Source organism: Populus trichocarpa, chromosome 17, assembly GCF_000002775.5.
Source record: "Populus trichocarpa isolate Nisqually-1 chromosome 17, P.trichocarpa_v4.1, whole genome shotgun sequence".
NCBI lineage: Eukaryota > Viridiplantae > Streptophyta > Magnoliopsida > Malpighiales > Salicaceae > Populus > Populus trichocarpa.
In genome coordinates this window covers 1,355,720-1,494,425 of record NC_037301.2, presented here as the reverse complement: position 1 = coordinate 1,494,425, position 138,706 = coordinate 1,355,720, and the positions used below count along the sequence as shown (strand labels likewise).

The window sequence follows — 138,706 nt, the reverse complement described above, 5'->3', positions numbered from 1 at the left end:
TGGTTGGTTTTTTTAAAATTTTAACTGGTTTAATCGGTTTTTTTGTTATTTTTTCCGGTTTTTTCGATTTAATCGGTTTTTCGATTTTTTTGCTCACCCCTAGTCGAGGCACATCAAAATTAAGGTATTTTCAATTAGATTTTATTCAAACAATCTACATTTGTATTAACTCTTCATAAAAGAAAACATTTTTTTTTAAGTTAAACCCAAAATAACTATATAAATAGCAAATATATTCGACAAATTAACTAGTCAGTCAAACTCTCCAAATAATGTTGAAACTTTAGAAGAAACAAAAATCATTTTTTTATGAGTGAAAGGGATCAATAGAGCATATTATTATATTCTTTGAATATTCACCTTTGAAGTTCTAACTAAGAAAACCAAAGAGAAAGAGCATACCTTTGACCATTTCTTTAAATATATGTTAGATAATGTGGCTGAAAGTGGTTTTTTAAAAAAAAAACATTTAAAAAAATTAATTAGATGATTTTCGAGGATTTTAATATAATTATTACAAAACCATTTAAAAATTCTTAAAAAAATCAATTAGTTTTTTTTAATAATATATCATTGTTAAAAAAAACATTTGAGAAGCATTTTAGAAAGTATCTAAACATCAATGCTTAAATTTGCCATAATATTTTTTTGAATTTTGAAATTTAATTTATTATTATTATTATTGCTCCATTAAACTTGTGCATCAATGCTAAATGCTAGGAGGAACTAGGGATTGCTTCAATTTCTACAAAATATTTTTCTCGGTGAATCACATGGGGCATTTACGCGTAGTTTCAAAGACTTTCGGACAGCAAGTCTCCCATGATTTGATCGAGAAAGATTATGTAAGAATTTAATTACCCTTGACCATTTACTTTTTTTTCATCATGTGATTGTATAGAACATCCTGCGTGTTTTCTGTTAGGGCAGTTGTTGAAGTTATGATGTGAAAATATATATTAAAAAAAAATATAAATTATAGTTTTTTATATATATAATTAAGATTTTAAAAGGGTATAGTATTTCAGAATAAAATTACGAAGCTTAATCAAATACTCTCTAAACTATAATTGACGCAAAACATAGTTTTAATCATATGAGTATGTTTGTTTTTGTATTTATAAATGTTTTTAAATTTTTTTTAAAATTATTATTTTTTATAGTATTTTTGGATCATTTTGATATACTAATATTAAAAATAAATTTTTAAAAATATTATTTTAATATATTTTAATATATTTTAAAGTAAAAATATTTTAAAAACTAATCATTAATCACGATAAACTGCATAACATACCCTGGACTTTTCAAGATTTACAGATGGTAAATGCACCATGGATTCCACAGAGATCAGTGGTCCTTTTGCTAGATGCTCACAGAGAAAGTGATGTCTTCTCTACTTGTTTTGGGGAGGCTAGAGGAAGGTCTCGTGCCATTTAAGTGAAGCAAAAGAAGAAAACGTTGAACGACTAGTCTTTCATTCTATGCTGAATTGCCGTCATTAATAGGGAATAAATGACTTGTCTCATGGGGATTTTCTTCTTTCTCTTTTTTTTTTAACTTTTTTTTTTTTTTGGTAGAGTTGTATCTCTTTTAGTCAAACTATCCTCTACTTTCTCACAAATTAGATAGATTTTCATCATAAATTAGACGAATTTCCTCACTTTGCATAGATTTATCTTATTTTATACTTAATTTTTATTAAATAAAAAAAAAAATAATTCGAACTTGTGACTACTTGATTAATAATACTTTAATACCATATCAACAAATCATCTCAATTAGATATCTTAAAATATTAGATTATATCCTAAAATATGATTTATATAATTTTTTAACAATACACACGTGTATATACCAAACATCATAAAAATCCTTTAATTTTTAATTCTTTTATTTTTTTATATATTTTCTTACCTAGTTATGGCTAGCACAATTTTTTTTATACTTTCTTGTTCTTTTAATTTAAATAAAATTTTAAATTGTCTTGTTGTTTTAATTTCTAACTTTAGTAAACTTTGTTAAACATAGCCTATATAAGAATGTTAAGTTGACCTTTGTTAGATTTCAAAATTAATAGCATCCATTAATAAATTTTTTAATGTGAAGTTTTTTAATAAATATAAAAAGGGTGTTAAAATCCAAAATAGCTATTAATATGTAAATAATATTTTAATTTTTTTGTTGGGTTTTAACGCTTCTTTTACTCATTAAAAAATAATAACAAGTAAATAAAATGAATTGTTAAGTAGGGTTTTTTATATCCATAAAAAATTAAAAATTTATAGCCATTACTACCACTTAACGATGACGTTAGCTCCTCATTAACATACATCTAATATTTTAATTGTAACAAATTTTAATGTATATATATATCAAAATTTAAAAAATAAATAAATAAATTTGGATTATAAAAAGTTACAAATTACAAACACTCAAGATCTGACCATGTCTGCCTTCCATTTGAGCAAAGGTGTCGGCTGAAAGCCAAGTAGGCGATAAAGTATTTAGCTTTTGAGAAAATAAAGCTTGATCATGACATGGGCCATTTTACAAAATAGTAAGAACAAGTTGCGTTCAAACCCTAACATAAAGCAGCAACTCCATGGTTATTTTAAGCAGGATCTACGATCCATTTGTTTTTGCGGCTGGTATTGCTTAGACACACTTTTATTATGAATATAATTTCAAAAATTGTTTAGTTATGGAGAATATTCGTGGACTTTCTATCAATTATGATAAAAACTACCATAATATTAAAAAACCAAGTCTTAATGTTATAGGTAATTTAATTGATACATTGAAGATCAAAGTTATTAAACTCAATCTGATCTATGATTCAGTTTAAGATTCATCTAATTTTAATTTTTTTTTTCTAAACAAGGAAAACAATATCATTTTGAGTGGATCAACCAGGTTGTTGTGCGACCAGATCAACTTTTATTCGATCTTTTCTAAACTCATTCTAGGTTAAGTGTTGAGTCATCCGAATCTTGGATCAATCTTGCAAACCGAGTTAGATTAAATAAATGTGAATCTAACCAGATAGTCTGAAACCCAAGTCGGTTGTTAGCCAACAAGTTGCTTCTATAGCTATTTTCGTGTTGAGTGTTTTATGCTTGACCTTCAATTAAGCAGCATCATACAAAACTAAGCTAACTTCAAGTAACTTCAGAGATGTATTGGCTTCTGCAAATTGGTCAAAATATAAGATAGAGATGATGTTTATTTATTCTGTCATGTAGAGAAACGAATATGAGGAGACACTTGCAAATTGGACAGTCACATTGAATTTCAAAGTTCGGGATTTAATGGTGGAACCTTTCTTTTTATTTTTTTTATTGTTGTTTTTTATAGTATTTTTTTTAAATATATTAAAATAATAAAAATATCAATACATCAAAACGATAAAATAATAATAATAATAATAATTTAAAACAAACAAAATTTTATTTTTTTTGGAAAACACGGTCACCTCACATTAACAAATATTCTTTAAATATAAAATTTTAAAAATTAGTGATATAAGCTTAATTCATAAATATTATAATATCTATAAAAAATTATATAAACTAATATCCATAAAAAATATAAACTAATCCATATTTTTAAGTCACCTGGATCTAAAATAATTTGAATAGAATAGATTTATAATTTATAAAATATTAAAAGTTAAATTTGATATAATTATCCTACCTAACTATATTAATTAACAACTCTACTTTTAGAGAAAGTTCATCACATCAAACCACCTTTCACATCAAAACAAGGGTAAAAAAAAAAAACTGAAGTTAACAATACTCGATTTATTCAATAAGAGTAGTTAAATATATTAATTGGTAAGTTGGGTTTTAACGCCTTTTTTATATTTATTAAAATTATAAAAATTAACAAATTAATAAAATGAATTGTTATATTGGGTTTTAACTTATTTTTATATCCATCGAAAAAATTTAATAAGTTTATAAAATAAATTGTTAAGTTCACTTGTTGTATTCATAAAAAAAAAAAAAAGTTAATATGATAAATTGTTATGTTAGGTTTTTTTATATATACATTTATCAAAAATTTATACTCATTACCACCACATCATTAAGTTCTATTTGGTATTGTGGTGTGGTTGTATTTTTAAAAAATATAATTTTTTTTAAAAAAATTTATATATCTTTAAATTATTTTGATATACTGATATAAAAAATAAATTTTAAAAAATAAAAAATATATTTGAATATATTTTTTAAATAAAAAAACTTTAAAAAATAATACTATTTTAGCAGGTCTGTCAACTCTTTATTAACATATATCCAACATTTTATTTAATTGCAATAATCTTTAATGTTTATATATTAAATTTTAAGAAAAAGAAAACCAATACATTTGGATTATAAAAAGTTACAAATTACAAACACATAATATCTTATTATCTTTGTCTTTCATTTGAACAAAGGTGTCGGCTGAAAGCCAAATAGGTGATAAAATATTTACTGTTGAGAAAATAAAGCTTGATCATGACTTCGGCCATATTACACCATAGTTAAAAAGTTGTGGTTAACAGCGTATCTTCTCATATTCGAGCTTTATAATTGTTAATATAATGATTATTAAAAATTTATATAATTATTAACTTCAAGGCTCGTGGAATTAATCGAGGTATGCGTAAGCTAGCCCAGACACCCATATTAATAATAATAAAAAAAAGAATTGCAGTAAAACCCTACTCCAGGAGGTTTTGGAGATTGTAGGCAAAAATATTTTTTAAACTAGTATTTTGTTTGAAAATAAATATTTTTTATATTAGTTACATTAAAATATTAAAAAAATATTAATTTAAAATTTTTTAAAATAAAAAAACAAAATTTATGTCAAATACCTCCAAATAGTTGGCTTTACTCATACATTAAGTTTGCAAATATCCATTGAAACCTAATAAACATAGATTACAAGTTTCAACCTGGCCTCAATGTTATCTTCATACTTTTATAATTTGTTTAGGGTTTTGTTTGCACTGGAATTTTAATAAAATTTGAATTTTTTTATTTAAAATTAATTTTTTTATAATATTTTTGTTTTTGGATTGTTTTGATATGATGATGTCAAAAATAATTTTTTTAAAATAAAAAATATTATTTTAATGCATTTCTAAGTAAAAAACATTTTAAAAAGAAATCATTAACACGCTCTCAAACACTTTTTTAATGGGGTGCCATGTTTTATAGCCTAAGGCAACTTAATTGATGATCTAGCCAAAATAACTAAACTTGACATGGTTCATGACACGACCCAAGTTATTAGCTAGGAAGGTTAACATGTATTTTTAAGATTTTTTTTCTTCTAAAAAGTTAAAATAATATTGTTTAAAAAAAAAATCAAATCAAGTTTTAATTAGATTGCTGGTTGATTTGTTAGGTTAACCAGGTCAACTCTTGTTTAATTTTCTTTTGAAATCCAGCCTAAACTAAAGGCTAGGTTAGCCCGGTCCTAGCTTGACCCCGCGAGCCGACAAGATGCTTTTTTAACTATTTTTGTGTTGAATGTTTTATGCTTGACCTTCAATTAAGCAGCATCATAAAGCCAATTTCAAGTAACTTTAGCTGCTGCAAATTGCCCAAGTTGGTCTAGGCCCCTTGATTCTATTTACAAAATACAAAGAATCAAAGAGATGACGTTTATTTATTCTGTCATGTAGAGAAACAAATATATATATATATATATATATATATATATATATATATATATATATATATATATATATATATATATATATATATGAGGTGACACTTGCAAATTATAATGTCCATTTGAGTTTTAAAGCTGGGAATTCAGTAGTGGAGCCTTCCTTTTCCATATGATCTCAGACTTTCAGTTAGCTTTAAAACTAGTTGTTTGATAACTTGATAATAATTGATTTTTAAAATATTTTTTATTTAAACATATATTAAAATAATTTTTAAAAAATTATTTTTAATATCGAGACATTAAAACAATTTAAAAACACTAAAACAAACTAATCTGAAATAAAAAAATAAGTTTTTTTATAAATATTTTTGAAACAAAGGATAAAAGACAAAGTAAATATCTCCCTGGCTTGGAACTAAAGAACCTCCATCTGTCATTGTCTGTGTATCTTTAAAAAAGCCAAAAGCTATATATATATATATATATATATATAAAAGCAAGAAAATAATAAGAGTAATCTCAATATTTTCTTGTGATCATAGGCAAAATATAGTGTACTGTACATGCTGGCGGCAACAGCTTGGAGAGCGACCCCTCTCTCTCTCATTTTTCAATTGGCCTCGATCGAAGAGCTTTGGTCTCCCGATTAGAGATTAGGAGAGCAGGTTCCCTTTTCACTCGAAAGTGGGAGCTGAGATATGGGATCCAGTGAGAAACAATATCAAAATATGATAATTTTATCTTATTTGCCCTCTTCTTTAAGCTCGGAATAGATCATGATCCTTAGTCTTAGACTGACAATAAACTCAATGCCGGAATGGATCTCGGATTTAGTTCGGAATTGACTCGCAAAAAAAGGATATGAATTATTGGATTATCAAGTTATTTCAAAAGGTTACTAAATATTTTTATTAAAATGATGTTATTTTTTTCTCAAAAAAATTCAGTTTTTTTTTTTTTTACATTTCCTTTTCTATTTTTTTTTCAATTCAACTTTGTTTTTTTATTTTTAGATTTTTTTTAACAATCATCCGGGTTATCTTTAGACTATCCAAGTTATTAAACTATATCTAGACAACTCTAATATGACTTAATTTAAAATTTAGACCAAATAAGAAATTAGATCAAGATGTTTTTTTTTTTCAATTTCATCCTCATAACGTTTTTTACCGGACGGTCAGGTTACCTTTAGACTAGTCAAGCCAATTAGGTCACGTCGAAACAACTCTCACACAGTTTAATTTTAAACCCGAGCTAAGCAAGAAATTAGATCAAAATGTTTTTTTCTTTTAATTTTTTTTCTCAATTTCATCATGAAGACTTTTTTTTACTGGTTGACTGAGTTATTTTTAGACCGATCAAGTCAACTGGGTTATATTTGACTAATTCTCATACGATTTAATTTTAAATTCAAGTTAGACAAGGAGTCAATACAAAAAGTTTTAAGATTGATCCATTAAACCGAGTTTAATAACAATATCAAATAATTTTCTATAACTTTAATATTTTTTTTATTATGTTTAGATTTTTTTTTAATTTAACCCGCAATATACCATAAAATATAAATCAATTAATTCTAGATCGATAATGAATCTATATTCTATAGCCATATTCATGAAATTACTCATGTTTTTTTTTATCACGATACAATTCTGGTTGGGTCTCTACACATACGTGTGTGTTTGTGAGAGAGAAATCACGATCCCCATGTCATTGAAATCATGAGCCCACAACCTACCTACCTCCAGTTTTATAACATAAAAACCTGATTGGTTACATGAATATGGAATCTCCAATAATTAACAGATTCGTTTTGATAACTTTCCGTTAATTACAGACAATGGAGATTCGTGTCCGTACATCTGTTCAGACAACAGATGCCTATTGCCTAGGTCGCGACAAAATCCAACACTTGTAATTACTAACTTCATGTCGGTATGGTCTCCCACACTCCCCCGCATAAATTTTAACGACACTTTGGATATCTAATTAAAATAAATAAATTAAATCAGAGAAACTTGTGACTTGTAGAATTGGAAACCCTAAAGCCAAGGCAGAAATCACACGCAGGCACGTTGCTTACTAATAACGTCTCCTTCATTGCTTAATAGCATTATGGCATGGAGGAATGTTGAACACACACATATTAGGGCATGTGAATAGCCTGATGCACTCAGACCGTGACTTAATTCTTACATCATAGACTAAATCTGTACATCATAATTAATTATGATGGTATAAAGTTTATTTATCAAATTTATCCAACCTGCCATTGTCGACCATGTCGCCAAAGGCAAAAAAAGGTGTTGAAAAGTCTAGTTGCGGTTATTTTTCAAACGCTTTTCACTTGAAAATACATCAAAATAATATTTTTATTTTTTTTAATTTTTTTTTATATTAACACATCAAAACAATCCAAAAAACATAAAAAAAATTAATTTTAAGTAAAAAAAAAATCAAATTTTGCCCAACCCCTTGGAAGGCAAATATCAAACAGGGAATAAATCTTCTTCCATGCTATGCTACATTCCATTACAAGGTAATAAAGCTAACAAGAAATGCAGGAGAGATACGCCGAATTGACGATGCATAAATAATGGCAAAAGTCTATAAAACCTAAGAGCTGTGATATTGACAAAGGTTGATTTGTCATCATAAAAATATTTTCAATTAAATGATATTGTTGTGTCAAGGATTGAGGATACAAATAAGTGCCTGAAAAAAAAAAAAAAATCTTTCCACACATTTAATTACACAACTCCAGCTCAAGTTTAAGAACTCGTCAATTGCATTTAGGCAATTGCAATTGTTGGTCACTTTCAATAATTTTTAGTTTTCATTTTAAACTCCATTTGAAAAAAGAACAAGGAAATCAAAATTGACAACACACAATTTGATCCCTCTCTAACAACTTTTTTTTTTTTTACAATAACATGCTCTCTAAATATATGGTATAATGATCTATGGAAAAGAAGAAAGAAAAAATCCGTTCACCTAACCTGTGAGAAGTATCATAGCAGTTAATAAGAACCTGGATGCACCAAAGTTGATCTTGCTGGCACCTTTTGATAATGAAAGTACAATCAACTGAACAATATCTTTGAATGGCAACAGCACTTTTCTTTAAACAACTCCATCATAAATGATCCAAGTAACAAAATGTTGTTGAGCCATGCTCAAACTCAGCATCCCAGACTACTGCTACCATCTCCAAGTGCCAACATGGTGCTTCTGTCAGTGAAATCTATACTAAAAAAGGCAGTACTATTCACCATTCTGGACTCCATGGGTCTTGCTTTTCATCAGCTGATTCAAACAAGAATTCAGTTTTAAGAAAGGTAGCATGAAAGGAAGATATATCACAGAACTAGACATTAATTTAACAGATGCTATTACAGGAAAAGGAAAAACAGGATCACTGTTTCATTCAGGAGAAATTAATCAATGAGCACCTAACCTTGTAAAAATATTTCTTCCGCAGTTTAATTGCTGCGCTTATGCATCTTTTAACATGTATACTGAGCAGCCTATCATTGAAAATCTGCAATCATTTAAATAAACATGTCAATTAAATGAGTAAAAGAATGAAACCAGACAAAAGAAATTCCTGTCATTAAATAACACAATTTTTTTCAGTGTACATTGATGAGGATCCATTTGACATGGATCTTCAGTTTAATGCATCAGACTCAACTCAATGGTAAAAAATACCCAGCAATTTTACAAGAACCCACAATCAAGTATACCAGACAGTAGTGCTGTTATTCCAAGAGCACAAACAGAACGAAACCACCTCATCTTCAAGTTCACTAACTGTTCCTTTCTTGAGATCTTGAGCAAGAAGAATACCCAAGCATACACTCAGTTAAGCTAGAGATGAGCTGCTCTAACTTGCTCATTTAATCCACGGGTTACTTCAGGAGAGACGAGGAAAGGGAAAAAAATGTTTTATCAATTAACATCGTCCATAGAACTAGACAAGGTAAAGTAGATGGTGCAATAATTGGCAGCATAAAAAAAGAAAGATAATAATTAATTGCCACAAAGCTATCAAAAGAATATTAATTATATGAAGACAGTATAATAGTACTACAATATAATACACCTGCCTTTATCATATCATCAATCGAACGAGTTTCTTTTATTATTTTTTGACGGTTCATGATGAGAATAACCGCAACACAGAAAACAGGTAATTCATCATCCCCATTCTTAGTTGATGAGATCATGTTGGTGTTAATCTGCACGTGGTAATTTCTTGACCAAAAATTCCTTGTGAAACCACAAAAGTGATAAGTTGATGCAGACTTTATTCCAGTGTTGTCAGACGAAGAGTGCTCAACATGTCCATGCTTTGATTGTGAACCATCTCTTGAACTACCATCACTATTTTCAACGCTTTCCTCTCTTATATCTCCTCCAGAATCCCTTGGAAGATTGAGCACCAGTGCCTCCAGACAATTCTCCTCTAAATCACACACGACAGATTCATCAAAATCAGCAGCCCACATCATCTGCATTAAAGATGATTACACAAAAGTCAGATCAATTTCAACTTCCTGAGATAATGCAATAAAGTTATAACCTCCCATTTGAGTTCATGATGCTTCTAAAGACATGATGCTTTAAAGAAACCATGTTCATGCTGATTAAAAAAAAAGAACAAAGAGAAGAAAAGAAACCATGTTCATCAAACTGTACTTGACTAAGGAACATCCCTTGGGCTTATATAAACTCAGACACACTTATCAGTTAAGTGCATTGCCCTCCACCTTTCATAAAATTGATTCATTCTATATTTCTAGCTTCAGCAATGCCTGATACAAACAATAATAGCAATATCAGCTTTGTTCTGATGTTGTCTAGCTCAGTGAACAACCACATTGTTCTGCGGACAGACCTTTTCTTTCCAGTGCTACAAAGCAACACATCGACATCAACAACAATAGCTTGAATTTGCTAAACGAAAACTATGTAGATTTCTATATAAATTCTTCCTTTCAATATTCGCTGCAGCAATGCAATGCAATAAAATGCCACCGGATCTTCCATATTTTAAAAATTGGGTTTCCTCAAGGGAGCAGGTAGAAGGCAACCACTAAGAAAATCAGCCATAAAAGGTAGAGATATCACATTCCCTTAAGAAGGGAACAAACAGATTTCAGGAAATCACCCAACAATCTTGACAGATTACCTAAGGATACACAACCACCTGGGAAGACAAGTAACGGTAGGCCTCCAATTACAAAGTACTCATGTTATACCATAATCAACTGAGCAAACTGTTCAAGCTAGTTGTTTTCATGGTATGAAGACAACATCATATACTTTACAGTTTATTGCATTCGGTGCAGAGCAACTGAACAAACCTCCCACATCCGAAGAGCTTCACTAAAAGATAACTCTCGGCGGAAGAGAACCATCAACATCCGGAATGCAAAATGGAGGCTTTCAGCACCTATACGTGATAGGTGTGCAAACATTTCCTTGTCTGTGAGTTCCAAGATATGCCACAATGCTTGCAACTGCTTCATGACTCCAGTTGGTCCTTCCATCTGAAAATTTTCTCGCTGGATAGTGGGGAAAACACATGTTAGAGAGGAACATCAAATTATCCAGCTACATTTTTTGCCAAAGTTCCTATTACCATTCTCCGTAGAAGCATCTCAAAGCACCAAAATGCATCAGCATTGTCCTCAAAGAGAACAACAAAAGGAGACAGCAGATCGCTCATGCCTAAAACCAGATAACCAAATGAAACATGCAAGCTTCATGCTTAGATTTTCAGATAGAATAGAAATTTAATAAATTTGAACATAACTACGGGTTCACCTACAAAACCAAATTTATAACAGAACAACCTTGACAATAACCAGTAGCTGGATTAACCCATGCATAGACAGCAAGGATATCAGACATCCTAGCTAAATTTCTCTTATCCTCATAGAATTCAAGATGCGTATCTGTTCTTACAACATCAACAACTGAAAAAGAAGAAAAGGTTGTCAGATCAAAGAAATTGCAATAATATTAAAATTCTTGAGATACATTCAGAGCTTCTCTTTCAAAATGAAACTGCAAATTTGTAACTAAGGTACCTATTCGATGCAATGTCCAGAGCCATTCGGACACACTGCCCACACCAGCAGCCCCTCCATTGGATGTTGCATTTAACAATGGTGTGTCAGGAACATCCACTATTCTCAATTTGTTCACTATTCCTTTCTCATAACCCAGATTGTTGGACTGTAATACCGGTACATGGTCCTCTTGGTGAACTAATTCAATTTCAGATTTCTTCTGAGATGAAGTATGGTTAGATGGTTCCCCAAGGGATTCCATAATTAAATCTACATTATTATTAATTTGAAAACTGTGCATCCTGTCATCTTCAAATCTCAATTTTCTTTGTGTAGGTGGTCTGTCATCATGCACACAACTTTCTTTCTTATCTTCTCTCTTGTCAAACAAATCAGTGACAGGTAAAGGAGGAAAATCAAAATAACTCTCTGCTACATACTCTGATCCATAAGCCTCTCCACCTCCTTTTGAGGAACCACTATTGAGCGGGCCTGAAGAAGGTATAAAACAAGAATCACATGCTGCACTATCTGAGCTTCCCCTCACACTGACAAGCCCAGCAGAATCACTAGAACTTTCCCTGGCACATGTGCATGCTGTATCTGTACAGTTATTATTCCAATTACTATAATTCTCTAATATGTTAATAGCATCTACAGAAGTTCGTCTACTTTTGACTGTAGCTTCCCTTGACCCATTATCCTTGGATGATGTCCTCATATCCATAACTTTGGACCCCACAACAAATGCAAGGGCACCGGTTCCTATACTTGAATGCATTGTTTGACATTGTTCAATGAGGTCTTTGTACCGTTCCCTGCATAAAATATTTCATAAAGTTGTTGCTCCTAAGAGGATTTAAAGATACTGAAAAAACTAAAACAGATTCCTTTGCCCAAAATACTTAAATAACTTGCTTAACCCAGATAAATACACATCACGAGAAAAAAACATCGTTGATAAATCAAATTAAAAGCTAACCATTGTGTCATGCAAAGTACGGCAAACTGAAAAAAAGCAATCAATAAGGTATATACACGTCATAGTTTTAGTAAAAAGAAGATGAGAGAAATAAAAGATGAAAGGTATGGAGTTAATGATGCTTTCACTATGCTAATATGCATACATATGTGCATTGTGTTTCATTGTCTGCAAACTCTATAATGATGGTCCGATGCAGCTTGTTAGATCATGTCCAAGCCAGTATTGATGACAGTAAAAGGATCGAAAGAACTCTTTTTAAATGGAAGAACACATGGCAGTATCTATTAAGACTGAAAGGTGAGCATGAAACAACTGCAACTGGGCTCAACAACAATGCTTCCTTCTACCACTTTGAGAGGAAAACACAAGTGCACTATGGTAGAGTAAGATATAGGGGGGAAAATTGACAAAACAGTGTAAAGGGGGAGTCTTTTGAACTCAATCTAATAACTAAGGCTGAATCCTGAAAATAATATTTTGTAGGGAAGTGCATGCCTCTGTAATATCTTATGGACTGGCGAGAAAGAATCTTCTCTCTCTTTTTTAATCCATATATAAAAGCACAAACCAAATGAAAATCTGATGATAAAAAACCATAGACAGGTCCCAGGCATTCATAGTTTGGCATGAAAGCCATAACAAGAAAGAATCAGACAATACTGAAACAATGCCAATAACACAGAAAATCTAACATTAAGACTACCTCCACATTTCAGAAAATAGAAAATCACTAAAAATGACCTTATTCAGTTCATCAGGTAATGTGGTTAAAAAAAGAAAAAAGAAAAAGAAAAACCGTAAATACCTCCTCGCTGTCCTAAGCTGACTCCGGGACTCGGAAGTGGTTCCCAGTGCATAACAGCCAAGTAGAAATTCCCAAACTTCTGGCCTAATAGATGGATCCACACCCTAACACGCAGCAAACGATGTCATATAGCTACACAGAAATTCCAACCTACTTCATAGAGATATGAAACCCAAAATTACAGTCTAGAACCAAATCAGCACCATCTCATTATTCAACAAAGGACTGGAAAATAAATTTAAGGGGGCAAAATATAGCAACAACGAGACAGCATACCCCCAAAACTATCAACTTGAGTGCTTTCCGAAAACCCGAAACCTTTCCATTACTATCAAAAGTCGACTCCCATTTCTCCGGCTTAAGCATTTTGCTTACCTGCAACATTAACAGCACAAAATCCCTATCAAGATAAAAAAAAAAAAAACCTCACCGATAACACGAAATCTTATGAAATAAAACGTTTGAGCAGTAAATCTTACAGTTATAACAACCTTTATAGGTGATTGAGAAAGACAAGGCTCTCTCATATCCTTCACCATTGTTCCTACTCTCTGTAAATTCACCACCGATATCGCTTTTCCACATTTCCATTGCTTCTCCTCTCTCTCTCCACCAGACATCTACACCAAAAAAATCCTCCTTTTCTCTCTCTCTCTAATTATATTTCTTAGTCCTTCCTAAATATCATCGCCGTGTAATTAACTGACAAACTCAACAACTGCAATTGCAAAATCAAAATTAATGAACCCTCATTAACTGAATAATTTGATTAATAATGAAAAAACATCGAATTTAAATAAAAAAATACATGAAATTAATAGATTAACTGAAAATTAGAAACGTCGATCGAAATGGAATAGACATGCAGCAATGATCGGATGATCCGATCAAAATGTATGTACGCATGAAAAAATAAACGTAGAAATATACTCGTATGAGAAAGAAGGTACGTGTACGAATACGTACAAATGTACGGAGAGAGCACCTGGAGAAGAAAAGTGAGATCGCGGAGAATGGTGAAGACGAAGAAGATAGGAGGAAGAGGAGGAGGAGGAGAAGGAGGAGGAGTTTGGTGTCCTCCGTCGCCATTTACGAAGAATTTGTTTTTTTAAAAAAAGAGAGAAGAAAATAAGAAAAGAAAAAAGACCGTTTATTCTTCTCTCTTTCTAGTTTTTTATTCTTATTTTTACCCCTGAATTTTTTTTTCATTAATTTTTTTATTTAGGAATAAAATGTTTTCTTTTTTTCTGAAAGAAGTATAAATTCTAATATGATTACTTTATCCTTTATGTTTTATGTTTAAGGGTGTCGGGTCCTTTAAGATATGCATATACATTCATACATACATGTATGTATGTATGTATATGTTATACATTCATACATACATGCAATTTTGTTCCTCCTCCTTCCACTTCCTCTTCTTCTAGTTTTTTTTTTTTTTTTTGGATGCAGAGGCTCTGTTGTTCCCGAAGCACTAAATTCATGCTTCCTTTGTAATCTATCAGTGGCCTAGTTATAGCGCAACGGTAACAATGAGTCTACTTGTAACTTCCAGTTAGTTTTATTATTCCTAAATATTTGATAATTTAACAAGTCTAAAATGAATCACTCCGTATCACATGTCTAAGAATGATTTATTGGGCCTATGTTGGGCTAATTGAGTCCATAGATAAGGCCCATAAAAGAATATATGATTATTATTTGAACAAGAAAAATTAATCGGACCTTTATTTGAGATGGAGTTTCTCATCAACCGAATGTTGGAGTTTGAGAAAAGTCAACCTCCTTCAAGTCTTTATTCTTTCACCACTCCTCGTCGTTCCACTTTCCAGCCATGGATAAGAAGATCTGAGGAGTGAGAAGACTTGTTGCCAGAAAAACATTGTCGAAATACAAAAGCGTTATCGTTGCTAGAAGATTCTTTAGGAAGTCGTTGTTTTCCCGTCCAGACATTTTTGTTGGGGTATGTAATCATGGATTTCCGGAATGGACTTCAAATATACGTTATTTACAGACCGAATGAATGCTTATACCTATCAGATGCCATCTCTTGTGGAGTAGGGGGTATTATTGCCCTTCCTCAGGTCTTTGAATCTGATCAACCCAAGTATTGCTGTGCTGTGCTGGAGCTTGTGACCATGGAGGAGAAACAGGATTTTGATTTAGAGACGGAAAAAGTTTTCCAGGCTCTCCAGGTTTGTTTTCATTACATATATTTTTTCAATCAGATTTTGGATAACGATGAAAATACTACCCAATTTATTATCAGGATTTAGGAGAATAAGAAAGAGATGAAAGAAAGTAGCTTTCCTTAGCATATCGAGTTTGAAGTCAAAGTTATCGTCTTTTTTACTTTCGAAATCTCATAAAATGTGAATTTTCCCCTTAGCTTCATTTTCTGTGATCTCTATGTTTGCATTTGCTAGTGTTTCTGAGGTGAAACAATCTTTAAGCTTTAAATTAGAGCTCATGAGGCATTCACTATTACAACTGCATTAGCTTGAGTCCAAAATATTTGTGCCATTAAATTATATGCGCAAAGAGACATTGGTCTTGTTTGACGGTGTTATAAACTCTGTATAAGCCCAACTGTTTCAAGGCTGCGGATTTACGGACCAATTTACAACCTCGACTTCGTTCTGATGTATTTATCAGTAGTACCTTACAGTTTTTTCTATGCTAAATTAGGTTGTCTTCTGCTTTGTGTAATAGAATTTTTTTTCCCAGTGTTTTTCAAGGGATCAAAGAGCTGAGTTAACTGAAATCGCTAATGTTACCAGAGCTGTATGCCAAACACACAAAATTGCCACTTGCTCTGACATGGATTCCTTGTGATTATACCTGGGGAACTGTTGATGATATTTCAAAATTGCGTGTCAGATTACGTGATTCAAGGATGATCCGGAAATGTGTGTTTTTCATAGAGCGTACATCTTGTTATGCCGATGAGGAGATGCAAGACTTTGTGCATGCTTGTGAGCAACTATTTATGCACAATTGGCAAGGTGCTGCTGGACGAGCCTTTATAACATATCTTCCTTCCTTTGAGCCTGATGTGAAGGAAAATCATGTAAGCGAGTATCCTCTTGCTCATCACGCACGAAAGTATAATTGGAATGCTGCAGCTGCAATCTGGCTAAGGGGCAGTGATGCTGATTATAACTATATATTAGAGTTCCTTCTCCTTATCCTCATGAAAGAGAGTTCAGAGCAGCAAGACTTGGTTGGGAACCTGAAGCTTACTCTACGGAAAACTTGTAACAGCTTGAGAATGTTTTCAAAAGAAGAAATATTACTCAGGGAACGAGGTTCTAAAGTTAGTAAAAACAATGCTAAAATTGAACCTGCTCCAAATGCTGATGGTAATATGTTCACCGTATGTGCTAATAATAAAGACGAAAGGTATCTGAAGTGTGAAAATGGTTCGATAAGGTTATAGAAGAAAATGGTGTAGGTAAAGGATGCAAAAACAAGTATAAAGGGGATAGCAAGAAGGGAACTTCAAATCTACACAAACACTTAAAAAGTTGTTAAAAAATTAGACGGAGAGATGCAAAAACAAATATGTTTGTTCAATGGCGAAGAGAATGAAGTTATCTAGCATCACCTTCTAAGGACACCAGTTGTCTGACATCACATGATCCAGATTCTGATGATAAGTTCCTGGGATTCCGTGAGTGGCACAAGCAGAAAGACGATGGCGATGTGGTTGATTCACAAAAACTTGATCTTAATCGGTATTTAGGAGAGCCTTTGGAAAACCTGGATAAGGTTTCAGATGTATTAGCTTGGTGGCGAGTCAGTTCTCCGAGATTTCCTACACTTGGTAAAATGGCTCGTGATTTCCTAGCGATTCCAATATCAGCTACTGTATCAAAGTCTTCTTTCAGCGGTGCAGTTGCGTTCAATGGTTTCAGGCTTTAATATGTGGACAGGACTGGTTGGAAAGCCCTGAAAACAATTGAGTTCTTCACTTTCTAGAGACAGGTGATTCCAAAATGATTTTCCCCCTAAATTTCTGAACATTGTTTTCCTGTTTTTTTTTTCCTGCCATTATTTGTTAATGAAATTTGGCTGCAAAGTCACACACTTCCCTTGTAATGATTATTAACAGGGTCATGATGCTGAAACAATAGCAAAAGCTAAATTTGATTTGCATTTCCTGAGCTTGGTGGTGCAACTTTGATCAATTATAGTATCAATTTCTTTAACCGGATTGTTTTTTTAAGGTATTAGCGTATGTCTTACGCGTTGACAACATGTGAACGTGATTGTTTTGTTGTAACTATAGTTTTCGTCACCGGAAATTGAATGGAGGACACTGAACATGAAACCAATTTCGATAAAATGTTGACATTTTATGGGATGCTCATTTTTCTCAATTTGTTCTTGTCATCCATATTTGCAGGAGCAAGGAAGGGATTTCTGCTTCTTCTCTGGTGTCCTTAAATGTGAGATCTGACTCGCTTGTGAAGCAAATGTCTAAATATCTCGCTGGTCCGTTTACAGTGAGCAAACCTACCAGTCCAGAGGATTTGAAGTTAATCCAACACGTCTTCGATTCTTCACTGAATGGGTGGTCAGAATGTTTTCTAAGAGTTCTTATTTGCTTAGCTGAACGATTTTAAGTTCACCTGTTTTATACTTGTTTCTGCTAGTGAGATTGTTGTTCAATGCAATAATTATTATTTAACTCGGCGGGAATTATACCCCGTGAGACCATAGACCTGTCTTGATGATAACGTCCTTTCTGCATTCTTAGCTCATAGATACTACATAAAATGTTTGAATGGCCCATATTATGTTCTATTGATCAGTGGTCATTTGTAACCCCGTGATTACACTGAATTTCAACACCTTCCAACATGCAAATGTAAAGCCTTGCGACGAAGAACAGATACAAACACTGACAGAAAAAATATATGCCATGTAAAAGCTCGTGTCTAGTAGCAGAAATTACAGATTACAATAACAAGCAACGAAATGGCATAGATTATCCAAGCAGCCCACTTGACACCAGGGGGGAATGGGATTGAAATGGTGATGAAAAGCGCGGTGGCTGCCAGGAAAACTGCAACTTTACCCAGCACTTTGGATGTCGTCGGAAACTTGACGGGGTTGATAAAATGTGAAACAAAGAGGCAAGAAAAGATAATTGCAACAAGAATACAGAGTAAATGCAAGGAATCGAGTTTGGAATCAGTAATTTGGTGAAAATGAAGGGCTATTTGAAGTGCTGATGTGAAGCAGGTGTTTATAAGTACCTTTTGCCATTCCTTTTCCTGCTCATCATGGGGATTGCCGACCAGATATTCTCGGAGACGTGTTAGTGCTCTATCCCAGAGTCCGGACACAGATTCTAGAATTAAAAGAATAAAATCCATTAACTCAACAGCTCAGAGAGAATTTGGGTCTATTTTGTTTCACCAAGCTCAAACAAAGGGGTTATTTATAAGAGAGAGAAGAGTAACGGAGACAGCTGGTGACGGAAAAGGAAGGACACATGGAATGGTGAGATTGGAATGGTGAGATTGACGTTTTTCGTCCCATTTCAATCTTAATAGTTATAAACAGCTGCTTCTATTAAGATACTGTGCAATATAAATCTTGGAAAGTTCCTTGGAATACACTTATGAATGTTGTTGACGGACAAAGGATAAAGTTGATATTGGCATTTGTGGTGCCCACAAATGCCCACAAATGTTGATATTGGAACTGGGATATCTCTGTTTTAGCCACGGATAAAGATCTTGGAACTGGGATAGAGCACTTACAATGTCAACAACATTCATAAGTGGGCACCACAAGTTTAAGACTTGAGATAAGATTGATGAGTTCCCATTCATGTTTGAAATTAGGTTCATAGAATCTTCAACGTTTGCATAAGATTAACTTGTGGTGCCCACTTAAAATGGTGCAGTATGGGCCATATGTAAAGGATGCAAAAACAAGTATACAGGGGATAGCAAGAAGGGAACTTCAAATCTACACTAACACTTAAAAAGTTGTTCAAAAAATAGACGGAGAGATGCAAAAACAAATATGTTTGTTCAATGGCGAAGAGAATGAAGTTATCTAGCATCACCTTCTAAGGACACCAGTTGTCTGACATCACATGATCCAGATTCTGATGATAAATTCCGGGGATTCCTTAAGTGGCATAAGCAGAAAGATGATGGCGATGTGGTTGATTCACAAAAACTTGATCTTAATCGGTATTTAGGAGAGCCTTTGGAAAACCTGGATAAGTTTTCAAATGTATTAGCTTGGTGGCGAGTCAGTTCTCCGAGATTTCCTACACCTGGTAAAATGGCTCGTGATTTCCTAGCGATTCCAATATCAGCTACTGTATCAAAGTCTTCTTTCAGCGGTGCAGTTGCATTCAATGGTTTCAGGCTTTAATATGTGGACAGGACTGGTTGGAAAGCCCTGAAAACAATTGAGTTCTTCACTGTCTACAGACAGGTGAATCCAAAATGATTCTCCCCCCTAAATTTCTGAACATCGTTTTTCTGTTTTTTTTTTTTTTTTTTGCCTACCATTATTTTATTTTTAATATCAAAAATTTGAAGTGAGAAAGGGATAGTTGTACTCCAAAAATTTCTGCTTTAATAAAATTTTATTTTAAGTGGAAAGGATTTTCTGATGGGTTTTGTTTGGGTTCAGTTTTTTTTATTTTTTATTTTTAATATAAAAAATAAATTCTTTAAAATATATATTTTAATTTATTTTTAAATAAAAAATACTTTAAAAAATAAATACTATAAGCACTAAAGCTTCAAAGTCTGGTAGAATCGATGAAGTACAACTATCCTATTGTGGAACTAAACTGTTTTTATTGCGTATCACAACACAAATATAGAGAAACAATGGTAAATCCTCTCACTTCTTCTTTTTTAGTTTTCTCACTCACAGAGAGAAACAACTAACTCAAAAGAGACAGATCGAGACAGCCTGACGTTCACCAGAAAAAATGAATGATGGAAAAACTTGGGTTCTAATGTGGCCTCCCAACCATTCATTTCTATCGAGGTCCTTTTAGTATATTTCTAATCTTCCAGTTTTCTTAAATGGCAATTAACGTAATTATTGAGACACACGATGGCAACTATGGAATCGAGGAATTTAGTATTTTCTAAACCCTTTAATGATGGAAGGGATTTAAGGTCAATAACGCTTTTTCCATCTTTTTCCATTTTTAAATGGCCTTCTTCAACTTTCCTTTCCTTCGTTCCTCTCCTTTTCTTTCTCTCTCGCTCTCAAAAAAGGGGAGTCAAATACTTTGATAGATAGCCACCATTACAGCTTTTATCCTTCCGATATTCACACCGTTGTTAAACAAAGCAAATAACACCTCAATCAACACATGAGCACGTATGATTAATACCTTACACCAACAAACTCCACTAAATTTCTGAACATCGTTTTCATGTATATCATGATGTTTAAATTTATTGGAAATATCCTACGTCATGTGTTTATATTCTAGTCGTACTCCATCATCTGTTAGCTCCTGAAATTGTGGTTATAGTTAAAGATAATACCGTATACTGTTACAATTTAAATCCTATATGTAATAGGATAACAATCCGAGAGAGATTGAAACAGAGTCTAGCTCTGTTTCCTATATATATGTATGTAACTTTGCTGGACAATTAATAAGAAACGTGAATCTCTTTCACTCCTAAATTCTTCATGGTATCAGAGCGGTGATCTCTCGCTCCCTGTTCCAATTCTTCTGTGTTTTAATTCCTTCCCCTGTGTTTTGTCATGGCTAACCTTGAAAGTCATGATGCAGCTGGAGGAACAAAGGAGATGGTAGCTTCCTTATCCAACGTTGCTGATAGTGATATCAACACTGCTCATAAATTGAGCTCTGTATTGTTCAATGAATTTAATTACCTTCCTTGGTCTAGAGCAATCACAATTGCTCTTGGTGGAAGATCAAAATTGGGATTTATCAATGGTACGATAAAATCCCCTGAGGTTGGCTCATTAGAATATGAAGCTTGGTTATCAAAAGATCAACTAGTTATGTCTTGGATCCTAAATTCAATGGAGCGCAATCTTGCTGAAATTTTTAGTTACTCTGAGTCCTCTTTGGATCTTTGGAATTCCATTCGTGACATGTATGGAAACCAAAACAACTCTGCCCGGATTTTTCAGATTAATCGAGACATTGCCAATATTAATCAAGATGGAAAATCGTTTGTCAACTTACTGGGAAACTTAAAAAGACTATGGAGTGAGTTGGAGATCTATCGACCTCATACGATAGATGCAACTATCCTGCGAAAAAGAACTGAGGAAGACCGGATCTTCCAGTTGTTGGCTAGCCTTAATCCTGAATTTGAGGATTTAAGAAGTCATATTTTAATGAATACTGAACTCTCATCTTTTCAAAGTGTGTGCGCCACAATCCAACGTGAAGAAAGTCGTCGAAAAGTCATGTCCCGCACTGTTACTCCATGTAATCCCGGTGTCAGTGCTTATCTTGCGCGACCATACCCAGAAGGAAAAGTCTACAAAGGGAAACGACCAGATCTCAAATGTCAACATTGTCACAATATTGGACATACAATTGACCGATGCTGGAGTCTGCACCCAGAGATAAAACCAAAATTTAACAAAGATCAAAAAGGGAAATCTGCTACTCAGCATAAAGCAAATTCAGCTACCAATCACACAGAGTCATTAACTTCCAGCCCCGTTGCCCTGTTGAATGAATTTGCACACTATCTGCAAAACAAACATGGTCAGGAAACAACTCCAAATGGAGGACAGAATCAAACAACAACTATTCTCAGTCAGTTCGCAGGAATTTTGGCTGATGCAAACTCTGAAAATAGTCAAGGTATTCTACTTGCCCTTATGACTGCATTAGAGATTGGTAGTTTTCATGATTTATGGGTTATTGATTCAGGTGCCACTGATCACATGTCTAATAAGTTAACTAATTTCTCTGATGTCACATTCTTTTCTACTCCTGCGTGTGTCTCAGTAGCAAATGGGAAAGGGGCTCCTGTAAAGGGTAAGGGCAAAATGAAACTTGTGTCACACACTATCAACTCTGATGTTCTTTATGTTCCCTCTTTTCCCTTCCAGTTACTTTCCGTTAAAAAACTGACAACCTCACTTAATTGTGAAGTTATATTCTCGCCTTACAAAGTTATCTTTCAGGACCTCATCACCAAGAGGATGATTGGTGAAGGATTCCACCTGCATGGACTCTACTACTTTACTCCTGATTCCCGGATTGCAAAAGGATTTCAAGCTATTTCTGCTCCTAATAATGAACAACTTCTATGGCATCGACGTCTTGCCCATCCTTCAATGTCTGTCCTTAATAAAGCAACTTTAGTTTTGTCTAAAGAAACTCTTAATTGTGAAACTTGTCATTTCTCGAAATCATCCAGGCTTCCTTTTAAATCATCTGTGTCTCACACTACTCAAACATTTGAAATTGTTCACTCAGATGTTTGGGGACCCTTCTCCGCCTCTCTTGATGGTTTTAAATACTTTGTAACATTTATTGATGATTTCTCTAGAGTTACTTGGGTTTATCTGTTAAAATCAAAATGTGAAGTGTTTGAAAATTTCAGAAATTTCCATACATTGGTTACTACCCAATTCTCGGCCAAAATTAAAAATTTTTGTTCTGATAATGGCACCGAATACATGTCCCATATTATGACAAACTACTTAAGCTCTAATGACATATTGCATCAGACTAGTTGTGTTAATACGCCCCAACAGAATGGAATTGCTGAACGCAAAAATCGTGATATGTTAGAGAAAACTCGAGCCATAATGCTTCAAATGAATGTTCCCAAACCTTTTTGGTCTCATGGAGTTCTTACTGCTACTCATCTTATAAATCGTTTGCCCAGCCGCGTGCTGGATTTTAAAAGTCCTCTTAAAGTTTTGCAGGAAAGACAACCAGATCTGACATACCTTAAAGTGTTCGGGTGTACTTGTTACGTACACTTGCCAGCTACTCTGCGTGACAAACTTGACCCCAGAGTTGTTAAATGCATATTCCTGGGTTACTCATAAACTAAGAAAGGATACAAATGTTATGAGCCTAAATCCAAGAAACAATATATCACTAGAGATGTACGGTTTGTTGAAACTAGTCTTTACTTTGAAGGCACTAGTCAAGAAGAGACTCTCTCAGAATTTTTCCCGTTACTCAACATTGATCACTCTGCAAATCCATCACTCCCTGTGACTGATCTTCATCTTGAGCATTCTACAAAACCACTTACTATAACTACGGATCACATTGTAACTCCATCTCTCCCTGTCACTATCTCTGATGATAATTTAGACACTTCTGGTGATGTTCTTCCAGAAGGCATTGATGTCCACATTGAACAACAATCATCCAATGATCAAGACAGGGCAGAACTTCTGAGACGCAATCCTACACGGACCCGTCAACCTCCTGCAAAATTACAAGACTATGTTGCTCATACTGTTAGGTACCCAATTACTCAATTCCGGACTTATCAAAGATTATCACCTTTGCACACAGCTTTTATTACAGCTATCTCCAGTGTTCATGAGCCTAAGAACTTTCATGAAGCTCAATCCCAAGGTGTCTGGCAAAAGGCTATGGCTGAAGAACTGACAGCCCTTGAAGAAAATAAAACCTGGAGTATAGTACATATCCCTCCTGGAAAACATGCAGTTGGTAGTCGTTGGATATTCAAAACAAAATTCAACTCAGATGGCTCCATTAATCGACACAAAGCTCGCCTGGTTGCTCAAGGATTTACTCAGAAGTTTGGAATTGACTACAAAGAGACCTTCGCCCCTGTTGCCAAAATGACCACTGTTAGGGTTCTATTATCTGTTGCTATCAATAATGGGTGGGCTCTGTCGCAAATGGACGTTAAAAATGCATTTCTGCATGGAGATCTCGAAGAAGAAGTTTTTATGAAGCTCCCTCCAGGACATCCTCAAAGCAGGGATTCTAAAATGGTCTGCCAACTACATAAATCTATTTATGGGTTAAAACAGAGTTCCCGTGTCTGGCATGCTAAATTGAGCACTGCCCTTGAAACACTCGGTTTTTCAAAGAGTTCGGCTGATTCTTCACTTTATGTCCAGCTCAGAAAAAATGATAATCTTATGGTGTTGATATACGTGGACGATCTCATCATCACAGGCAACAACAATGAATCTATTACTCAATTGAAAGAGAACCTCCGGCAACAATTTCCTATTAAGGATCTGGGGCAGTTGAAGTACTTCCTTGGAATTGAAATGGCAACTTCCAGCAAAGGGTTGTTTCTAAATCAACGAAAATACATTGAAGATCTGCTTCAAGAATCAGGGTTGTTACACACTAAGCTTGTTGCCACTCCACTAGATAGCAAATTAAAGTTAGATTCAGATGGAAAAGCTATCGATTCTCCTAACAATTATCAGAAACTTGTTGGGAAACTTATTTATCTAACTATCACGAGACCTGATATTGCATTTGTTGTTAGTCTCGTCAGTCAACACATGCATGCTCCAACCACTCAACACGAAGGCATGGTGAAACGCATTCTGCGATATTTGAAAGGCTCTATTGGTCGTGGCATAGTTATGAATAATAACGGGCACACGAACATTATGGGATACTCTGATTCTGATTGGGCAGGTAATGCACTTGATCGTCGATCAACTACAGGTTATTGTATGTTTGTTGGTGGTAACCTTGTTTCATGGAAAAGTAAAAAGCAACGAGTGGTGGCTCGATCTAGCGCAGAGGCTGAATATCGTGCTATGGCCTCAGCTGCATGTGAGCTTGTATGGCTCAATCACCTTCTAACTGATCTAGGTTGTCCAAGTAATCTTCCCATGACTCTTTGCTGTGATAATCAAGCTGCCATGCACATTGCGTCTAATCCTGTTTTTCATGAACGTACGAAGCATATTGAAGTTGATTGCCACTACATTCGTCAACAAGTCCAGTCAAAGCTCATTGCTACACAATATGTGCATACAAATGATCAGTTGGCAGATATGTTCACCAAAGTTCTGCCATCAATTCAATTTCACCTGTTATTGAGCAAGCTTGGATCCATTAACCCTCTGGATCCAGCTTGAAGGGGAGTATTGGAAATATCCTACGTCATGTGTTTATATTCTAGTCGTACTCCATCATCTGTTAGCTCCTGAAATTGTGGTTATAGTTAAAGATAATACCGTATACTGTTACAATTTAAATCCTATATGTAATAGGATAACAATCCGAGAGAGATTGAAATAGAGTCTAGCTTTGTTTCCTATATATATATATGTATGTAACTTTGCTGGACAATTAATAAGAAACGTGAATCTCTTTCACTCCTAAATTCTTCAAAATTGTATATCATGATGTTGGATAAGATCTTATTCAAGTCAAGAGGACCTCGATAGAAGTGCTGGAAGATTAGAAAATACTAAATTCCTCGATTCCATAGTTGCTATCTATCAAAGTATTTGACATCCCCTTTTTTGAGATTGTTAGTAATGAGTATGAAGGGCAAGACAGGGCAGGGGAGGAAGGAGAAATGGGTTGTTCTGTAACAGGGCAGGGAAGGAAGGAGAAATGTGCGCACCACAGAAGCTCTATTCAAGTATTTATAGTGCCAGGGGCGGTCATATTGTTCACATTCCAGTCAAAAGCCCTGCATCAGTATTGCGAATAACTAGTTACATGTAACATAATCAGACATGGAGGTATTGCGAATGGCACAATTATGTTGCATGTAACTAGGTTATGGCCATCTAGAAGCTTGAGATTGCGACCAAATTTACAGGAGGTATATTGTTCATATTCCAGAAGCAATGCTTGCAAGAATCTCAAGCTTCTAGGGGGCCATAACCTAGTTACATGCAACATAACCTAGTTACATGCAACATAATTGTTCATATTACAGAAGCAATGCTTGCTTTTGACTGCGATTGTGACCAAATTTAACTAGGTTATTGAATGATTGATACTATTGTTACTGCTATTGCTAATTTTAATTTATTTTCTTTTTATTTAAGTTTTTTTTTTAGTTTTTATCTATAACATTCTTATTTAGATTATATTTTATCTTTTCATTTGATATTTTTGACATTCATAAGAGTTTTAAAAATTAATTTTTTTTATGTGTTTTGATGCATTGATCTTAAAAAAAAAATTTAAAAAAATAAAAAAACATCATTTTAATATAATTTGATATTATATTAAAATATCATTATAATAAGAGAAAAGCAAATAACAATTATAAAAATAAGTAACAATTAAAAGAATGAGGACCAAATTTGATAGATAAAAAAATTTCAATTAAAAACTAATAAGAGAAAAGCAAATAACAATTATAAAAATATAAATCAAAATTAATATAAAAATCAAATTCTAAGGGATGAAATTGAAAAAAAAATATTCAAAACAAAATATATATATATATATATATATATATATATATATATATATATATGTTATTCATTTATTGGATTAAATCTAGTTTGACTTCATCACCTTCAAAAAAATGGGTATTAATTAATTTGATTGATCTGATTAAATTTTGATTAAAATCTCATTTGACTTTGAAAAAAAAATTACAATGGTTTAGTTTATTTTTATTAAAAAAACTAAAAAATAAATCATTTTTTTTATTAAATTACAATGGATTTAGATGTTATTGTAGAGAAAAGTAGAGTCCTTGAAAGAAAAGAAAGAATAGAAGAATATGGTATTATTTATTTTGTTTATATTTTTTTTTTAATTAATAACTTGGAAATCAGTAGTGGTGTTGGTTAATTATTGCTTAATTTAATTGGATAATGCAATGCATGCGGGCTTTGGAAGAGAATTTAATTATAGTATCTCGCATGTAGGTAGGAGTCGTTGTTTTGAGGTAAGGGTAACCGTTTGCATTATGTGGCGGCTTGAGTGGCTTGAGTTATAATTATTTTTTAAAGTGTTATATATATATATTATTTTAAAGATTATTGTATTAAAATGATACAAAATAAAATTAATTTTTAGCAAAAACAAATTAATTTTTTTGAAAATACGGGTACAACTACATTTTCAAACGCTCACTACATCTGTGTATCCCAAATTTTTGTAGCTTTAGGTCATGTTTGAGATTATAGTCATGGTGATGGTTTAAAATATTTTTTTATTTAAAAATATATTAAAATAATTTTTTTTTTATTTTTTAAAAATTATTTTTGATATCAACACATCAAAACAATTTAAAAATATAAAAAAAATATTTATTTTAAAAACAAAATTAAAATTTTTTAGAATCCAAACACACCCTTAACCACCTACAGTGCAACGCAAAGAAAGGTGTGAGAATGGATTTCAAACTAAAAAAAAAAAAACACTTAAAGCTGCAACAGGAAGACCAAAAACACAGGCAATTTTGTCCCTCCTCCTTCCACTTCCTCTTCTTCTAGTTTTTTTTTTTTTGGATGCAGAGGCTCTGTTGTTCCCAAAGCACTAAATTCATGCTTCCTTTGTAATCTATCTATCAGTGGCCTATTTACTACCGGTAACTTCCACTCCAGTTAGTTTTATTATTCCTAATTATTTGATGATTTAACAAGTCTAAAATGAATCACTCCATATCACATATCTAAGAATGACTTATTGGGCCTATGTTGGGCTAATTGAGTCCATAGACAAGGCCCATAAAAGAATATATGATTATTATTTGGACAAAAAAAATTAATCGGACCTTTATTTGAGATGGAGTTTGTCATCAACCGAATGTTGGAGTTTGAGAAAAGTCAACCTCCTTCAATTCTTTATTCTTTAAGCACTCCTCGTCGTTCCACTTTCCAGCCATGGCAAAAATTTCCTGAAAAATACATTTTTTTATAAAAAGATAAAATGTTTGCCTTTTTTTATTATTATTGTGATTATTATTGTTACTGTTGCTCCTACTATTGTTATTATTATGATTATTTAAGTAAATTTAGATTAAATATGTTTGTCAAATCTATGTAACCGTCGATAAAAATATTATTTATAAATAAAATATAAAAACAATTGTCTGAGCTCATGTCTGGAAATTTAATACGTTGAGCATCCTACGTTGATTAAAAAATGCATGAAGACCTAGCATACTTGAGCTGAGGAAATAAAATACTTTGTCTTCATGTGTCTGGCAAATGTACAACCTCTTTTTTTAATCAAAGGATTAGCATACAAGAGCTAGGTCTTGTATGCTCTTGTATGAAGAAAAAAATACGTTGATTAAAAAAAATATTTTTACATGTAGTCTTGTATGCTCTTTTATTTTTTATAAAAAAACTATTATCAATTATATATAAAAAACTTTTATAAAGGTATCACAAGCATACTAATCCGACAGTTTTTTGTGTTCCGTATAAATTCTTTCCCAGTCTTCTCAAGCTTTATAGCATACAACAACACAGGAAAACCATGGAGAATGGTGCTCGAGTTATCATGGGTTTCATTCTTTCAATTGCAGAATCTGTGTCCCGACTCTGGTATAGAGCACGACAACTAGCAGCTACCACCTCCCACCATGAACCAAGAAGAAGATCCGGTCGACAATTCCCATGATGAGCGGGAAAAGGAATGGCAAAAGGTGCTTATAAGCAACTGCTTCACATCAGCACTTCAAATAGCCCTTCATTTTCACCAAATAACTGATTCCAAATTCGATTCCTTGCATTTAGTCTGTATCCTTGTTGCAATTATCTTTTCTTGCCTCTTTGTTTCACATTTTATCAACCCCGCCAAGTTTCCGAAGACATCCAAAGTGCTGGGTAAAGTGGCAGTTTTCCTGGCAGCCACCGCGCTTTTCATCACCATTTCAATCCCATTCCCCCCTGGTGTCAAGTGGGCTACTTGGATAATCTATTCCATTTCGTTGCTTGTTATTGCAATCTGCAATTTCTGCTACTAGACTACATATGTTCTTCTTCATAAATATAAAAGGAAGATATGCTTTGAATTTTTAGATATAAAATGTTAAATTAAATTTTTGTGATGGGTTGTTGTTTATAAATTATTTATACTTTGTTTATAAATAATTTTTTGATTCACGTTACTTAAATTTGACAAACATGTCTAACCTAAGTTTACTTGAATAATCACAATAATGATAGCAGCAACAATAACAATAATAATAACAATAATAATAATTATATTAATAATAGAAGATAGAATTTCTATTGAATGAATAACAAATTCATAAACATAAAATATGAACTATTGTAATAGGAAGATATGATTTGAATTTTTAGATCTAAAATGGTAAATTATAATTTTGTTATAATTTATTTATAATAATGAAGATATGTTTGTTTGGGTTTGACAACCATGAGTGATGCCAGACCTAGGCCTGGTCTGGCAGACATGCCTGATTCTAGTGCCAGATGTTTGGCAATCATTAGAAAGTACTAGTGTATTGGCCCACGCTCCACAACGGGCAATAATAATAATTTTTTAAATGTAAAAAAAATATTTTTAAAAGAGACTTGGGTATGGTGATAATGTTAATCCCTTCCTTGCTCCTGCAAATATGGACGACAAGAACAAATTGAGAAAAATGATCATCCCATAAAATGTCAACATTTTATCGAAATTGGTTACATGTTCAGTGCCCTCCATTCAATTTCGGGTGACGAAAACTATAGTTACAACAGAACAATCACGTTCACATGTTGTCAACGCGTAAGACATATGCTAATACCTTAAAAAAAACAATCTGGTTAAACAAATTGATACTATAATTTATCAACGTTGCACCATCAAGCTTAGGAAATGCATATCAAATTTAGCTTATGCTATTGTTTTAGCGTCATGACCCTGTTAATAATCATTACAAGGGAAGTGTGTGACTTTGCAGCCAAATTTCATTAACAAATAATGGCAGGGAAAAAAAAAACAGGAAAACAATGTTTAGAAATTTAGGGGGAAGAATCATTTTGGATTCACCTGTCTCTAGAAAGTGAAGAACTCAATTGTTTTCAGGGCTTTCCAACCAGTCCTGTCCACATATTAAAGCCTGAAACCATTGATAGTAGACTTTGATAGAATAGCTGATATTGGAATTGCTAAGAAATCACGAGCCATTTTACCAAGTGCTGGAAATCTTGGAGTATTGACTCGCCACCAAGCTAATACATCTGAAACCTTATCCCGGTTTTCCAAATGCTCTCCTAAATACCGATTAAGATCAAGTTTTTGTGAATCAACCACATCGCCATCATCTTTCTGCTTATGCCACTCACAGAATCCCCGGAACTTATCATCAGAATCTGGATCATGTGATGTCAGACAACTGGTGTCCTTAGAAGGTGATGCTAGATAACTTCATTCTCTTCGCCATTGAACAAGCATATTTGTTTTTGCATCTCTTCGTCCATTTTTTGAATAACTTTTTAAATGTTTGTGTAGATTTGAGGTTCCCTTCTTGCTATCCCCTGTATACTTGTTCTTGCATCCTTTACCTGCAACATTTTCTTCTATAACCTCATCGAACCATTTCCACACTTCAGATACCTTTCGTCTTTATTATTAGCACATACGGTGAACATATTACCATCAGCATTTGGAGCAGGTTCAATTTTAGCATTGTTTTTACTAACTTTAGAACCTCGTTCCCAGAGTAATTCTTCTTTTGAAAACATTCTCAAGCTCTTACAAGTTTTCCGTAGTGTAAGCTTCAGGTTCCTAACCAAGCCTTGCTGCTCTGAACTCTCTTTCATGAGGATAGGGAGAAAGAACTCTAATATATAGTTATAATCAGCATCACTGCCCCTTAGCCAGATTGCAACTGCAGCATTCCAATTATACTTTCGTGCGTGATGAGCAAGAGGATACTCGCTTACATGATTTTCCTTCACATCAGGCTCAAAGGAAGGAAGATATTTTATAAAGGCTCGTCCAGCAGCACCTTGCCAACTGTGCATAAATAGTTGCTCACAAGCATGCACAAAGTCTTGCATCTCCTCATCGGCATAACAAGATGTACGCTCTATGAAAAATACACATTTCCGGATCATCCTTGAATCACGTAATCTGACACGCAATTTTGAAATATCATCAACAGCTCCCCAGGTATAATCAAAAGGAATCCATGTCAGAGCAAGTGGCAATCTGTGTGTTTGGCATACAGCTGTGGTAACATTAGCGATTTCAGTTAACTCAGCTCTTTGATCCCTTGAAAAACACTGGGAAAAAAAATTCTATTAGACAAAGCAGAAGACAACCTAATTTAGCATAGAAAAATCTGTAAGGTACTACTGATAAATACCTCAGGACGAAGTCGAGGTTGTAAATTGATCCGTAAATCCGCAGCCTGCAAACAGTTGGGCTTATACAGAGTTTATAACACCATCAAACAAGACCAATGTCTCTTTGCACATATAATTTAATGGCACAAATATTTTGGACTCAAGCTAATGCGGTTGTAATAAGGAATGCCTCATGAGCTCTAATTTAAAGCTTAAAGATTGTTTCACCTCAGAAACACTAGCAAATGCAAACACAGAGATCACAGAAAATGAAGCTAATGGGGGAAAATTCACATTTTATGAGATTTTGAAAGTAGAAAAAACAATTACTTTGACTTCAAACTCGATATGCTAAGAAAATCTACTTTCTTTCATCTCTTTCTTATTCTCCTAAATCCTGATATGAAAACAAACCTGGAAACCTTTTTCCGTCTCTAAATCAAAATCCCGTTTCTCCTCCATGGTCACAAGCTCTAGCACAGCACGGCAATGCATGGGTTGATCAGAATCAAAGACCGGAAAGGCAATAATACCCTTCAGTTGACGATATTCAAGAAGCGTAGAATTTGGGACGCACAAGTGAGGGTAAGGGAGATTTTGCAGGCCGATTCCTAAAGAATTTTTAAGCAACGATAACGCTTTTTCCATCTTTTCCCATGGACTCGACGTTGCAGGAGGCAAATCATCATCGACGCAAGACAAATGTTCCAAATCCATTTGTATTTCGACTTGAAGGAGGTTGACTTGTTGACTTTTGGCTTTGGGTTTTAAAACTAACTTATTTTCTGCCCCTTTAAATTTACTGATATTTTTCCCTCTATTCTCATAGTTTAATTGTTTTCAATTTCATCCTTGTGCTTTTCTAGACTAAAAAACGCTAACAAGGTTTTCTTAATTGAGTAATGATCCATACGAGACAGAAGTGGCTGAGAATTTCAAGTGCATTTGGATTGTCCTGCCTAAATTTATGAGCTCAATTACCATCTTGTTATGTAATCATTGAAAAGAGGATAAATTTGAGAGAAGTTCAATCTTGACTTGACTTCTAATTTTGATAATAATTAACGAGGAAGCTTCCTCAGGCACACTTTGCTCCATCAGTTACATTTACAGGCTACAATAACAAGAAGTTTCATCAGGGTAAATAAAAAAACATAATATCCTAATTGACAAAAGCCAATTTATTTAAAACTGTTAGTTGCAACAAAAGGGTTTTCTGCAGATCCTTACTATTTCCACAGTTTTTCGCGTTTGTTATAAATTTTCTTTTTCGCGAAAGAAATACACTTAGATGGATCATCTGAATTCTCCTGTACAACACGAGTTTAAGGAAATTCTGTCTTTTCATGTAGTGGACTTGTAAAATTGAACAGAATATGATCTTGGAACCTACCTGGCAGATACCAATTTACAGAATCTTCCATCTTCCTCTTAACTAAAGTCATGGCATCGGATATCGTAAAAAGGACGTTATCATCAAGCCAGGTCTTTAGTCTCAGTGAGTATAGTTCCCTTGTATGGCTGTAAATTCTATAGCTTTGTATGATCTAGAATGGCTCTGGCGTCTATTGCCTTTTTTTTACACGCAAGTGCTCCTACCGGCCGGCACCTGAATTTATAGAGCGGAGCGGAAATAACAGGGGAGAGTGAACGGAAATTCATTTTCTAAATTTTTTTTATGTTTATTTATTATTAAAAAAAATTAATTAATAAAAAATATTTTTTAGTCATAATAAAATTTAACTTGGTTTTCAAAAAAGTATTTCCCTTTTATTTTGGATGGAAAATAATTTTTGAAAGTTGTGAAAAATTTAGAAATGTCATGTTATTTACTTATTATATCAAATTTGATCATCAAACTTTTGATTGCTATATATATTTTGTTTTGAATATTTGTTTTTCAATTTCATCCCTTAAAATTTAATTTTTATATTAATTTTGATCCTTATTTTTATAATTGTTATTTTCTTTTCCCTTATTATTTTTTAATTGAAATTTTTTATCTATCAAATATGGTCCTCATTCTTTTGATTGTTATTTATTTTATTTGAAATAATTTATGAAATGGTAATTATTATTATTTTAATTTCTTCATCTTTAAGTATTTTTATTTGTTAGACTTGATCTCTATTATTTTGATTATTATTTATTTTATTTGAGATAATTTATCAAATTATATTTTTTTTAATTTCATTCTTATTCAACTTTTTAATTTATCAGATTTGTTTCTTATTATTTTAATAAACTTGAAAAAAATAAAATATTAATAAGTTATTTTCCAGCTTATTTTCCATGACATAACCAAACACTGAAAAATATTTTTCAATTTATTTTTTATTATATTACCAAATATCAAAAAATTATTCACTTTTTTAGAATTTATTTTTTTTAAAAAAAATTATTTTCAAACAAATAAACAGAATCCAAGTTTAAGGGAGAAGAATAGTAAGGGGAGGAGTTATTTTATAAAAGCTCACAAGCAAGACGACGACGACGACAGAAAATACTCAGGTGGAGCAGTTATGCTTCAGTGCCACAAATGAGGTGATTGCTCAAGGAGTTTAGAAACACCATTTTCAATATTCTGCTAACTTATGGTATCTTTCAAGCTCGTAAGCATGCCATCAGCTGTATTAAGTATTAGATACTAAATTAGTTACCAATCTATCTCAAGGAGGTGATTGCTCTCAATTTGATCCCTAAACTAAAATGTTTCTCAATTAGGTCCTTACAAAGTTTGGCCATTTCTCAATTGAATCCTTCTATCCATATCTAATGCCATGGGATGAAATCGTAAATCAAGAAATAAACACATGATATACATTTTTAAAGAGAACTTGACACTTTTCATCGGAACAATTGTGATAATTTTAGATGAAAGGACTTGATTAAGAAACATCTGGTTGTTAAAGATGAAATTGTAAATCAAGTAGTATCCAAGAGAGTAATCAATAACATTAGTGGCTTGATTATTAAGGTTTATTGGTCAGCTTTCTACTCTAATATAAAATAGCTAGCTAATCACTTTTATTAGTTTAAAAAAATTACAAGTCCGATTGACTTTTCAGGTCCGAATCCGATTATCAACAAACTCCGTCTCTTTCTTTTCTACTGGTATAAATGAGCTGGCAATATCAAAAAGGTCTCACAAGCATACTATTTCTACAGTTTTTTGTGTTTGAAAATTTTTTATTTTTTTATTTAATTTAAATTAATATGTTTTTAGTGTTTTTGAATCATTTTGATGCACTGATATTAAAAATAATTTTTAAAAAATAAAAAAAATATTAATATATTTCAACGTAAATTTTTTTAAAAAAACAACTGCAATTATATTCTCAAAACAGCATAGCAAAACCATGGAGAATGTTGATTCAGGTGATTCAGTTATCAAGGGTTTTATTCTTTCAATTCTAGAATTTGTATCCCGACTCTGGCACAGCAAAACAATCAATTTTATTTTTTAATATCGAACTGGTTAAAAATTTAGCTTTGTAATTATTTTTTTAAAATACTATACATTGTTACAGTATTTCTCCACTTAGTTTTTTGTCGATTTTAGATTTTGTCGATTTTATTTTTTAAATATTGAGTTGGTTAAAAATTTAGCTTTGTAATTCTTTTTCCTTAAAACACTATACATTGCTACAATATTTTTCCATATAGATTTTTTTATAATATTTTTCAAAATTATTTGTCAATTTTATTTTTTTAATATTCAGCAGGTTGAGAATTACAGTTGTGGCTTTTCTCACAAAACGCTAGGGATTGCTACAGTGTTTTCCACATAGTTTTTTTTTAATTATTTTTTTCAAAATTATATTTGTCTGTGTTATTTTTTTAATATTGAGCTGGTTGAGAATTTAGTTTTGTGATTGTTTTTAAAATATTCTGGATTGCTATAGTGTTTTCCTATATGATTTTTTTTGTGTTTTCTTTTTTGTATGATTTTTTCTAAAATTATCTTTGTTGATTTTATTTTTTAATATCGAGCTAGTTAGAATTTAGCTTTGTAATTTTTTTCTTTAAAACAATGTGGATTGCTATAATGTTTCCTCACATAGTTTTTTTTTTATGATTTTTTCCAAAATTATCTTTGTCAATTTTATTTTTTAATATTGAGTTGGTTAAGAATTACAATTACAATAAAACTAAATCATGTGGAGAAAACACTGCAGCTTTCCTCACAAAACACCATGGATTGCTACAGTGTCTTCCCACATTATTTTTTTTCTCTTATGATTTTTTTAAATTATTTTTATCGATTTTACTTATTTAATATTAATCTAGTTGAGAGTTACAATTACAAGTAAGGCTAAATTATGTGGGGAAGTATTGTAACTTTCCTTACAAAATACTGTGGATTGCTACAATGTTTCCAACATGGTTTTTTTTCTGTTTTTTTGTGTTTTTTTTGTTATGATTTTTTTCAAAATTATCTTTGTTGATTTTTATTTTTTTAATATTGAAATGGTTGAGAATTTAACTTTGTAATTTTTTTCTTTAAAACACAATAGATTGATGCAGTATTTCTCCACTTGGTTTTTTTTGTTTTTTTATTATGATTTTTTCCAAAATTATCTTTGTACAATAAAGCTAAATCATACGGGGAAAACACTATAGCTTTTCTCATAAAACACTATGGATTGCTACAGTGTTTTTCTACATAGTTTTTTTTATTATGATTTTTTTCTAAAATTATCTTTGTCGATTTTACTGGAGAAAACATTATAGCTTTCATCACAAAACACTATAAATTGCTATAGTATTTCCCCTTATGGTTTTTTCTTTCAAAATTGTCTGTCAATTTTTTTTTAATATTAAGCTGATAGAGAATTTAACTTTATAATTTTTTTTTATTAATATAAAAAGCTAAATTATATAATAAAAAACTAAAAGCAGAATATATTTTCTCTGTGAAGTCTACTGCCAAAATTTGGAAAAAAAATGTCTCATCAACAAAAGTGTTCTATATGCTCACTGAAATTATCATATCATTTGGAAAGTACACAACTCTTGATGTTGAGTAGTGAGCCCTTCTGACCGGTTTAGGGTCCATATTGTTGCAGTTGTGTTGTGTAAGCCCATGATTGACCAGCTCATGTCTTGTTGGTATTATGAGTAAACAAAAAAAAATTAAAAAACTGATTAAACTGAAAAAATTAAAAAAAAATTATTGAAAAAATTAAACCGTAAAAAAAACTGATTAAACCGATTAGAATTTTTAAAAAACCGACCTGTTCGATTTTAGTTTTATAAGCTTGAAACCAAAAAAACCGAACCGAATTCAAACCAAGCCAAACATGAAAAACCGAGTCAAACCAAACCAAACCGAAACCAGTCGATTTTAACCTATTTTAGTTTTTTTAATTGATTTGTTTACTCTTTTTTGATAAAAATCAAATTGAACTAAAAATAATTACCTCTAATACTTGACGTCACCGAATTTGGTTTGGTAACTACATCAAAGCTGGCGGTGAAGATTTCATTGGTTCTCTTTGAAGAGACCATGGGATGTTCTCTCCAAAGACAAACCTTATACATTTTACAAAAAGAATAAAATTATTATTAACATATACCAAAATAATTTGGTTTTTGACTGAACTATAAAATATTAAGGTTTTTTTTATGGTTATTAAAAGTTTTGAGGATTTTTTTAGGTTTGTTTTTTAAAAAAATTCAAACTTATTTTTTCCCTTTGTTCTCATCCCCTAATATTGGATTTACTGAATATTATACTTTCTAATTTATTTTGATATTTTGTAACGAAGTTATCTCATTTTTTAGACGGCGCGTGAAATGTTTTTTGGTGGCCAACCTTTAACAAAGGCGTTGGAAGCATTCTTACATCTTTTTTTTGTGGACAGACATGTGTACATGACGGCACAACAGTCAACAGTTGGGCTCTGATAGAATTTTTTTTCTTCTCCTCACCTTAGATTTAACGCATATTCTTTCAAAAATTAAATGTGTCATATCAATTTATATTTATATCAATTTTTATCTTTATTTTTTTATTATATTTTTTAATACTTATTTTATTTAATTAATCAAGTTTATTAAATTTATTCATATCAACAATAGGTTCCAGATTCTTCTTATTCATTTATAAACGCTATCATCGTAAGCATTTTTTTTTCAATACAAGAAAAAAATTGACCTGAGACACCTTTCTAGTTATAACAATAGCTAAAAGGAATCAGTGTTTTACTGTGGACTGCACTGTGCAGTCCACAGTAAAACACTGATTCCTTAGGCGGTTTTTTTTTTTTTTTTTTAAAAAAGTTGTCTAAGTTTTTTTAGCTATTTTTTTAATGATTTTTGGGATTTTTTTTTTTGCTTCTTTCTTTGTTTTTTTTAATTAATTTTTTTTCGTTTAGTATAGTTTGTTAATGTTAAATTTCTTTCTATTTAGTTATTAGACTTTCATGACACATATCCCGAGTTTCACCGGTTAACCTGGTTTCACGGGTGAACCCAGTTAATTCTGGGTTGACCCGTCAATTTTTTATTATTATTATTTTCATAAATATTTTTGTTTAATTTAGTTTGTTAATGTTAATTTTTATTTATTTAGTTATCAGACTTTCATGACACAAATACTGAGTTTAACAGGTTAACATGGTTTGACGAGTTAACCCAGATTTTTTTTCTTTTTAATTAATTTTTTTGTTTAGTTCAGTTTGTTAATGTTCACTTTTTTTTTATTTAGTTACCAGACATTCATGACACGGATCACGGGTTTAATGGGTTAACTTGGTTTGACGAGTTAACCTGAATTTTATTTTTTTTTGCTTTTTTTTTCTTTTTAATTATTTTTTTCGTTTAGTTTAGTTTGTTAATGTTAAATTTCTTTCTATTTAGTTTTTTTTCTTCTTAGAGGTTTTTTTTCTTTTATTTTTTCTTTTTAATTTTATTTATTTAATTAATTTAGTTTATTAATATTAAATTTTTTTCTAAGTAGTTCTCGGCTGACGCCTTTAGTTTTTTTTTATGCCTTTGACTGTGAACTGCACAGTGCAGTCCACAGTGAAAAGGCTGATGCCTTTTTTTTTTAATTAATTTTTTTCGTTTAATTTAAATTGATGTTAAATTTTTTTCTATTTAGTTATCAAACTTTCATTACACGGATTCCGGGTTTGACAGGTTAACTTGGTTTGACGAGTTAGCCCAGTTAATTTTGGGTTAACCCATTAATTTGTTTTTTTCTTTTTAATTATCAAACTTTCACGATGCGAATTCAAGGTATGACGGGTTAACCTGGTTTGAAGGGTTAACCCAATTAATTCATCTTTTTTTTTTCTTTTTTTCATTAGTTTTTTTCTTCCTGTTGGTTTTTTTTCTTTTTAACTAATCTATTTAATTATCACACTTTTATGATACGACCTTGCAGCCAGACTCACGTCCAATGCTATTGGGTCTGATATTGCAGTCCAGACACTTTTATGCTAAAGGTTAACCCAAGTTTAATGTTATTATTAATATTATAAACATTACTCTTGGGTCAGGCGTTGCAACCAAACCTGAGATTCTTGGATATAACTTTGTAAAAAAACCTAACACTTTTAGATCTTGGCTATTTTTAAAATACAAAAAATAATTGACCTGCGGCATCACGCGGGGCATGTAACTAGTTGTATCTAATCTAAAATCCATACAACACAGCGAAGAGCTAAAGACAGAAAGAAGACCTTTCTCTTTCTTTTACTAACAACGGATTTTCTAATTAACGGCGTTAGAATCAAGTCTGAACGGTTTCTCAACCTCAACTCTCTCTCATGATCTCGTGTTTGTAGGAACCTGGTCTAGTATTATCTAAAGTTTTTCATTGGGCTGCAACATCTGGCCCATGTTATCACTCCAACTCCTTAGGCAACAACCGCAACACATGAAACAAATCATTTTGAAAGCAAAATTACTTGTCTCTTGACACTGACGTATAATAAACTAAATAAAAAACTTACTTGTTTTTAGAGTTTTACAACCAGTCCTGTCCACATATAAAGTTTTAATGTTCTCTGATTCTAAACTATTAAATACTGAATTCATTTTTGTAGCTTCACCGCTGATAGTAGACTTTGATAGATTTGTGGCTGTTTATTTATGTGGTTATTATTGCTTTTAAAATAAATTGTAGTTTTATGTTTCTGGATGTGTTTTTATTTATTTCTTTACATTATTATTATTTTTTTTAATTTGAATCACTTAATTTATATAGAACAAAAATTATCAATGTTAATTTTAAATAAAGATGAAGGAGCTCTATACACACAAACACTTTGCTCTTTCATGAAAAAATTACACTTAGATGGATTATGTAAAACACGTGAATGATGAAATTTTATTTTATTTTTATTAATATGAATATCAAGGTTAGCTAACTTTGTGTATATCTTAATTAATTTTATAAATTTTAAAATTAATATTTATATAATATTTTAATAATTTTTTTAAAAATCAAACTTATAATTTTTAAAAAATAAACACGAGAAAATTATATCTTGCATGTAGAATACGATGTTAATTGGATCGAGGCTGCTTTTATATCTTGCAATTTCACCTTATTAATTGCTTCCTGAAACTTATCTCAGTAAATAGGTGTCCCTTTCACTGGATTTAATTACCTTTATCTTTATCTTTCCCTCTTCAAATTAAAGATTAAAAAATAATAAAAATAATTTTTTAAATTAAAAATAAATTAAAAAGATATTTAGGACCAAATAGATATAGTATGTAAATATCAAGGATGAAGAAAATTTTTGATAAGAATTTTCAAACCATCATTTATTTATGACTTATTTTTCACTCAATCCTCGTCTTTCAACTTTATTAACTAAATACCTTGAATTTAGTTTAAAAAGCAATTAAAAAGTTTAAAAATAAAATTAAGAAAAAAGGTCAAATTTTTAACCGTGAATCCAGAGAGTAAACAATGTTCGTCTAAAGTATTTTGGCAACGTTTTCTATAGTAATATAATAATAATTGTTTTGCTTTTTTCAATTTGAATCACTTTGTATACAATTTTTTTTCAAATGTTAATTTTAAATAGAAATTAAATCTTAAGAGTACTTAGGAGTATAATAATAATTATTTTTTCAATTAAAATTATAATTTTTTTAATATATTTAAAAATATAATAATTGTTATTTTTTAAAATATTTTTTTATTTAAAAAAATATATCAAAGCAATAAAAAATATAAGCATTCAAACAATATAAAAATATATAATGTTTTTTTTTTTAAAAAGGTTAGATATTTTATCTGCATTGAAATCTGCCTATTTGGACCACTTCTAAGAAAACCAGAAAAAAAAAAAAACTCAAGCTTTATACACGCGCAAAAAAAGGCAGTCTTTGCTTGTATTTAGCTTTATCTATGTGCTTATATGTATAAAGAAGACAAATTTGGAGGTGGGTTTGGTGTGTTATTGTTGATATTGGAGTGCGGAATTATGTTGTAGTGAATCACGGAGGCTTTGTACATTGTAAATTTTTGAAAGTCATATTACTGGATTGTCCTCGCTACTCATAGAAAGGAGTTGAGTGATGTCCTAATTAGACCATGGATGTTGAGATATTTGTTTATTGGCTGCTGAAAGCTGATATATCTTGACTTCTTGGTGTGTGCAGACAGCTATATGTATTGCAGGATTGTAGAAGGTAAGGTTTTGCTTTCTGGGTTATTTCTGTCGAAACAGGTAAAAGATTAGGTTTTTCAAGTGTAATTATTAAATTGTTTTTAGTTATTAAAAAAAAAGGGCTAAAGAGAGGAAATTGAGCTTTTCTGTTTTGCGGGTAGATAAAAATCCGAGCAGAAAGAGTGAAACTTTGAAAGATTTGAAGTTATGCAAGTGGGGGAAGATATTAGGAAACGAAGAATTGAGTTCTTTGTATGGTATTCTGATTGAAAAGAGGGGAGAGTATTTTGGTTAGTTCTACAAGTAACCAAAATGGAGAACCCCTTCTCGTTGAAAGAAATGTGGATGGGTTATTGGGCTTGGTCAAGAGCTCAAATAGATAGTGTCAGCCCATTCAACTTTCGATGATTCTCTTAGGAATTCATTGTTGGAGGACCCATTCAACTTTTTTTCAGAGCTTAGGAATTTTGATATGTATGCTGGATGGTGCGACAGCCCGTCAGCTATGGATCAAATGCTTGCCTTCGATGGGATGCCATCTTTTCCATCAACATCCTATCCATCCCGTGTGCAGAAAGTTTTGCAGAACAAACTTCTGCTCCCCTTACTGGATAAAATAAACGCTTCTGGGACTTCTTACAATGGTAGAGATAATGGGGTGCTTCAGCAAACGAATTCGTATTGTGGTTATCCCTCAGATTCCATTGATGCTGATGATCTGGGTGCAAAACACAGTAGCGGTGCTGGTCCACAAAACTGTTTCTGAAACACCTCAGATTGTATTAATTCTCCGCCAACTAGGCCATCATCACTTGCTGAGAGGATGCTAAGGGCATTATCCTTGTTCAAGGATACATCTATAGGGGTTATTTAAGTGCAGGTGTGGGTTCCCATAAGGATCGGGGATCAATGCTTGTTGAGCACCTCAAAGCAACTATTCTTGCTTTGACCAAATGCTAGCATGGTTTACCACTAGACCTTCCTGGTCGTGTGTTCATCTCTAAGATTCCAGAATGGAATTCAAGTGTAATTTATTATAGCAAGCCTGAGTACTTACGGGCAAAGCATGCTTCTGATCATGAAGTACGGGGTTCTTTTGCATTGATCTTTGATCCAGATGAGATGTCCTGCTGTGCTGTTCTGCAACTTGTCTCTTTGAAGGAGAAACTAGATTTTAATTCAGAGATGAAAATGTTTAGCTTCACTTTCCTGTATACTATTTTGCAGAAGCTTTTGTTCTCTTGTATCTTTAGATGACTTGACTAGCAGCCTGTTTTCACTTAAAAGCCTAATAAAAGGAAAGAAAGGGCACAAATTGTTTTTCCCGGAGAGAGAACAAAATGTTGTTCATAAATAAGTTTCTCCCTTTAAGATCCTCTTGTTCCCTTTAAGTACTTCCTCTTGGTATGTTGTTGATAAATAAGTTCCTTTCCCTTGCTACTATATTTTAGAACCATAATATGCTGCATTTTGATCAGGAAAATATTAGATTTATCTGCATTTTGGCAATAACTTCGTGGTGTTGTATATTCTGCATCGTTTAAGGATGACAACCAAAATTGTTGCCTATACCAGTCGTCCTCAATGCAATGGATTGACAAGGGTAAGGTCGAGCAACTGATTTGCATTTATATAATATTTACATAGTATATATGAAATGATGAAACAACTCATAGTTTTTAGTTCAGCCAGAAATCTCCACAGGAATGAGCAGGAGGAGCAAGGCAACCAGATGACTGTTTACCATATTTCCATTTTATGCCTATACCAATTATACTATTTTGTTTACAATGATGGCCGTTCACATGTGATTTGATGAGCATTGATTTCCATTCTCATGGAGCCCACATTCTCTGGTAAGCTTTCTTGAAGTTGAATTCCTATATGTTGTCTGAATACTTTCTTTCCTATCGATGATTTATGTCTTTCATATTCTCATTTCTTACCAAACATTCTCAATGATTTCCAAACCTCTGCTCATAATATGCCTCAGCCTTGGAAGCCAAATCATTCCTGCATGAGTTGACATCACTCGCTAGCAATCTTAGTACCACTTCCAACCTCTCGTTATCGCTGTCGAACTGCATGTTGGCTGGATAATAAGAAAGACTGTCATACCTTTATCTTCAGTAAGGGCACATTAATGTTAAAATATTACCACAAAATCAGGACTTGTCACTTCTTCTGATGCTAGCATAAACTTGATAACATATACACCACAATCGTATCTGCACAGAAAGAAATGATGTCAACTGATGTGGCTTACAGTATTTTAAAGGCACTCAACAATATGTAACCTAACTACTCAATATATTGTGGATCATATATATATATATATATATATATATATATATATATGTGTGTGTGTGTGTGTGTGTGTGTGTGTGTGTGTGTGTACCCGTTTGGTTGCTGTGGGACATTCGATGGTCTTTCCACTCTGAAATCTGTGAAGGACCAAACTTTTTGGTAGTTCTAATGTATATCATCTTTGAAAAGGGCGTCCAGGTTAACCAACTGGTTGTGAAAATGTTTTGGAAGGAAAAAGTTCATAAAGCCCATTAGAATAGGTCAACTGGTGAACTTAAATGCATTCAGCTATGCAAACAATATACCATATAAGTTGTTTCATCATTTCATATATACCATATAAATATTATATAAATGCAAACTGCTATGGACCTATTCTATACCTGTTTCTGCTAGTGAGAGTATTGTTCATCGCAAGAGTTATCATTTATCTCGGAGGGAACTATACTCACCAAGACCAAAGACCTGGCTTGATGATAACGTCCTTTACTTTAGTTAAGAGGAAGATGGAAGATTCTGTAAATTGGTATCTGCCAGGTAGGTTCCAAGATCATATCTGTACAGCTGACATCTTATTCTGTTCAATTTTACAAGTCCACTACATGAAAAAACAGAATTTCCTTATACTCGTGTTGTACAGGAGAATTCAGATGATCCATCTAAGTGTATTTCTTTCGCGAAAAAGAAAATTTATAACAAACGCAACAAACTGTGGAAATAGTATGGATCTGCAGAAAACCTTTTGTTGCAATTAACAGTTTTAAATATATTGGCTTTTGTCAATTAGGATATTATATTTTTTATTTACCCTGATGAAACTTCCTGTTCTTGTAGCCTGTAAATGTAACACCCATGTAAAACATGGAGAGATGAAAACTGATGGAGCAAAGTGTGCCTGAGGAAGCTTCCTCGTTAATTATTATCAAAATTAGAAGTCAAGTCAAGATTGAACTTCTCTCAAATTTATCCTCTTTTCAATGATTACATAACAAGATGGTGATTGAGGTTATAAATTTAGGCAGGACAATCCAAATGCACTTGAAATTCTCAGCCACTTCCTTGTTAGCGCTTTTTTTTGTCTAGAAAAGCAAAACAATTAAACTACGAGAATAGAGGGAAAATATCAGTAAATTTAAAGGGGCAGAAAATAAATTAGTTTTAAAACCCAATGCCAAAAGTCAACAAGTCAACCTCCTTCAAGTCTTTAACCACTCCTCATTCGTTCCACTTTCCAGCCATGGATAAGAAGATCTGAGGAGTGAGAAGAATTGTTGCCCAAAAAACATTTGTCTTGCGTCGATGATGATTTGCCACCTGTAATGTTGACTCTATGGGAAAACATTTGAAAGATTGCCTCTTGCAATGTTGAGTCTATGGGAAAAGATGGAAGCAGCGTTATCATTGCTTAAAAAATTTTTAGGAATCGGCCTGCAAAATCTCCCTTACCCTCACTTGTGCGTCCCAAATTCTACGCATCTTGAATATCTTCAACTGGAGGGTCGGAAAAGGGCTTTCATGTCCAGAGCTTTTTGCTCGGGTATGGAATTGTGGATTTCCAGAATGGACTTCAAATGTACGTTATTACAGACCGAGTGAATACTCACACCTATCAGATGCCATCTCTTGTGGAGTAAGGGGTATTATCGCCTTTCCGGTCTTTGATTCTGCTGCACCCATGCATTGCCGTGCTGTGCTGGAGCTTGTGACCATGGAGGAGAAACAGGATTTTGATTTAGAGACGGAAAAAGCTTCCCAGGCTCTCCAGGTTTGTTTTCATTACATATATTTTTTCAATCAGAATTTGGATAACGTTGAAAATACTACCCAATTTATTATCAGGATTTAGGAGAATAAGAAAGAGATGAAAGAAAGTAGATTTCCTTAGCATATCAAGTTTGACGTCAAAGTTATTATTTTTTCTACTTTCGAAATCTCATAAAATGTGAATTTTCCCCCATTAGCTTCATTTTCTGTGATCTCTGTGTTGCATTTGCTAGTGTTTCTGAGGTGAAACAATCTTTAAGCTTTAAATTAGAGCTGATGAGGCATTCCTTATTACAACTGCATTAGCTTGAGTCCAAAATATTTGTGCCATTAAATTATATGTGCAAAGAGACATTGGTCTTGTTTGATGGTGTTATAAACCCTGTATAAGCCCAACTGTTTGCAGGCTGCCGATTTACGGATCAATTTACAACCTCGACTTCATCCTGAGGTATTTATCAGTAGTACCTTACAGTTTTTTCTATGCTAAATTAGGTTGTCTTCTGCTTTGTCTAACAGAATTTTTTTCCTAGTGTTTTTCAAGGGATCAAAGAGCTGAGTTAACAGAAATCGCTAATGTTACCAGAGCTGTATGCCAAACACACAGATTGCCACTTGCTCTGACATGGATTCCTTGTGATTATACCTGGGGAGCTGTTGATGATATTTCAAAATCTCATATCAGATTATGTAATTCAGGTTTTTTGAGGACATGTGAACTTTCAATAGAGCGTACAGCTTGTTATTCAGATGAGGAGATGCAAGGCTTTGTGAATGCTTGTGAGCAACTATTTCTGAACACAGGGCAAGGTGCTGCTGGACAAGCCTGTGAAACATGTCTTCCTTCCTTTGAGCCTGATGTGAAGGAAAAGCATGTAAGCGAGTATCCTCTTGCTCATCACGCACGAAAGTATAATTAGAATGCTGCGGTTGCAATCCTGCTAAGGAGCACTGATGCTGATTATATCAATACATTAGAGTTCTTTCTCCCTATCCTCATGAAAGAGAGTTCAGAGCAGCAAGACTTGGTTAGGAACCTGAAGCTTACTCCACGGAAAACTTGTAAGAGCTTGAGAATGTTTTCAAAAGAAGAATTACTCGGGGAACGAGGTTCTAAAGTTAGTAAAAACAATGATAAAATTGAACCTGCTCCAGATCCTGATGGTAATATGTTCATCATATGTGCTGATAATAAACAGCGAAAGGTATCTGAAGTGTGGAAATGGTTCGATAAGGTTATAGAAGAAATTTGTGCAGTATGGGCCATATGTAAAGGATGCAAAAACAAGTATACAGGGGATAGCAAGAAGGGAACCTCAAATCTACACAAACACTTAAAACGTTATTCAAAAAATAGACGGAGAGATGCAAAAACAAATATGTTTGTCCAATGGCGAAGATATTGAAGTTATCTAGCATCACCTTCTAAGGACACCACTTGTCTGACATCACATGATCCAGATTCTGATGATAAGTTCCGGGGATTCTGTGAGTGGCATAAGCAGAAAGATGATGGCGATGTGGTTGATTCACAAAAACTTGATCTTAATCGGTATTTAGGAGAGCCTTGGAAAACCGGGATAAGGTTTCAGATGTATTAGCTTGGTGGCGAGTCAATACTCCAAGATTTCCAGCACTTGGTAAAATGGCTCGTGAGTTCTTAGCAATTCCAATATCAGCTATTCTATCAAAGTCTACTATCAGCGGTGCAGTTGCATTCAATGGTTTCAGGCCAGAGATCATATAGAGGCTTTAATATGTGGACAGGACTGGTTGGAAGGCCCTGAAAACAATTGAGTTCTTCACTTTCTAGAGACAGGTGAATCCAAAATGATTCTTCCCTCTAAATTTCTGAACATTGTTTTCCTGTTTTTTTTTCCTGCCATTATTTGTTAATGAAATTTGGCTGCAAAGTCACACACTTCCCTTGTAATGATTATTAACAGGGTCATGATGCTAAAACAATAGCAAAAGCTAAATATGATTTGCATATCCTAAGCTTGATGGTGCAACTTTGATCAATTATAGTATCAATTTGTTTAGCCGGATTGTTTTTTTAAGGTATTAGCATATGTCTTCTGCGTTGACAACATGTGAACATGATTGTTCTGTTGTAACTATAGTTTTCGTCACCCGAAATTGAATGGAGGGCACTGAACATGAAACCAATTTTGATAAAATGTTCACATTTTTATGGGACGATCATTTTTCTCAATTTGTTCTTGTCATCCATATTTGCAGGAGCAAGGAAGGGATTTCTGGTTCTTCTCTGGTCTCCTTAAATGTGAGATCTGACTCACTTGTGAAGCAAATGTTTAAATATCTGGTAAGTCCGTTCACAGTGAGCGAACCTACCAGTCCAGAGGATTTGAAGTTAATCCAATACGTCTTCGATTCTTCACTGAATGGGAGGTCAGAATTTTTTGTAAGAGTTCTTGTTTGCTTAGCTGAACGATTTTAAGTTCACTTGTTCTATACTTGTTTCTGCTAGTGAGATTGTTGTTCAATGCAATAATTATTATTTAACTCGGCGGGAATTATGCCCCATGAGACCATCGACCTGTCTTGATGATAACGTCCTTTCTACATTCTTAGCTCATAGATACTACATAAAAAGTTTGAATGGCACATATTATGTTGTATTGATCAATGGTTATATATAACACCGTGATTTCACTGAATTTCAACACCTTCCAACATGCAAATGTAAGCCTTGTGACGAAGAACAAATAGAAACACTGACAGAAAAAAAATATATGCCATGTAAAGCTCGTGTCTAGTAGCAGAGATTGCAGAAAGCAATAACAAGCAACGAAATGGCATAGATTATCCAAGTAGCCCACTTGACACCAGGGGGGAATGGGATTGAAATGGTGATGAAAAACACGGTGGCTGCCAGGAAAACTGCAACTTTACCCAACACTTTGGATGTCATCGGAAACTTGGCGGGGTTGATAAAATGTGAAACAAAGAGGCAAGAAAAGATAATTGCAACAAGGATACAGACTAAATGCAAGGAATCGAGTTTGGAATCAGTAATTTGGTGAAAATGAAGGGCTATTTCAAGTCCTGATGTGAAGCAGATGCTTACAAATGTCTTTTGCCATTCCATTTCCTGCTGAGCAAGGAGCATGTTGGCCAGCTCTTCTTCTTGGTTCATGGTGGGAGGTGGTAGCTGCTGTGATGCTAGTTGTCCAGCTCTATGCCAGAGTCGGGACACAGATTGTGGAATTGAAAGAATAAAACCCTTGATTACTCGAGCACCATTCTCCATGGTTTTCCTGTGCTGTATGCTATAAAGTTTGAGAAGACTGGGAAATAATTTATAAGATACGAAAAAAACTATCGGAATATATAGTACCTTTATAAAAAAAAATTATATATATAATTCATAATTTTTTTTAATTTGAGATTTTTACTTTTCGTTTTAAAAATATTTTTAAGGAAATTTAATTGTTTTTATTTTTAATATCAAAAATAAATTCTTTAAAAAATATATTTTAATTTATTTTTAAATAAAAAATACTTTTAAGGAATAAATACTAGCAGCACTAAAGCTTCAAAGTCTACAAGTGCTAGAATTGAGAAGGTAATAATGATGTACACAGAGAAAAGACATAAGAAAATGGAGAAACGTAGAGAAACAATGGTAAATCCTCTCTCTTCTTCTTTTTTAGTTTTTTCACAGAGAGACTTTAATGAAGATTATGGCCTCCTAGGTTAAATGATCACGACAATCTTCTTTTTTTCCCCTGATTATGGAGATCTGTGTGTCAGTACGTGGATGAACGTCAATTTATAGACCGTGAAGTTCAAACATAAGGGCTTCCTACAAACGAATATTGAAAAGTACTAGAATTGGCGCTAATTGAGTCACACCACTTTACTACTGTGCAGTTCTTTCCTCAGCTCTTCATTAATTTGGGTCTATTTTGTTTCACCGGAAAAATCGAGAACCAGAAAGGAAAAAAATCGAGTAAAGTTGTAAAGAACTGCACAGTAGTAAAGTTGTGTGAAACAAAATTAACTCAAGAGCTCAGAGAGAATTTGCACACAGGAAAAAATATAAAAAACCTTAAATTATTGTTGTAAAAAAGAAACAGATCGAGAATCACCTGAATATTCAGCTTTATATGCAAGAATACTTATGGTATACAGTAAGTGCAGCTCTTTCCTGATTATGGAGATCTGTGTGTCAGTACTTTATGAACGTCAATTTATAGACCGTGAAGTTCCTCAATTCTTGCAAGAATACTTATGGCTATATACTTATAATAGTTAAAAAATAATAATAATGTCTCCACTGTTTGATTCCCCAAGTAAAGTTCCTGATTTACTTGTAGTTAATTTATATTTTTTAAATACACCAGACTGATTTGAGGATACATATTTAAGATTGTTTAGAATAAAAATTTAGTTTAATTGGTGTACAAACTGGTATGAGATAACTCTTATCATTGAATTAAAATAATTTTAAGATTTAGAAACTTATACAAGTAATCATGAATTTGTCCCTTTAACACACATTAGTCCTTAACTAATCACTCACGATGTCTTAAATTATTAGATTAGTTGTCGGTGAACAATCACCGGAAGGTGGAGGTTTAACACCACAGCCACAAAGCGACAAAAAACAACAGTTCCCAGGTGCGGCGTTCGGCGGAAAAATAAAAAATTAGCAATCAAACGTCCCAAAAATCGAACTTAAAAAAGTAGCAGTAAGAAATTTCAAAAGCAAACTTAGCAATCACACTAGCCTCATTCGTTTTTTTTGCACCATTTCCTAGTGTGCTCGTGTGCCTTTAAAAAATTTCAAGATTCTCTTCTTCTCCCTGTTTCTTTCTTTTGTTTCTCCCATCATGGCATCATCTGTGACTGGCACTGGTTCTCCTTGTGGAGCATGCAAGTTTCTCCCACTACACGTTTTAACAGTTTTATCGACGGAATTTTTCTGTCGGTATAAGACACATATTCTGTCGGTAATTAATTTACCAACAAAATCACTAACGAAAATGCTCCGTCGGTGAATCTTTCATAGGTAATTTTTTGTCCGTCGGTAAATCCGTTGGTAATAAAAAAATATTATTACCAATAGAACAGTCGCGTAAAAAAAAATTACCCGCTCAATTCCATCGGTATATCCTTCGAAAAATACCATAGGTAATTCCGTCGGTAATTATTTAAAAACATTTTTTAAAAAATCCATTTTATAAAATTATAAAATAATTAAATTAACATAAATCAACATTCTATAATATATACTCAAAATGCTTGGAAATAAGAATAAGAAAATCAACTCAAACAAATTTTCAACAAATAAATAAAACAAAAAAATAAATTCAACTAAAAAAATTCATATGAAAAAAATGAAGTTGGAATTGCTAAAAATTTAAAAATCATATAAATAAATCAACTAAAAATTGATCCCATATGAAAAAAAAAATCTCACAACAACATTTATACAATTATTAAGAGCAAAAACAATTAAAAATAAAATAAAAAACAAATATAGTGAAAAAAATCATGAAAAAAGAAGAAAAAAGAAAAATCTTACCTTAATGTAGTTGCAAGTGAAGGTAAGGAGAGAGAAAAAATTTCGTAAATCATATTAATTAAAAAAAACTAAGAGGATAAAAGAAGAAAGAAGAAGAAGACATACCCGAGCATGAAGGAGATGAGGATAGAAGAGAAGAGAAAGAAATAGATATTGATGTTTTTTACATATAGTGAAGAAGAAGAAGAAGAAGAAGAAGAAGAAGAAATGAGTTTGTCTATTGTGAAATAAGGGGATTCAGGCTTTTTATTTGGGCGCGTTAGCGACGGAATTACCGATGGAGAATTAAATATTAATATTTTTTAATTATTCTGTCAGTAATTCCGTCTGTAATATTTAATTTAAATTTTCAATTTCATAAAAAGTTTTCAGAAACCGCCAACAATCACCGACGATTTTTCACTCTGTCGGTGATTCCGTCAGTAATATTTAAATGAAAATTTTAAATTAATTGAATTTTTTCAGAAAACCGGCAAATAACACCGACGACTTTTCAATCCGTCGGTGATTTTGTCCGTAAAAAACAACAATTAACAGTGCAATTGAAAAGTGAATAGTTCTGGAGCTCTTTGAAAAATTCCGACGGATTTACCGACAGACTTTACCGGCGGAATAATTCCGTCGGTAATTTCGTTGGTAAAAAATGACACGTTATCATTTTTTTTTCTTTGTTTTAAATTTTTTTCCCACTGTAATTTCCTCAGTATATACCGAGGGAATATTTCCGTCGGTAAAATCCCTTGAAAATTTACCAACGAAAATATTCCCTTGATATTTCTGTTTGTATTTATTGATTTTCTGTAGTGTCAGAAGGAAATGTGCCTCCGGTTGTATCTTTGCACCTTATTTTTGCTCTGAACAAGGGGCTGCTCGGTTTGCAGCCATTCATAAGGTTTTTGGTGCTAGTAATGTTTCCAAGTTGTTGCTGCATGTCCCGGTTGCCGATCGTTATGAGGCGGTTGTCACTATTGCCTATGAAGCTCAAGCAAGGATCAGAGACCCCGTTTATGGATGTGTTGCACATATTTCTCTTGTATCTATAACCTAAGAAGAGCTAAGGGGAAAATTCACATTTTATGAGATTTCAAAAGTAGAAAAAACAATAACTTTGACTTCGAACTCAAATATGCTAAGGAAAACTACTATCTTTCATCTCTTTCTTATTCTCCTAAATCCGGATAATAAATTGAGTAGTATTTTCTACGTTATCCACACTCCAATATCAAAGCCTCCGTGATCTATCCATGGCCTAAATTTATAAGCTCAATCACTATCTATCCATGGTCTAATTAGTACATCACTCACCTCCTTTCTATGAGTAGCAAGGACAATCCAGTAATATAACATCCAAAAATTTGCAGTATACGTACAAAAAGCCTCCGTGATCACTTCCACACTCCAATATCAACAATAACACCCCAAACCCACCTCCAAATTTGTCTTCTTTATACATACAAGCACATGGATAAAGCTAAATATAAGTAAAGACTGCCTTTTTTTTGCGCGTGTATAAGGCTTGAGATTTTTTTTCTGGGTTTTGGTCCAAAAAAGAAGGCACTGATTTCAAATGAAGGTTAACAATCCTAACCTCAACTTATTTATTTTTATATTTTAAAAGAATTTTTTTAAAAAACAATTTATTTATTTTAAATTAAAAATTTATTAGTATTTTTATATCATATTATTTTAATATATTAATATCAAAAATAAATTTTTAAAAATAAAAAACAATGTTATTTTAATATATTTTAAAATAAAAAATATTTTAAAAACAAGCAATACTATATTCTTAAATATTCATAACTTGTGTTCAAAGAGATTTGATTTCTATTTAAAATTAGCTTTGAAAAAAAAATCATACAAGTAATTCAAATTAAAAAAGCAAAACTATTATTACTATATTATTATAAAAAACATTAAATGTTGCCAAAATAATTTTTACTATCTGGATGGTTTAAAATTTTGATTTTTTTTTAATTTTATCTTTAAATTTTTTAATTGCTTATTAAGCTAAATTCAAGGTAATTAAATCAAATTAATTAGTTAACAAAGTTGAAAGACAGATGATAAAAATGGAAAATACATCATTTAATGATTTCATTTTTTTTTTAAAAAATTATTTTGATTCTCATTCTTCGTATATTATATCTATCAAGTCTTTAAATATCTTTTTAATTTAATTTTAATATTAAAATTTATTTTTATTATTTTTTTATTTCTAGTTTGAGGAGAAAGAGATAGAGGTTATGGAATTTTTGCTATATAGAGAAAAAAAATGTTATTAGCGATGATTTTGACTATTAAAATGGTTGATATTAGTGTTAAGTAATTTTATTAAGTGTTTGTTTATATGAATTATTCTGGGTCGCATCCCTAAATCCACCTATATATACCCTATGTTTTGTTAATCATTTAACTTGATCAAAACTCCCTCGCAAAAAGCTGCTCAAGACTCAAGAATGATGGCCGACCGTTCATGGCTCTTCCCTGGAGGTACCCGAAAAAAACAACATGACACGATAACTTTGCTAGATCTTGCTAACTATGCAGCACCAATTGCAGATATGAAAAAGACATGCTGGCTTTCACAGGTTGCCATCACATTCTTACAGAAACTGAGAATAAGGAGTTAACGGAATAAATGGAGTAGCACACCGGAGAACAAAATTATCAAAGGCACAAAGCAGTGATTTGAAGGGTTTTGCCCCATGACTACAACAGGGATTAGTTGCAGTGTTTCTTGAGGCGATGGGATTTACTTCTGCAGGGAAAAATTATATATGGTCGTGACGGAATTAAATCACTCGATCGTAGCTAAGTACCTAAATATATACTGTGGAAAAAGGAAGAAGAATTGAAGCCAAATAAGGACTGCCAAAACCAGCTAGCTGCCATGGACTAGTCGAGAGTGGTGTTTTTGTTCATAGCTATGATGGTAATATGGCCAAAGGCAGTTACAGGTCACAGAAAATATGATGGAATTTTGTTGATTTGCAAGATGAGATTTCCAATGTTGAAAATTCTAGCTTCAATGAAAATGAATGGTAGCATAACAAATTCTTCTAGGTCCACAAACGCACGTCTCTGTTTCAGTGTAAGACAGAGAGGTTTTTTATTTCAACAGCTCAAAACTCAATTTACAGGGAAAACTGTACTCGCAACAGTCCACATACTATCAGAAATTCAACTATACCAATCTAGAAAGAGGATTGAAAAAGTAAGAACAAAAAGGAAAAGCAAGGGAAAAGTCATGTATAGGAATATTCTAGTTGGTGTAATCATTTTTTTTATGGTTTGGTTTTATTATTTTTCAATTATTTTTTTTTAATTTTCTTAATTTTTTTTTTAATTTTATCAATTTAATCAGTTTTTCAGTTTATTTTACTCATCACTATTTTCTTTTTAATTTATCAGTTGCTATTTATAGGATAATAATGAATATATTGGGATGAGTTAAACCTGATTAAAAATTCTAAAATCCAATTGGTTTTATCATTTTTAATTATTTGATGATTTAACTAGTCTCAAATAAATCACTTCATATCACAACTTAAGTCATGTATAGAAATGATTTATTGGCCCTATATTGGGTTAATTAAATTCAACCTAGATCGTAGATAAGGTCCATAAAAGAATATATGATTATTATTTGGACAAGAAAAATTAAGCGGACCTTTATTTGAGATGGATTTTGTCATCAGCCGAATGTTGGAGTTTGAGAAAAGTCAATCGGACCTTAACTTAGCCAAGAAAAATTAATCGCAAGTTTAATTAATTTTAAACTCTAATCGCTAAGTTTTTAATTGTTTTTGGCACCCTATCTTAACCTTCAAAAACTTTATTTATTTATTTATTTATTGACAAATCCTTCCAAACTATAGTTGGTTTACACCTTTTTTTAATTAATGTAACTCAGTTGAGAGGCAGCATATTATAGGAGTCCAATCACTCATAAGTGAATTAATATTTTAAATAATGTAACTCAGTCGAGAGGCAGCATATTAATTAATGTAACAGTGCAAGTGAATGAACTCAAATAATGCAAGTGAATTCCCCAAAAATTATTTTGATTCATTTCAAAATAAAAATTACTTTAAACTGTAATTGCTATTACAATCTAAGCAGGTTTTTAATTATTAGTGGCACCCAGTATGGGCTATCCTTAACCTTTGAAAACTTTATTTATTTATTGGAGAAATCCTTCCAAACGATAGTTGCCTTACCTTTTTTTAATTAATGGAACTCAGTCGAGAGGCAGCATATTATAGGAGTTAATCATATTATAGGAGTCGAATCACTCATAGGAGATTAAACCTAAAAAAATATTAGGTACAGACCTAATCAATGAAGATGAGTCAATCATATTATAGGAGTCCAGTGCAATTAGTAAGTCTTTACTCATTCTTAGCAATATCTATGTTGTAAAACCTGAGAATAAAACTCTACCAAATATATATATATATATTCTGGCATGTTATATGTTAGAAAGTTTACTATAGGGAAAAACATGAAAACTTAATATAAAATTTCATGAATCAAATGCATATATTATGTGAGCTGAAAATAAAATATATTAATCATTATATAAAAAATGTTATTTTATATCTCAACCTAATATTTATCTACCACTTTCTTCCGATTGATCATTATATATTTTTTATTAAAAATATTATTTTAAATAAAAAATACTTTAAAAATTTACCAGACCAAATACACCAGCGAAGTGTACCAGAAGAAGCTTCGTCGTTGATTATTATCAAAATTAGAAGAAGCTTTTTTCAGTCTAGAAAAGTACAAGGATGAAATTGAACAGAATTAAACTATCAGAATAGAGGGATAAGATATCACTAAATTTAAAGGAGCAGAAAATAAGTTAGTTTTAAAACCCAATGCCAAAACTCAACAAGTCAACCTCCTTCAAGTCTTTAGAAGTCAAGTCAATATTGAACTTCTTTTAAATTTATCCTGTTTTCAATGATTACATAACAAGATGGTGATTGAGCTTATAAATTTAGGCAGGACAATCCAAATGCCCTTGAGATTCTCAGCCAGGTCTGTGTCATATGGATTATTACTCAATTAAGAAAACCTTGTAAGCTTCTTTTTTTAGTTCAAGAAAAGCACAAGGATGAAATTGAAAAGAATTAAACTATGAGAATGGAGGGAAAATATCAGTAAATTTAAAGGGGCAGAAGATAAGTTAGTTTTAAGACACAGTGCCAAAAGTCAACAAGTCAACCTCCTTCAAGTCTTTAACCACTCCTCATCGTTCCACTTTCCAGCCATGGATAAGAAGATCTGAGGAGTGAGAGGACTTGTTGCCAGAAAAACACTGTCGAAATACAAATGGATTTTGAACATTTGGTAATACCCGCAGAGTTGAGACTACGGGAAAAGATGGAAAAAGCGTTATCGTTGCTTAAAGATTCTTTAGGAAGTGGTTGTTTTTTTGCACAATTTTGGGCTGAAGATAGGCGTGGATTGATCCCGCAGAATCAGTCTTACCCTCACCTGTGCGTCCCAAATTCTACGCTACTTGAATATCGTCAACTGGAGGGTCGGGAATGGCTTTCAGGCCACGACATTGTGGATCGGGTATGGAATTATGGGCGTAAATTTCCAGAATGGACTTCAAATGTAAGTTATTACAGACCGAATGAATACGCACACCTATCAGATGCCATCTCTTGTGGAGTAAGGGGTATTATTGCCTTTCCGGTCTATGAACCCCATCAATCCAACTATTGCTGTGCTGCGCTGGAGCTTGTGACCATGGAGGAGAAACAGGATTTTGATTTAGAGAGAGAAAAAGTTTTCCAGGCTCTCCAGGTTTGTTTTCATTATATATATATATTTTTTTCAATCAGATTTTGTTGAAAATAGCACTCAATTTATTGTTGTAAACTCTACCACAAAGCAATTCACTCAAATTATCTGAAATATCCTTATTGAATTCAAAGCAAACTGTTGGCATTACAAAGAGATAAGATTGAAACAAAACAACCCACTTCACTTTTTATACTGTAAATAGTTACAGAAAACAGTTAGAAGACTAGTAGGGACAATTTCAACAATAACTCTAACAACCTAACAGCCCCACAATTATAATCAGGAATTAGGAGAATAAGAAAGAGATGAAAGATAGTAGTTTTCCTAAGCATATCTTTAAGCGTTCGCATTTGCTAGTGTTCTTGAAGTGAAACAGTCTTTAAGCTTTTAATTGGAGCTCATGAGGCATCCCTTATTACAACTTCAATCCAAATTATTTTTGCCATTAAATTATATGTGCAAAGAGACATATTTGTCTTATTTGATGGTGTTTTAAACTCTTTAGAAGCCCAACTGTTTGCAGGCTGCCAATTTATGGACCAGATTACCTCGACCTCGACCTCCACCTCGACCTCGACGTCGTCCTCCTCAGGTATGTATCAGTAGTACCTTACAGTTTTTTCTATGCAAAATTAGGCTGTCTTTTTCTTTGTCTAATAGAATTTTTTTCCCAGTGTTTTATTGAGGTTCGAAGAGCTGCCTTAACTGAAATCGCTGATGTTACCAGAGCTGTATGCCAAACACACGGATTGCCACTTGCTCTGACATGGATTCCCTGGGAACATAATGATATTTTAAAATTACGTAATTTAAGTTTTCCTTGGTCAGGTGAACTTGCAATAGAGCGTACAGCTTGTTATGCAGACAAGGAGAGGCAAGGCTTTGTGCATGCTTGTGAGCAGCTATTTCTGATCACAGGGCAAGGTGCTGCTGGACAAGCCTTCAAAACATGTCTTCCTTCCTTTGAGCCTGATGTGAAGGAAAAGCATGTAAGGGAGTATCCTCTTGCTCATCACGCACGAAAGTATAATTTGAATGCTGCGGTTGCAATCCTGCTAAGGAGCACTGGTGATGATTGTTTCTATATATTAGAGTTCTTTCTCCCTATCCTCGTGAAAGAGAGTTCAGACCAGCAAGAATTGGTTGAGAAACTGAAGCTTACAATAAAGCAAACTTGTAAGAGCTTGGCAATGTTTTCAGAAAAACCATTCATCAGGAAACGAGGCTCGAAAGTTAGTAAAAACAATGATAAAATTGAACCTGCTCCAGATCCTGATGGTAATATGTTCATCGAATGTGCTGATAATAAACGACGAAAGGTATCTGAAGTGTGGAAACATTTCGATAAGGTTAAAGACAAAGAAAATGGTGCAGTATGGGCCATATGTAAAGGATGTCAAAAGAAGTATCCAGGGGAAAGCACGAAGGGAACTTCAAATCTACACAAACACTTAAAAAGTTGTTCAAAAAAGGGACAGAGAGATGCAAAACAACATACATTGCCTTCTGATTTGGGAGGGAATTTCGTGTTTGATCAAGAAAGGAGTCACCTTAACTTTGTTAGAATGATTATGAAGCTCGGATTTCCATTGGATATGGTTCAAAATGAGTTCTTCAAAACTTTTGTCTCCGATCTGCAGCCAAAGTTTCAACTCTGTTCACAAGACAGTGTACAGGCTGATGCTCTTTCTATTTACAGACAAGAGAAAGAGAAACTAATGAAATATCTTGATAATCTCTCATCTCTATTCAGTATAACAATTGATTTGCAGTCATACGGTGATAACAAGATAACCTGCTGCTTGACCATGCATTTTATTGATGATGGGTGGAGGATGAATAAGAAGATTTTGGCTTTCAGGAGTATAGAACATGATTATATGAATGAAGCTGTGAAAGATGTGCTAGTGGAGTGGAACATCATTAAGAAAGTGCACTTCATGTTTGCAGAAATTGCTCCACCAAACAGTCAAATGACTAGAGAATTCAGAAGTAAGCTTGTCAGTCAATTCCCACATATGAATGGGGACTTGCTATGTTTTTCTAGCTACGCACAAACTCTTGAACTTCTTGCTCGAGATGGGTTTTATGAGATAAAAGATGTGCTTAACAAGATTAGGGGCTGTGTTGAATATGTGAATGCAACACCAATTAACCAAGATAAGTTTCGGGAAGCAATTAATAATGTGAAATTGCAAGATATGAAAGCAGCCTCTCATGATGATCCTACCAGATGGGATACTACATTTGTCATGCTCATGAGTGCATTGGAATTAAGAGAAGCTTTTACTCAACTCGAGCAAGTTGATTTTGATTTTAAGGTGAATCCATCTGCAGAGGAGTGGAAGATGGCGATGAGTGTATGTGAGTGTTTAAAAGTGATCCACAAATCTTTAGGCAGTTCTTCATCAAGCATAGATACATTCTTCTTCCATGTTTGCTCTATATATAAGAACTTGCTTTCATGGGAAAAGAGTGAGCATGCATATGTTTGTTCGATGGCAAAGAGAATGAAGGTGAATCTTGATAGGCATTGGAGTGAATGGAGTTTTGCATTTGGAATCCTATTAGTACTCGACCCGCGCTGTAAACTTAAATTTGTGCAGTATGGGTTTTTGCTGATGTATGGCAGTGATGCTAGCAAATACTTGCTGGAATTTCGTAGCAAACTTACATGTATGTACAACAGTTATGCGAATGACACTGGTTATATAGCATCACCTGCCAGCGACATCAGTTGTTTGCCATCATATGATCTGGATTCTGATGGTATGTTCTTGGGATTCTGTGAGTGGCTTAAGGTTGATCCGCCAAAATCTGATCTTGATCGGTATTTAGGAGAGCCTGTGGAAAACCGGGATAAGGTTTCAGATGTATTAGCTTGGTGGCGAGTCAATGCTCCAAGATTTCCAACCCTTGGTAAAATGGCTCGTGATTTCTTAGCAATTCCAATATCAGCGATTCTATCAAAGTCTACTATCAGCGGTGAAGCTACAAAGGTGAATCCAGCATTCAATGTTTTGGGGCCAGAGACCATAGAGGGTTTTATATGTGGACAGGACTGGTTGGAAAGCTCTGAAAACAAGTAAGTTCTTTGTTTAGTTTATTACTAATTAGGTGCACGGTGTTATGACGCGAGCCAACTTTTTATTTTTCATAAAAAATATTAAAAAAATTTAAGATTCAAGAATGTTGGGTCTGGTCACAATACCGGATTCAAGAGCATCGAGTCTGGCTATAACACTAGATCCAACAATAATATTTAACTTGTCTGCTCAAATTCTTATATTTTTTAATCTTTTTAAAAAATGATGCTTTTTCTTTAACGGTAATGATAATATTTTTTAATAATAATAATAATAATAATATTGTTTTTTAATTTTTTAATTATTTTATTAATAATATTAATTATAAGAAAAATAATAATATTTATAACACAAATGATGCGAGCCAACCTTTTATTTTTCATAAAAAATATTAAAAAAATTTAAGATTCAAGAGTGTTGGGTCTAGTCACAATGCTGGATCCAAGAGCGTCGAGTCTGACTGTAACACTAGACCCAACAATAATATTTAACTTGTCTGCTTAAATTCTTATATTTTTTAATCTATTTAAAAAATGATGCTTTTTCTTCAATAGTAATGATAGTATTTTTTTTAAATTTAATAATAATAATAATAATAATAATAATAATAATAATAATAATAATAATAATGTTTTTAATTTATTAATTATTTTATTAATAATATTAATTATAAGAAAAATAATAATATTTTTAATTACAATATTATTAATTATAAGAAAAATAATAACATTTATAACACAAATAATTATATTAAGAAATACAATAATATTTATAACACAAATTATAATATTTTTTATATTAATATTTACAATTATAATAAAAATAATAATATTTATAATACAAATAATAATATTTTTGATATGAATACTTTGAATTATAAGAAAAATAATAATAATTATAACACAAATTATAATATTTTTTATATTAATACTTAGAATTATAATATAAATAATAATATTTATAAGACAAATAATAATGTTTTTGATATGAATACTTTGAGTTATAATAAAAATAATAATATTTTGAACACAAATTATAATATTTTTTATATGAATATTTTGAGTTATAATAAAAATAATTATATTTATAATACAAATAATTATATTTTTGAGATGAATACTTTGAATTGTAAGAAAAATAATTATATTAAGAAACCCAAGATTCAAGAACCTTGAGTTGTGATAAAGGACGCAAGAGGATTGGGTCTCAACGCAGAATCCTAGAGACCTGAGTCCGGACGCAGGACCCAAGCAAAATGGGTCCTGATGTAGAATCCATGAGCAGTGGGTCTTGACGCAGGATCCAAGGTTAAGGCATCTTGAGCGAGTCTTCAAACCCACTCGCCTGGATTTGTAGTCATGCGCGCGGATCTGACCCTAGCGCCTAGGGCAGCTCTAGTGTCATGTGTATGCAAATTAGAGCCCGCAACCACACGTGGCACGTAGGCGCCTAGAGCTTGCCAACCCCAGCGCCAGGTGTCTGCAGTTCAGGGCCTGCAGCCCCACCAAAACTAGAGTTGATCATTTTCTCTTCAATCATTTCTTCAATGCCATATGTATTCCAGTGAAATAGTAGCATAACAATATTTATACATTGGACTTGACCAACTATAAAGTCCTAGCATCTTGGACTTGGATGATTGTCATGTCTAAAACAATGTCGGTTTAAATTTATTTATTTTTTAAAATTTTTTATAGTTTTTAATTTTATGTTTGAAATCAAATTCAAGTTTTTTTTCTAATAGTAACAAAGTCCTAGCACCTTGTTTTTTTTTTTAAAAAAAGACAAAAAACCCCTAACCAAACGGTTAAAAACAAATGTGAAAAAACAACATTTTCTAAGCTTGAAGCATGGAATAGATTTTGTTAATTCTATAATAATATTTAACATTTTTACTGCTTGATGAAAGGTTTAACATAATTAGAAGACCCAATACATAAAATAGTAATGTATGCTGTTATAGGACACCAACACACCAAACAATAAAAAGATTAATACGAAAGCTTCTTGATTCAGCAGATGAAAATGAGCAAGCGCTTCAAATTTCTTTTTAATACAAAAATAAGGAATTGAGTCCCAACATCGGATCAAAGTCTAATGAGTCATGTGTCTGGACTCATTAGCCTGAGGTCCGGTGGTGGGATTTAATTTTGTTAGGTCATGCATCAAGACCCATTAGTTTTAGATCCTGTGTCCAGACTTAATTCTGTTAGGTTCCAACACTGGATCCAAATTTAATGGGTCTGGTGTCAGGACCTAATTATGTTTGGTTCGGTATCCGGATCATAAGACATGAGTCCTGACGCATGATCTAAGGCTGGTTTGTCTCGACACATGACCAGACAGAATTGGGTCCTGACACAAAGCCCAAGAGAATTACAATAAAATAATAATATTTATACCACAAATATAATATTTTTTATATTAATATTTTGAATTGTAATAAAAATAATAATATTTATACAACAATTTATATTATTATTATTATTATTATTATTAATTTTATCCCTCAAATCAACTAGATAGTTTTTCTTTGGTAGCAATAACATTCAATTATCATCGCCCGTAACATGTGAATGTGATTGTTCTGTTGTAGCTATAGTTGTCATCGCCCGTAATTGAATGTTCGCATTTTATGGGATTATCATTTTTCTCAATTTGTTTTTGTCATCCATTTTTGCAGCAGCAAGGAAGGGAAGCCTGGTTCTTCTCTGGTCTCCTCAAATGTGAGATTTGACTCACCTGGGAAGCAAATGTCCAAATATTTGGTTGGTCCGTTTATAGTGAGCAAACCTACCAGTCCAGAGGACTTAAAGTTAATCCAATATGTCTTTGATTCTTCACTGAGTGAGAGGTCAGATTCATTTCCCCCAAGTTATTGTTTGCTTAGCTGAATGCATTTAAGTTCACCAGTTGACCTATTATGTACCTGTTTCTGCTAGTGAGACTATTGTCCAATGCAAGAATTATCATTTATCTCGGAGGGAACTCTACTCTCTGAGACCAGAGACCTGGCTTGATGATAACGTCCTTTCTACGATATCTGATGCCATGACTTTAGTTAAGAGGAAGATGGAAGATTCTGTAAATTGGTATCTGCCAATTGTTTTTGCGGTAGGTTCCAAGATCATATTTGTACAATTGACATCTTATTCTGTTCAATTTTACATGTCCACTACATGAAAAACCACAATTTCCTTATACTCATGTGTTGTACAGGCGAATGCAGATGATCCATCTAAGTGTATTTCTTTCGCGAAAAAGCACAGGATCAAGGAAAACTACATGTCAGATCTTTTGTGCTGTGAAAAGGTGAAGTTTGGTTTTCTTTAGTCCAATTAATGCATCTCATGCTTAGTTATGCTGTGAAAACTATATTTGCAGGCGTTTGTTCCTGTGTTTGACAACGAAAGAAGGCATTTCTTTCTATTTGTACTACAATTGAAAAAGCAAGTTGTTGAGATATGGGATTCATTAGCTGCATCATGTCAGAGTGATTGGGTTGACAGGCGACTGCATAACTTGGTAAATGGCTGCATACTTTATGAGCTACCTTAGTTAACCACTGTACTAATGGGCTTTATGAACTTTTTCCTGCCAAAACATTTTCACAAACCAGTTGGTTAGCCTGGACGCCCTTTTCAAAGATGATATAGATCAGAACTACCAAAAAGTTTGGTCCTTCACAGATTTCAGAGTGGAAAGACCATCGAATGTCCCACAGCAACAAAATGGGTACATATATATATTTATGATCCACAATATATTGAGTAGTTAGGTTACATGTTGAGTTATACCTTTAAAATACTGGAAGCCATATCAGTTGACATGATTTCTTTCTGTGCAGACATGACTGTGGTGTGTATGTTATCAAGTTTATGCTAGCACCAGAAGAAGCGACAAATCCTGATTTTGTGGTAAGATTTTAACATTATTGTGCCCTTACTGAAGATAAAGGTATGACAGTCTTTCTAATTATCTAGCCAACATGCAGTTCTACAGTGAAAACGAGAGGTTGGAAGTGGTACTAAGATTGCTAGTGAGTGATGTCAACTCATGCAGGAATGATTTGGCTTCTAAGGCTGAGACATATTATGAGCAGAGGTTTGGAAATCATTGAGAATTTTTGGCAAGAAATGAGAATATGAAAGATGTAAATCATCGATAGGAAAGAAAGTATTCAGACAACATATAGGAATTCAACTTCAAGGAAGCTTACCAGAGAATGTGGGCTGCATGAGAAAGGAACTCAATGCTCATCAAATCAGCTGTGAATGGTCATTATTGTAAACAATTTAGTATAATTGGTACAGACATAAAATGGCAATATGGGAAACAGTCATCTGGTTGCCTTGCCCCTCCTGCACATTCCTGTGGAGATTTCTGGCTGAACTAAAAACTATGAGTTGTTTCATCATTTCATATATATACCATGTAAATATTATATAAAGGCAAACTGCTATGGACCTGTCTATGTAATCTGAAAATCTCAAGGATGATCCAAGTACTACGTAAATGCAAATCAGTTGCTCGACCTTATCCTTGTCAATCCATTGCATTGAGGACAACATAGTATACGCAACAATTTTGGTTGTCATCCTTAAACGATGTAGAATATAGTGGCAAGGGAAAGGAACTTATTTATCAACAACATACCAAGAGTGAGTAAGGCTGGACTCCAATCCAAATATATTGCATAAGCTGGAACAAGAAGATCTTAAAGGGAGAAACTTATTTATGAACAACATTTTGTTCTCTCTCCAGGACAAACAATTTATGCCCTTTGTTTCCTTTTATTAGGCTTTTAAGTGAAAACAGGTTGCTAGTCAAGTCACATAATTTGTCATCGAAAGATACAAGAGAACAGAAGCTTCTGCAATATAGTATACAGTAAAGTGAAGCTAAACTCGAGTGCATGGCAAACATTTTCATCTCTGAATTAAAATCTGGTTTCTCCTTCACAGAGACAAGTTCCAGAACAGCACAGCAGGACATCTCATCTGGATCAAAGATCAATGCAAAAGAACCCCGTACTTCATGATCAGATGCATGCTTTGCCCGAAAGTACTCAGGCTTGCTATAATAAATTATGACAGACATATAATATTGATATAAAGATGAAACAGAAATAAAGAAAGAATAAAGAGTATAAAGGAAGAAGAACAGAGGTTCTGTTTGTACAAAGAAGCAGAAGACGAAATTCATGCACTGTTATATTGTTGTTTTTGCTTGACTGTTTACATTACTATTTCTCACTTTATATATGCAGTATTGGAAGATACTACACGGAGAATATGCTTTCTTTTACACTCAATATAATGCTAAGAGGTTCTCTTTTACTAACAAACACTACTAACAGAATGCTAACAATATTAATTGCTAATCTTCTGACACTTGGCATCATTAGGACCGTTGATATCTTTACATGCCCCCTCAATCGCATGCTGGGAGGAGCCAAGCATGAGATTGGAGCAATGATGCTGAAACAAAGAAATGAAAAGACCTTTGGTGAGGATATATCAGTAGAGGAGACATGCTGGACCAGGAAATCATCCGTGATAACCCGTTCGCTAACAAAATGATAATCGATCTGGAGATGTTTCATCCTGGAATGAAACACTGGATTGGAAGCAAGGGAGATAGCAGAAATATTTTGAAAAGCTAGCAAGAAACGTCACAGAGAGGAACAGAGAAGTGAATAGAATTAGAGGGAGATACTGCAATAGAGATGAAGAAAAGCAGAGAATAGAGATGAAGAGAAGCAGAGAGAAATTCTGCAGTGCATGGGAAGAAGAAAACGTTTATGTGTATATGCTCTTATTAGAGTTGAACAATCTGAAGATGAGAAGTAGTCGCTATTTTTAGAGTGCAAGAGATAGAAAAGAAGAGAATCAAAGATTGAGAAGGAAGAATCTTGCAGAAAGTTGAAGATTTGAAGAAGAAATATTTTTTTTTCCGTTTTGACAATATAGCAAACAAATAAGAGACAGATCGATTATGATGAAAGAATTGTGTGGATAAGGAGATAATAATGCCAGAAAAAAAAAAGAGATTAACAAGATATTAGAACCATTTCAGATGCACATTGTGCTTTTGCAGCAACTTCATCGAGAGAAAGGCTAGCAGCAGCTGCAGCTCTAGCAACCTTTTGGAGATTAGCAGACTTGGTAGGATCTGAAGTAAAGAGAATCTGAGACTGAGTGAGAAGAGTGGTCGTGATTGTATTAGAGGGATGACCAAACCGCTGGTGCTAGAGACTAGTTTTAACCATCACTATACAGTCCCTTGAGAAGGACATTCCCCGTGATCTTGTCCTGAACCTCCTTCATCAAGAACAAGAGCTTTGCCGTGAGACACCTGATTCTGAACCAGCATTGCAGAGACAAATGGAGATGATGAATGAGTCTGCTCAATAGTAGCTTCTTCAGCAGGCAATTGAGACCGAAAGTCTTTAAGAGATAACACATTGTCTCTACCTCGAACCATACATCGGAACGTGTTATAGTCAGAAGAAAGGCCATTGAGAGCCAAGATCACAATATCATCATCTTCAAAATAAACTCCTGCTGCAGAGAGATGATCACGTGCATCTTTGATTCTCTGCAGATATTGAGACACAGGTTCTGAACCTTTCTTGATAGTTTGAAGTTCACTCTTCATCTGAAAGATTCTTGCCTTGGTCACTGTAGAAAATCTATCCATTGTAGAAAGCAGGAAGTGAGAAGAAAATTGAAGATTGTAATGATCGGTGAAGTAATAGAAAAACTAAAGTTTTGAAGAAGAGACTCTGTTAGGCAATATATCAAATACTTGATAGGCACATCAACAAGTACACAAGAATTGCATGAAGAGAATGAGAATAAAGCCAGAATTCAGAAGTTAATGGTCACAAAATCAAGAATTCCAACGCTCTGATACCATGATAGACAGATAATATTGATATAAAGATGAAACAAAAATAAAGAAAGAATAAAGAGTATAAAGGAAGAAGAACAGAGGTTCTGTTTGTACAAAGAAGCAGAAGACGAAATTCATGCACTGTTATATTGTTGTTTTTGCTTGACTGTTTACATTACTATTTCTCACTTTATATATGTAGTATTGGAAGATACTACACGGAGAATATGCTTTCTTTTACACTCAATATAATGCTAACAGGTTCTCTTTTACTAACAAACACTACTAACAGAATGCTAACAATATTAATTGCTAATCTTCTGACACTTGGCATCATTAGGACCGTTGATATCTTTACAAATTACACTTGAAGTCCATTCTGGAATCTTAGAGATAAACACACTACCAGGAAGGTCTAGTGGTAAACCATGCTAGCATTTGGTCAAACCAAGAATGGTTGCTCTGAGGTGCTCAACACGTATTGATCCCCACTCCTTATGGGAACCCACACTTGCACGTAAATAACCCCTGCAGATGAATCCTTGAACAAGGATAATGCCCCTAGCATCCTCTCAGCAAGTGATGATGGCCCAGTTGGCTGAGAAATAATACAATCTGAGGTGTTTGGAAACACAGTTTTGTGGACCAGCACCGCTACTGTGTTTTGCACCCAGATCATCAGCATCAATGGAATCTAAGGGATAACCAAAATACGAATACGTTTGCTGGAGCACCACATTATCTCCACCATTGTAAGAAGTCCCAGAAGCATTTATTTTATCAAGTAAGAGAGCAGAAGTTTGTTCTGCAAAACTTTCTGCACATAGGATGTTGATGGAAAAGATGGCATCCCATTGAAGGCAAGCATTTGATCCATAGCTGACGGGCTGTCGCACCATCCAGCATACATATCAAAACTCCTAAGCTCTGAAAAGAAGTTGAATGGGTCCTCCAACAATGAATTCCTAAGAGAATCATCGAAAGGTGGGACACTATCTATTTGAGCTCTTGGCCAAGCGCAATAACCTATCCATATTTGTTGGATTTTAACAAATGAAAATGCAAAAGAGAACGAATATCAACTTCTTACTTGAATTTTCTGTTTTATTGATTATGCAGACTTAATGAAAACATTGAAAAGTAAAGCTTTAAAGGCAAGTAACAACAACATTATCTCCTGCTGTTACGTAACAGAATTCAAAGGATAATGACTAAACAAAAGGATTATATCAATCCTAACAGAAATTGACAAATTCAAATAGCTAGTGTTTTATTAAAGCTAAAACTCATATCAGCTTCCACATCAGCAGATTCCACATCAGCTGTTTCTTCATCAGCAGCTTCTGAGACATGAATTCAACACTCCTCTTTGGCTCTGAAGCTGCAGACTCCAAGTCTCTACCTAAAGAATTCATACTTAGCTTGAGGAAGTGGCTTTGTCAGAATATCAGCATTTTGATTTTCTGTTTTGCAATAGATCAGCTATATTTCACCTTCTCTTTGAACTTCTCTTAGGAAATAGAGTTTCAGTTTGAAATGTTTCGTTTTGCCATGAAACACAGGATTTTTTGCAATTGCAATTGCAGCTTGATTGTCTACAAGTATTTGTGTGCTTTCTTTTTGCTCCATCTGCAGATCAGCCATTAACTTTCTAATCCAAATAGCCTGATTCATAGCAGCAGTAGCAGCAACATACTCTGCCTCAGCTGTGGATTGAGCAATGACTTCTTGCTTCTTTGAACTCCACAAAAAATGGCAGAACCAAAACTAAAACAATAACCTGAAGTGCTCTGTCATCAACGCAGCTGGCCCAATCACTGTCAGAATAACCATGGAGTATGGAGTTTTTGACTTGACAAAACTTCAATCCATAGTCAATTGTTCCCTTAATATATCTGACAATTCTTTTTGCTGCTTGAAAATGAATTTCACTTGCACAATGCATATACCTTGAAAGTATACTTGTAGCATTCATAATGTTAGGTCTTGTTGCAGTAAGATACATCAAGCATCCTATTAAGGTTCTATAGAGTGTTTCATCAATCTTTGCTGCTCCATCTTCTTTGTAAAATTTCTCCTTTTGATTCATTGGTGTTGCTGTTGATCTGCACTCTTCCATGTTGAACTTCTTTAAAATCTCTTTGGCATATTTTTGCTGACATATGAAGATTGCATTCTGCTTTTGTTGAACTTCCATGCCGAGAAAGAATGTCATCTTCCCCAAGTCAGTCATTTCAAAGACATTCTTCATTTCTCTTTTGAACATATCAATCTGCTCCATGTTATTTCCTGTCACAAGTAAGTCATCCACATAAAGAGAAATCACAAGCAATTCATCATTGATTTTTCTAAGATAGAGTGTAAATTCACTTAGACTTTTTGTAAAGCCTAGGTCTAAAAAATGAGCATCAATCTTGTTGTACCAAGCCCTTGGTGTTTGCTTTAAACCAAGGTTGTCAATTCCGTTTCGGTAGGTGTTTCGTTTTTTCAATTGGAATGGAATGTTTCAGTTTCGGAGTGTTTCGGCGTGCCGTTTCGGGGTTGTACTGTTCATATATATATATATATATATATATATATATATATATATATATATATATATATTCAACAAACATAATTCAAATTCAAGATAAATTAATTATAAATTATGCAATACAAACACAATACCAAACAAATATAATTTTAAAATTTAAAATATTTCTAAATAGTCAAGATTAAATAAATCTTTAACTTAAAGTAATTCAACTTAAACTAAATATCAAAATATTATGAAAGTAAAATGTTTTAACACAAATATTTTAAATATAAAGTTAGGTTAATGTTATCAAGGCTAATGGAATCTAAAGCATCCTTTGTTTTGCTCAAATTCCTACAAAGTATAAACATGAAAAAAACAACATGAATATAAACCATATATATTAGTGATAAATCTAATTTTAAAAAATTAATATCATTGTTAATGAAAATAGTAATAATAATTTTCAATATTATTATTAATATCATTGTTATTGAAAATTGTATTGAAAAAGAACTTTTTATAATTGGGTGGTTTAATTAATTAAATTGAACAAGGTTCAATTTGATTCAATGGCTTTTCAAGAGCGGAACGGAACATGTGGAATGAAACAGGAACGTTCCGGGTGGAATTTAGCCGAAAAATCTGGAACGGACCGAGATTTAAAATGAGATGAAATTTGTTCCGTTTTGTTCCATTTTTTAAATTGGTATGGAACGTTTCGGCCATTCCAGACGAAACGGAACGGAATTGACAACCTTGCTTTAAACCATAGAGAGCCTTTTTCAGCAAATATACTTTCTCCTCTTCTTCTTGAACAACAAAACCTTCAGGCTGCTCCACGAATATTTCCTCCTCTAAATATCCATTTAAAAAAGCAGATTTGACATCCATTTGATGTATAGTCCAACCATTTTGAGCAGCAATAGCAAGCAGCATTCTTATAGTATCAAGCCTAGCAACCGGAGCAAAGGTTTCAGAAAAATCCACCCCAAACATCTGAGCATATCCCTTGACAACAAGTCTTGCTTTGTGTTTATTTATAGAACCGTCAGCATTGAACTTGGTTCTATAAACCCATTTGACTCCTATGGCCTTTTTATGTACAGGTCTGTTCATAAGCAACCAAGTATGATTCTTCTCAATCATCATAAGCTCCTCCTTCATTGCAGCCATCCAATGTTGATCTGCAGCAGCTTCTTCATATCCTGCAGGTTCAATTAATGCCACATTGCAACTTTGATAGATATCAGAAAGCAATCTGATTTTTTTAACAGATTCATCATCAACATCAGCATTCTTCTCTTGAAATTCAAGCTTATTTTTCTCCCAGTTCCAGCTTTCTGACTTAAAGAATTGGATGTTTCTGCTAACAATCACTTTGTTGTCTTGTGGAAGATAAACCCTGTAGGCTTTGGATACTAAGCTGTAGCCTACAAAGATTCTTGGTTTTGCCTTTTTATCAAGTTTGTCTCTTTTGACCTGTGGAATGTAAGAGAAACAAAGACAACCGAAAGTTTTTAAATTTTGCAACTTTGGTTTATAGCCATACCATGCCTCAAATGGAGTTTTCTGTTGCAGAGCTTTTGTTGGCAATCTGTTCAAAAGAAACACTGCTGTATTTGCAGCCTCAGCCCATAAATTCTTTGGCAACTTTGTCATGTAATAAACATCTTGTCATCTCCATAAGTGTTCTGTTTTTTCTCTCAATAACCCCATTTTGCTGAGGGGTATAAGGTGCTGTCAGCTGATGTTCAATGCCTTCCTTTTCACATAACTTGTTGAATTTTTCTGAGGTATATTCTGTTCCATTATCTGATCTGACCACCTACATTTTGTGTGTGCTTTGTTTTTCCACCCAAGCTTTGAACTTCCAGAAGATATCAGCAACTTTAGATTTATACTTCATGAAATAAATCTAGCACATTCTTGTATGATCATCAATGAAAGTAATGTAATACTTACTGCCGTTTAATGATGATATTTTCAGAGGTCCTCCCACATCAGTGTGCACTAGTTGTAGTTTCTGTGTAGCTCTCCAGCTTTTATTATGTGGAAATGGGAGTCTTGTCTGCTTCCCATACTGACAGGCTGCACACAATGAAGGATCTTCTTCTAAATCAGGTAGGCCTTTCACAAGATTGTTGTTTTTCATAAAGAGTATAGCTGTATGATGAAAATGCTCCAATCTTCTATGCCAAAGCATTGTACTACTAATTTCTTCATGTACTGCTGCTTGTTCTTCTTCTGTAAAATTCAAGGCAAAGCTTTTACTTTGCATCTGAATTTTAAATACTTCCTTGTTTTGTGCATCAGTAATCAAGCAAAACTTGTCTTCAAACAGCACCTTATATCCTTTTTCAAGCAGCTGACCAACACTTAAAAGATTTTGATTAATTTCAGGAACATATAAGACATCAGAAATTAATTTTAAACCTGCGTTGCCTTTGATTGCCACCGTTCCTTTACCCTTTACTGCAAGACATGCCCCATTTCCGATTCTCACTTTGGAAATAATTGTTCTGTCGAGCCTTTTGAAAAGCTCTTTATCATAGGTCATGTGGCTGGTACAACCACTGTCTATAAGCCAGCTCTCTGTTGAGTTATTGACAACAAAACATGATGCTACAAACAGTTGTTCTTCTTCAGGTTGTTCAACAACAGTTTTGACTTCTCCTTGCTGCTGCTGTTGTTGTTGAGATTTGCATACCCTTCCAATGTGTCCTAGCTGTCCACATTTATGACATTTTATATCCGACCTCCACCAACATCTGCTCTGTGGATGGTTGGATTTTTTACAGTAAGAACACAATGGAAATGTTGTGTTGCTGCTGCTGTAATTTCTGTTTCTTTGTTGCATGTTGTTCTGTGATTTTGCAAAAAAAGCACCTTCCACAGAACCTGCTTGCCTCATGAGTCTTCTTTGCTCTTGAGCCTGCAGTGCATTCAGTAGCTCTGCCAAAGTGATGCTTGATACATCCTTTGAGTTTTCTATTGATGATATTGTAGCTTCAAATTTTTCAGGAACTGTAACAAGAATTTTCTGAACAATTATAGAATCAGTAAATTCAGTACCAAGAAGCCTTACTTTATTTACAATGTCAAGAAGTCTGTCAGAGTAATCCTTGATGGTTTCTGATTCATTCATTTTTTGCATCTCAAATTCTCTGATGAGATTTAAAACTTGCATGCCCTTCACTCGTTCATTCCCTTCATATTCCCTTTTTAGAAAGTTCCATATCTCATTTGCTGTCAGAGTCATGATTCTGGTGAAGATTGAAGACGAGACAACTGCAAATAGGCTAGCTTTTGCCTTTGATTTCTTTTGCTTACTCTCCTTATGATTTTTCATTTAAGCTATAGTTGGATTGTCAAGCAAAAGAGGAACCTCATATGTGTTTTCAACGGCTTCCCATTGATCATTTGCATCAAGATAAGCTTCCATTCGAACAGCCCAAACTTGATAGTTTGTTCCATCAAATACTGGTGGTGCCATTAAATTTACGGAGGCTTCTGAATTCATTTTGTTTTGATTGGTTTTTTAGAAGAATGGTAAGTGTTTAGGGTAAGTGTTTAGGCTCTCTCTGTCTCATAGATCTCTCAAGAAAAAAATTGGCTCTGATACCATTTTGTTGGATTTTAACAAATGAAAATGCAAAAGAGAACAATATCGACTTCTTGCTTGAATTTTCTGTTTTATTGATTATGCAGACTTAATGGAAACATTGAAAAGTAAAGCTTTAAAGGCAAGTAACAGCAACATTATCTCCGGCTGTTACGTAACAAAATTCAAAGGATAATGACTAAACAAAAGGATTATGTCAATCCTAATAGAAATTGACAAATTCAAATAGCTAGTGTTTTATTAAAGCTAAAACTCATATCAGCTTCCACATTAGCAGATTCTACATCAATTGTTTCTTTATCAGCAGCTTCTTCGTCAGCAGCTTCTGAGACATCCAAAATACTCTCCCCTCTTTTCAATCAGAATACCATACAAAAACTCAATTCTTCGTTTCCTAATATCTTCCCTCACTTGCATAACTTCAAATCTTTCAAAGTTTCACTTTTTCTGCTCAGATTTTTATCTACCCACAAAACAGAAGAGCTCAATTTCCTCTCTTTAGCCTTTTTTTTAATAACTAAAAACAACTCAATAATTACACTTGGGAAACCTAACCTTTTACCTGTTTCGACAGAAATAACCCAGAAAGCAAAACCTCACTTTCTTCAATCCTGCGCCTGCACACACCAAGAAATCAAGATACATCAGCTTTCAGCAGTCCATAAACAAATATCTCAACATCCATGGTCTAATTAGTACGTCACTCACCTCCTTTCTATGAGTAGCAAGGACAATCCAGTAATATGACATCCAAAAATTTGCAGTATAGAAAGCCTCCGTGATTCACTTCCACACTCCAATATCAACAATAACACACCAAACCCACCTCCAAATTTGTCTTCTTTATATATATAAGCACACAGATAAAGCTAAATATAAGTAAAGACTGCCTTTTTTTGCGCGTGTATAAACTATAAAGCCTGAGTTATTTTTTTTTTTTTCTGGGTTTTCTTAGAAGTGGTCCAAAAAGGCAGATTTCAATGCAGATGAACTATCTAACCTCAGCTTGTTTATTTTAAAAGTATTATTTTGGAAAAAAATAATTTTTTTTTCTTTAAATTTTTTTTTATATTTTCATATTATTTTAATATATTAATATTAAAAATAATTTTTTTAAATAAAATAATTTTTTTAATATATTTTTAAATAAAAATACTTTAAAAAATAATTATTATTATACTCTCAAACATATATTAACTATAATTAAAGAGATTTGATTTGTATTTAATATTAGTATTTTAAAAAAAATTATAGAAAATAATTTAAATTAAAAAAATAATTGTTATTATACTCCTGAGTACACAGACAGAAGAGGTTTGATTTCTGTTAAAAATTAGCATTTAAAAAAAAATTATATACAAAGTGATTCAAATTAAAAAAGCAAAACAATTATTATTATATTATTATAGAAAACATTAAATGTTGCCAAAAGTAAAAAATACGTTATAGGTGATGGTTTAAAAATTCTAAAAAATTCATTTTCATCTTCAATCTTTACATATACCTTTTTTATTCCTAAATATCTTTTTAATTTAATTTTGATATAAAAATTTATTTTTATTAAGTTTTAATCTTTGATTTAAAAAGAAAGAGAAAGAGATAGAGATAGAGATCACCGGATTCTTGCTATACAGAAAAAAAACATCTCATTGGCGATGATTTACCATGTGTTTCCTTGCCATGCACAAACTCTTGAACTTCTTGCTGGAGATGGGTTTTATGAGATAAAAGATGTGCTAAACAAGATTAGGGGCTGTATTGAATATGTGGACGCAACACCAATTGACCAAGATAAGTTTCGGGAAGCAATTAATAATGTGAAATTGCAAGATATGAAAGCAACCTCTCATGATGATCCGCTTAACATCGTATTCTACATGTAAGATATACTTTCTTTGTGTTTGTTTTTTATTTTTTTTTTAAATAATTATTAATTTTAAAATTTATAAAATTAATTAAAATAGACACAAACTAATTTAAACTCGCATAGTAATAAAAATAATAAAATTTTCTCGTACACATGTGTTTTACAAAGAGTATGCAAATGATCCATCTAAGTGTAATATTTTTGCGAAAAATCACAGGATAAAGCCTTGATTTTTTTTTTAATGTGTGTGTAGAGCTTGTGTTTTTGGAAGTGTGATACTGGTTACTTTTCAAAGTGTTTTTCATTTCAAAACACATCAAAATAATTTATTTTTTATTTTTAAAAAATTATTTTTGACATTAACTCATTAAAATGATTTAAAAACATAAAAACAATTAATTTAAAAAAAAATTAAATTTTTAAAAACATTTGTGAAATGCAATGTAAAATACTCATTTTCTTAGTTTGATTAGACGTGGTCCAAAAAGGCAATGATTATTGATCTTTATTTAAAATTAGTATTGATATTTTTTTTCAATGTAAAGAACTAAATAGAAACACATCCACAGACATAAAGTCATCAATCTAATAAGAAAGGTTAAGAATGGTGCCTAAACCTTAAAGAATACAAAATTGTTGAAAAGAAAAACAAAATGTTATTATCCAGGCCTATAATCAATATTTTAAGTTTAATCTCCTATGAGTGTTTGTGCTACCCACTAATATATTACCTCTCGACTGAGTTACATTACTAAAAAAAAAAAAAAAAAGAGGAGGCCAACCATAGCTTGGAAGGACTTGTCAAAAAAAAAAAAAAAAGTTTCCAAGGCTCTATCTAGACAAAGGACAGCCTCAGACTGGGTGCACATAGCAATTTGTTAGCCCTAATTAATTTTTAGAAGAAGTTTACTCTTAGTCAAAGACAAGAAAGAAATAAGATAATCAGGCCCTACCTAGGCTTAGCCATCAAATTCTCAAGTCGAAAGATGCAAGCCCATAAGAAGTTTGAATGGCCCATGCTATGTTATATTGATCAAAGGCTATATATCACCGTGCTTACACTGAACACCTTCCAACATGCAAATGGAAGCTTTATTACGAAGAACAAATACAAAGACAAACACTGATAGAAAAAATATATGCCATGTAAAGCTAGTGTCTAGTAGCAGCAATTGTAGATTGCAATAACAAGCAACGAAATGGCATAGATTATCCAAGTAGCCCACTTGACACCAGGGGGGAATGGGATTGAAATGGTGATGAAAAACACGGTGGCTGCCAGGAAAACTGCAACTTTACCCAACACTTTGGATGTCCTCGGAAACTTGGTGGGGTTGATAAAATGTGAAACAAAGAGACAGGAAAAGAGAATTGCAACAAGAATAGAGAGTAAACGCAAGGAATCGAGTTTGGAATCAGTAATTTGGTGAAAATGAAGGGCTATTTCAAGCCCTGAAGTGAAGCAGATGCTTATAAGCGTCTTCTGCCATTCCATTTCCTGCTTAGCATGGAACTTGTTGACCAGCTCTTCTTCTTCATTCATGGTGGGACGTGGTAGGTGCTGTGATTCTAGTTGTCCAGCTCTATGCCAGAGTCGGGACACAGATATTTCTGGAATTGAAAGAATAAAACCCTTGATAACTCGAGCACCATTCTCCATGGTTTTCCTGTGCTGTATGCTATAAAGTTTGAGAAGACTAGGAGATAATTTATAAGAAACGAAAAAAACTATCGAGAAAGTATGCTTGTGATTCTGATATTGCCTGCTTATTTATACCAGAAAAATGGAAAGAGACGGAGTTTGTTGATAATCAGATTCGGATCTCAAGATGAAGTCATCATCCGAATGTTGGAGTTTGAGAAAAGTCAATCGGACTTGTAATTTTTTAATCTAAAATGTTGGATTATCTATTTTTTAATCTAAAATGTTGGATTATCTATTTTATATTAGAGTAGATATTTATGAATAAACCTTAATAATCATTAAGCCACTAATGTTTTTGATTACTCTCTTGGATATTACTTCATTTACAATTTCATCCCACATTTATTTCATCTTTAACAAACAATTGAAATTGACAACATAAAAGCCAATTGATGCTTGAAACAATGGGAATTCAACATATAATCTCGCAGCCTTCTTAGGTGTTCTAAGTTCAATGCATTACTTGTACAAGCATGTATGATGAAAAATCCCTCTGTATGTATAAGTTTGATGGGAAGAAATTAATCAATACTCCCTCTTTTCCACTTTGTTTTCCCATGTTTTTATTAATTATGAATGTTCCTAGATATTTATGTATTTTTTAAATGAGGTAAAAAAAAATCCTCAAATGTTATCCTCAATTATTGGATTAATTACAACTATATTTTAAATTACATATCCAAAAAAAAAATATGGCCTCTGCCATGCAAGAATCCAAGTCATTTTCCTCTTATTTTTCTATATGCATCGGTTTTCTTAAACACCCTCTTGTAATTTACCCCATAATATCTGTGTCGAGAAGACATGAGACGGAGTGTGGAATATGGGTTAGATGGACCAAATGATGATTCCAAACCCACAACTTCTTCTATTGCTTTGTTTTATTTTTTAATTAATATGAGTGTCCGGGTCAGCTTATATATACATTGATTAATTTTACGGATCATGAAGTTAGCGACCATGTAAACCTTCAGTTGATCTAAGATGATTCAAACTCGTGATCATTAGAGAGCAAACTCGTGATCATTAGAGAGCAAACTAGCTCAGAGATTAACCAGTTGAGATACCCCTCAAGATTAAATCTATTTAGGATTGCGATAGCTTTTATTTTTAAAAACTATATTTATCTTTAAAAAAATTAAATTGATAAATTTTTTTAGTATTTTTTTATGATTTTGGTGTGCTGATGTAAAAAATAAAAAAAAATATTTTGATGTATTTTCAAGTAAATAATACTTTAAAAAAAATACCCCGTATAGATTGAAAGTGAGTACCTTCAATAATTGTAAAACACTCATTTTTTAATGACAATTCAACTATATAGATTGAGTTTAAATTTATTAAAATTGTGCATAGTATATAAAACAACTAATGAGCTCTTCAATACTAAAAAAATTAAAAATAAACACACACTTATGAGTGAAATTATATTTTTACATATTTATTACACAAAATAATTACTTTCATGCCCTTGAAAAAAAACAATTTAACTAATGTCTAAGGGGTATTTTTATATTTTCAATGTAATTATTATTTAGTCCATGAAGTCAACTTTTTTTTACTTCATTTTTCTTGTAATTATCTCATGAGGTGAAGGGGTCAAGGGTACTTTTGTTTTTTAACCTGATATTTTTGCAATTATCTAATGGGATAAACATTGTTATGGTCTTTCTATAATTCAAAAAAAAAAAGTTTCTGCCCGTTCCTGCAAAGGGGAGGCGTGTGCACCCTTTGTAAATTATATCTTGGATGTCATTTAATAATTTAAGATGAGATGGGTTTTAGTTTTTTTGTTACTTCATAATTATAGTAATACATAGCTAATTTACATATGTTTGTGTTATATTGATAACCAATGCAACTTTTAAATATGGAAGTTATGACATTTTTGAAGAACATATAATGTAACAAACTCTGAGTACAACAAATCTCAACGTGGGATTGTTTTTCAAAACCAAATACAAGCGTCTAAAGGCAATTGTAGATGGTAATAGCGATCAAGGAGATGACAGAGACAACCTATATAGCACTCTTGACACTCAAGGGGATGTAATGTACATAGCAAAGAAAAATGTTGTGGCTGCAAGGAAGAACACAACCTTCTCCAACATTTTGGATGCAGTAGGAAGCCTTTTGCCAATAAAGTGTGAAATGAAGAGAGAAGCGAAAATAATTTGAATAGCCGAGGATATCAAATTGATGGAATGACAAAATTCAGATTTGGTAACAACTTTGTACTGAATTGTACTCTGAAGTGCTCCCATGAAGCACAAATTCAAGAATACCTTCGGTAATTCCATTTCCAATTCCTGCTCCAGGCAGATCATATTGTTTAGTTGTGGCTGATTAATGGTGCGATAGGGTATTTGCAGCATTTTTTGTGGTAATTGTGGAGAATGTTGAGGCTGTCTTAATTTGTGGTGATTCATATTCAGAGGCAGTATTAGAAGAAAAAGGTTGTGGCTGTGTATGCAATGATTGCGATTCTAGGTCAATATTCGGAGAACATGATGATTTTGATTGTAGCTGGGATGTAGTTGGCTGCCGGAGTTGCGACATAGTTGCTGCAATTCAAGGGGAGAAAATCTTGACGATGGATGGTGCTGAAATTGACATGGAGGTCCTTTGCTAAAAAAGCTTGCAAAGACAAGTATGTAATTGCTTGAAAACTTTTGAATTTTTCTTATATATATACAAATATAAAAGAGAATGAGGTTAGGATTTTCATTAATCACAATATTATGAAGTTATTATTTTAAATTAAATATAAAAAAAATTATATATTGGCTAAACTAAAAATATTATTTTAATTTTAATAAATAAAACAAGATAAATATATTTCTCAACAATTATCATTTGTTTTTTAAAATAAAAATAAAAATAAAAACAATTCTTTCAATGATCATAGGAAATAAGTGAACTAAATAGTAATAAATTTAAGCCAGTTCTAACATCTTAGATGATAAAGTTACCTTGATGGATGTTTTAGATACGCTCTAAGTTACCTTGATGATCCGTGTCATGAGACTGTGATAACTAAATAGAAAAAAAAATTAATATTAACAAACTAAATCAAACAAAAAAATATTAATGCAAAAGAAAAACAACTATAACTAAAAGGCATATCTGCCTTTCACTATGAATTTGCATAGTGCAATGCATAGTGAAAAGTTGATTTCATTTCATTATAGTTACAATATTAAAAGATGAGATTGGAAGGAAAAACTAACGAAGAAAAATAAAAATAAAATAAAATCAATTGGGTTAACCTGTCAAATCAGGTTAACCCGTCAAACTTAAGATTCGTGTTTTGAAAGTGTGATAACTAAATTAAAAAAATTAATATTAATGAATTAAGTTAAAAAAAAAGATTAATTAAAAAGAAAAAAAACAAAGGAAAAAAAACCTATAGAAAGAAAAAAAATCTAAATTAACTGGGTTAACCCGTCAAATCTGAGATTTGTATCGTGAAAATTTAATAACTAAATAGAAAAAATTTAATCTTAACAAATTAAATTAAAAAAAAATTAAAGAAAAAAAAAGAAAAAAAAAAAAGCATTAGGGATTGCACCGTGCAATCCGGATCCGGATGTCTTTTAGGTACAGTTATTAATTAATTAATTACAGGTCCGATTGACTTTTCCAAGCTCCAACATTCGGTTGATGACTTCATCTTGAGGTCCGAATCCGATTATCAACAAACTCCACCTCTTTCTTTTCTGCCGGTATAAATAAGCCGGCAATATCAACATCACAAGCATAAATACTTTTTCGACAGTTTCTTTCGTTTCTTATAAATTATTTCCTAGTCTTCTCAAGCTTTATAGCATACAGCACAGGAAAACCATGGAGAATGGTGCTCGAGTTATCAAGGGTTTTATTCTTTCAATTCCAGAATCTGTGTCCCGACTCTGGTATAGAGCTGGACAACTAGAATCACAGCAGCTACCACCTCCCACCTCCCACCATGAACCAAGAAGAAGAGCTGGCCAACATGCTCCATGCTCAGCAGGAAATGGAATGGCAAAAGACGCTTGTAAGCATCTGCTTCACATCAGGACTTGAAATAGCCCTTCATTTTCACCAACCTACTGATTCCAAACTCGATTCCTTGCATTCAGTCTGTGTCCTTGTTGCAATTATCTTTTCTTGCCTCTTTGTTTCACATTTTATCAACCCCGCCAAGTTTCCGATGACATCCAAAGTGTTGGGTAAAGTTGCAGTTTTCCTGGTAGCCACCGTGTTTTTCATCACCATTTCAATCCCATTCCCCCCTGGTGTCAAGTGGGCTACTTGGATAATCTATGCCACCTCGTTGCTTGTTATTGCAATCTGCAATTTCTGCTACTAGAAACGAGCTTTACTTGGCATATATTTTTTTCTGTCAGTGTTTGTATTAATTTGTTCCTCGTAACAAGGCTTTCATTTGCATGTTGGAAGGTGTTGAAATTCAGTGTAATCACTGTGTTATATATAACCATTGATCAATATAACATAATATGGGCCTTTCAAACTTTTTATGGGCTTGCGTCTTTCGATTGGAGAGTTTGATGGGCTAAGCCTACGTAGGGGCTGGATTATCTTATGTCTTGCCTGTCTTTTACTAGGAGTAAACTTCTTCTAGAAATTAATTAGGGCTAACAAAAGACAACATTCTTAATTGCTATGGACCCTTTTTTTTCAATCTTTTTTTGAAAATTGCTTCCAAACTATATTTGGCTTACCTTTTTTAATTAATGTAACTCAAGCGAGCATATTAGTGGTTAACACGACCACTCATTAGGAAATTATTAATTATAGACCTAATCAATGATGAATCAATCATATTATAGAAATCCGTGCAATTAGTAAGCAATAAATATTTGTTTTTCCTTTCAATGTATTCTTTAAACTTAAAGCACAATTCTTAAAGTCCATCAATGTAATAAATATCAAATCTCTAATTTGAATCACTTTGTATTGGAAAAAAAACGCACACTAAATTTAAATAAAGATCAAATCTCTTTGAACAAAGTTAATTTATTGAGATTAGATTATTTAATTTACATTGTTTCATTTACATTGAAATCAATAATTAGTGCTTTTTTGAACCACGTCTAAGTAAACAAAGATAATAATTGAATACTTTGTTGAATTTTAATTGTTATTATTGAATTTACCTTATAATTAGTAATTGAATATATAGAAATAAATTTAATTGTTTTCTCTCAATTTTACTCTATTATTGCATGATATGTGTTTAAGTGTTTCCATTAATTTTAATTGTTATTGTTGAATTTACCTTGTAATTAGTAATTGAATATATGTGAATAAATTTAATTATTTTATCTCAATTTTACTTTACTATTACATGATATGTGTTTAATTATTTTCATTAATTTTAATTGTTAATTGTATAGATGTTAGGTTATATACAAGATTTTTGAACGGGGACAATTGGTTGTTGCTATTGTCAATATTTACAGGTTTGAAAACTTTGGGTAGTCTCCAGTATAGGGAAGGTGCTATCGAATTTTTTAACAATCAAATTTAATTATGTAATTATTCGTATAAAATTGTGTAGATGCGTAGAACAAAATAAACAACTCGTCGCTCACATAGGGTCGCAACTAGTTCTTCTAGCAGCGAGGATGACATGTCCTTAGGTGCCAATCAAGAAGAGGCATCTGCGCCGTCTACCGAAGTTGCCTCTTCCAGCGCGGTTTCACAGAGAAGAGGCGGTGTGCCTTCACAACGGAATCATTCCACCCGCAAGTACGAGGCACAATGGAAGGACGACCTTTCAATGTAAGTTTGTTTTAGTTTTATTTTTTATTTTAATTATAACATAATTTATGAACAACTAATCAATATTTCATTAACTTAATTTATTTTCAGGTTCACAAACATTGAGGCCGCCCGAGTAATATCATCAGCATTTAAATCGTCGATGGAGATTCTATTATTTCAATGGAGTCAGGTATCCAAACATCCTGAATGGATACCGAATATCGATGCATGGTTTGACAAATTTGAGGTTGGTGTTAATTTCTAATTTCTAGCTTATTTTTAATAAATTTTTAATATAACTGTAAATAAATTATTATTTTTATTTTAAATAAATAACTTCTACACAACACAAATTCGAGTGGGACAACGCGCATAACAATGTTGTGAGGAGGGAGTGGGAAAATCACGTGGCAACTAGGTAACATCGAAAACAATACGATATTTTTTTTAAAAAAAATTATGTTTTAAAATATAATTTGTCACTATGGAATTAGGTTGCGTGATTTTTTTGTATGAAGCACAAAAAAAGACAAAAAAAATGTGAGAGGTAGAGGTCTCCAAGGCTGAAACGACGTGGTGGTTTGGAGGGATTTCAAACCGCTACACATCCCGAAAGATATTTGGCCATAATATATTGAGCACGTGACGTCTGAGCGGTTCATACGACGCTCACAGTCCGGTGCTGGCAACCGGAACCGGCAAATTCATGGTTAGCTGACAACACATACCGGTGGCTCCGTTTTGTTTGCTGCACATGCAAAACAGATGGTAAGATTAATTTAAATAAAATATATCGTTAAATAATTTATTGTTACTTAATTAATTTTTTTTTCTTACAGGCTACGTCTCTTAGACGTGAACCGAGCCCAATAGAGCTGTTTGTAGAGACACACGTACGGAGTCAAGACCGTCAAAAGAGAGTGCAACAGTTCGTTGACAACCACACTCAACACTTTGTGGTATGTTCGTTCAACCATTTTATTTCGTAAGTTATTATTTTTATTGAACTGAATATGATGATTTCTTTTTTTTTATTATTTTCAGGAGACTTATAATAGCCGGTTGAGGGAGAAATATGGGGACGATCCTTCGATCCATCCGGATTTCGATCCGGATTTGTGGATGGAGGTAGGATCGTCCGGTGGACCGGAGAAAAATCAGGTGTACGGGCTCTCCAACACTACGGCAGAGAACTTGCGAGCGGCCCATAGTGTCTCAACTGTTGGGAGCTCCCAATCAGTATCGAGCACCCAATTTAAGGAGTTCTTGGCCTTGCAACAACACACGAATCATCTCACCGAAAAATAGAAGCAACTATCGGCGAATTATGTGCAAAACACGGCTCACACGACTCATCTCACCAAGAAATACGAGCAACTCTCGGCGAATTATGAACAACTTTGCCCAATGGTCATGAACTTGACATCACAAAGTGGTGATACATGTGCACCCCTTTTTTGGCCGTATGGTTCCGGGAACAACCAGTCTCCTCCTCCTCCTCCTCTAGCTCCGTCATTGTGCTAATTTAATATTTTTTTGGAAACACATTCAATTTGTAATGAAAATTATTTAACTTTATTTTTTTATTTTTGATGTTTAATAAAATTTTATTTGCATAATTGTTTTTTTACTATTAATTTTTATAATTTTTTATTTTTATTCTAAATATTAAAAAAAACAAATTTAAAAACACACACCGACGGATTTACAGACGACATATATCCATCGGCACATTATAGAGAGGGAAATGCCACACTCACCAATGAATTTACAGACGGATACCGTCCATCGGCATTTCACAGAGAGTGGTGGAAATGCACACTCACCGATGAATTTGCAGACGGAGAGAGTCCGTCGGCATTTCATAGTGAGTGGTGGAAATGCACACTCACCGACAACTCTGTCTGTCAGCATTTTACCGAGAGCTAAAAAATATTTACTAGATATGCCACTATCACCGACGGAATAAATCCGTCGGTATATTTCCAACGGTAATTGTTTTTTGACGCGCATTTTCCGTCTGTAAAACCATCCGTAATTTTTTTTTTACCGACAGATGTAGCGACGAATTGTGGTATTACCGACGAAAGGGATGCCGACGGATGCTTTCCGTCGGTGATTTAATCTGTAAAACTGTGAAATCTTGTAGTGGGGGATAACCCAGAATTGGGTTATGACAGTCATCAAGGCTCTGATACCATGTCAAAAAACTATTTCAACCCAGTAGCTTAAGTTGTTAGGTGAGATTTCAATATATGATTTATATTATTCTCTAACATTAATATTCGAGAATGTGTTAGAAATTTGTTTTAAAAATAGATTAATAGGTATATTTGAAACCAATTTTAAAAAAAAAAGTTTCAGGGTTTGAATTTTATTAGAAAGTATTCTCTAATGAAAATTATGTAACATAGAATAAAAAAAAATATAGATGAATGAAAAAAATATTTTTGATTGGCATGTTTTTTTGTAAAATCTTCAAAACTCTTTATCCCAATTTGAGAAATTAATAAGTTTAGGCAAAATAGATTTGGGCATAAACCACACTTGCTCATCTCGGGCATGAGCTTGAATTTGAGTTTATAGATTTTAGTAAAATATCTTATTTCAAGCATAAATGTTTGTTGCTTTGATTTTTTAACATTGAAAATCTTTCTATATTTTTAATAGGCACACTAGGAAATTTTTTTAATTAAATTTCATATATAAATATTTTATTTAGATTTATAAACTTGCATGATGTTTAATTTAAACTAAACAATTGATGTCTAAAATAGAACCATCAAACGCGCTCCTGTTCAGTCTACATGAACAAGGTCTACAGAGTACTTTCCTTTAATCTCCTAAATTCTGCCTGGTCGGTGAACACATGACAGAGATCTTGGGGTCTGCAACCCCTAGCCACCTTGTGGGTTTGCTTGGAGCTCTTGGGTAGTTTGATCGAGTCGTCAGTGTAATAAAGGTAACTAGGGATGCTGCTAACCTTCTCATCTAGAGGTTAACACATGATGGATTTACCCGGGTGAGGAATAAAGGTTAGATGCCCATCAAAATTTCGGGCAGGCAACTTCTCCGCTTCCTTTTTTTATAGTCTATTTGGAAATACGGACCAATCCGTGTTTTTAAAAAATTCAATTTTTTTTTAAAAAAATTAAGTTTTTATATGTTTTGGATCGTTTTGATGCGTTGATCTAAAAAATAATTTTTAAAAATAAAAAAAATATCATTTTAATACATTTCAGTATAAAAATCATTTTAAAAAACAATCACAACAACACTCCTAAAAAGATTTTTAATCGTGCAGCTTCCTCTTATATATTGGGTATAGATTGGGGTGTTAGAGAAGACTTGCTATTAATAAAAAGGAGGCATCAAAGGAAGAGCGTTGTCTGTTTACTTTTTCCTCTTGAGGCATGTGCATTACGCCACTTCCTGGAAAGCAATGGCTGGATAGGATGCGACTGCTAACTTGGGAAATAATAATATTACTTATCGGATTTGGAAAGCAGGATGCGAAGACAGCTAAGTAGGTAGGGGAAAAAAAAAAGTTTGTCTCGTTAGATATAAATCTATTTATTTTTATGTTTTAAAAACATTTTAAATTTTTTTTATTTTTTTATTTACTTCAAAATAATATTTTTTTTTAGTGTTTTCAGATCATTTTGATATGCTGATATCAAAAATTATTTTTAAAAAATAAAAAAATATTATTTTGATATATTTTCGAGTGAAAAATATTTTAAAAAGCAACCGCAACCATATTTTCAAACATTCCACTTTCTTTGTAGAGAAATATTTCTTACAAGTCAAATATTTGAAGGGAGTCAATATTTTTTAAAAAAATAAGAGAAAGAAAATTTCAAGTAAAGTGTGAATTGGGCGAAGAACTCATATGATGGGTGTCAACTTAATAAAGAGGGGGGCTAGCGGGAGTATAATGCAATTAGAAAATTAAATCAAGAAACATCTTTATTACATAATTATATAAATCATATCCTAGATTTTACTTAATAGTTTAAGCTATTAAACTAAGATAATTCTTTCACATGGTATCAAAATCTTAATAATTAAACAATCATGAGTTCGAGTTCTCTGACAATTTAATCTTCTTTTATAATCTCAAATGATTTGGTTATTGTAGTACCGATTCATGGTATGGTGGGGTTATGAGAGTGGGTGGTTCCAGACACCATTGATGAATTCTATCACCAATGGGAGAATATTTGTTAGTGGGAAAAAAGCAAAGGGTATATATATAGCTACGGTTTCTTCTTCTCTATTGAGTTCTGCACAATATGGATAGCAAGGTACCATTGGGTGTTCAAAACGCGGACGCGGATTGACCGAGGAGCACTATAGAGTATGTCTATTGATGATAATTTTCTATACACCGAAAATGATTTTGTTGGATGCACTTTTGAATGACAAATATTACATATATTGAAAGGAAATGATAAGAGTAATGCGCTCATATACAACAGGGATCTCCAATCCATGAGTTGGACGTGGGCACATCAATGTCAGACTTGTCCCATATGAAAAGAACTGAGGAAAATAAAACGATTATATATGAACCCTTGTATGTGTAGGCCCAATACATATATAGAGATCTATGCATTTCCATGAAGTTTGTTCTTACAACTCAATCCTTGTTCTTTTTTTATAACAATTGCTTGTGGATGATTAATTCCATTTAATGTTTTATTTTGTTCCGAGGATAAATTTGAGGGGAGAGAGAGAGAGGTGAAGAAAGAAAATCTTGATTTGATATTTTCTGTCACAGAAATCATTGATCTTAGCTTCCTTGTATTCAGGTCGGTGAGGAAAGTTGGTCTTGGCAAAAAGCCTTAGAGTTTTTTTTTTTATTTGATTTTTAAAGTTTTAGGTTAATTAAAATATGTTTTGGGATTGAAATAAATTTATAAAGATTGTTAGAGTATATTTTAGATGTTTAGAGTGAAAGAGGTTGAAAATTGATATTTTAGATCCAAATTGTAATCCTCTAATTTTCAAGCAAAAGAAGGTGGTTGGAAAATGTACTAGAAGATAACACATGGTTTATCCAAGCAAGCGGCATGTCGATTATTATATGATATTTTAGGGCAAGTAATCCTGAGGAATATAGTTTAACTGATCAGATTTTAGGTTTACTTTTTAAAAGTCACCAGTTCGAGTTCTATAAATTTCAGGACCACTAAAGGCTTACATGGTCGTTAATTTCAGGATTTATAGGATTTGTTAAGATGCATGCAAGTTAGCCCGAATACCGAAATTAATAAAATATATATTAAGGCAGGTGTGCAGGGATATCCTACCACGTCCAGTGGCACTTGTTTTTGAAGGCCTAAGTAGGCGTAGCTTGTCTGTCTTGTCCATTGCCCTCTTTAGTTAGAGTAATATATTGATTAAATTTGTTTATCTTGTTTGCATCTTGACTCTAACTATAACATCTTGATTAAATGATTTTCAATTATCAAGTGGTCTAATTCCATCCAATCTTGAAACTCACGTACCAATAAAAATGAGACAATTTATCATGTTCTTAGTAGTTTCTTGTCGGAATTTTTTTTGTACTTTGTCTCTGTTGGCTTTTGGATGTAATCAAAATGTCATTGATGATCACTTCTATGATGGGATGGGAAGTCAAATTTAAGAAATAATAATAGTACAGAATTAGAGGAGATGACTCGTGACCATCTATAAAGGCAAATAGTTACCTGCATAAAACCATGTACCAGAAAAGGATAGATAAATTCATAGCTTCATTTATTGCTAAAAATGGCCCCTCCCCTTCTTGAAAAATTGATGGAATGCGCCAAGGCAATTGAAGATGGTGATCTGAAACATGCAGATTCACTCTTCAAGGAAATCGGACTCGAAAGTTCCACTGAAGCCAATTTAGCCACAAGAAAAGTTGTCAAATACTTCGCTGAAGCTCTTGTTCGGCGACTGTATAAACTGTATCCTCGAAATCCTATGCCGTTAGTACGTTTCAGAGAAGATATGGACATCCTCGGTTGCAAATTCGAACCTTTCCTCTCGTTTGCTAGCTACACCATCATGCCTCCCTTCTATGATGCACTGCGTGGAAAAAAACAAGTTCACATTATTGACTTTTCCGTTGCGGTGGATATCTGGCAGCATGCTACTCTGATGAAAGTGCTTGCAAGCGAACTTGGTAGCCGATTGTCATACCGGATAACTTTCGTCGGGCCAAAATTATCAAAACATCTTGGGTACCTCAAGTTAATTAGTTTGATCCTCACTAAAACGGCTGAAAACCATCAAATTGATTTCGAGTATGGAGAATATCTTGCTAATAGTGTGGATGAGATAGTTGGAGCTACTCTACAACTCGGCAGAAGAAACAAGGAAGAGGCGGTGGTAGTGGAATGGGAATTTGAACTACACAAATTGCTTGCAGTACCCAGTGATAAATTCAATCTGGTGATGTCAAGATTGAAGGACCTCAAACCAGAGGTCATGGTAATTGTCGAGCAGGAAGCGGATCATAACAGTCCAGATTTGATGGACCGCCTCGGCAAATCATTCAAGTATTACTCTGTTATGTTTGACTCCCTCGAGGAGGATAAATTTGAAAAGCTTGAAGATTATAGAGTTCTATGGGAGAGGAATTTTAGGCGCCAGATTAGCAAAGTGGTGGCTGAAGAGGGCATCGGCTATGTTGAGCGACATGAGACATGGGCTCAGTGGCGAGCCAGACTGTTTCGAGCTGGTTTTCATCCTGCTCGCATAATGTTCCGTGAAACTATGCTTTTTAATAACAAGACTAATCAATACAGAATAGAAGAAAAGAATCGGCGTCCCCTGCTCTGCCGGCTCGATTACCCTTTCGCTATCTCTTCGGCTTGGAAACCTGACCTAACTCACGATGGTGAGCACACTGCTTCCTACAATTACATCTATCAGAGTCTCTACTGATTTAGAAACTTTGTTTTTCAATGTACTAAATATAGCTTGGTTTCATTTAGTAATTATTGAAATGCATGTTTTTCGGCTGCGGTAATAATAATATTGACCATGCAGAGTCAATAAGCATGGAGATAGGTGACCTAGGATCTATGCTGGGCAGTTTTAACATGGCACAAGATGCAAGTCGGGAGTCCGGGAAAGCAAGCAAGTCTGTATCCCATGAAGACGACGCAGATGATGCTACTATCATGATGAGAGGAAGTATTTGGTCGACAGAGGTCTCGTTTTCTCTATTTCTGTCATAATGGGAAAAAAAAAAACCCTTTATTTTATTTTGTATTGGTCAAATTTGTCCCCTTCGTCAAATTGATAGTTTCCATTAGATTGCTTCATTAAGGGAGCCAAAATGGCTTTAAATCATATTTGCAATCTAATGAAAAGATTATAAAGAAATTATCAATTGGATGAAGTTAGAATAAAATATGTTAGAGCATAATATAAATTATATCTTGTTGTCTCATTTAACAGCTTAAAAATTTTAGATGAGATGGTTCTTTGACATGGTATCGGATCAATCTTGATGACCAAACAGTTACGAGTTCAAATCTCAATATCTCAATTCTATTTGATAAAAATAAAGCATAATATAGTATAGGTCTATGCAAATTTCAATCCTCAAGAACTTTCACTTGAGCGGATTATAAATCATATCTTGAGTTCAAGCCCCAATGCCTTTTACTCAAGAAGTGTGTGTTAAAAAATAATATAAATTATATCTTAAGTTCAAACTTTAAGGACTTTCATTTGAGGAGAATCATATCTTGAGTCCTCAACTAATAAGTTTAAACTTTCTTTTTTTTTGGTGAGATTGGTTATTTGACAAAATATGATGGCAATTCGGTAAAATAAAGACCCTCACTTAATTTATTGTATTCTAGTGTTAGTAAATAATATATAAGTATTCATTAGAGTTCATCCTACTTAAATTTTTGGGCGATGAACATGATATCTAATGATAAAAAGTGTTAGTGAATGATACAAAATCATTAATTGAATTTTTGATATTTATGTACATTATTTTTTAGCCAATTTTTAGATTTAGATTTTGATAATTTCCATTTAGGTAGAAGAAGCCGTTTGCACCGCATAAACAAAATAAAATTTCATAGGTGTTATTATAAAAGGGCTTTACTCTGGTCTTTTATTGTACCTCAATTAAAAGTTCATATTATTCTTGTTGCAGTGCTTCTCAATTAACCAGATCGCTGCTTCAGCTGAGTTATTTGACATATTAGAATATGTATGTCATGTACATGATCTGCCGATGGCTCTAACATGGATTTCAGACAGGAGAGAGGATGGTACAAATTCAAGAGAGAAATTTAGGCTGCACATCGTGGATACTGCTTGCTTTGTTAATGATGTAGGAATGAAAGGTTTCGTTGAGGCATGTGTTGAAGGACCTCCTCTTGAGGAAGGGCAAGGGATAGCTGGAAAAGCACTTCAATCAAAGATGCAATTTGTCCCTGAAGTTGCAGACCTTGATGCAATCGATTATCCATTTCTTCATGTTGCATGGGAGTTTGGCCTTCATGCTGTTCTTGCAATTAAGCTTGCAAGCACCTACATGAGTAGTGTTGATTATATATTAGAACTTGTTTTCCCTCTGGAAACTAGAGAACTTTCAGAACAGTTGGTATTGATGAAGGAAATCATATCAACCTTGACCAAAAATTGTGGGAATGCATGGAGACTTTGGGGTAATAGAGCTGGGATTGAGAAGGCAGGGAAGTCTGGTGAAACAGCAGCTATTGTTTCTGGCAGCTCTCCACAGGGGTTTTCAGATACTGGCGGTCTGAATACAGAAGATATAACCATTACATTGGATAGCTGTTTGAGTGATGGGCATGGTGAGCAGGTACCTTTTTTTAACTCTATCTCGGTCTCTATAATAACTTGGTGAATTGTTCTATTGATCATATTCTACGCGTATATTATGCCAGATTTGCTTGCAAATGCAGTAAAATTATCTAACATTACTTGGCTATCTCTTATAAGGAAGTCGAAGGACAAACTAGAGGTATTGGGGAACAAGCTCGCACTACTGGCATCACATTGCCCAAAAGTCCCCATATACCTCGTCCAATAAAACCTCCAAGTTCCTATAAATTGAGATCCAAGGTGTGGATAGACTTCTATAAGTTGAGAGATGAGAATGGTGCAGAATGGGCCATCTGTAAACATTGTAAGAAGAGGTATCGAGGTGAAAGCACAAGGGGAACTGCAAATCTACTTAAACACTTGAGAAATTGTCAGAAAAAGAGAGAAGCAGAACAGCGAACACCTAAAGATCAGCCTGTTCCATTTATGGTGATCGAAGCGGACAGCCTAGAGCATTTTGAGTTAATCGACAACATATTTTCACCTTCATTGGACGAGACTATAGATCGCTTAATGTCTAGTTCAAGAAAGCAACAGGGAAATTCAGAACATCAAATGCCTAGACACCAGGCAGGTCCATTTAAGGTGATCAAATCTACGAGTCCAGAGGATTTAAAGTTAATCAACTACATTTTTTACTCATCTTTGGATGAGAGGTTAGATTTCCTCCCCTCTTCCAAGTTACTATATGTATTTTTTAAAATAAAAAAAAAATTAACTTCTTGTATTGTGAACCTTGTCTTTTGTCAGTGAGATTGTTGTTCATTGCAACCATAATTATTTGACTCGGAGTCAATTGCGCACACTAAGACCACAGACATGCCTTGATGATAACGTAATTTCTGTCATGTCTGATGCCCTAACCTTAGCTGAGAGGAGGAAGAAGAAAGGTTATATAAATTGGTACCTTCCAATTTTTTTTTCGGTAATCTTTCCTATATCTTAATTCCATGTAGTATAATTGGTTCGATTCAATTTACCATGTAGTCCTACTTGCAAGACATAATTTCCTTAGAAATACATACGCATTCGTAAAACAGGAGTGCGCATATGATACATCCGAGTGTATCTCTTTTGCAAAGAAACACATGTTCAGGGAGAATTATATGTCTGCTCTGTTCAGCTGTGAGAAGGTAAGGTTTGAATTTCGTCAAGTCCAATTCATGCATTTCCATGCTTAGTTGACCCATTTGAAAGGTGACAACCAGTTAACTACATATGGTTGCAGATGTATGTTCCTGTCTTTGACAAGGAAAGAAGACACTTCTATCTATTTGTTCTGCATATGAAGAAGCAAGTTGTTGAGATTTGGGACTCATTAGCTAAATCTAGTGGCAGTTCCGTCGACAAGAGATTGCCTAACATGGTAAGTGCTAGCACCCTTCGAGCTACCTTGTCTTGTCTGCAAATTTAACTGTATCTTTCCTTCTATTTATGCTTACTTCTACTCGTCAGGAAACCATTTCATCCATAAGCTTGAGCATTTAGATGAAACTTAGTGATTGGTTTTATATTAAATTTGGAATTTGCATAAACTTGTCACTGCTTTTTCTTAAATATATTAATCTTAAGAATAGTAAAATTCAAACTTCTGACAACTTGGTTTTAAGGTGAAATCCAATGATTAGTTTTATATTATTCTTTAACACCAATCATGTTATGATATTTAAAAAAATAGTTGGCTATCCTGGATATCCTATTCGAAGATGATATACAACAGAACTACCCTGATGGCTGGTCTTTTGCAAGTTTTTCAGTGGACAGATCACCGAATGTCCCACAACAAACCAACGGGTAAGAGCATATTTCTGGTTGACAAACATTAAGTAAATTTAAAACACATGGTAAATGTGATTTCTCTCTATGCAGATATGACTGTGGGGTTTATGTTATCAAGTTTATGCTAGCACCAGAAGAAGCGACTCAACCTGATTTTGTTGTAAGATTCTCACTCTAATGAGCTCTTCACTGTCACGACTCTGTCACATTCTTTCTAATCTTTTGACTCTGACATGCAGTTCGACAGCGATACGGAGAGATTGGATGTGGTGTTGAGATTGCTCGATGGTAATGTCAACTCATGCAGAAATGAATTGGCTGCTAAGGCTGAGGCATATTTTCTAAGAAGTTCAGGAACCAATGACTCCTTAAGAATATATGTCCAGAATAAGGATGAGGAGACAGCAAACAAATATAGCATGCTGAAAGCAATCAATGCTAACGTAAACCCAGCATTAAATCAAATGTGAATTTCAATTGTTGTAAACAACATAGTGTGTTTGGTCTCTGGGGATTAAAATTGATTACAGAGAACAGTCCATACTTGCCTTGCCTCTCCTGATTAATGTCTTGCAATAATTCTTTCTAGGAACATGTAAGCATATTTTCTGCTATAGGAACACGGGCTCGTTGCTGGTTTTCAAGAAATGTTTGCATTAGAACTGTTGGGTCAAATGTTTTCCCTTTCAGCCTCGCCAATATAATTAAGGGTTTGGCCAATCACATAACCATATATTAAACAGCAAAGATATCAATATTGCCTGCAAGTATAACAGCTTGATCTTAATGTTAAACAGTTTTTCAATAATATTCAAGTGTTCTAATTCAAATCTTGAAAATAACACTCCATTAAAATAATAAAAAGGAGGCATCAAAGGAAGAGCGTTGTCTGTTTACTTTTTCCTCTTGAGGCATGTGCATTACGCCACTTCCTGGAAAGCAATGGCTGGATAGGATGCGAAGACTATCTTGAGAAATAATAATATTATTTAGAGGATTTGGAAAGCAGAATGCGAAGACAGCTAAGTCGGTAGAGAAAAAAAAAAGTTTCTTAATAGGACAATAAAGGTTTCTTTGTAGAGAAATATTTCTTAAAAGTCAAATGTTTGAAGGGAGTTAAAAGTCAAATGTTTGAAGGGAGACAATATTTCGTAAAAAAAGGAATTTCCAAGCAAAGTGTGAATTGGGCGAAGAATTCATACGATGGGAGTGGGAGTACAATGCAATAAGAAAATTAAATCAAGAAACAACATTGCTATTAAAAAAATTATATAAATTATATCTTAAATTATAAATTATATATTAAATAGTTTTTCAATAATTAAATGCATTGTTGGGAAAGATGATTGGTTGGGTAGTGGCTTTGAAATACTCATAGGAATAAAACACATTGTTTTATTTCATAAACAAGAAGCTTACATGTATTATTAAGCTCTTAAACACATCATCTTTTTCTCTTTAGTGTTTCTCTCTTTTATTTTCCACACTTGTCTATTTATACACAAATTAAAAGTATGAAAATAGATTTCAAGTGTGAATAAAAATGATTGGCTATAGTGTAAAGACGGTTGGTAGCTACCAGTCCATGGTTAGTAGCTATAATCCTTTACCTTCTGGATTGAGTTTACTATAACAAATTCCCTTTTTATACTCAATCAAGGGATGTCATACCAAACATGAATTTCAATCTGATAAATGTCTCTCCCTTCAATGGCTTTGTAAAAATATCTGCAACTTAATCATTTGTTTTACAAGATATCAGTGCAACTTCTTTGCTATTCACATACTCTTAGATAAAGTGATGATGTGTATCAATGTGTTTACTTCTTTCATGATACACTAGGTTCTTTGCTAATGTAATCGCGGATCGATTATCAACATAAATCTCTATAGGACTTTCTTAAGGAAATCTCAAATGCTTCAGCATATTCCTTAACCATATTAAATGACATACAACTGAGTTGGTAGCAACATACTCGGCTTCGCAACTAGATAACATTATTATCAATTGATTCTTGGATGATCATGTGAAAGATATATCTCCTATAAAAAAAAAAGACAAATCTTGTTATGTTTTTTTCTTTTATCCAAGTCTTTACCCCAACCACTATCAGAGTAGCCAACAAGATTGAAGTTTTTACTTGAAGTATAGAACATACCTTTATTTATTGCTCATTTGATGTAGCGGAGAATTCTCTTAGTTGCATTCAAGTGAGACTGATCTGGTATCTCCATATATCTGCTGATAAGTCCTACTCCATAGAGCATAACTGGTCTAGTACGTGTCAAGTACCTCAAGCTTCCTATTAAAATTTTAAAGTAGGTTGGATCAATATTTTCTAATTTACTCTTGCTCAATTCCACTCCATTTTCAAATAGAGTTAATACCAGATTGCAACTTTTTATCTTAATTTTTTTAATAATATCTTTAGCATTACCGTTTTAGGATACAAAAATCATTTTTTCTTTCTGTGTCACTTCTAAGCCAAGAAAATGTATCATTAGACCAATTACTTTTTTGCTTTCTGATATATTAGTCAGCTTCCAGGTATCATTCTTCTCAATAGCATGTATTTCTTCATCCATTGCTTTTATTCATTTCTCTCCTATGATAGCTTCAGTGAAGCTAAGTGGGTCATTATTTATAAAGAAACAAATAGAGTTGTATCTTCCATGACTTGAGTGACATCATATAAATCTTCTAGATTTTTCATCCTTTTTTGTTCTTCTGATAAGGATGTTAATTGTGATCCTAGTGTGTTTCTCCAATTTAATATAAGGAATCACGAGGTTGGTGATCATAGGTTGGTCCTCCAATTTTGGTAAAATTATGTTTTGGTCCCTGTTTTGGAAAATTATCGTTTTAGTCCCTAAACTTAGGAGACTAAACCTAGTTTTATTTTATGCATTGGAATCCTTTTATTTGTGTTATTTTGGGTTGTTTTTTAGTATATTTAGTATATTATTGTAGGTTCCCCTAACGATTCTCAATAGGATTTTCGGGTCTTTTATCTGGCATTCCTTTAGTTCTATATTTTTCGGGTAAGTGGAATAATCTTTAATATGCATATATTATATAAAAAAAATACTTATGTTGATTATACGATGATTACAACTAGTTAATTTCTTGAATATTTATATATGTTACTTTATTTGCTAACTACTCATTAATTCTTGAATTTACACCCGCTTTCTGTCAAACTAAATTCTATTCGATATGATATATATTTCTTTGATAATTTTGTGAATATATGTTATGTCTTGATATAGGACTTGTCAGTAACTCCATGCTAATAAAGAGTAGTTAGCTTATGTGCACATAATATTCTGTATACCTAGCTGGTGAGAGAGGCATCAGCTTGTGACAACTGATCATCCCACAGTGGTCACCTTCGGGTGTCATCTAATCTCTGACATGTACTCTATAACTTTATGATAATATGTATATGTATATGTATATCAAGATAAATCAACTTGCAAACTATTAATATCTAAAATATATATTAAATGTTATTCCCTCACTAAGTTTGTTTAACTCACCCCTCATTCTTAATATTATTTCAGGTTCTTAGTTTCTGTTGGCAAGTGAATTTTGTTGAGTGTTCCTGCTTCTTCAGTTTGGTCAGTATGCCTTTCTTGTTTTGCGAGGCTTTCCTTTTAGTTTTGATTCGATCTCTTAGACGCTCCACTATTACCCTGTTTTAATTAAGTTTGGATTTTTTATAATATAATGAATATTATGAATTATTGTTTTTGTTTTAATTAATGATGAGAGGTTTTGAACTATCATTTGGTTTCATTAGTTTTGAATATTATAATATTTTTGAAAATTATAAAATGTTGTGATTTTTTTAAATAACATGTTCTTTTGATATGTTCGTTCTGAGGCTTAGCAAAAGTGAGGTATCCTTTCAACACCGCTCCTACGTTGCCGGTCATGGACTCGAGATTCAGATCGTGACATCTTTCTACTATAATCATCAATGAAAGTAAGGAAGGACCTATTATGTCCAGTTGCCATTGGCTTTATGGGACCACATATATTGGTGTGTATTAACTCCAATGGTTTCTTTGCTTTCCAGTTGACCTTTTTAGCAAAACTAGCTCCGTGATGCTTGTTGAGGACACAACTCTCACAGACTTCATCTAAGTTATCAATGTAGGGCATATATTTGACCATCTTCCTACTTGCTAGCATCTTCAGACTTTTAAAATTCAGATGTCCAAGCCTTAAGTGTTAGAGCCACTCTTTATTATTAGTGATGACACTCAAACACTTTGTTATATCATATTGAATGTTTAGGGGAAACATCATATTCTTGTACATCTTCACAAAAGCAATTAATCTCTCATTGTAGTCTTTGACTGTTAGATGACAATTCTTCATGAAAAAAGTATAACATTTCTCCAGAAGTTGACCTACACTCATCATGTTATGTGTTGCGATTTCGCGGTCGCACAAATTAATTATCCTAGCTTCAAACACAACACACAAGATAGTATAGAGCAAGCAAGGGGTCGATCCCACGAGGAAGATTCAAGTCAGATTTTTATGCTAGATGATATGCAATTTAGGGGGGGTTTGGACGTTATCTAGGCTAAAGCAAAAGAAAACAGAAAACAGAAAACTATCAAACTAAATTTAATAAAATCAGAAAATTATCAAGAGAACAAACCTTGGTCACAAGCTCACATCCACCTACAGAAATCAGAACTGATCATGGAAATGAAACATCAATTTATATTCTGAATATTTATCTCTTCTTAACATTGGTTAGTTAACGGATCTGCCGTATAACTAGCCCTAACCATCAAACAACCACAGTGTCCGCACTAGTAATTTAATTCAATGGCAGCCTTAAGAACTAGATAAGTTGATTAATCAAGAAAACATAACTGTCCGCAGTCTATGTTTGATTTGATTGAATGTTCTCCCTAAGATTAATAACGTAGATCCGCCACAATTATTAAACTCAGTTGCTTCACAAGTTCATATACCACAACTCCGGTTTTGATATCAAACTTAGCAATAAATTGTCTACAATAATAACTTAGAGTCCGCTCTAGCAATTAAAATAAACAATCATAGGAAAAATAAGCATAGGAGAACAAACATATTCATCATATAAACTGAAAAGAAAAGGTAAATAAATCTCACAGTTCTTGAAATCCGAAGGTTTCCGTGTCCTTGCAACCAAGAAAAAGTGTTTAGCCTTGCATGTTTGTTGAACAACTAATCAAAAAGAAGGAAGAATGCATAATTTAGGGTTTCTTAGAGGAAGGGGGCGTTTTTCTCTTCTTGGCTGGCTGCCCCCCTTCTCTTCTCTCATTCTTTTTATATCCTAGGAAACCCTAGGTCTCTATTTTACAAAATAGTCCTCCATTAAATAGATTGTTTACATTTAAGTACTTCAATAACTATTTTCCTAAAAAAGGAGAAATAGCCTTGCATGAAATCTTCAAGCTTTGACTTAGAGGAGCTAAATTGCTGAAATAAAAACTTGGATATCGGTTTAGATGCTTCGAAACGTAATTTGGACTCGTTTCTCCACGAAACCTGTTTGCTGGCAGAATTCAGTTGTCATCTTTGAAAAATCATATCTCCCTCATATGACATCGGTGTTGGCTGAAATTTGGAGCGTTTATAGACCTTTGAGACATGAATCTAAAAAAATTGAGTTTGCATCAATTGGACGTTTTTAGCTCCAGATATTCAAGTTGGAATGGCCGAAGGTCAACATTGGCAGATTGCGAGATTTGACTTTGAAGGCTGCGATTTCCATGCTCTTCCTTATTTTATTTTCTTGCCTTAGATGTCCAGAAAGGTATGGATGTTAGCTTTTTAATGCCACTGGAATCACTTTATTTCAACCTCTAGAGCTCATGCTCTGCACAAAACATCGACTGAAGGTCAAATCTGCCAATTATCTCCAATTTACTCCTTTTTGCATCTTTCATCCAAAAGTTTCTTCAAAACATAAAACAAAGAATATCAAGGCATTTTATATATAAAAATAGGCAAAACACTAGTTAAATGTGGGTGAAACTATCGAATAATATGGTTGCATCATTATGCTTTATGGCTAGAATATAGCAAACATCTACGATGTAGCTATGATTATTATTTTTCAGCCTGATTGAGATGTTGCCTTTACCTTTTATTGAAACTTTTAAGGTATCTCCAAAGGTGACTTGTCATTGTATGGTCTTATCTATATCACTAAATAGATCATGTGGTCCACACATATGATTGCTGGCTCTAGAATCCAAATACCAAACATTCTCCTTATTCTCGCATAGTCCTTGTTAGACAAATAATACAACTGATACTATTATGGTGGTATCTTCCTCTGCATAGTTCGCTTATTCATATACCTTTAAGGAAGCTTTCCTTTGAAATTCAGTGTTATAGTGCCCAAATTGAATACAATTGTAACATTGAATGCTTCTCTTATCATGGTTATTGTAATCGTCTCCTTTTCCTTTAGAAGTAAAAGTATGTTGTCCTCGACCTTGGTGATGTTTCTACCATCTCTTTCTTTGAATCTTTTATTCCAAAATCATCTTCTTTAAAATCATTGAAATCATTCTCATCTTTGTTGACCTCTTCCTCAAGTGGTATATCCACTTGTTGAAATCTCTCAATGCTCATATATGTCCTTTTTAAGGGACAATTTTGATTGCAAGGCATGCTCTATTGTCTTATCTCTGTTTTTTTCATAATCTTTTGTTCATGAGCTTGTAAAGAACCTATAAGCTCATCCACCGTCAACTTGTCCACTTCTTTGGACTCTTCAATAGCGACAAAAACAAAGTTAAAATTTGGATCTAGGAATCTTAAAATTTTCTCAGTAATTTGAGCATCTGTGAGAGCTTCTACATTTCTACTCATCTGATTGACTATCACCATAATTCTGTGTGATAATTAGAAATATATTATGAGGACTTTATTTCTAATTATTCAAATTCACCTCGCAAAGATTGGAGATGAATCTTCTTGATTATGTCAGCACCTTTGTATTTTTGTTGGAAAGCCTCTCATATTTCTTTAGATGTTTCTGCAAAAGCAACGATCTCAAATGTGGCCCCATCAAAACCTTGATAAATGATGGTTTTTGCTTTGTTGTCCTTCTTTGTATTGGCTTTGAGGACTTGTTTTTACGCCTCTTATAAAGTATCTTCTGATTCTTTGAAATCTGGGTTATCATAACCATATTCCACAATCTCTATACATTCTTATGAACCAAGAAATGCTTTCAATCTTATACATAAATTATCGTAATTATCTTTGGTCAAGTTTGGGATGAGTGTTTGTGCATTTTCTATAGTCACAATCTCTGTATTTTCTTGTAAACCAAGAAATCCCTTCAATCTAATACACTAATGATCATAATTGTCTTTGGTCAGCTTCAAGATGAGTGTTTGTGTATTTTCTATAGTCATTTTATTCTTTGAATTTTGAAAAAAAGACCTTGCAAATGAATCTGGAATTGTCAAAATAGTATGGAACGGTCTAACTTAGTTGATAATGGGTCAAAAATAGGCCGAACCGATTCTAAACATCGGTCAGTTCACTAGGGATGAACCGAGAATATTCTAAACATATTTTCTTTATAAAAATATGATTTCAAAATTTTTATATTTTTAAAAGATTTTATTATATACATGAAAACAAAAATATTTTTTTCTATATAATTTCTTACAATATTTCGAAGAAAACATGATATTTTAATATCGAATTTGTATATTTATATTATAAAAATATGAACCAATATTAATCAAAATTGATAGAAAATACATGAAAAAATGACAAATTTTTTGAAAGAATGTTTTGAATTTTTTTTTTGTTTTAATATATAATATATATTATTATAATTAAATATATATGTATTGGGGGCCTGGTCTGGCCCAGTTAACTGGGGTGACCCAGCTGAGGGGCCATTTTCAGCCCAATAAAATTTTTTTTGATGCCGAGCTCAGACCAGCCCAGCCATTCGGGAGGGGTCAGAATTGATCGGCCCAAGACAGGGGGTTAATTATTCCCCCCCGTCCCTCTTTCCTGTATGCAGAATGAATTCTGCATGCAGGCGCGGACTGAAGTAGGGGGAAAAGAGAAGGGAAGAAGAGAAAGTTGGGGGGGCAACCTGGTTGTAGCTAGCTTTCACCTCCACCGTGCAGAGACACACGGGTCTCTTTCTATTCTTTCCACTCCCTTGTCTCTTTTCTGTTTCTTCCCTCCTGGTTCTTCTTTTTTCTTTTCTTTTTCTTTGCTCTTCTCTTCCCCTCCTCTGTTCTCCCCTGTCTTTCTTCCAACTCTCAAAATGCCCCCCTCCTGTTTTTTCGTCTCTGCCTCTGTCTCATTTACCTCCCCAAAACCATTCCTCCTTTAAAACGTCCCCAGCGTCTGTTATTTTTAAGGGGAGGGGAGAGGTAGCCACACTATCCTCTCCAAACGCAGGGTAAGGTGTCATGGGGCGGACTCTGTTCTCTTTCTTTTTTTTTTAGTAGCGTATGAAACGGTGATGCTGTGGTCAAAACGAAACCGTTTGATTTAAAAGGAAATAGTGTCAAAATGTGTCAATTTCCAAATCAATCCTCAGTTTTTTACGCTTCCATTTGTCAGATTACTGTTGAACTTAATAAGAACTTTGAGCAAATTCCAATTTAATTTTTGTAGCGAATTATATCACTTAATTCGCCTCAGACTGTCTTCATGGCTCAAAGTTGGATACTCTGCTTCTACGTTACAAAGTCAAAGTCAATAATGCTAGCAACATCCAAGCCCCCATTTTTTTTCATCATCATCTTAGATAATTCTATGAAGTACTGCGTAGAATATTGTTGTTTGTTATGTCATATGTGCATTCGGGCAACCATAGAGGTCCTATTTATACTACGTTTGACATATAAATTCTGTTCAATTTAAATCAACTTTTCAATAAATAGTTAATGTTAATGAGCACAGTAGCGAGAACTAAGCAGTGTCATGTGTATTTGGGACTGTGAATACTGTACACTTTGGCTCTCTTCATACACTCAATTGACTTTGACACATAGTAAAAATGAATAAAAAAAATTACTCCGTGGATTTGTGATTAAACTACAATACTAAATATACCCACTGATCTGTGGATTTGTGATTGAACTTGGAAAAAAAAACAACAATACTAAAAAAAGCCATATGTGAATTTGTGATTAAGAAAATTCATTATTTTATTTTTTGACATATTAGGTTCCACTAGATGCACCACGTCAATGTGAGTGGTTGTCTTTTTTCTTATTTATGAGGATCCAATAGATGCATCAAGTCTAAGGGCATAGTTGGGCCACAATCACTGTCACTAGTCAATTCCTCCAACTTGTTGTGTAAACTACTCTGGTTTTTCTTCATATATATATAGACTTGGAAAGTCAGGTGTTCTGAACAATTGATTTGATCTTGTGGAATCAAAAAATTTCTTCCTCAACTTTTTTCATGGAATGAAGCGATTTGCCGATAGCTTCATCATCCACTTGCACTTCTTTGTCTCCGTAGACTTGTGAAGTCGGTCAAGATTCCCAATATATTATCAACATCATCAATTGTTGCTAATTAATTTGGTGGAAGAAATAAAATTTCTATAAGCAAATAATCATAATTTATCTTTGACATTTCAAGCAACATGCAGCACTTGGTTAAGTTGTTATCAATCATCTTTTCATGGCTGAAACCAAACCTTACAACCATGATTACAGGAAAGATAGTGACTTTCCAGAACAGACCTAAGTTGTTGTCCATTGATGCTTAAATTTCACCACAGATCACGCCATGGCTAAGCTAATATATCAGCCTAAAGGTTTGGTGGATTAGTTCTCTGTTGATTGAATGCCAGCTGATATTTGATCCCAATTATTGGTCACAGCTGAACAAGAGTGTCAATAAGAAACATTTTTGGACACGCATTCGACTTGCTGCTGCAAATTAGTATTAGAAGGAAATGAGAGGGTAAACATTATTAAGAAACCAGATAACATGATCCGTTAATTTTATACTCTGATATATTCTGTGATTGAAGAAATGCCCTGGCAAACCATGGATTATAATAGACACGGTGTGGGCCAATAAAATGAAAATATAAAGCGACACTGCCTCTACGCTGGAACATATATCAAATAATAATGACAACATGTATTAATTAATTACATTAAATAAATAAATTTGTAAAAAATATTGATTTAGCTCAAGATTATCCAACTTACTTTCAAACTTCTCTTATAAATATTCATTATCAATTATCTATGTACATACAAATTTATACACATTAATTTACGGAAATTATAACTCGGCAATAAAATTGATAGAACATAAAACGGACCCATTAAACAAGCAATTATTTATTTCATCACAAAACATCTAAGTCGGTAATTTGACATAAGTTTTAACAATTTACAAATAAATATAATTTTATAAAATCTAAAACAAACCATAACATGTATATAAAATTATAAATCAAAACAACAAGTTTGTTTGAGAGAAAAAAAATAAAATACGTAATCACCCACCATTATCTACTTCTTCAATCTCTATCCCATCAAAATGAATTTGGGGCAAGAAAAAAATATATGATATGTGTGATTTACTCCTAGTTTTATAAATTAGAATTGTGTAAATTGTAAAACCCAACCATTAAGATATCTACATGCATGGTAGACTTCTATATATATAAAAAAGAAGGAAGAAGGAAGAAAATGCATTGATTTTGTATGTTTGGTATTGAGGTAGCTTTTGTGGTTGTGGTTTTAAGAAAATTATTATATAAAAAGCACTTTTAATTGAAGTTAGTTTGATATTTATATATGTTTGGTTAAAATAACGATTGAAATTGAGGTTGAACAAAAAATAATTTAATACGTTTGGTTAAGAATGTTTTTTTAAATTGAAATTATAAAATGACTAAAAAAAATATATATTAAACATATTTATTAAATAATAAAATAAAATGGAAAATTAAGGACTTCCAAACACGAATTTTATTTTTATAGCAAAGAATTCTTAAAAAAAACTATTTTAGTGCTCTTGAATTTTTAAAAAAAAATTTAAGAATTGAAAAAATAATTTTCATTCCCAATTAATAAACATGTTAATTTTTTTTATTTTATATTTCATATAATTGTTTTTTAAAATAAAAAACCTTTTACAAACAATCGTAACCCAATAATGCAATATATAATTTATCCATGATCACTGCCTCAATCTCTGAGAAGTAGAGAAAATCAGAGTTTTTTTTAAAAAAAATAACATGGTTAATAAAAATATTTTAGAAATTAGAAAAAAAAAAAAAGGAAAATTATTTACTACCAATGCGCAACACTTTACTCTGCACTGTTTACTTCACAAAAGTGAACAGTGCAGAATTTAATTCACTCTGCCGGCCATACAAGAAAGTTCAACTTGTGATTGAACATGCAAAAAAATAGTAAAAGAACTGCTTTTTCATAATTGTGGTACAATTTGTATATTTTTCAATATGTAATCAATCACTAATATTAGTGCGTTAAGAGACTTGTCAGAAAATCAAATGTTCGAACAAATGACTTCCCAAGTCTACGAAGAAAAAAAGCAAAGTAGCTTACACAACAAGTTGGAGGAACACCCCGTTCCACAATCTTGAAGAAAAACATTAACAGACTAATGAAAATAATTGTAGGGGCGCCCGAGATCAAATCAATTGCTAAAACGGTAATCACAATTTATTTTAATTATGTTAAATTTTTACATTAAAGAGTTTACGTTGAAAAATAATTTTTAATATTAAAAGTAAGATTAATCATGTTTTAGACGATGTTTTCATCAAATAATTCAATATTACATGATTAAGTTTAGTTAATCAAGTAATTTAACATATACATAAATCGAGATGAGACCCATTTGATTGAGGATCAAAACCGGACTGAGTTTTTTTTTAAAAAAAGGAAAAATCCAAGTGACTCGGTTAATGATTGGCTTGACCTGAATAAATACCTATTGCAACTCATTGAATATATATATATATATATATATATATATATATATATATATATGATTTGATCTAAGTTAATCTAGTGACCTAATAAAAAAATCATGATACGAGCTTTATTTCAGGTCAGCCCTGAACCAGGTCTAATGATGGTTTTTTGAAAAAAGATTATGGAAGACCATCAATATGTATAAGGAAATGGCCAGTATTGTAATAGGGGTTGTTTTTTAAAATATGTTTTTGCTTAAATATATATTAAAATAATATATTTTTTATTTTTTAAAATTTATATTTTACATCAACACATTATAAACTAACTAAAAATATATAAAAAATAATTTTAATAAAAAAATCAAATTTGTATAAAATATTGTTTTGATCGCGTTTTCAAGGTTCGTCTTAATATACCTAACTACACTCTCAAACACACCCTAAGATTAAATAAATATTATTTTGATGTATTTTTAAGTGAAAATTTCATTAAAAAATAATAAGAATCACACTTCTAGAAGGCACAAAGTGTTAGTTGGTTGCTCGGAGAATGAGAAATAAATATTAAAAAAGAAATGAAATAAAGAAAACATCTCAGAACATAGAATCGGCACCAGTTACGCAGATAAAAGTCATGGAAATGGACAAAGTGTGTTATAAAGAGGACCTCTATGGTTGCCCAAACTCACATAACAAACAACAATATTCTACAAACTGTAGTGCTTCATAGAATTATCTCAGATGGTGGTGAAAAAGATATTGTGGGTTTGGATTTTGGTCACATTATTGACTTTGGTTGGCGAGTGGTATGGTCGTTGCTATGGGTGTTTGGAGGATGAGAGAATTGGTCTCTTGGAGATCAAAGCTTTGATCGACCCAAATCACCTTTCCTTGGGAGATTGGGTGGACAGTAGTAATTGTTGTGAGTGGTCTAGGATCGAGTGTGATAACACTACAAGGCGAGTGATCCGACTCTCTCTTTGGGCTGCAAGTGATTGGCGCTTGGGCGATTGGGTTCTCAACGCATCTTTGTTTCTGCCTTTTAAGGAATTGCATAGTCTTGATTTGAGTGCTAATGGATTAGTTGGTTGCTCTGAGAATGAGGGTCGGTACAATGCTTCTGTTCTTATAATCATAAAATAAATTCATATCATTGTGTGAATCTTATACTGAAATTACGCTGATGAAGTGGCTAGCTGGTGTTTAATGTCAATTATCTTGCTTTGATGTTTCTCTTCTAGGCTTCGAAGTCCTATCATCAAAACTGAGGAAACTGGAAGTACTTGACCTAAGTCTGAACCGATTTAATAATGATAAAGGATTTTTATCATGCTTCAATGGGCTTTCCGCTCTCAAGTCTTTGGACCTATCAGACATTGAGGTACTGACAGGATCAGGTAGCTTCTATGGTAACCGTTTAATTATTTAGCTTTGAAACATTTTCTTTTCTCCTTGTCATATGATTTAGCCTCTATGCGTTTATTTCCTTCCACTATGCTTAATTTTGAGAAACATCATGCAGGTCTCAAAGTCTTGTCATCAAGGTTGAAAAATCTGGAGAACCTTGACCTGCGTGACAATCAATACAACGACAGCATTTTTTCATTTTTAAGTGGATTTTCATATCTCAAGCATTTAGATCTGTCATTCAATCACCTGACAGGATCTACTGGTATCAATAGTAAGTTACATTCTCTTACGAAAATTGAGGACTTCCATCTCTAAAGATTTATATCTATAAATTGTTTTTCTGATAAGACCGGAAGAGATCAAAATTAGGATGATTAAAAATGACTTGTTGACGATTATTGTAAGAAACCCATGCATGCTTCCAATCTATTATATATATATATATATATATATATATTAGGATGATGTTACAAGTACTGAGGGAGTATTGTTGCAGCTGTTATGGTCACTGTTAGTGCATATTAATTACGGTAGCTGGCAGATGCATGGACACGTGTTAGACGTTGTTAAGAGTCGGGTAGAGTTAGTTAACAATATAATAAATCGTGTAATGCATGTGGGGAAGTATATATGCACGTGTTGGATTACGCACGCAAGAAATAACAGAATCATCCTCCTCTTAACAACTTAGAGGGTGTTTGGTATTGCGGTAGCTGTTGTGGTTGTGGTTTGAAAAAAGTTGTTTTATAAAAAGTACTTTTAATTATGGTTGGTTTGAAAAAATAAGTGTTTGGTTAAAACTGTGGTTGAAATTGAGGTTGAATAAAAAGTAGTTTAATGTGTTTGGTTAAAAATGCTTTTAAAATTAAAGTTATAAAATAATTTTAAAATATATATATTAAAATTGATGGTTTTTTAATTTAAATGTTGTAGATTTAACTATTGTTATTACTTCATGAAATAAATAATACTTTATATAAAATATTTTTTATTATGCCATTAAACCATCTACAATTCCATTACGTACAAAATTCATTCGACAAGAATTACAGTTTCTATTATTTTTTGAGCGTGCAATAAAATTAGATAAAATATTATTAGGAATAAAATTAATTTGATATTACAGTGCGAGTGAATTTAATTCACTCTACACTAATTTTTCAGGAAAAAAATATTGTTTACATGACAATGCGAGTAAATTTAATTCACTCTAAACTAGTTTTTTTAAAAAAAAAATACAAAAACTAAACATACTGAAGAAAAAAAAAAAGAAGAAGAAGTCACCCGAACAGTGCAATTCACTTGCACTGTTCACGCAAACAGTGCACGTGAATTGCACTGTTTGCCACTTGCACTGGTTGCGTGCACAGTGCAAGTGAATTGCACTGTGCACGTCAAGAAAGAATTTCAAAAAGCAGCTATGAGCTGCTTTATAAAATTCACGTTCAAAACGTGAAATTGCATGGGACCCACTGAAATTAAACTGCGTTTTTTGTGTAATCAAACATTATGTTTGCTGTGGTTGCTTCAAACGCAGAAGCAACCACGCAAACAAACGGACTCTTAATTAAGGCATACAACCATCCCTCAAGACCCTTTCTCTCAAGGATACATACTGGTTAATCAGTGTTTATTTTCTTAGAATCTTAATTAATAATATTGAATGGAATGGTTACTATATATGTACCACCACTATTTTCATCATACTTTTTTTTTTTTTTTCACAGGAACTTTCTTCAATTCGAGCACCCTTGAAGAATTGTATCTAGATGGTAGTTCTCTCCCATTAAACTTTCTCCAGAACATCGGAGCATTGCCTGCTCTTAAAGTATTATCTGTTGGCCAATGTGACCTCAATGGCACCTTGCCCGTTCAAGGTAAATTATTGACCTAAGTTGGAATCATTGCAACGATAGCATCTTTTCATGTCTAAGTGGATTTTCATCTCTCAAGTCTTTGGATCTGTCAGCCAATCAGCTGACAGGATATACTGGTATCAAAATTAGAATGATTAAAAATTACTTTTTGACAATTAGGATGATTAAAGGTATTGTTATGGTCACTGTTAGTGCAGATTAAGGGGTAGCTGGCAGATGCATGGACACGTGTTAGAAGTTGTTAAGAGTCGGTTAGAGTTAGTTAACAATAGAATAAATCGTGTAATGATGCATGTGGGGAAGTATATATATAATAATGGTAGGAGGATTACGCACGCAAGAAATTAGAATAAACCTTGTATCTGGATTCAACTGACTTCAAGGAAAGCATTTTGATAGAGTCATTGGGAGCGTTGCCATCCCTCAAGATCTTACATGCAAGTTTTAGTAAATTTAAACACTTTAGGAAAGGTCAGTGACAGTTTTGGAATATATATATATATATATATATCACTTTCATTAATTAATGGATTTATCTGATCTGTTCCACAGGGTTGTGTAATTCATCTAGCCTTGAAGAAGTGTTCCTCGATGGTTCTTCTAATATCCCAGCAAGCTTTCTTAGGAACATTGGACCCTTGTCTACTCTTAAAGTCCTATCCTTGAGTGGAGTTGACTTCAATAGCACCCTACCTGCTGAAGGTAATTCTACAAATTAATGAACAATTATAAGAGTATTGAAATCCAAATAACAGTTTTTTAAGATAATTAATCTCTAAAAAAAACAAGCAAGCAAAACTGTTTAAATATAATCTAAAACCGACTTAGCTAATGAAACAAAATTCAACTAAAACTTTAAAACCTCACTTAGCAATTACATAATTGATATATTCCTATTCCCTTAACATGAACATATTGATATATTCTGCAGGCTGGTGTGAACTGAAGAATCTTGAACAGCTATATCTCTCACGAAACAATCTAAAGGGCGTACTCCCTCCTTGTTTGGGAAATCTATCATTTCTACAAATCTTGGATTTATCTCGCAATCAATTGGAGGGAAATATTGCCCTTAGTCACCTTTCCCATCTTACGCAGCTTGAAGAGCTCAAAGTTTCAAATAACTACTTTCAAGTTCCAATATCATTTGGTTCATTTATGAACCTCTCCAACCTCAAGGTCATTGCATGCGATAACAATGAGCTAATAGCTGCACCCAGTTTTCAGCCTTCAGCTCCCAAGTTCCAGCTTCTTTACTTTAGTGCTTCAAACTGTACTTCAAAACCACTCAAAGCTGGATTTCCAAACTTCCTGCGTAGCCAACATGATTTGGTGTTTGTTGATCTATCCCACAACAAATTCGTTGGAGAACCTTTCCCATCTTGGCTGTTTGAGAATAATAGATTGTTAAATCAACTACATTTGAGAGACACCTCATTTATAGGTGGTCCTTTGCAGCTGCCACAACATCCAACACCCAACCTTCAGACAGTAGATATGTCTGGCAACAACATACATGGTCAAGTTGCAAGAAACATATGTTTGATTTTTCCACGTTTGAAGAACTTCGTGATGGCTAACAACAGCCTCACAGGTTGTATTCCTCCTTGTTTTGGGAATATGAGCTCTCTCGGATACTTGGATCTTTCCAACAATCACATGTCTTGTGAACTGCTTGGGCATAATTTGCCAACAGTAGGCTCCTCGTTGTGGTTTTTGAAGCTGTCCAATAACAATTTCAAAGGGCGATTACCACTCTCTGTGTTCAACATGACTAACCTATCGTACCTCTTTCTCGATGGAAACAAATTTGCAGGACAAGTATCTGGTACCTTTTCTCTTGCATCATCATTTTCGTGGTTTGATATCAGTAACAATCTTTTGTCAGGCATGCTTCCAAGGAGAATTGGGAACTCTTCACGAAACAGCTTTGCTCAGGCAATTGATTTGTCCAGAAATCATTTTAAAGGTACCATTCCAATAGAATATTTCAACTCCGATTCTCTTGAATATTTAGATCTTTCTGAAAACAATCTGTCTGGGTCTTTGCCGTTGGGCTTCCATGCATCAGATTTACGCTATGTCCACCTTTACAGAAATCAATTGAGCGGTCCACTGCCATATGCTTTTTGTAATCTCTCTTCGTTGGTTATATTTGATCTCGGCGATAACAACTTAACTGGGCCCATTCCAAATTGGATTGATAGCCTTTCGGAATTGAGCATTTTTGTTCTCAAATCTAATCAATTCAATGGGAAACTTCCTCAACAGTTATGCTTGTTAAGGAAATTAAGCATATTGGATCTTTCAGAAAATAAATTTTCTGGTCTGTTACCCTCATGTTTGAGCAATTTAAATTTTACGGCATCAGATGAAAAAACTTCGGTTAAACCTGTTATGATGTCACGAGATGCTGAAAAACGGGAAGAAATATTTGCATCCATAGGTTTTTATCTTCAAGAACAAACTGTGTGGCCAGAGATTGATGTAAAAATAGTTGTGGAGCTTACAGCAAAGAAAAATTTCTACACTTACGAGGGCGATATCCTTCGTTACATGTCTGCTGTGGATCTGTCTTGTAACAGATTCACTGGAGAAATCCCGACAGAATGGGGAAACTTAAGTGGCATATTCGCTCTAAATCTGTCACAAAATAATCTCACGGGATTGATCCCTTCATCTTTCTCCAATCTGAAGTACATAGAGAGCTTGGATCTTTCTCACAACAACTTGAATGGGAGAATTCCTGCACAACTCGTTGAACTGAACTTTCTAGCAGTTTTCAACGTGTCGTACAATAATTTGTCAGGAAGAACACCGGAGATGAAATATCAATTTGCTACCTTTGATGAGAGCAGTTATAAAGGGAATCCTCTTCTTTGTGGACCTCCATTGCAAAACAGTTGCGATAAAACAAAATCACCATCAGCGAGATTGCCTAACGATTCCAACGGAGATGATGGATTAATAGACATGGACAGTTTCTATGCCAGCTTTGGTGTGTTTTACATAATTGTGGTGTTGACAATTGCAGCATTACTGTGCATAAATCCGCATTGGCGACGCAGGTGGTTTTACTTCATTGAAGAATGCATTGACACTTGCTACTGCTTTTTGGCTATAAACTTTCGCAAGTTGTCCAGATGCAGAAGGTGATTGGGTCTTATCATGAGCGTGTGGGCTGCTTTCTGAATTTGTTGTAATCCTCTGTGAAGATGCAGTCGCATTCCAAATCAAGGGTTGCTCACTGCATGTTTAGCAATTTGCCTGTGAGAAGTGTTCTGTCGAAGTGTCTGGTTCTTGTTGCTTAGCCTTTCTGTTTTGACGTGACTTGTGTTTGTCCTTGTTCTTGTATCCATATTTGTTTGCTATGTCTTAATTATGTGCGTTTTGCTCTTAGATTTGGAGAATGAGCAACCACCCAATATTTCTTGGCTTCTTTTGATTACTATATCCCTAATAATATGGAATTTATTCACAATTGTAATAGTTTACAGTATCGTATTCTCTCAATTAAAAAAAATAATTGATAGAACCAAGGGATCATACCAGCACTTGAGGTCTAGGACAGCAAATACACTCTCATATTACTATATCCCTAATAATATGTGAAGAAAATACACTCTCATATTTCTTTAGATGTTTCTGCAAAAACAATTATCTCAAATGTGGCCCTGTCGAAACCTTGATAAATGATGATTTTTGCTTTGTTGTCCTTCTTTTTATTGGCTTTGAGGACTTGTTTTACGCCTCTTATAGAGAATTTTCTACTTCTTTAGAATTTGGTTTATCATAACCATATTCCACAATCTCTATACACTCTTATGAACCAAGAAATGATTTCAATCTGATACATAAATTATTGTAATTATCTTTGGTCAAGTTTAGGATAAGTGTTTGTGCATTTTCTATAGTCACAATCTCCATACTTTCTTGTGAACCAAGAAATTCCTTCAATCTAATACATTAATTATCATAATTGTCTTTGGTCAGCTTCAAGATGAGTGTTTGTGCATTTTCTAGTCATTTTATTCTTTGAATTTTGAAAAAAGGACCCAGTGGATGAATCTGGAATTGTCAAAATAGTAGGGAACCGGTCTGACTTGGTTGATAATGGGTCAAAAATAGGTTGAACCGATTCTAAACATCGGTCAGTTCGCTAGGGATGAACCGAGAATATTCTATGAATTTTCTTCAGCACGGCTCGGCTCGGCTCAAATATGACGCACGTGTGGCTCAATCATCTTCTTCCTCTGGGTGTTTGGGATGCACATGGGTGACAATGGACAATCTTCAAGCGGTGCGTGTAGGCCATCGCTTGCTCTATTACCAATTGTTGATGGGAAAGACCAATAATTGTGGTTTTGAAATACTTAGAGGGTAAAACACACTGTTTTATTTTATAAACAATAAGCTTACATAAATTGTTAAGCTCTCAAACACACCATCTTTTTTTTTTAGTGTTTCTCTCTTTTATTTCCCATACATAATAACATAAACTTACTAATCTATTTATATACAAATTGTAAGTATAAAAAAATCAAATTTCAAGTGTAAATACAAATAGTTGGTGGTAGTATAAAGAAGGTCGGCAGCTGCCGTCAATAATTGAAGGCTATCATCCTTGACCTTCTAAATTGAGGGAACTACAACTAAGTGATGTAATTCAAATCTAATAAAAGGAGGCATATGCAAGCTTCTCCGATACACGCTTCAACTGAATCTTGGAAAGCAATGGCTGGATAGGATAAGAAGACTAATTTGAGAAATAATATTATTATTTAGAGGAAATGGAAAACAGGATGCGAAGACAGCTAAGTAGGTAGAGAAAAAAAAAATCAATATGACCAAATCCAAATCTTCGTTAATGAAGTGAAGTGCCAAAGTTACAATGAAAATAAATTAGATTTCAGTTTTTATGAAAAATAAAAGAATCGGTTCATTGGTTGAGAATTAATACTAATTGAATTAAATGAATAATATTTAACTTAATTAGTTGAGATAATTTTATTTATAATATAAAAACAACTATAGGATTTGAAGTATTAAATTTTTTATTTTATTAATAAAAAAAATTTAATTATCTTGTGAGAGGACAAAGAAACCTTAGTTCAATACAGAATAAAATAAAAAAGAAATAAATTATGAGACCTCGATTTCTCTAAAGACTAAATGATCCAAAATATTATGAATTTTTAATTTGTCCAACTAAATTAAAACCTAGAAATTTAATTTTTTTAAAATTGGGCACCTCGAACTATTTTTTCTTTTAAAGGAGATCCTTATGTTAATTTTGATCATAAATGATAATCTAAAAACACGACACTTGTTGTGAAAAGTATGTGACTTGGAAAAAATTATATAAAAAAAATTAACAAATTTACTAAAACAAGGCCTATTTTTTACCAAAAATATTTCACAATGCTCAAACCAAAAGGATTATAATTCAATAGCCAAATTCAATATGACTTAAAATTCAGGTAGTTTTGAGTCATTTACCTTTGTAAATTATGGTACCTTTATTTGATCCTTGTAATTTCCTATTGTCTGTTTTCCTGACAAACGTAAGAGTCCTTCCATGGAAAACCTCTCTTGTCTCTTAGTATGATTTGTTTTGTAATGATTTAATAATTACTTTTTTTTAATTACAATACAAAAAGGGGTGGAGTTTTTCATTGAAACAGTTGATGTTTGTATCCAAACTCTTAACATTTTCCTGTTGATTTCTGGAAGTAAACTAGGAGAGGACATTGAACTGAAGCCATCTACAAAAATCAAGGGATCACTTATCTGTTAAAATGGCTACTCCTGGTTTCAACAAATTGTTGGATTGTGCCAAGGCAATTGAAGTTGGGGACCTGCATCTTGCTGATTCACTCATCAAGGATATCCTGACGGACAATGATGACAAACTTGTCAAATACTGTGCTGAAGCTCTAGTTCGACGAGTCTATAAACTGTATCCTCGAAATCCCAGACCTTTAGTGCCTTCCTGCACTGATTTGAGATGCAACATGGATTACCAGTTTTTTCCTTTCTTCTGGTTTTCAGAATTGACAACCCGTAACACCATCGTGGATGCCTTAACCGGAAAGAAAAGAGTCCAAGTTATTGACTTTTCATTGATGGCTAACGGCCGGCGGTGGTGCCTTTTGCTTGATGATTACCTAAAGCAGTCAAGTGATGCTATATCGTTCCATTTAACTAGTATCGGACCAATTCTGTCCAAAAAAGGTGACTATCTCAATGAGATACTTGAGAAACTCCCCAAAGAAGCTAAAAAGCTTCCTATTGAGTTTGAGGTTAAGCATATGGTGGCTAGTAGCCCAGCTGAAATGGTTGAAGCTGCTCTCAAACTCGAAAGATCAAGTGAGGATGAGACGATTGTTGTCAGATGGGAGTTTGAACTCCACAAATTGCTTGCACTGCCAGGTGCAATTGAGACAGTGTTGTCTAAATTGAAAGAACTCAAACCAGAGATCATGATAGTTGTCGAACAAGAAGCCAGCCTTAATGGTCAGGATTTCTTGGAATGTTTCACCAAGTCATTTCGCTATCACTCTATTATTTTTGACTCGCTTGGCAAGGACAATTTCGAACACGGCAACCATAGCAAAGTGTTGTGGGAGATGTACTTTAGGCGGCAGATTAGTAACTTGGTGGCACAAGAAGGCACTGACCAGATTGTACGACATCAGACATTTGCTGAGTGGCGAGACAGATTCTGTCGTTCTGGGTTTCGTCATGTTCGCTTACAGAACCAGTTTAAGGGAACTTTCTTTGGTCACTTGCCTGAATACCACATAGAAGAAATGAATCGCCATCCTGTGCTATACAGGCATGACGACCAATTGCTGTTCACCTCAGCTTGGAAATCTTATCCAACTCAGCTCAATAGCGGTGAATAATCTCATCGTATCTGCTATGTACAGTTGTGGCAAGATTGGATAGATATCATTGCCACAACTGTACAAAGCATTTCCTCAAATCTTATCCACCTTAATTTGATATTTCTGTTTTATATATTTGCTTGTAATTTGTTATAAAGTGTTCTTTGGTTGTGGTGAAATCTTGATTATGCAGAGTCATTGGACAACTGGAATCAGGAATCTGCAATGGGAGATGGAAACATAATGCAAATTGAAAGTTCGAGCCTTCTAATTTTGTCAGGGACGGTGAGCTCTTCTGCGTTTCTTGAAGACCAACCTGATGATGAACACATAATAATGGAAGGAAAAGTCTGGTCTCCGGAGGTATCAATTCTGCAGGCCTCACGCTATCTCATTACTATTCGCTTCTTCTATAACTAGTGAAAACATAACGGCATGCGCCTTATTTGTTTAGGAAACATTCAGGAAATATGAAATTGTTGAGAGAATGCTAATTATTTAGGAAACAGCATGCGCATTTATTACACATGAATTTGTTCCGAGTATTTTTGAAAACATTGCCGTTATTCGTGTTGCAGTGTATCTCAATTAATCAAGTTGCTGCTTCTGCTAAGATATTTGACATGCTGGAATACATATGTCATGTAAATTATCTGCCCCTGGCTCTCACATGGATGTCAGATAGACGTATTCTTCGCTTGGAGAAGAGTGCTTGCTATCTGAATGACTCGACAATGGTCGAATTTATGGAGGCCTGTGGAGAACACCATCTTGAGGAAGGGAAAGGTGTAGCTGGAAAAGCACTTCAATCAAATAGCATGTACTTTGTCTCTGACATCTCTAAGCTTGATGTGAAAGATTATCCATTTATTTTCGAAGCATGGGATTTTGGTCTTCGTGGTGTTGTTGCAATCAAGCTAGAAAGCGTCTACGTGAGCAGCATTGATTACGTAGTAGAATTTTTTCTCCCTCTTGAAATGAAAGGAATTTCAGGGCAACGTCTTTTGATAAATGAAATCACAAATATCTTGCAAAAGAACTCCAGGAATTCATGGAAAGTCTGCACTCAGGAATTAAATGGTTTTAATATTAGCTCTGAAGTTGAAGTCACGATGGAGGAGGTTGGAACGAGTAACATCAGACCAGCAGCTATTTCGGACAGCCCACCGCTAGCATTATCAGAAATTGGTAGTCTGAATTCAAGTCAAATCAGGGAACTATGCAATATTTTTATGCCGACAGGTGATGGAGTGGAAGTGCCAGAGGCTCATGATCAGGTACTCGATACCTTACATTTGTTGTGCATGCAGCTCTGATTACTTTTTTCCATGTAGTCAACGTCTTCTACTTGGCTATCTCTTCACAGGAATTTGAGGAACAAAATTCCGTATTTGGACCTCAAGCTTATCAGTTCCCAGACAGTGATGAGCTGGTAGGCATGGACAGTTCTCATATCAATACAAGCAGAACTAGCAAACGGCGACGTACATCTGAGGTGTGGCAATACTTTGACGAGGTTAGAGAAGATGGAGAAGTATGGGCTAAATGCAGAAGTTGTAGCACTAAATATCGAGGGGAAAGCACAAGGGGAACTACAAATCTGCGCAAACACCTAAGATCATGTCCAGGGAAGAAATAAGAAGGATGAAGCAGAACCATCATTTGCCTTCAAAACTTGAAAAGTTTATACATTTGAAGAAACGCAGTGTGTTTTATACACTGGACTTTGCATTGAAGTGGTGATTGATAAATTCTATCAAATGTTTTTCGAAGGAATGAAGTCATTGCAATATTTGCAGCTAGTTAAGTACTGAGATTTCCTGATAGTGAAGTTGCCCTTCGATTCCTTGCCTCCTTGTATTGTTTTTGCTAGACTATGTGACTCTTTGATATCTATCTAATAACCCTTTTTATCATTTTATCTGGCTGATTAATATCATTTAGGAAAAAGAAAATCAAGATTGGTAGCTTACACTATACTTTCTCCCGTCGTATATTATAAAATAATATAAATTATATTTTAAAGTAAAAGACAAGGGGAGAAATGTTTGACGATGGATGGTGCTGAAATTGCCATGGAAGTCCTTTGTCAAGAAAGCTTGCGAAGAAAAGTGTGGAATTGCTTGAAAACTTTTGAAATTTGCTTCTATATATACGTGTACGTAGATGAAGGAATTTGACTATATGAAGCAGAGGATGTCCGATTGAAATCCGGTAAGTGGGGTCAGATGTTCATGTCCCCAAAGTAATTTGTTTAAATTACTCCTATGACCCCCAAAGTTTAAGATGTCATAGATATTAGTCCTTCTATGTCTATGATAGTTTTGTAGAAGGACTAATATGCCCAAAATCAAAAATAGTGAGACCAAGTAAGAAAAGGGGAGGGGCAGAAAGTTATTGGGCTTGAATGTATTTTTATTTTATCTTAACTTGCTTAGATATATTGTTTTAATCCTAACCTTGAAAGATATTTATGTATTTAAAAAAAAAAATTAATTTTGGTTACCATCTCAGAATAAATTGAAACATCAAGAACAAAAATGTATTTAATAAAAAAAACAGGGATATGAATATAAAATAATATCTCTAAAACAATTTTAATGTAAATTTTTGTATTTTTAAAATAAAAAATACAAAAAAATTATACCTTTTTCATCTTGCTATTATTGTTTTTTTTATTTCGAAACAATAATCAAAATATTACTCAGTGTTTTAACCTGATTTCTCATAATCACTGGCCTAAGACAGAATCCTGACTTCTTTGTACTATCTATTATTATGCTAGAACCCTGCTAGTGATATCACTTGTTTTTTTAAAAAAGATTAAAAAATAAAAACAATTTTTTCAATGATCATAAGAAATAAGTGAACTAAATAGAAATTTAAGCCAGTTCTAACATCTTAGATGATAAAATTACCTTAATGGATGTTTTAGATACACTATAAGTTCATATTATAAATCTTTTATAATATCTAATATTTAGTTCTTAATCCAATAATTATATGATTTGATGGGCATCAAGTGATCTAATGTTGATGTTAATCTCACTGTAAATTTACTTGCTCGTTAATTTTAAGATTCGTGAAAATTAGTTGATATACACACAAGTTAATCCGGACACCCAATAATATTAAATTAACATTATAGAATCGGACCTCTCATTATAAAAATCAACGGAAGGAAATGAAGAATCGGACATCAGTATAATATTCAATCGGGCCTCTTGACAAGAGTGGCCTTGCAAGAAACTACGCAGGAAACTTCAAAACAGGGACAGAATTCCCATTTATTTATTCATGTTCTTGCTTTGATAAATCCTAAGCACAGCCTAGATTCAATCTGTTTATATTTAATTTGGAAAAAAAATTAAAAAAAAAAGGTCCCAGATACTGAAATTGAGGGGTGTGAGCAGAAAGAATAGGCTTAAGGCCCAGCTTGAAACGTGATCCTTGCTATTTGGCCATAAGCTGCAACTTTCGCAACAGAAGTTAGATTAAACCCATATGTATTTCTACCATTGAACTCACCTCTGCGAATTAATGGTAAGAAATATTCTCTCTAACGTTGCTTTAAAACATATTAGGTGTAGAAATTAGTGCTTGATTTTTCCAAATTAATAAATAAACTATAGTTTCATTAAGTATATGGGACACTCTCAGCTGATACATAGGACTCGAAGTGCAAGGCTCAAGAAAAACCCAGAAATTTAATCCTATCATAAATCCAAAGAACATTCCCTGCCAAGCTTTTGAAACCAAAATATATGTGAATTCAATGGATTCAATGTGCTTGCAAGAGACTAGAAAAGCCTCTCAAATTTGTGCTGGTGGCCAGATTCAGCTTTCTTATGCCAAGAAGAGACTAGTCTAACTCCTCGAATATTCATTAGTGATTAATAGAAATACTATAGTTTTTTTTTTAATATATGTGCCTTTAGATGGAGCTCTAAGTATATAAAAAACGGGATCACCTCATTCTCACACCATATTATATTGCGTTTTCTTGATTTTTCTCAAGTCAATTTCAAGTCCATCCCCATCATATCAAGCATTTTCAACTGGGTTCTTCCTTCTGAATGATGACAACTATTTAATGAAAATATCAAGTTCTCTTCAAAAAAAATCACCATTATGGTACAAAATACAAAATATAAAACCCAAGACTTGAATAAAAAATTGATGTCCAATACATTAGGGGCTTAATTGAGAAAATAATCATATTAGGGATCCAATTGGAGAATTGAAAGATGATTAGCAAGTAACATGAGATTTTCCCCAAGAATATCAGGTAACAAGTACTTACAATTATCAAGTGAATCCTACTTGCGAAAATCATAATAATTTTAAAATGTGTATTTTATCTAATAATTCATGGAAGATTGCTTGTCCTACTTAATGATATTCTTGGATCAAGTACATAACAGTCAACTAGCTAGCTATTTAATTAATTCCTGATTATGCAAACATTACCAAAATTGTACTCCATTAATTTGCAATATTAATTTAGATCTCCACCGCCACAATGGTCAACTAGGTTTATGTAACAATGATTATGTAAAGCTATAAATATCAAAATAGAATATTAGTATGTATATCTAATGTGCATCTAGTTATTATATTGGATCTGTTGTTGATAAGGTCCGGGATTCAAGTAATGGTTCAATCGAAAACTAAGTTTTTTTAAAAATAAATCAATAAATTTAATCAAGTCCTATTGAATCTATTATGTTAACTAATTCTAAGGAGTGTAGTTTAACTAGTCAGGTTCTAGGTTTGCTCCTTAAAGGTCACTAGCTCGAGTCTCGCAAATTTTAGAGCCACTAGAGGCTTACATGATAGTTAACTTCAGGGCCCGTTGGATTAGTTGAGGTACACGTAAACTGACTAGAACACCCAAATTAATAAAAAAAAATTATATCAACTCAAAATTTTAATTTTTAAAGATTTAGTATAAATTATAAACCAAATCAATCGAGTCACTAGTCGATTCACTAGATCTGATCAGATTAAATACTGAGATAGATAAGTTTTCAAATCAATTACCAAGTGATAATGAAACAACTAGTTTTCAAGATGATGTAATTAGGATGAAAATATCTTGCTATTTAAATTAACAGTCAATGCTTCCATATATTCACACTCATCTTTATGTCATCTTCCATTAAACGCACCATTTTTCTTCTCTCGATTTTATTGATGGGAATCAAATAGTCTTCTTAACCGTGATTTGATGCGGTGAGTTGACAACTAGGGCGAAAACGACATGTAGCTCATTGAGGCCACAAATCTCTTTCTTTTTCTTTTTCTTTTTCTTTTTCTTTTTCTTTTTTCTTTTTTGTCATTAACAAAGAAGCTGGGAGGGACGTGGCAGAAGAAGACTTGAGAAAAATAAAATAATTGGACAGTCATTTTTGCCTACGTAAGAGATAATCATAAAATATCTATCAGTACATTATGAAATTAAACAGTCTCCAATCACGAAGATAATTAAGGATTAGACTATTGTTTTAATAATGTGAACTAACTAAAACCATAATATTGCTTTTCAATAAAGCTTATAATAGATACAAAGTCGTCGCCATTAATTATCCAATAAATATGATAAAGATCAGTCTCCAACGTCTATATATGTTGGCAAGGATTGGAGCTGAAAAAAGGATCATATAATAACATAAATTCTTTGTTTGCGTGCGTTGTGTGCCAAGAAGATCATTTCATATGCTTACTTATTTTATTTGCTTAAATTGCTGTATAACCTCTTTTTAAATTGTTTTTTTACTTGAAAGATAATATAAAAATATAAAAAAATTATTTTAATGTATTTTTAATTAAAAAATATTTTTAAAAAAGTGTTATACACCGCATTATCAAGCCAAATAAAATATATCAAATTAACCTTTTAGTAGATGGTCCAGTGTTAAGAGCTTGGTACCAAGAAATTTGTTTTTCATGTGGTCTCAGGTTCGAGCCCTGTGATTGCTAATATTAATGGCCACTTGAGGCTTACCTAGTCGTTAACTTCAGGACCCGTGAAGATCAGTCGAAGTGCACGCAAGCTGACCTAGACACCTCACGTGAATATGCGCGCGCGCGCACACACACCAAACTAAGATTATCTTGGGAAAAAACGATTTTTAACAACATGATTTGTTTTTGTTGTTGAATGAACAAAGAAGACGATTGAACTAAAATAATAATTCAACATGCTAATAGAGTTAAGAATGGAGTACGTTGCATACAAGTATGTGTAGCTGATGATTCTCAAAGACTTTTTCTTCTTCTTTTCGATTATTTTAAAAAAAAAATCTCAAAGATGGAGCTTGCCTTATTAAGAAATATTTGGAATTAACTCTTCTCTTCTTTTCTTGAATTTTTCTCTTCTCTTCTTTTCTTGAATTTTTTAAGAGGTTCTTGATAATTGCTGCCCTAGCTAGGTTTGATTTACCTGGGAACAAATTTCCTTGCTGAAGGAATCTAGGGGACACGATCGATCAAATGATATGTTTAGCATCAATAATAAATTAATTTGTATAAGCAAGAAATCTTGGAAGAGAATCTGAATCTTAGGAAGAATCCAATGCGACTATCACACTTATTCTATACCTACTCCAACAAAATATGTACTTGGTGGGTCTATCATCTATGTGTACCTTGGAAGGTATAATTGAACTGGGCCACATAATAATAATAATTATTATTATTATTTGGAAGTGGTTTGGATCAATATAACCTTTGAGTTTGATAAATGTTTGTTAGTTAATAATTTTTACATGGAAAATGGAGGGTAGTCGATCTTCATTTATAAATCTATGCGCATCTCTTTTAAAATTTGAATTTTTTTGAGAGCCTTCAAATTAGGAAAAAAAAATCAGATTTTAATCATTCAATGGGACGTCTCCTTTGGAAAAAATATTTGTTCTATTTTTAATGGATCGGAAATGATTAATTATTTTTTATTTTAATTTAAAATTAATAATTATTAAATTAATTATAACTAGAACTTATCAGTGTTTCACTGTAACGTGGGCTACTATGCACTGTAAGTGAATTCATTGTGGATTGCATTGTTATACACTGTAGCGCGGCTACTGTGAATAATTTCAATGTGAACTGCACTGTTTGGTGGGGCACGTGTGAGGTTGCAGCCAGCAGGCCCCAAATGCCAGGCTGGAGGCGCACCCCCCGGGGCTGCGGACACCTAGGCCACGCCCTCTTACCGCGCCCTAGACTGCAGCCACCTGACGCTCGGTCTGCCCAACCTTGGATGCTTGGGCTGTCTACCTGAGTGTTGAGCAGACCAAGCGTGTGTGCTGGGCAAACCCCAGCGCACACGTGGCGTTTGGGCTGCATCAAAACCCAACTATCCTTAGGTTTCGCATGCTGCAGGACCCAAAATAACCTTGGATCATTGGTTGTGCAGGACCCAAAATAGACTTGGGTCCTGCCTGTGCAAGACCTAAATAGTTTGGGTCCTACCAGCATTAGGACCGATCTTTTTTATGAAAATAAAAAGGTGAGCCCAAGACATAGCGCAGGTCACCTAACTAGTTTGAACTAAAGCTGACTGGTCAACTAAGCGAGTCGACCTAGCCCATGATCTAGGTTGTGTTTTAAAAATCATTAACCTAAAGCTAATTTAAATTTACCTGGTCAATTTAACAAGTTAACTCGCAATCTAATTTAATTTAGTTTAATTTTTTTAAAAAAATAAAATAATTATTTTAATTAATATGATTAACTCATACTAGTTTTCTTAACTCACAATTCGAGTTTCTGAATTAAATATAGATTAAACTGAATTTAATAACTTGTTAAAATTTAGTCCATATGATATTATAAATGATCCCAGATAATTACACTCGCAACTTTTTTAAAAAAAAAGAGAGAGAAAGAATCGATATATTTAAAAGAGATCGTGAAAACAATTCTTTAAATAGGTGAATCATATTCAAGGATACCCTGACCTAGACAAAGTGCTCAAAACGAGCATAATTTTCAATAGACCAAAGCCTACAAGTGCTAGGCACATACATGCTCGTAATTAAACATGATTTATTTTCAATAATCTAGGCTTAGAAGCTGTAATACCTAAGAGCTAGAGGGGACTTGATCTACTTTTTAAGCACAAGTGGGAAGGCATATAGATGTGTGGGAGGCATTATTTAGCGGATAGATTCTGCAGAATTTTCAGTGGAGACTATTAATTGTTTAGCTCTACCATGTAATGTTTTGCTGTATTTAATTAATGTTGCAAGTTATTCTTAATTAACAAGAAAATAATCAAGTCGGTGTGTCATTAATAAAATACCACTCGTTCGATCCATTACGAGTTGGCACTAACAAGATCATTGACTGGAGCAAAACAATGATAAGCTAATTAAAGTTATAAATTGTTCCTGATTTTGATTGTTAATTCACAAAATGCAAGTAATAGGAAGCTCTAAGATGGGCACTTACATGTCTAAACATTGGTTTAATTGATGACCACTAGTAACATGCTAAGGTAGAGTTCGGCATTGTAATAATAGTTGTTTTTTAAAGGTTTTTTTCGCTTATAAATGTATTAAAATATTTTTTTATTTTTTATATCAGCACATCAAATCGATCCAAAAAACTTAAAAAATTATTTTAAAACAAAAAAATAAAATACAAGTTTTAAAAACGCGGTTTGATTGCAAAAACAAACGCTGCCTAAGTAATAATATTTTATATTTGGGTGTTCAATACATATTCTTAAATCTTGGATCGCCAAGCAAGTTGACTCGGGGTCTAGATCGGTCCTGGTTTAAAAATAAGTATGGTTGATCTAGTCAAAAACTTAAGATTCGGTTGATATCATGATCTAGATCTGACCCGGTCAAAATCTAACCATCAATTCATTAATGTCTTTTTTATATTAGAAAAACGTTGTTTTAATTTTATTTTTTTAATAGTTTAGAAGAGGATTCTTTTAATTTGTGATCTAGACTTTACACTGGATTAGATTTTAAAATTGTGGTTAAATGCTGAATGGATATATATTATTTTTCATTACAATTGAATCTAATCAAGACATGTATATTTGTGTAATGTAGAGACCCACTATTTATACAAATGCACAGAAAGGCATGCATTTATTGGGATGAGGACAAGGTTCTATCATTTGTAAGTGACTTTGGTTTACCGAATTAGAGAAAAAAAGATAGCTAAGAAAGTGAGATTTCAAACGGTAATAATGGGTTTGTTATGAGAATCGAACTTTTCATAGCTTCACTAAAAAGTCTCAATTTTCCGAGTACTAGGATCATATCATTGTTATTAATTCACCGTTTAAAAACGTGGTACAAAATGCATTTCATAAAAATTTAATTTTTTTTTGTTAAAAATTAAATTTTTTTATGTTTTGATGTATTAATTTTAAAAATAAATTTTTTAAAATAAAAATATATTATTTTAATATAAAATATATTTTAAAAAACAATTACAATCACACTTCTAAAAAGAAATTATAAAAGAAGCTGAATGACCCTTGAAAAACAATGTAGTTCACTTGAATGGTATCCTGATGGTTTTGTCTTTTACCTAAAAAAAACTTAGTACACTAGCTAGCTATCAAGAGAATTGAAACACTAACAATCAAGTGAATTGATATCTTTTCGCATGTTTTCACTTAAATACCCTTAATAATAAGGATTTTAAACCTTTTTATTTTTCATAATAATTTTTTTGTTATTCAGCTTAATACAAAAAATGAGGTGCTTGAAGCACGCTCCTCAATGCATGTGATATCTTTCCACGTCCAAAAAATACCTTTTAAAACTTTTGTCACCAAGAACAGAGTTAAGAATTTTTCATGTTATAGGCTATTAAATAAATATATAAATATTTTTTAAGATTAATTATTAACTTATATACATGAATTTTTAAAGTTAATAGTAAAATTTTAATTCAAATGTACTACCTAAAATATTAAAAAATAAATTTAAAAGTACATAAAATTGAAGTGAAAGTAAAAATAAACTCACTATTAAAGTTACATCTTTTGATGTTTTGTGGAATATAATTCATTTATAATTGAATCTGAATCGATATTGTAACAACCCCTCAACCGGGATAAAATAACAATCTCATATCAACTGGAAAACAAAGTATTTAAATTTTTTCCCTCTCTCAATTCCTCGTTTCTTCACTTGATTTTTTCTTATATTAGTGTTTTATAAGTCGGACTTTGTAAGTTTACAAAGTTATTCTCTCACTTTTTTTTATTTTTTTTTCTTTGATTTTTTTTTATGTTTTTCCCTTACTTTTCTCTATTTTTCTCTAACATTTTCTTTTCTTATTCTGCTTCTGCCCAGTTGGCAACATATAAAAGAAATGAAAAGCTGATTTGTTTTATTTTTTAATGGCAAATAACTATTTTACTCTTAATGAGTTGTTTTGTTTTTATTTGACGATTTTTTTAAGCACTACCAAGCTCAGTTCATCCTAAAATTTTAATTAGATTTTATTCAATATATTTTAAGATCTCTTGTAAAATTTTAACTTTGTTTTAAAATATTTTAACTTTATATTTTAAAAACATAGGCATTCAATCTAAAATTATTCCAAATATATATTTTTATTCCTATTTTTCCAATCAATCTCTTTTTGTATTTATCATTTTACTATACAGACCGAACACGATGGAAAATCCATGTCTCATACTTACTTTTAGCTGAGTTTTTATGCATTAAAGAAGGGTTTATTTTTTTTTAATATATTTTTAAACAAAAAAAATACTTAAAAAAAACAAGCATATTACGAAAGCCTACAGTTTTCCCGACTTTTCAGACCATCGAGCCACCCTAGGTGAATATGGCAGCGCCAGCTTTCCACCAAGGGTTCCATAGGCAAAGCAAATGAGAACTCTACGAAAGGTGATCAAGTGTATGTGGAAAATCTGCTCAAGTACACTGAACCTCCTTCTACAGTGTAAACACTTAACTAAATTTCTCGCACCGAAAAGTTGTGGAGATAAAAAAAAATATGATTTCCATGCTTTCCACCTTTATGTTGTCGAGACTTCCGAACTTTTTTGGCAGCTCCGAGCTGCCTCAACTTTAAGGAAACATGAACCACAACAAAAAGCCATGAATGCAACCATTCATGCATCTACGTCCATACATGCACTTTGGAGACATCTGCTTTGTTTAGAGGTGCTCGGAGGGTGGCAAAGTTTGTTTTTTATAATATTTTTTATTTTAAAATATATTAAAATAATATGGTTTTTTATTTTTTAAATTTATTTTTTATATCAACATATCAAAACGATTTAAAATTATTAGAAAAATTAATTTAAAAAAAAATTTAAAATCATAACAAAAAATAAGTTTAACCTCAATAATGCTAAACAGAAACTCGAGAATCTGGTCGGTCGTTAATTTTAAGATAATATTGCTTTCAAACAATTCTTCAAGGAATTAAACAGCAATCACAATTACGGCAAAAGCTATAGATATAATAATTCATGACATACATTTTAGTCAGTTTCATCTCAGTAATTTATTTTTGAAAATATATTAAAATAATATTTTTTATTTTTTAAAATTTATTTTCTATATCAGCACATCAAAATAATCTAAAATTATTAAAAAAATTAATTTAAAGAAAATAATTTAAAACCATAATAAAAAAATAAGTTCAACTTTAATAATGCTAAACAGAAACTCGGGAATCTGGTCGTCAATTTTATGATAATATTGCTTTCAAACAATTCTTCAAGGAATTAAACATCAATCACAATCACGACGAAAGCTATAGATATAATAATTCATCATGTACACTTTAGTCAGTTTCATCTCGGTAATTTATTTTTGAAAATATATTAAAATAATTTTTTTTTTATTTTTTAAAATTTATTTTTGATATCAACACATCATAACAATTTAAAAATACTGAAAAAATTAATTTTTTTTTTAAAATAAAATCCTAATAAAAAAAAACAAGTTAGAAACTCGGTGATGCTAAACAGAGAGACCTGGGAATATGCTCCTAACTTTTAATTTAATATTGCTTTCAACCAATTATTCAAGGAATTAAACAGCTATCACAATCACAACATAGGCTGTACATACAATAATTCATCTCAGGAATTTGCTCTTGTCATTTTTAAGATATATATTTTGCTATCAATCAATTTCCTTTGAGGACACGTGTCCTGTTGTCTGTTACCTCGTATTACCATGGTGGTTTAGTTTCAAGCCACGAATTATACATATGGATACATTGGATAGGTGCTTCCTATGTTCAATGAATGTTAGTACTTATCACATAACCACATGACACCTACTATTCAATTTTTTATTCTTAAATACCAATTTATTAAAAAAAAATTTTGATAAATTAATATATTTCAAAAGTTTTTTAAAAATATTTTAAAAATAAAAATAAAAAATTGTAAAAATTGCGCTATAAAAAACAACAATGCAACCTTAAAAAATTATATTGGTTGTGTTGTTTTATTGTTTTGTTCCTAATAGTGCAAGCAATGAATTTATGTAATTTTTTAAAATATTTTTTGAAATGTGTTATTTTATTAATTTTTATGATATTATTTTAAAAATCTATGATTTTTTTAAAAACCATGGATAGAATTTTTTTAAATACCATATTTTTATTTTTCAAAATACTGTATTTCTTATTTATGATTTTTTTTTTTTGTAAAATATCACATGTGTCAGCAATGGTTTTTCACAACTATGTTATTTTTTATATATAAAAAAAAATCACCGGTGCTATTTTCAATATTAGAAAGGAAAAACAAAAAAAACACCTTCGTCCTTTTCATTTCTCGTGGCTCGAGATTCTGTGAACAGTACATGATTCTCTTAATTCTTGATTTATAAGCTTCCGCCACACGTCTCAGTCGCCCCCCGCCCCCTCTGTATATACTGTATTTCCTATTTATGATTTTTGCATAATTTTTAGGCCCGGCTTTTGGCTGACTCGGGTTTCAGATTTTGACCGCGTTGTTCGGGTTAATTTTTTTTTAAATCAAAATAACATCGTTTTAGTAAAAAAAATCAATGGGTTGCAATCGAGTTTTTGACAGGGTTAGTCGGATCACACCAGGTTTTTCTTTTCCCTGCTTTTTGAAATTCGGCCGAGTTCCAGCCATGGGTTGGTAGGGTTCCGGGTCGTTCGGGTCCCGAATCGACCTACCGGGCCAGTCCGGGTTTCAAAACTATAATTTTTTTTTTGTAATATATCACATGTGTCAGCAATGGTTTTTCACAACTATGTTATTTAAAAAAAAAAATTCGCCGCTGCTATTTTCAATATTAGAAAGGAGAAACATTAAAAAAAAAACTTCGTCTTTTTCATTCCTCGTGGCTCAAGACTATATGAACAGTACATGATTCTCTTAATTCTTGATTTATAAGCTTCCCCCACCCGCCCCCGCTATATATATATATATAAAAGTCTGGTTGGCATTCTAGTGATGCTTGATGACTGCATTGTCCCTTTTAAAACCCTTTTTTTTTTACGGCCTTGCATCGTCACTGTATGAGAGATCAATCTTAAGCTTTTTGGTCAAGAATCATGGTTGCTGTAGTACTATTCTTTGTTTTTTTTAATTATTATTTTCTAATTCTCTTCGAGAATTTATGCCAGTGGGATCATGTGATTGCCCATCTCTTTTCTATGTTTGACTTAAGATTGGTGTTTCGGATTTTATAACTCGATTTATGAGTTTGAAAACTTAATATGAATTTTTAAAAATATCTTCATAATTCTTTTTATTTTTTTCAAGTTATTCTAATTTAAAATCTAAGTCATGGATTTGATTGAATATTTCAGATTGGCTCGGCTCTAATTATTGTCTCATATTTCTGTCTTTTTTATCACAAAACAATAACCAAATACTTTCTAATAGCAAGTTTCTCATATACAAAATAAAATATAAGTAGAACAAAAGTATAACAAGAAAACAATGAAAAATAAAAGACCTTTTCTAGCTATCTAAACAATTAGGAGGAGCAATGAACTTTTAGGGATAGATGTGCAACATTAGAGAACAATAGGGGTAAAAATGAAGTATTCCCTAGAAAACATCAACCTATCTTTGAAATTTATGTCATCTTTACCAGCTAGCAATTGGTAATTTACTGGAAGTAGCTCTCTGTGTTTGGTATTGAGCTAGTTTGTGGTTGTGATTTAAAAAAAATTATTTTATAAAATGTATTTTTAGTTGAGGTTGGTTTGATATTTATATATGTTTGGTTAAAACTGTTGTTAAAATTGAAGTTGAATAAAAAATAATTTAATGTATTTGGTTAATAATGCTTTTTAAATTGAGGTTATAAAATAAATATATTAATATTAATGGTTTTAAATTTAAATATTGTATATTTAACTACCACTATTACATCATGAAATAAATAATATTTTTTTATTTTTTATTGTTGCATTAAACTATCTACAATTCCATTACGTATAAAATTCATTCGACAAGAACTACAATTTTTATGTTTTTTTTAGCGTGCAATAAAATTTGGTAAAATATTATCAGGAATAAAATTGAGATTACAATGCGAGTAAATTTAATTCACTCTAAACTAGTTTTTTTTTAAAAAAATATTATTCACGTGAACAGTGCAAATGAATTAATAAATTCACTGCACTGGTTTAGTTTTTGAAAAATAAAAAAACAAAAAGCACTGGTTTAGCTTCTTTGCCTTGCGATTTGCAAAGTTATGCCTTTGGTTTCTTAATGGTTGTGCTTTTTTTTTTTTACTTTAAACTAAGAGGCTGGAAATTTGATTAGTTGCAATAATATAAATGTAAACTTATCATTTGGACTGCACCATTTTCTTTTAAAAAAGGTGAGGCTATCAGCCATGCTGACGGGAGAAGGATGAGAAGGATAATAATGAGCTTTTATTGATTCCTTTTTACAAAATATTAAGCTATTATTTGAACCCCTGCTTTTTAATAAAATTTAAAATTACATCGATTTAATTGATTCCAATTAATCCTTCTAACTTATGATTCAGAACTTGAACCAACTTGGATCGGGTCAAATTCCATTACCATATTTTTTTTTATCTTTAACTTCAACATAACAAAAGAAGGATCAAGAAAGTATTTGTTTTTGTGGTTTAGACTGCTTTTTAAATTATTTTTCTCCTTAAAAACAACAAATTAATTCTTTTATGTGTTTTTTTTTATGATTAATCTGTACCGCATTACTAAACACACATGGTTTTTATATCAACTTTGATCCTTAATTTTTATTGTTACTTGCTTTTCTCTTATTATTTTTTAATTGTAAATTTTTGTTTATAATATTTGGTCTTTATTTTTTTTATTGTTATCTATTTTATTTTGATTTGTTTTTCAATTTCATCCCTTAAAATTTAATTTAATTTTTATATCAACTTTGATCCTCATTTCTTTATTGTTATTTGCTTTTATCTTATTATTTTCTTAATTAATTTTTATGTATCATATTTTATCCTTATTCTTTTAATTAATATTTATTTTTATTTGAAATAATTTATGAATTTATTTTTTTTTTAATTTCATCCTTCAACTTTTTGTCTATAAGATTTAGTCCTCGTTCTTTTAATAAAATTGAAAAAAAAATTAAAAAATTATTTTCCAGCTTATTTTTCATGATATAATTAAATATTAAAAAAAAATCTAATTTATTTTTTATAACACCATCAAGTACCAGAAAATAATTCATTTTTTATAGAAATTCACTTTGGAAAAAAATTACTTTCCAATTAAAAAAAGGCCTGTGACCCTTTTTTTTCCCCTAGAAGTTATATATTATTTATAACTATATAGATATATATTATTTATCACTATATAGATAACTATCTCTCGACTATATGTTTATATTCGATTTGAATAGAAAAATAAAATAAAGTACCGAACAAAGTATCTTTACAAATCAAGAATCATGAGATTGTCTCTTTTATTATGAACGACTGAGGAATTTTACCTTTTTGAACTTTTTTTTTTTCTTGATATGGAGAAAGCTGCAATCACTATATTTTCCTAACCCTCTCTGCTATAAACTATTTTTGTACTTTTCAACTTAATGTCAGTCTGTTTTGGATCCAACCTGCAATTGTATATTTGCATTCTAATGGCTAGTTGTAACTATATTTTTTAAAAATCATTATTTTTAATTTAAAATTAATTTTTTATTTTTTAAATCATTTTAACATTTTGATATAAAAAATATTTTTTTTTTTAAATATTATTTTAATACATTTCTAAATAAAAAAATTATTTTAAAAAGCAACCATTATTGTACTTTTAAACTATTGTAAAAAATATTGTTTTAATGTTTTTAATAAGGTAGAAATCATTGTCAAATCAACCTTTTATTGTGTATTTGGTATTTTGATATATATTATTTTTTATAAGTGATTTTTATTTAAAAATATATTAAAAATATTTTTTTATTTTAAGATTATATCAAAATAAATTAATTTAATATTTTTAAAACACTCTGAAATACCAGACAGCCTCTTCCGTCCTTTGAAGCTGTATGAGAATATTAACTTTTATTAATCAAATAAAAATTCAGATTTACTACCCTACCCCACCCTCCCCCACCACTTTTCAAAATTCTAACATAAAACAGTGAATTAAAAGAAAATATATTCTAAGTTCGCTTGTCTTTTGCGCATGGTTAACTCCTCTATTCCATTACGGTTACTACTATTACTATTAGAATTTACTAGGAAAACCAACATTTCTGTTCTTAGTAAACGGAAGGTCTTCTGCATAGAAAAATCGAGCACCAGCATCAGCTCTCCGAATCCAAACCTGCTACATACCTGCTCACCAGGGCTTCCCTTTTTAGTAATTACTCATACACGGCATTCCCTCTTTCTCCCTTCAAAACTTGATTCTCTCCCTTGGCTTCTTCCATACTGAAACAAATCGCAAAGTTTCGAGGAGATTGGGATTTGTAAGTGGTTGTTTTTTTATGACAATTTTGTTTCTTTTAAGGTTAAGTTTGATGTTATGTATGTGGTCTTGTTTGAGTTTAGTTCTTTTACATTGATTTCAATCATTCTGTGGTCTTGATTCACTTTTGTTCTTTTACATTGAATTCAATCATTCAGTGCCTTTGTTGACCATTTCTGAGCAAACCCACATAAAAAAAAACTCAAGCTTTATACACATATGCATAAAAAAGACACAATCTTTATTCATATTTAGTTATGTTTATGTTCTTATCTGTGCAAAGGGGACAAACTTGGAGGTGGGTTTTGTTAGTTATTGTTGATTGTGGAGTCTGGACTTGTGCTCCAGTAAATCACGGAAGCTTTGGAGATTGCAAAATTTTTGGATGTCATGTTATTAGATTGTTGTTGCTGAGTGATGTATTAATTAGACCGCGCATGTAGTGACATGTGTTTTTTGGTAGCTGAAAGCTGATATATCTTGATTTATGGTCTTGTGCTGCTATATTTATGCAGGATTGGAAGGAGGTGAGATTTAGCTCTGTGGGTTATTGCGGGCGAAAGAGGTAAAGGGTTTGCTTTTTTAAGAGTACCTGAGTTGGTTTTAGTTGTTCAAATAAAAAACAAAGAAGGTTAAAAGAGATGAAATCGAGGTGTTTTGTTTAGAGGGTGGATAAAATCAGTGGAAAGAGGAAAACCTTAATGGATTTGAAGCTTGAGTTCAAGTGTAGTAATATGAGAGGAAGGATCAGGTCAATTAAGTTCCTTTGGATGGTACTCTGATTGAAAAGAGGGGAGAGGTTATTAGGAGAGTGCTTGATTGTATAAAAATGGAGAACCCCTTCTCGTCAAAAGAAAAGGGGACGGGTTATTGGGCTTCTCCAAGAGCTCAGATGGATGTTGTCACACCTTTAGATGGTTCCCCGAGGAATTTACTTCTTGAGGATCCATTCAACAATTTTTCGGAGCTTATGAATTTTGATATTTATGCTGAATTGTGCAACAACCCATCAGCAATGGATCAAATGCTTGACCCATTTGGAATGCCATCCTTTCCATCAACATCCTCTCCATCCTTTGATCCAGGAAGTTTTGCAGCACTAAATTCTGCTCCTGTACAGAATACAACAAATGCTGCTGGGACTTCTTACAATGATGGGGATAAAGTGGTGCTTCAGCAAATAAATTCCCATTTTTGTTATCCCTCAGATTCAATTGATACTGATGATTTGGGTGCAAAGCACAGTAACGATGCTGGTCAACAAAATCGTTTCTCAAACTTGACAGATCATATTATTGCTCGGCCACTTGCACCATCACTTGATGAGAGGATGCTAAGGGCATTATCCTTGTTGAAGGTTTCATCTGGAGGGGGTTTTTTGGCACAAGTGTGGGTTCCCAGAAGGATTGGGAATCAATACATGTTAAGCACTACAGATCAACCATACTTGCTTGACGAAATGCTAGCAGGGTTCCGAGAGGTGTCTAGAACATTTACCTTCCCTGCAGAAGTGAAGCCTGGTTTGCCTCTAGGGCTTCCTGGTCGTGTATTCATTTCCAAAGTTCCAGAGTGGACCTCAAATGTAATTTATTATAGCAAGGGTGAATACTTACGAGCAAAGCAGGCAGCTGATCATGAAGTACGGGGTTCTTTTGCATTACCGATCTTTGATCCTGATGAGATGTCCTGCTGTGCTGTTCTGGAACTTGTCACTATGAAGGAGAAACCGGATTTTGATTCAGAGATGGAAAATGTTTGCCATGCACTTGAGGTTAGTTTCATTTTACTACATATTCTAGTATAGAAGCTTTTGTTCTCTTTTATCTGTCTCTGTTCCTCAATTTAGTTGATAAATTATGTAACTTGCCTAGCAACTTGTTTTCCATTAAAAAATCTAATAAAAGAGAGAAAGGGCAGAAATTGTTTGTTCTGGAGTGAGAACGAAATGTTGATCATAAATAAGTTTCTCCCTTTGGAAGCCTCTTGTTCTAGCTTCTGCAATATCTTTGGACTCAAGTCCAGCATGTATGCACAGACTCTTGGTATGTTGTTGATGGATAAATTCCTTTCCCTCGCTATGATGTTTTAGAATCATAATATGATGTGTTTTTATGAAGAAAATGTTAGATTTCTCTGCTGGGAATTACTTTGTTATCTTGAATATTCTGAATCATTTAAGGATGCAAGCAAAATTGTTGCATATGATGGGAATACATCTTTAACTACCTGGATTTTGTTTTTATACTTCTAAAACAACTACTGATACATCTAAGGTTTTGATTTTAGATTAAAATAGGTTAAAGTGGTTAACTTTTAACCCCTTTTAATCTTGTTTGGTAAACTTTTAACCTCCAAAAAGGGGCTTAATTTTGTACCCCCATTAATCTTGTTTGGTAACTTTCTTTGTTAAAGGGGTTAAAAAATTTTATTTTTATTTTTGTGCATTTCTCTCTCTTCCTCCACCTCACCACTCAATTTCTCTTTTCATTTTCCTTATTAGGCCCTACTAATACACTTCGTTTCCTAATTTTTAATTATATTTTCTATAAATTTTTAATTTAAAAATTTATTGAACCCCACCATCTTATATTTTTAATACACTTACCAAACATCTTTAACACTTCACACTTCAACCATTTTCTTACCCCATTAACACTTCATACCTTAACACTTAACCTCTAACCTTCAACTCTGAACCAAATGCAACTTAAGGATTCTCCTGAGTTAGTTGAGTGTATGGAAGTCTATGCCTTTTGGTTTCCTTGAAGCATCTTACTTCTTAAAGTTATTTATTTTCATCACTCGGACAATTTTTGCATCTTGAAATTTATGCACCAATGATTAAAGCTTGCCAGTTGTTTTATGTGGCTACCATATGAATCAGAATCCAAACTTTCATGTGCAAATATATTTCAGATGGTACCCTAATTGTTGACTCGATGGTTTGCAGGCTGTGAACTTACGGAGCACTGCACCTCCTCGACTTCTTCCTCAGGTATTTATCAGCAACTTCCTTTTTCTTTTTTTATTGGATAGATCTAGCATTCACACCCAAAAGAAAGGGGGGAAACCACATGCCTGCAAATTGATAATTAAATAAACTAAGAGAAAAAGATGACATGGCTTTCAGTTTGAACTCTTCTGTTTTCACTCAGCACTTAATCTAAGGGAAATTATTACTTTTCAGTGTCTCTCAAGCAACAAAAGAGCTGCCTTGTCTGAAATAGCTGATGTTCTACGAGCTGTATGTCATGCACATAGATTGCCACTGGCTCTCACGTGGATTCCTTGCAATTATACCGAGGAAGCTCTTGATGAAATCGTAAAAGTGCGTGTCAGGGAAGCCAATTCAAGGTCAAGTGGTAAATGTGTATTGTGCATTGAAGATACAGCTTGCTATGTGAATGACAGAAAAATGCAAGGTTTTGTGCATGCATGTGCAGAACATTATATTGAGGAAGGGCAAGGTCTAGCTGGAAAAGCACTACAATCAAATCATCCATTCTTCTTCTCTGATGTGAAGGCATATGATATAACTGAGTATCCACTTGTTCATCATGCACGCAAGTATGGTCTGAATGCTGCAGTTGCAATCAGGCTAAGAAGCACCTACACTGGTGATGAGGACTATATTTTAGAGTTCTTTCTCCCTGTCAATATAGAGGGAAGTTCAGACCAACAACTCCTGCTGAACAATCTCTCAGGTACCATGCAGAGAATTTGTAAGAGTTTGAGAACAGTTTCAGAGACAGAATTTGTTAGGCAGGAATGTTCTGAAGATGGTTTGCCAAAAGAAGCAGTTCCAAGCGTCAGACCAATGTCCATTTCAAAGGGCAGCTCTCAAACTGCAATATCAGAAGGAAACTTGAATTCAGCTGCCAAGATGCTTTTTAATATGTCTGGTTCAAAAAATGATCAAACAGAATCAAATAGCTCTAACGAACAGGTAACTTCCTTGAAGACATATTTCTGTTCCTTTTGGTTACTTTCCTGAAAAAGTAGTAATAGCATGCTTATTGTATTGATTTCTAACTCTTTTTTATGAATATTTTGCATAGAAAATGAGTGGATCTAGAAGACAGGTGGAGAAAAAGAGAAGCACAGCAGAGAAAACTGTGAGCCTGAGCGTTCTTCAGCAATACTTTTCTGGAAGTCTCAAGGATGCTGCCAAAAGCATTGGTGGTGAGCTCCATGCCATGTATATAATTATTAAATCAGACTTGGTATCTAAACTTTCTGAATGAATATCTAAACTTTCGGAAAAACTTTTCATTTGAGTCAAGAAATTGTCATTTTCCACTATTGAAATTCTTTTTTAGATCATTTAGCTTCATTAACCAAGGTTCTTTTATTCCTGGTATTGATGAAACTAGTAATTCATGATGAAGTGTTGGTGGTTACCTTGTGTTATTTCTTTTCCCAAAGTCCTTTATCAAAAGATCTTATTAGGATAGGATAGCCTTTTTGCCATCTTTTAGAAGAATTTGTAGTTAATCTTTAAATTTCCTTCTTGTGTAGTTTGCCCCACAACACTGAAAAGAATTTGCAGACAACATGGAATATCCAGATGGCCATCCCGCAAGATAAACAAGGTGAACCGCTCATTAAAAAAAATACAGACTGTGCTTGACACTGTTCAGGGGGTAGAAGGAGGGCTGAAATTTGATCCCACCGCAGGTGGTTTCATTGCTGGGGGAGCCATGATGCAAGAATTTGATCTTCGAAATGGTTTTGTATTTCAAGAGAAAAATCTGTCCAATAGAAATTCTGATCCAGCTAACCATGATGTAGTTTCTGTACGTCCAGCTCCTTGTACTGATGGCAATAATTCTACTGTTAAAGTAGAAAATGATGAATGTCATATAGGTAGCAGGGGAGTATTAAAGGAGTCTTGCGTTCATGTGATTGATTGTAGTGAAGATGCCAAGTCAGCTGCAGTGGATGCTGGATTATGTGAGCAGGCTAACTTTGGCTCTGGACCTTGGGCTTGTCTTGAAAATGACATCACGGTTTCTCTTGCAAAAGCAGGCAACAAATGGGGCATGAAAAATGGTGGTATTATACTAGAGAATTTGGACTCTCACTTTGTGTCTCAAAGCTCAAGCTCCTTCGCCAAGGAGATGGATACCAAAATGGAGGGTGACGATGGAAATGTAGAACATAACCAGCCTACTTCTTCAAGCATGACTGACTCATCAAATGGCACTGGTTCAATGATGCATGGCAGTATATCAAGCTCTTCGAGCTTTGAGGAGAGGAAGCATTCAAAAGTGCAAACTAGTTTTTGTGATGGTGATTTAAAAATTACTGTAAAAGCCAGTTACAAAGAAGATATAATCCGCTTCAAGTTTGATCCATCAGCGGGATGTTTGCAGCTCTACAAAGAAGTATCAAATAGGTTCAAATTGCAAACTGGAACATTCCAACTCAAGTATCTAGATGACGAAGAGGAGTGGGTACTGTTGGTGAGTGACTCTGACTTGCAGGAGTGTCTGGAGATAATGGAATATGTTGGGACTCGTAATGTGAAGTTCCTTGTTCGTGACGCTGTTGCGCCTTTTGTAATGGGAAGCTCTGGCAGCAGCAATAGCTTTTTGGTAGGAAGCTCCTAGCACATGGGTGATGCCTTACATGGGCCATCTCTGACTTTTGCTAGTGTCTTTCTTTTACCTTCTAGCTAGTGTTTTGCTTTTTCCCGAGATTTCATGGCAGGTTCTGCATCATACTAGGTGAGTAAAACTATGGAAGTTGGAATGGGGAATATGAACTGGCTATACTTTCTCTGCATTTCTTTGTTTCGAAGTTTATAAAAACCAGTCACAGAGTGGAAGACATGCTGTTCTTTGGCGTTGAATTGCCGCTGGACTTCCAAAAAGTACAGCTGAACAGTCCCAGCACAAACTTATCTTCTATGATTGGTTGTCAGAATTCCAGAAAAGAAAGAGGGGATAAAACTAGGAAAAAGTAAAGGAGATATGATTTTGTATGAAATATTATATGTTAATATGTAGTGCTGTATATGCTAGTAGTGGCAAAGGAGGTTGTAGTTGTAGAAACAATCGGGGCACTGTATTCTTATGTTATGTACTGGGGAGCCCTTGAATCTAGATTGTACAGGGATTACATATCAATTTGAGACAGTGGCAATGTTCAAGTTTGAAGGTGTTCCTTTTCTACTATAGCTGTCAAGCTTCCTTGTCTGTCAGCATTGTGAAGGAGCATGACATAACAGCATTACACAGATAAGCACAAATGCACACTCCTGCAATCTTCTTTATAGGTGTATAAGCTACTAGATAATCAATAAACGTCAAAATGATTGACCAGATCAATGGAACTCATTGAGCAAGCATTCACTGTGCACAAACATTTTCACAAAGCAACTGCATTTGATGTATGATCATATTTGGTAATTCTTGAAATACTTGAGAATTTAAAGATTAAAGGGTTCTTTCTATGATTAAAGAGTATTGTATATAAGTATTCTACCGACATTACCAAACCCAAAGAAAATAAATTAGAAGCAGCAAAAGCTTTCTAATATCTTTGGGAACGAATATTTTTGGGTAAGTGGCTTGGACTGAT

General features: G+C 33.0%; 8 protein-coding genes and 1 pseudogene across 15 annotated transcripts; 7 read left to right on the top strand and 2 right to left on the bottom strand.

The window, feature by feature from the left end:
- Positions 1–8,321: 8,321 nt before the first annotated feature.
- LOC18106848 (uncharacterized) lies at positions 8,322–14,693 on the bottom strand. 7 transcript variants are annotated; one of them, XM_006372738.3, is made up of 11 exons: positions 14,532–14,693; positions 14,026–14,264; positions 13,823–13,921; positions 13,547–13,650; positions 11,775–12,574; positions 11,538–11,660; positions 11,324–11,412; positions 11,046–11,246; positions 9,786–10,190; positions 9,134–9,217; positions 8,322–8,982 (listed from the first exon to the last, which is right to left on the bottom strand). In XM_006372738.3, exons 2-11 carry the CDS (start codon positions 14,164–14,166, stop codon positions 8,941–8,943), a joined length of 2,088 nt encoding a protein of 695 aa, XP_006372800.3. In that variant the 5' UTR covers positions 14,167–14,264; positions 14,532–14,693; the 3' UTR covers positions 8,322–8,940. The 7 variants fall into 7 exon arrangements, 6 of the variants coding, with proteins under 6 accessions (XP_006372800.3, XP_006372799.3, XP_052304726.1 ...); XM_006372737.3 differs by having other exon boundaries at positions 14,038–14,264; XM_052448766.1 differs by having other exon boundaries at positions 14,513–14,667.
- An 822-nt stretch (positions 14,694–15,515) lies between these two features.
- LOC18110756 (zinc finger BED domain-containing protein RICESLEEPER 1) lies at positions 15,516–64,510 on the top strand. Of its 2 annotated transcripts, XM_052448537.1 has the most exons (10): positions 15,516–15,741; positions 46,041–46,317; positions 57,815–59,975; positions 62,660–62,830; positions 62,919–63,090; positions 63,196–63,288; positions 63,361–63,501; positions 63,596–63,711; positions 63,824–63,893; positions 63,971–64,510. In XM_052448537.1, the coding sequence occupies exons 1-10, from the start codon at positions 15,520–15,522 to the stop codon at positions 64,094–64,096; spliced, it is 3,549 nt and encodes a 1,182-aa protein (XP_052304497.1). In that variant the 5' UTR covers positions 15,516–15,519; the 3' UTR covers positions 64,097–64,510. The 2 variants fall into 2 exon arrangements, 1 of the variants encoding a protein (XP_052304497.1); XR_008057757.1 differs by lacking the exons at positions 62,919–63,090; positions 63,824–63,893; positions 63,971–64,510.
- Positions 30,317–32,560, bottom strand: LOC18106838 (protein NLP9). Its single transcript, XM_024589069.2, has 3 exons — positions 32,213–32,560; positions 31,819–31,863; positions 30,317–31,735 (listed from the first exon to the last, which is right to left on the bottom strand). The coding sequence occupies exons 1-3, from the start codon at positions 32,513–32,515 to the stop codon at positions 31,028–31,030; spliced, it is 1,056 nt and encodes a 351-aa protein (XP_024444837.2). The 5' UTR covers positions 32,516–32,560; the 3' UTR covers positions 30,317–31,027.
- Positions 41,487–43,518, top strand: LOC127904506 (protein NLP8-like; annotated as a pseudogene).
- A 23,547-nt stretch (positions 64,511–88,057) lies between the features above and the next one.
- On the top strand, positions 88,058–91,311 carry LOC18106831 (DELLA protein GAIP). The gene is made up of 4 exons (XM_052448696.1): positions 88,058–89,249; positions 89,402–89,565; positions 90,531–91,205; positions 91,291–91,311. The coding sequence occupies exons 1-4, from the start codon at positions 88,133–88,135 to the stop codon at positions 91,309–91,311; spliced, it is 1,977 nt and encodes a 658-aa protein (XP_052304656.1). The 5' UTR covers positions 88,058–88,132.
- A 26-nt stretch (positions 91,312–91,337) lies between these two features.
- On the top strand, positions 91,338–93,735 carry LOC112324752 (ubiquitin-like-specific protease ESD4). Its single transcript, XM_052448538.1, has 7 exons — positions 91,338–91,884; positions 91,979–92,153; positions 92,269–92,361; positions 92,457–92,594; positions 92,907–93,022; positions 93,098–93,167; positions 93,247–93,735. Exons 1-7 carry the CDS (start codon positions 91,655–91,657, stop codon positions 93,475–93,477), a joined length of 1,053 nt encoding a protein of 350 aa, XP_052304498.1. The 5' UTR covers positions 91,338–91,654; the 3' UTR covers positions 93,478–93,735.
- A 12,000-nt stretch (positions 93,736–105,735) lies between these two features.
- Positions 105,736–111,682, top strand: LOC112324777 (receptor-like protein 13). The gene is made up of 6 exons (XM_024589269.1): positions 105,736–106,099; positions 106,236–106,391; positions 106,517–106,675; positions 108,132–108,281; positions 108,834–108,983; positions 109,213–111,682. Exons 1-6 carry the CDS (start codon positions 105,736–105,738, stop codon positions 111,435–111,437), a joined length of 3,204 nt encoding a protein of 1,067 aa, XP_024445037.1. The 3' UTR covers positions 111,438–111,682.
- Positions 111,683–114,036: 2,354 nt separating this feature from the next.
- LOC112324718 (uncharacterized) lies at positions 114,037–117,087 on the top strand. The gene is made up of 4 exons (XM_024588898.2): positions 114,037–115,181; positions 115,365–115,534; positions 115,750–116,448; positions 116,538–117,087. Exons 1-4 carry the CDS (start codon positions 114,080–114,082, stop codon positions 116,808–116,810), a joined length of 2,244 nt encoding a protein of 747 aa, XP_024444666.1. The 5' UTR covers positions 114,037–114,079; the 3' UTR covers positions 116,811–117,087.
- Positions 117,088–131,836: 14,749 nt separating this feature from the next.
- LOC112324761 (protein NLP8) lies at positions 131,837–138,282 on the top strand. The gene is made up of 6 exons (XM_024589187.2): positions 131,837–132,122; positions 132,637–133,892; positions 135,072–135,116; positions 135,309–136,067; positions 136,180–136,303; positions 136,640–138,282. Exons 2-6 carry the CDS (start codon positions 132,951–132,953, stop codon positions 137,731–137,733), a joined length of 2,964 nt encoding a protein of 987 aa, XP_024444955.1. The 5' UTR covers positions 131,837–132,122; positions 132,637–132,950; the 3' UTR covers positions 137,734–138,282.
- The last annotated feature ends 424 nt before the right edge of the window (positions 138,283–138,706 follow it).

Bases quoted from the DNA above. Each gene is read 5' to 3' on its own strand.
- LOC112324718 (XM_024588898.2), top strand. From the start codon at position 114,080: ATGGCTACTCCTGGTTTCAACAAATTGTTGGATTGTGCCAAGGCAATT. The intron at 115,535-115,749 runs GTATCAATTCTG...TTCGTGTTGCAG, and splicing joins GAAAAGTCTGGTCTCCGGAG to TGTATCTCAATTAATCAAGT. The intron at 116,449-116,537 runs GTACTCGATACC...ATCTCTTCACAG, and splicing joins TGCCAGAGGCTCATGATCAG to GAATTTGAGGAACAAAATTC.
- LOC18106838 (XM_024589069.2), bottom strand. From the start codon at position 32,515: ATGGATTTGGAACATTTGTCTTGCGTCGATGATGATTTGCCTCCTGCA. The intron at 31,864-32,212 runs GTTTGTTTTCAT...AACTGTTTGCAG, and splicing joins AGACGGAAAAAGGTTTCCAG to GCTGCGGATTTACGGATCAA. The intron at 31,736-31,818 runs GTATTTATCAGT...TTTTTTTCCCAG, and splicing joins AACCTCGACTTCGTCCTGAG to TGTTTTTCAAGGGATCAAAG.
- LOC112324761 (XM_024589187.2), top strand. From the start codon at position 132,951: ATGGAGAACCCCTTCTCGTCAAAAGAAAAGGGGACGGGTTATTGGGCT. The intron at 133,893-135,071 runs GTTAGTTTCATT...GATGGTTTGCAG, and splicing joins ATGTTTGCCATGCACTTGAG to GCTGTGAACTTACGGAGCAC. The intron at 135,117-135,308 runs GTATTTATCAGC...ATTACTTTTCAG, and splicing joins CTCCTCGACTTCTTCCTCAG to TGTCTCTCAAGCAACAAAAG.
- LOC112324777 (XM_024589269.1), top strand. From the start codon at position 105,736: ATGGTGGTGAAAAAGATATTGTGGGTTTGGATTTTGGTCACATTATTG. The intron at 106,392-106,516 runs GTAGCTTCTATG...AACATCATGCAG, and splicing joins TGAGGTACTGACAGGATCAG to GTCTCAAAGTCTTGTCATCA. The intron at 106,676-108,131 runs GTAAGTTACATT...TTTTTTTCACAG, and splicing joins AGGATCTACTGGTATCAATA to GAACTTTCTTCAATTCGAGC.
- LOC18106831 (XM_052448696.1), top strand. From the start codon at position 88,133: ATGGCCCCTCCCCTTCTTGAAAAATTGATGGAATGCGCCAAGGCAATT. The intron at 89,250-89,401 runs GTGAGCACACTG...TTGACCATGCAG, and splicing joins ACCTGACCTAACTCACGATG to AGTCAATAAGCATGGAGATA. The intron at 89,566-90,530 runs GTCTCGTTTTCT...TTCTTGTTGCAG, and splicing joins GAAGTATTTGGTCGACAGAG to TGCTTCTCAATTAACCAGAT.
- LOC112324752 (XM_052448538.1), top strand. From the start codon at position 91,655: ATGGTGATCGAAGCGGACAGCCTAGAGCATTTTGAGTTAATCGACAAC. The intron at 92,595-92,906 runs GTAAGTGCTAGC...TTAAAAAAATAG, and splicing joins ACAAGAGATTGCCTAACATG to TTGGCTATCCTGGATATCCT. The intron at 93,168-93,246 runs GTAAGATTCTCA...TCTGACATGCAG, and splicing joins CGACTCAACCTGATTTTGTT to TTCGACAGCGATACGGAGAG.
- LOC18106848 (XM_006372738.3), bottom strand. From the start codon at position 14,166: ATGTCTGGTGGAGAGAGAGAGGAGAAGCAATGGAAATGTGGAAAAGCG. The intron at 11,661-11,774 runs GTACCTTAGTTA...CTTCTTTTTCAG, and splicing joins CTGGACATTGCATCGAATAG to TTGTTGATGTTGTAAGAACA. The intron at 10,191-11,045 runs GTTTGTTCAGTT...TCTTTAATGCAG, and splicing joins AAGCTCTTCGGATGTGGGAG to ATGATGTGGGCTGCTGATTT.
- LOC18110756 (XM_052448537.1), top strand. From the start codon at position 15,520: ATGGATTTCCGGAATGGACTTCAAATATACGTTATTTACAGACCGAAT. The intron at 59,976-62,659 runs GTAAGTTCTTTG...CCATTTTTGCAG, and splicing joins TTGGAAAGCTCTGAAAACAA to CAGCAAGGAAGGGAAGCCTG. The intron at 63,289-63,360 runs GTGAAGTTTGGT...CTATATTTGCAG, and splicing joins ATCTTTTGTGCTGTGAAAAG to GCGTTTGTTCCTGTGTTTGA.